Genomic DNA, 144,179 nt, shown 5'->3' with positions numbered 1-144,179 from the left:
GGGAAATGAAAGAATTCAAGTGGTTAAGGGGAAAGGTCAGCCTAAGCAAGGACAATCTAAGGCATGCTGGACTCCTGTAGAGGTTATGAAGTTACAGGAATCTAAGATAAAATACAGATATCAGAAGAATGGCAATGTGTTGATAAGTAAGGAGTTGGTTACTAAGACAAATAAACAGATATCAGATAAGAGATTGGATTAGTTGGAAAAGAAAAGTAAGAAAAGCACTGACTGACTGAAGAAAATTGGCTAACAGGTTATTAAGTAAAGGAGAGATTAGTGAAAAGGTTGTAGGATTTCAAGAGGATTATAAGGAATTGATAAAGGAAGGCAACAGTGAGAAATCCAGTCAGCTTTGTTTTGGTTTCATAGTAAAGTCATAATCAAAGGGGGAGGCCCACTTTTCACTCATTTTAATCATCACTAATCTGAATACATCAGAAATATTCAATATATATTCAGTATATGGACAAAGTGCCCTAAACTAGGACAAAATAGTTTTCAAAGGACTTTAAACATCTTAAACAACGTTTAACAGTTTACAATTAGATTTAAATACCACCAAATAAGAGACACACGACACAGGGAGAGAGAGAAACTTAAAAATCAAAACGTCATTTTGCTATAATTTTCTGCAAAATAATCATGCTACCCAGTAAATAGTAACCTGCTATATAAACATATACACCTTGTTCCATTCTCTTATTTATAGCAGTATAACATAACCTAAACAGCTGATAAAGCTGAACGAACATCAGGAGTCAATTCTTTTGCTTCACATAAACTTAAATAAATACATAAAAGTGAGTAAGGGTGGGGTATTCAAAACAGCAAATTAATGCTCTTGAAGCCAGAGCCCTAACCACTTAGAACAAATAATTGCCACAACAACAGTATTGTCAGTTGAGGGGGATAAAATATAGCTCTCTTTATTGCTTTTCCCTTTGATTTATATGACTAGCAGCAAAGCCCATTTATTAAAAAATGGGCTTTGGAAGGGGAGAAGGGGCAAGGGAAAGGGAAACCACCCCCGAAGCGCACCTTAGGAGGTCTTGGGCGGCAGAGAGCAGCGGGTGGGCACAAGGGGGGAGGAGAGTGGCCCCCTGGTGGGTGTGCAGGACAGGCGGGAACCGGAGAGGGCCCATTGGCCCCCGAAGGCTTGGCACTGCATGTGTGATGTAGCGCGAGGCCTTCCTAGGGCAAGAGGATGCTGCAGCCACCACCCGCTGGGCACAATGGCGGAGAGCATCCCCCTGGGCGCCCCATCACCCCCACTCCCGAGCGCTTTCCGGCAGCCTGGAAAGTGCTCCCCCCTGCCCCCCGTAGCCCGAGCGCTCCCCCGCAGCCTGGAAAGCACACTGTGGGGCCCTGGGTGTGTTTGCCAGGCTGGAGAGAAGCACTCCCTCTCCCCTCTGCCCCCCCATGGCTGGTCCTCTTATCTGGGGCCCTGGACGTGGAGCAGCGGAGTCACAGACGTGCCTGGCTCTAACAGCCAGGCACGTCTATGAGGCAAGGGGTGAGGGCTTAGTAAGGGAGGGTGCTGGGGCAAGGCCAATCAGGGTGCAGCCAGCTGCACCCTGATTGGCCCTATTCCTTTCTTTTCATGGCCTATTCCAATTCAGACAGGGAGAGTGGGAGCTGTATGGACAGGGCCAATCAGGATTCAGCCAGCTGCACCCTGATTGGCCCTGGAGAGGCTGGACCGTTCGTCCCCCAAGGCTGTTTCACAATTATTTATAGGCACCAAATGGATAAGATTTCTTCTAATTTTGCAAAAATTTTAGCGTGAACATTTTATTAATATTAGAGGAGATGAATGATTCTGTTTCAGTCCTTTACTAGATCTTTTTGATGTGGAAACACATCTACTGGTGTGCCTCCTGAAACCTCTGTTAGTCCCGACTCAGGGAGATGGGCAGTGGCGGCTGGCCAGGCCCAGCATTGAGACCCATTCGCTGCACTGCTGTCACCACCACTCATCTTCCACAGCTGATTCTGCCATCAGAAGTGCGTGGCTGGCCTTGAAAGGCGGGCAGCACAGGCAGCAGTGCAGGAAGTGGGGCTCAGTGCTGGGCCACCTCAGCCACCACCACACCCATTCCTCCTGCAGCCATGGAAGGCGGGCCAGGCCCAGCGCTGAGCCCGCTCGTTGTGCCTCCACCGCTGCCCATTTTCCACAGCAGGCCCTGCTGTCAACGGGTCCTGCCATAGATAACATGTGGTGGCAGCACAGCAAGGAGGGCTTAGCACCAGGCCTGGCCAGCCACTGCAGTCTCTGCTGCCTGTCTTCAGGGTAGTTCCCCCCCCTTCTCTCCCTACTCATTTTTAAATAGAAAAACAGATAGCTTTTAGCTTTAGGTGAAATATTTTACATTCATTTTTATTCAGATGTAGATCTGATGTAATTTTTAATTGTACTTTTGTTTTGTTTAATGCCAGTTCCAGCCTGTTTCATGTGTTCCGGAGGTTTTTTGACCTGGTAATTCCATCTTTTCATTTCTAAAATATTGTTCTCAATTGTCTGTAATGCATCCCACTGTTGTGTGTGTGTGTGTGTGTGTGTGTGTGTGTGTGTGGTACTCTTGCTTGTTTAACGCCTGTCCTTGCCTGTTCCAAAGCATTCTGGAGGCTTTGTGGCCTGACAAGGATGAATAAAGGTGCAGGATTTCTCCCTTTTCATTTCGAAAGTATTGATCCAAAGTGTCTGTAATGAATCCCACTGTTTTTTGTGGTACTCTTGTTTGTTTAAAACCTGTTCCTGCCCGTTCCAGGCCACTTTGGCTTTTATCCTGTCCTGATGGCTCCTTATCTGGAGTTCTTCCACAATGATAGCTCATATTAACGCTGATTGGATTATTCTGATGATTTTGACACAGAGTTAAGGGACCTGACAAACAGCAGTATTACCTCATAATCAAAGTACAGAACCCTGACAGATAAATTCCAGGTATCTTATGCCTACTCATAATATTTGGACATCTTGCAGAATTGCAAAAATTTACTGGAGGAAATGCAGTAACATACTCAGTTTCTTCTGCCACCAACAAAAAATACCCCAGCTGTGATTGGGTCTTAATTTTTTAAAAGTGAAGTTAGAAAAGCAACATATATAATCTTTTTATATCTGGCATGCCATCTCAGAAAATCTGTTCAAAATTCATTTGACTTGTTCTGGAATGAAAAATTGAGTGTTATTAAGAGATTATAAATTGTTACTATTTTAAAATATGATTGAGTTACCCCACTGAGAAAGATCTGGCCCTATTACATCCCATAGTTGACTGTCACATGAGAAAAACTCCTGCTGCCTGCTGTTTATTCTTTGTCTCTGAACAATTCAATCCTGTTTTATAATCAGGGACCACAACAAATTCTGATCATTAGTCAAAATACTCTTATTCCGGAAAGGATCAAAGTGGCTCACAAAGCAAATACCCAATGACAACCATAGTAACAATAAAGGGATAAAAGAAGTAATAACAACATAGTTCCATCCATAACAATGACCAAGTTGAACTGGTTATATCATTTTCTCATTCCCGTCAAAATGAAGAGGGGTGTGGGAGCTGTTCTCCTTTGCAGAGTACAAGGAAGATGTACAATGCTATGACCTATTCTTAAAAACGTACTATTAGTGTAATTTATATTTAACAAATCCCGAAAAAGAAATATCATTTTCTCTTTTTTCTAGTAGTTTGGATAAAAAGTATATCCAGAGATCAAAGTATAAAGACCGGTTCAAATATTATAACAATAAGAAGTTGTCGTAGATAGTAATGTGTAGGCCGGTTTTCTGGGAAAGAGAGAAATAGATGGATTACTACTTGGGAGACAAATGTTGCAGATTGTATGTATTAAAATGGTAAATTGCACATATCCATACATGAGTGCTTAAGAGCTAGTCAAGAGACAGAATCAGGCTTCAGTGAATGCTATGGCAATGCTCCCCCACCCACCCACCACATATGGATTCTGGGGAGAGATAGACCATGTCCTTTAGTGTCTACAATCTAATCATTAAATTTCTATGTTCAAGGAGGGAGTCCTAAATGCAGTTAGTGTTTAAATATTTATTTGAAAATTCTGTGTCTCTTATCCGGATCTGCATTTTAAAAGCCTGGCAATGAATTAATGATTCCTAGGTGTCGGCCATCCATTTGGCCAGGCTGGAAACAAGCAACATTAACTGCCTTTGTGGGAGTTCATGAAGCAGCTTTGTGAGGGTAAAAAAAATACATAAAATAGGGTTGTTCAGGGGGCACATAAAAAAATGCATAAAAGAGTGTTGTTCAGGTTTGTCTGGCCTTAAGCTGCTGCACATTTGCACTGCTTAGCATCTCTAATGTACACCGGACAGAGAAACAATTTAATTAGTTATTCAACAAAAAAGACTTGGGTCAAAACCATCAGATGCTGCTGTGCATTCCAGCCCTAAAGGCTCAGACAGACGATTATCACAGGGGGGGAAATGGCATCTGGTCAGCACATTCAAGAAAAGCAGCAGCTGCTTTAATAACAAGCCTGTTTTGGATACCTTTATGTAGTAAACACGGACCCAAAGAGTCCTGTATAGAAAACTTATAACCTGAAATCCTGAAAGTTGGACCATAAGGAAGGCCTTTGAACTCTGGTGCTGGAGAAGACTCTTGCGAGTCCCTTGTACTGCAAGGCGAACAAATTGGTCAGTCCTAGAGGAGATCGGCCCTGACTGCTCTTTAGAAGGCCAGATCCTGAAGATGAAACTCAAATGCTTTGGCCACCTCATGAGAAGGAAGGACTCCCTGGAGAAGAGCCTAATGCTGGGAGCGATCGAGGGCAAAAGAAGAAGGGGACGACAGAGAATGTGGTGGCTGGATGGAGTCACTGAAGCAGTAGGTGCAAACTTAAATGGACTCCGGGAAATGGTAGAGGACAGGAAAGCCTGGAGGATCATTGTCCATGGGGTCATGATGGGTCGGACACGACTTCGCAACTAACAACAACATAGAAAACCTAGATGTCCTTGTGTGGCTCTGGAGAGGCCTTGCTACACATACCTTTCCTGTCTACTGCCAAAATGGGGATCTCATAAAATAGAGCATTTTCATTGGAGGCACCATATTTGTGGGATTCATTCCCAAGAGAAGCCTTTCAAGCTTAGTGCTCCTGAAAAATTAGTTCTGACAGAGATTTACACCAAGTTGATTCTAATGCTAATATATATTCTACTGCTGATTATTTGATGTAACTATATTTAACTGCAAGCGATTTGAATGACCAAAACTAATGTTCAGTTCTAGTACTAAATTATGAGGGTTTTTTTCTTGCATTCCACCATACACTAGAAGGAAATCTTACAACAAACAGGTTCTCTGAGCCAGCAAACAGGCAGCCGTTTACAACCATAGTCTGCAAGAAAATAGGTTGCATTTAATGTAACAAGAAATCAGGACTTCTTTAACATTATTAGTTTATCACCTTAAAAGTTCTTCTAAAAAATTCTGTAGACAAAGAGAATGCTTACTGGTTGCCAAGTATACCTTAGCAGTTCCTGGAGGTTTGCGGGTGTGTGGGGAGGAAGGAAATTTAGAAGGGGAGGGAGGATGGCTAGGATGTCATACCATAGAGTCTGTTCTCTAGAGCAGCCATTTCCTTCAGGAGACCTGATCTCTGTGGTCCGGAGATCCCTTGCCATTCCAGTTGAAATCTAGGCTCACCTGGATATTAGCAACCATAGCTGCAAATGAGTTGATTTGCATGAACCATTTGAGTGCGCTCATATTTGCTAGAGTCGCAACAGTCTGTGAAAGAAGAAGAGTTGGTTCTTATATGCCAATTTTCTCTATCAGAAGGAGTCTCAAAGTGGATTACAATCACCTTCCCTTTCTTTTCCCCACAACAGACACCCTGTGAGGTGGGTGAGGCTGAAAGATCCCTGATATTACTGCTTGGTCAGAACAGCTTTATCAGTGCTGTGGCGAGCCCAAAATCACCCAGCTGGCTGCATGTGGGGGAGTGCAGAATCAAACCCAGGTCACCAGGTTAGAAGCTGGCACTCCTAGCCACTATACCAAACTGGCTCCCATTCTTGGCTTTCTTTTTCTATCATGGTTATTTCGGCTGTCACAATTTTGGGCAATAATGAAGAAATATTCCTTTGGCCTTATCAAAAAGTAAATTACAATCAGTTGGATGTCGTAAATTAAAAAATTTTGTATTAATTTCCTCATTTAAAAGAAGTTTTTAAAATAGTGCACCATACTATTGTTTTTCAGCATATGATTCTCTCTCAAATATCCCTCTTTAGCAGAACTATTTTAGTGTACTTAATGGGGAAATGGTGATATTTTGTTATGGCCCATGCTACGTTGGCTACATCTTTATTTATAGAAATGACCTTTCTGCACTAATACTGGCCAGCATCTGCCTTTTCACCTCAAATTAGTATTAATTTAGGGCACCAGGTAAACGGAAAGCTATTTTAGTCTCTTCTTTGTCCTTTACATAGCAGTCATGAGAACCTGAGTCATGATGATTTGTAACAATAGAATTTTCAAAATAAAATTATTGTGCACGGATATATGTACAGCCATTAGAATGCCAAACACCCAATGGCAAACAATAACATAACTTTGTCACTTTCCTTGTATTTATATACAAGATGAGATATTGATTTTACAACAATGCCCCCACAACTAAACCATACCTTTTGAGGAGCTATTTCCCATGGGACCAAAATAGTGACATTTGCAGAAAAGATGTACCAACCTTTCCCCAGCCTTTCTGTTAGCTATCCACCAAGAGACTATCTAGGAGCCATGTTCCATCTGAGTCCATGATACCTGAACTGTCTTAATCTATTATAAGACATCTTGGGAGACTATTTGATCAACAGTCAAGCTGTGTGCACCTATTGACTGCAATGCTCAGAAGCACTTTTTGAAGCTGTCAGCAACAAAGAAGTAGAATCCATAGGTTATCGGTTCCACAGGGAGCTCTTCCGCCAGGCAAAAAGGAGCTCTTCCGCCAGGCATTTGGTTGAGACCAGGCACAACCAACAACGAATGAAGGGCCCCCGCTCTCCCCCCCTTCCTCCCAGAACTCCACCAGAGTGCTCTGGACCTGTTGTGCCATTGCACGGTTGCACTGTTGTACTGTTATTGTTATTCTGTTTACTATACTGTTATACTGTTACAACCACTGTTATTACTGTATGATTATTACTGAAGACTGTTTCATGTATTGTTTATAAGTTTAATGTAAACCGCCCTGAGCCTCCGGGGAGGGTGGTATATAAATAAATAAATAAACAAATACTGCTGTAATCATTCACCTCCTAGATTTTTATGTCAGGAAAATCCCAGGCATGAATTATTACAGTAGAGAAATATTATGCAATATGTGGATCCAGTCAAATCAAAGGGAAACAAAAAACCAACAACATACATTAGTTGAAATTGTAAACATAATATAATTAGAAATAATGGACATTTAATTTGAGAATGAGAAAATCTGGAAACAGACAATACCAGACCACTCCCAAGCCTGCATTTTCGATCATTTTCTGGAATCTGCTAGATCAATCTTTCTCAACATTTTTACTGTTCAGAACCCCCTGAAACATTCTTCAGGCTTTGAAAAGCCTCAGAAATGGTAGAATCATGCAGAATGTGGTTTGAAAGCATAGCTGTGTACACTCCCACTGAAATGTATGAGGATAGAACTATGATTTCAAGAATATTATGCAAAACAGGATTTGAAAAATCCACCAATGAACACTGAGAACTGTCTGATCTTATGGACCAACCTCTATGCTCCATTAAAGGCCAATCAGGGAGCAGGCCAGTTGATAGTGTATATAAGTTGGGGATTGTGTCCTTATTTCCTGTTTCTGATTTGATTGCTGTTACTACAATAAAAACAGCTGTCTTCGATGAACCTTCTGTCTTTATTACCAAACCTGCAGGCTTAACACCCACCCAGCGCCCCTTCCCTTCACACTCCCTTCAGGCCCATCATGGCCCGTTTTTGGAGGAGGAGGGGGTCAATATGACCATATCTGGTGACATCACCTGATAAATGTTTAACAAATTTAAGAGACACGTCTTTAACAGTGGCTAAGGCCTAACTGGGCAGAGAGTGGGCAGGGCTGGTCCGGGTAAGGGTCCAATCGAACGGCGCAAAGCACCTTCCGATTGGGCCCTCACCAGGACAGACAAGAGTTCTAGCCAGGTCAGTCCAGAAAGCAATGGGAAAGCGGCGCTATTGCATGAGTACAGAAAGAGGCCTTCCCCCCGGGCCTAGAAGCACACTCGGGGCCTCAAAGAGGCCCCAGGTGTATTTCTAGGCCTGGGGGGAAGGCCAGGCTGCTGCTGGGGCTGAGGGGGGAGGAGGCCTTCCCAGCAGGCCCAGAAGCACACCTGGACCCAGAAGCTTCTGGGCTCAGGGGAAAACCTCCTGCCACCCCTCCCCCCAGCAGCGCCCAGGCCTTCCTCCTGGGTCCAAAAGCACACCCGGGACGTCTTTGAGGCCCCAAGTGTGCTTCTGGACCTGGGGGGAAGGCCTCCCCCCCTCCCCCCCAGCGGTGGCCCAGCCTTCCCCCTGGGCCCAAAAGCCCAGGCCTCCTCCCCGTCCCTCCCTGGGCTTCCTCCCCCCGTTGGCGGCCCGGCCTTCCCCTCAGGCCTAGAAGCACACCCAGGGCTTCAAAGAGGCCCCGGCTGTGCTTTTGGGCCCAGGAGGAAGATGATGTTACTAGGTATGGTCAAATTGACCCCCTCCTCCTCCAAAAATGTGCAATGATGGGCCTCAATTGTTCTAGGCAAGATTGCTATTGTTGGCAGGCATGAAAATGGTATATTATACACATACACACACACATTTTGTACACATTTCCAACTGTTTGGGATCCCCGGTGGGCTTATAAATATTTAAAAACAATCAAATGAATAATTATATCTAACAGAGTTGATATTCTTGAGCACGTTCTCACAGCAACTAGACATAGCACATAGACTTATAATTACACAAACCACTCTCCCTTCCCAAAAACACCAGGGCTGAAAACAGAGCTTGGTAATTCCTTGGACCAATGTGTTGATGGAGAATGGCAGTCACTTGAATTTCTTGAGATCTCTCTTTCTCCAAAAACGCTACAGCATTACTTTAAAGGGGGATTCTTTTTTTAAAAAAATGTCATTCTCCTTCTGAGAGCAATATGAAAAATCTCTTGATGGAGCCTCAAGCAAGATCTTCAATGCAAGTCTGATACAAGTCACTTCAAACGGGATTTAAAATAAAAGCAATAGATCAATTTTGTTTATTTTTAGTTCTTACCTGCCGCTGTTGAGAGGAGATTTTCCTTTCGATCTTGCTTTAAGACGGAAAGACAAAAAGAGAGCGATGAGTTGCTTATTATAAGGAAGGAAGAGATACTATAACATTTCCTTGTTATTTCTTAAAACCTCATATCAGAGCCTGGGGTAGCGATATAATGAGGAAATATTAGCATACTGGAAAGAAATTTTTATCTCTTACCTGTATATCTATGAGGAACAGAGAGTCTCTTCATCCTTGTTTTAATCAGTAGCTATGCTTCTGGAAGAATCACCAATGCGGCTTGTGAAATTCTATAGTTTGGAAAATCGTTTTGGATTGTAACTTCAAAAGTTAAAAACATTGGGGGGGAGGAATCAGCAGAATATTATATGGCTTCAGAATGCCTTTGATCGGAGTCCAGTCAACAGGAAGTTTCTGTGTGGGGGGGAAATGTAAGATCAGGTGAAAACTACTGCATCCATATGAAGTTATTCCATGATAAGAGATCCAAATGTGTTGGCATTCATACATGCAAACCCATCCAATTTTTGACATCTTTGGAGTCCATCTAGAAATAAGCATGATTAAATGTGTGGCACCCAAAATAGCTGTATAACTGCATGCGGAGTGTGGATGGGAAGGAATGGAGACCTGAGGAAAAGAAATTGCCTCCATTGTGAAACTTATGTTTAGCTATCGAAGTAATATTATATTATATATTTATTTGATACTGTAAAAAGATGCATAACAAAAATAGCATATAGAATAAATGTCCTGACCTAGATAGCCCAAGATGACCTGAGATCATCAGATCTCAGAAGCTAAACAGGTTCAACCCTGGTTAGTCCTTGGATGGGAGACCACCAAGGAAGCTCAGCATTGCTATGGACAGGCAGGCAATGGTGAACTACCTCTGTTCATCTCCTACCTTGAAACCTCTAAAGGCTCATCATAACTCATCTATGATTCAACAGTACTTTTCATCCCATATATGCCTAGTCAAACTATGAACAGCCTGTGAAAGTATATATATTTTCAAATTTCTGTTCTTTGGACAACCCTCAACCATAATGAATCTAATCTGGAAGTATCTCTATTTTGTTGGAAGGCCATTCATTTCATCACTGTGTAGATATTTTTTACTTTCATCAGCCAGTCATGAATGTGGGGCTATTAAACAAATGTAAAGCTACTGCTTGAAGCTTTTTAGGCTTGTCAACTATACAATCTAACAATAACATCTCTATATAAGAATATAAGAACATAAGAGAAGCCATGTTGGATCAAGATACAATTCAGTCCTGTGTCATACAGTGGTCGAAACTCAGGTGCCATCAGGAGGTCCTCCAGTAGGGCCAGAACTCCAGAAACCCTCCGGCTGTTGCCCAACAAGAGGCGCCAAGAATGCAGAGATCACTGCACCAGACATAGGGTTTCATCTATTCATTATGGCTAATAACCACTCAAGGATCTCCCTAGTATGCCTGAATTTCCAGTCTGACTGGTGTAATAACTTGTTTCCAGGGTCAACCACATATGGAAAAAGTCTCTCTACCTCACGAATAAGAGCCTCTTGTGGCACAGAGTGGTAAGGCAGCAGACATGCAGCCAGAAAACTCTGCCCATGAGGCTGGGAGTTCAATCTCAGCAGCCGGCTCAAGGTTGACTCAGCCTTCCATCCTTCCGAGGTTGGTAAAATGAGTACCCAGCTTGCTGGGTGGTAAACGGTAATGACTGGGGAAGGCACTGGCAAACCACCCTGTATTGAGTCTGCCAAGAAAACGCTAGAGGGCATCACCCCAAGGGTCAGACATGACCCAGTGCTTGCACAGGGGATACCTTTACCTTTTTACCTCACAAATCTTAGAATTTCCAGTTCAATAGATCTTTGCTAGCCTGAAAGGAGTTAGGTGCTGACAGATTATTTTTATCAGATTTTCCCTATAAAAGAGACAAATTGTAAAGGTGATTCCATATGTACATATATAACTTCACATTTTATCACCTAAACCACTACCAGTATCTTTTTTTTTTTGCCATCTTACAAAAAAAAAACAATTACCAGATTAAGTGATACATCCAATACAATGATATACAGGTTAGAAAAGGATGTTCTTCCAATATAGTTAACATTTTGTTTTTCAAATTTTGACATTGGTTGTAACACAAAACATTTCAGATAGATAACCTCTGACTTACTGATATTTGAAAACCAAAATATTTGAATTACTGTGAACTTTAACATTGTAATATGATAGTACATGGCACTTTATTGTCAAATTTCTGTACATATTAGTTTCTTAAGGAGGAAAAAACTAAACCATGTGTATCTGTCATGTGTAATTAATGAGGCCAAAGGGGAGATCTTGGGAGACAGTTTGCTCCTTACTTGGTCCACGTTTACTTATCCAAGTGATGTGATTTTTACAAAACAGCTGATAATGGCTCCGCTAGGTGGTTTAAGGAAGTGAAAACCCTGCCTCCTGGGAATGGGTGTGAGGGTCCTAAGTTAAGGTTCTCCAACAGCCAACATGTTGTTTAGCTTCCCTGGCATGCCTCTATTCTGGCCTTTCAGCTTCATGTTTTTCTGTCTCAGAGGAAAGATGGAGAGAGTGATGTTGAGGGTTGGCTCATATTCCCCTGCCTGCTCCCTTCTTGCACCTACACAGCCAGCCAGTGTTAACACACTTTCCTGCATGCTAGGAAGGCAGCATGTGCTACCTCTACCTTGTAGGATGATATGTACAGCAGTAGTCAGCCCCTCTTCCTTGTACCTAAATTGCAACAAGCCCACCACTTGCTGCCACCCATTCCTTGCCCCATTCCCTCAGCTGCACAGAGAAGCTTTTCTACTCCAAGCATGGGTCCTTGCAGGCACAAAGGAGACACCTCCTGGATGTTTTAAAGTACCTGCTCATGGAGGCAGGAGACTCATTCTTTGTTTCAGAGAAGAGGCACTTCGGGGGAAGAAGCTAGATCCCTTGAAATCTGTCTCTTCTCTTTTAATGTTGACCTGTGCTATTTAAAAGTTTTGTGGGGTTTTGCACTATGTTTTATTGCAATGCAATCTGCAATCTGTTATCTGTAATATCTAAATAAAATGAGGCAAGGGTAGGGGGAGGAGTTGGGACTCATTGCATACCTGATTAGCTGTCTGTCCAATGAACAGCCAATCAGTGCCAGCCTGCTCTACTCAACTGACTGCGAAAGGTAAAGCAGCCAGTGAACATGAGCTGGGTGAGAGGGAGGGCCTGGGACCTTGGTCAGTGGCCTCCAGATGGTTGCCCAGCTGTCGACCGGGGCCTGGAAGGAAAGGGAGTGAGCCCTGGCCTTGACAGCACATGGGGGGGGGCAGAGAAGGCCATGACTGCCGCCGCCACTTCCCCTACCTTGAAAAGGCCCGCCGCATTCTCTCTAGGCCTTGGTGAGGCTGCCTGTGTCGGGGCGAGGAAGGGAAGGCTAGTGCCCATTGTATTTTTTTTTTACAACATGCTTTTTTGGTAAACATTATAAAACACAAACTGACAAGTCACACACTACCTGATTGGCCCTCATCAGAGAATGGCCTGCTCAGGTAATTTAGACCCAATCAGGAGGCAGCCAGGAAAGGCTTAGTAAGGGATAAGCTCTCCACCTCCAACTTCAAAAGTTCGCAGGATAGAAGAGGATCCAGCATCATAGCATGCCATGCTGCTAGTAAGTTACCCTAGCCTACTGGTCTCTTTCAACTCGGAGGACATGGGGAGCTTGGGGGGGGGGGGCTCTGTGAGCCTTCTGAAGTTGGGGGCAGCAGAAGGATCAGAAACTGCCCCCTGCCAGCCCTCTGGGATCCAGGGCACTGAGGAAATGCCTGTGCCCTGGGATTTTTACTTATGAGTTAGTGACGACCCTTATTCAGGAATGGCCCAGGAAGAGCTTCTACCCTGGGAATGTTTGCTCATGAGTCAGTCATGGGCCTCAGACAGGAAAATCTATTAAGGGGTTTGCTTCAACTTCCTGCCAATGTCAGTGGTTTGCTGAGTGGAGGAAGAGCTGCCCTGCTGCCAGTAAGTTGCTCTGGCCTCCTGGCCTCTTTCAACTTGGAGGACATTAAGAGAGGGGAGCAAGCCACCTTCTGATGTTTTTGCCTCTTTGCCTCATCTGGATGGGGGGTGGGGCTGTGGGAGGCCCTGAAATGCCCTCTTGCCAGCCTTCTGGGACCCCAGAACAGGCAGGAAAAGCCACTGCCCTAGGAATGTGTACACATGAGTAGGTCATGTGAGGTTTGAAGTTTGCAATCTGAAAAGAGAGGAATTCTTTGGGTACAGCCATCATGGGTAATTGCAGCAGGGAAAATAATGCTGACATGTGTGGGACTGGGAAGATATAGACTTTCCCTTTCCATATGGATATCACCTTGGTATCCCTGTAGTCTTTCTAAGACCATCACAATAAAGCAAATTTGAGACCAATGGCATGGAAGATGGGGAAAGTATAGACAGGGCACAGAAGTACCATGAGTCCATGGAGACATTTGGAGAGTGGAGACACTATTTCCCAGTCACACCTTCCCAGTAGAATAAGATTTGGGTTTTATATCCTGCTTTTCACTGCCCAAAAGAGTTTCAGAGTGGCTTAGAAGAAGAGTTGGTTCTTATATGCCGCTTTTCCCTACCTGAAGGAGGCTCAAAGTGGCTTACAGTCGCCTTCCCATTCCCCTCCCCACAACAGACACCCTGTGGGGTGGGTGAGGCTGAGAGAGCCCTGATATTACTGAAGGAGAAGAAGAGCTGGGTCTTATATGCCGCTTTTCTCTACCCGAAGGAGGCTCAAAGCGGCTTACAATCGCCTTCCTATTCCTCTCCCCACAACAGACACCCTGTGGGGTGGGTGAGGCTGAGAGAGCCCTGATATTACTGCTCGGTCAGAACAGTTTTATCAGTGCTGTGGCGAGCCCAAGGTCACCCAAACTGGCTGCATGTGAGAGAGTGCAGAATCGAACCCGGCATGCCAGATTAGAAGTCCGCACTCCTAACCACTACACCAAGCTGGCTTAGTCTTCCTCTCCCCACAACGGGCACCTTGTGAGGCGGATAATGGCTAGAGAGTTCTGAGAGAAACTGCTCTGTGAGAACTTTTTCTAACAGGCATGTGACTAGCCCGAAGTCACCCAGCATGCGGAGGAGCAGGGTATCAAATGCAGCTCACACGAAACCCGCTGCTTTTAATCACTACACCAAGCTGTACAAATTGCCATTGCCTTAAAGAGATGTAGCTAGGGCACCGGCAGAAGAAGATGCTGCAAGAGAATGCTGGGCACAAAACAGCATGGTATGGAAGAAAGTCAAAAATATGAGACTATAATGGAGGGATTTTGGGGTCCTGTGTTTAACCTGATTTTTCTGGGAATTTTCGTAATGTGTTTCCAGAAAAAGGAGGAAGAAATATTATCATGGAGGCCTGAGACAAAAGTCTTCCTCCTTAATTAAATTGAGAACAGAGGCTGAATGGGGTTATCTACAGAGACAGCATGCTTAGAAGACAAGTCTCAATTGTCATGAGTATTGGCACCCCGAGTTATTGTTTTAAAGGGATGATCTCACTGTGCCAGAAAACTGACTTTGGCAAGGATTTTACAACTTAATTGTTTAACGGAGGCAATTTTCGACATGCAGCTCCGACATTTGGCCATGGATTTTTACCTTAACTCCAATGTGTGTGCTCTGTAACATCACACAAGGGTGCATTTTTGCTGACAATGTATAGGTATTTTATCCCTGACTAAATATGGCCCATAAATGTTTTAAAACTGCATGATGAATAGGCAAATATTTCCCGTGGTCATGCACTTTGATAATCCAGAGCACCTAATTTAATTTCTTAGATTTCCTTTGTAATTCCACAATCTATATAACGCAGAATTGCTCCTAAGAGCTCATAAGGGCAGGAGTTTTTTTTTTTTTTAAATGGTTGTGGAAGGTGCTTTTATAAAGGACATAGGACTATAATCCATGTCACTCTGTATGGTGCGTATTATCTTTTTGCTGCATTATTATATACAAGTGTAAGGTGACCAGATTGTCCCACTTTTGGAGGAACATCTGGGGGTACCTTGCAAATTGTACTTATCTTTTTTTTTTAAACGAGGTTTGGTGGCATCCCTGATATAGGAACATTTATTGAACAGCTATCACAGATTAATCCAAATGCTTCCCCCTGTAAAATATATTGCTGTTTCTATACTAGATGCCAGCCAGTAGCATTCTTTGCAACCTACACAGGCAGCCAACACAGAAGAATTATTGCACCTTGATCAATTTAAGTCATCCCAAGTTTGATATAGAAAAAGGGACCACAGACTTTCTGTAATAGGTGCAGTCAGGGTCTGATCATGACTGGGTGGTCATGACTCTCATTGTTCCATTTCAGGACTGAAATCAAATAGACAAACAGACAACAACACTAAATAACAGCCTTTCATATCTTTGTGCATTAAATCTGGAGAAATATACCTTCAGTGAACAAAGAACACTATTCTTTAGCCATCAGGAAAATCATAGCAATTGTGATGCACATTTTTTTAAATCACAGAATGTCAGTATAATGAATGGCTATGACAAACATCAGTAATCTATATACTTACACAAATAAAAAAAAATCCAGCACCTTATGAGGTGGTAATATCTATTCATCCTGGAACATTGGTTTCAATACAACAAAGCGTTTCTGAGGACAGAAGGATTTCTGCCTGCAAAACATGACTTTCTTACGCTCCCCTCTTGCTGCCACCCAAAATGATCCCCAAAATACAGCATTTCAGGAAACATTTAAGGAAGAAAAAAAAGAGTTGTTTTTTATACCCCACTTTTCATTATGCTAAGGAGTCTCAAAGCAGCTTACAATTGTCTTCCCTTCCTTTCTCCTCAGCAAACACCCTGTGAGGTAGGTGGGGCTGAGAGAGCTCTGTTAGGGCTACTCTGTGAGAACAGCACTATCAGGGTTGTGACTAGCTCAAGGTCACCCAGGTGGCTGCATGTGAAGGAGCGGGGAATCAAACTCAGTTTGCCAGATTAAAGGCCATGCTCTTAACCACTACATCAAGCAGCAGTGAGGCTGCTGTGGGACATGACAAGAAAATCAAATTCCACAGGTGCTTTAGGATGCTTAGGGCTAATCCTGCGTTGAGCAGGGGGTTGGACTAGATGGCCTGTATGGCCCCTTCCAACTCTATGATTCTATGATTCTATGAAATCCTTCTGCTCATGAAATGCTCCATAGGTTCTTAGCCATTGCTCAAATTTTCATTCTTTGAAGTTTCTATAATGATATGACTTATTGTTCAAGGTGTATAGCTATGACTGGAAAACAGAAAGTAATTTCATTCGTACAAACTAAAGAACAGTAATGGGTGGCAATTTTCTTGACAGAATTCATCACTAGTGGGCCAGTTACAACTGGCAGAATGACTTAGCATCAATCTGAGCATTCAAGGGGCATACATGTCTCAGTGCCAGCAGGAGGTTATCTCCACCTAAAACTGCTCTTTAAATAATCAGTAAAATCCTAGAAGACAGATTTCCAAGATTTAACTTTAACTGAATCATTGAAAAATCCCTTTGAACCCCAGTTATACACACCCAGTGAAAAATATGGTTCATTAAAGCATCCATTGAGAGGCAAAATGGATAAATTAGCCAGCTCCCCATTGCCCTCTGTACGTGAGGATCGTGCCTTTTAAACGGTTTAACCAGATGGTTTTGTCTTTATATAGTTTAGAATTGTTCTGAGAGGCAACTTTTGCTGTTAATTGTTGTTACATTTCCACCTGCATTTGTGAAACAACGGTGTACGGAATCTACACCTGAGGGTGGAAGAAAAGGAGATTGAGTGGGGACATGAAAGCCCTCTAAGTATTTGAAAGGTTGTCATTTGGAGGAGGGCAGGATGCTGTTTCCGTTGGCTGCAGAGGAAAGGACACACACTAATGTGTTTAAACTACAAGTACAACGATATAGGCTAGATATCAGGGGGGGAAATTCACAGTCAGAGTAGTTCAGCAGTGGAATAGGCTGCCTAAGGAGGTGGTAAGCTCCCCCTCACTGGCAGTCTTCAAGCAAAGGTTGGATACACACTTTTCTTGGATGCTTTAGGATGCTTTGGGCTGATCCTGTGTTGAGCAGGGGGTTGGACTAGATGGCCCCTTCCAACTCTATGATTCTATAAACAGTAAGGCCAGAAAATAATTTTGTTTTGAGACTTGAATCTATAGTCTTATGTTGCAAGCTGGGCCTAGCTTATAACAGGTACTCGGACAAGACACAGCCCTCTGGTAGGAACCCAAATTTAATATTGTTTTAACCCAGCAGCCTGGTATATCTCCTGCCGAATAACTCTTGGGTTACTACAGCCATCAAGTTGCATCAGCTCCTCTGACTCCAGAACCATGAGGTCTTCAAGGCAAGATATGAGAAGAGGTAGTCTGCCATTGCCTTCCTCTGCACACCAACACCAGACTTCCTTGGTGGTCTTTCATCCCCAAGTACTAATCATAGTCAACCCTGTGGGTGGCCGTGTTGGTCAGTAGTAGCACAACAGAATTTGAGTTCAATGGCACCTTTGAGACCAACAATGATTTATTCAAGGCATGAGTTTTCATGTGCATGCACATTGTCTGAGGAAGTGTGTGTGCACATGAAAACTCACACCTTGAATAAATCTTTGTTGGTCTTAAAAGTGCCATTGGACTCTAAATGTCATAGTCAGCCCTGCTTAGCTTCTAAGCTCCAATGAGTTCGGCTAGGCTATCAGGATGCTGTATACAGAACTCTTTACCAATTTGAATTTCCAAGTTGGTTTTAACTGCAGGCCCAGGTAGAATGCATTATAACACTTTAGCTACAAGGCAACTGCTGTATGGATCCAGGTGGCTGGATCAACCAAATTATGGGGGGAGGGGGGCAATCTTCCTTGCCAAATAAAGCTGGAAGACTGCTGCTTGTTTTTGTTGTTTGCAACTGCATTAACTTGCTTCTCCAGCAATCTTGTTGGGTCCAGTATAACTTCCAGCTTTTAACTGAACCAACAAGTGTCAGCTGGTTTGTGTATTGATTTGTATGAGATCAAAATGCAATAGTTTAAATTGAACCAGTGGATATAATAGCATCCCTCATGATGCAGCAATAGCACAAAACCAAAAAGAAGACTCTCAAATTCACTTACTTAGTAGCTTTCCCTTAATCTTAGGTAAACGATTATAGAAGTTTGAATTGCTTTTCATGGACATTGTGAAGGAATTGTTTATGGTATGCGATTCCCACTTTCCTATGGCATTTCCCATTAGTAAAATATCAAACATTAATGATACCAAATGATAATTAGTTCTCACTGTGCAAGGGCTGACATTTTGGAAGCAGTACCTGCAGAGAATATACAGCACATTAACATCTAACTCTATAAGTAAGAAATCTTTTTTTAATGCTAATGTGAAAAACAAAAGACAGCGAGAGGGAGGGAAAGAGATAAAAGGCAAGTTACTTCTAGGACAATACATTTGGCTGTTTCTTGCTTGTTCATTTAATGCCCAGCACTGCATGTAGCAAGTAATTTGAGAGGGTTTATAATACATTTTGCCAGGATCAATGGATAGTAAAACTGCCTGTTCTTTATAGACTTTAATCTATAAAGTGCTTTCACAACTATTCCTTTTTTTACAAATCAGTTAAAAAATATACCCCACATGCTCAGGAAAAGAAAATAACAATGGCCCAGAGAAGTAAAACCCTCAAATTTCATGTTGAGAGGGACAAAGGATTGAACATTCTGATATGCTTGTAAACCAATAAATAAATGATTACACTAACATAATTTGTGCCAATTCCTCTCATCTGCTATGTGAAAGAACTACAATCCAGGGCCTTATATAGCTAAGAAACCCGTGGGTTTATGCACTGGAATTTTCATGCCAGGCTGCAGGCTGGAGTTTTAGTCATGGCAGGTTGCCCCACCTCTTCCTGCACCCACACGGGGGAGCATTTGGCCTGGTGGGCCTCATCCGCCCCCGATTTGTGCTCCTGCACAGGACCTGGGGCAGTGGAGTTCCTAGTGCATAAACGGTCTTGTTGTCTTCAGAATGGATACATTACAATGGAAAGATCAAGACTATGATCCTAGAAATTTTCTATGCTACACCTCCCTCCAGAGAACTTGCTTGAGACAGCTTACAATGTAAAATGTGATAAAACTGTAAAATAATTCAAAAGTCAACAAACATAGTATAAAATGTTTAGCAGTCTTTAAAAAAAAACCCTCATAAAGTGGTTCTCGGGGTAAAAAGCAGACTGTTAAAAGGATGCTAAAAGACGCTGCATAAAAAGCAACATTTTGGCTTGGCCCTTTAAAAACCAAAGAGTAGGGGAGGCTGCAGGTAAGCCTGAGAAGGAAGAGCTGTCCTCATGCAAGGATCTCCCCTGCAAAAGCCCTGTCTCTGGTCACCACCTTTCTCACCTACTGGGCTGGACAGTGTGGGAAAGTTCTGCTTCCCTCATAAAGTTCTGATAGCAGCTGATCATCATAAATTGTGGCTATGTCCCTGGAAATAGAAGTTCCCTTTATTCTTTGCAGACAAACCATGACTGCTCCATGCCCAATATCATACATTGGATAGCCTTATGTTACAGTACGGTCAACTGATTTTCACAGGACTAGGACACCAGCAAGTTATCCGGGCAATAAAGCTTCTGCTTCTGCCTCCTCCTTCATGTATTTTCTGCTGCAAGTCCAAATTTGTTATTCCAAGTAATATGTTTACTAGGACTACATGCTAGGACTGCATCTGCTAGACCGCCAACAAATCTGAACAGAATCGGTCCATGAACACAACTAAGCTAAGGAAAGAGTTGGTTATTTTAGGCTGTGTCCGCTGGTTACAGTCATGGCCCCTATAGCATATCCATTCCTGGGGAATGTAAGTGTTCACTGCTTGTATATGAAAGCATTGCAGATACAAGATTCAATATAGGAAACTCTAATTAAATGCACATTTAAAATACTTCAGTTCTTTATGGAAAAAGGTTTTCCAATATGTAGTCAGGAACAACAGAAGAATATAAACTTTACATAGTGATAATAAGGAATAAACTATAAATGAACACTTCATGTATTCACACCGAAGATTACAAACATTTTGGCAACAGATGAGCCGCAAGGTATAATGTAACGCAAATTACCTAATTGTGGATTCACCGACTTTTTAGAGTGTGGGTAGATATTTTTGTATGACGTGACAATTACAGTTTCTTCAGTGCTTTTGGGATTATGATGAGTTCCAGCAATATAACCCCCCCCCCCCTTCGATAACTTGCCCTAGTAATTTTGCCATAGTAGCATTCAAGAATGCAGCACTTAACTACAAAATAGTTTCTCAGAGTAGACAATGAGGCTGTGGAATTCAGCCAGCTGGCCATTTCCTGACCTGTGTAAGAATGAAAGGATACCCCTTATAGTGATAACTCAAGCAGTAATTTTCTCACTGCGATTTAATGAAGGGGGAAGTGGTATAAAGAAGTAAGCTTTTTACCTTAAAAGAAAATGAGCAATATGGTCTCCTTTTATAAACCAGTTTATCTTTAAAAAGACTTCAGGACAGCACATACCAACCATGTGGTTCTTCTGGATGACCAACGTTGTCATTTGTGGAAGAGGGGCTGATGATTTATGCAGATTCCCCTTCCAATTGCACCCCCCGTTCCACTTTGAGAGCCAATTTGGTGTATTGGTTAGGACTTACTTCTTCGTAAGTAATATCAATGGTCTCTCAGCCTCACCCACCCCACAGGGTGTCTGTTGTGGGGAGAGGAATGGGAAGGTGAATGTAAGCCGCGGTAGGGGAAAGCGGCATATAAGAACCAACTCTTCTTCTTCGCTCCCTGTGCTATTCTTAAGTGTCTCCAGAAACAAAAATCTACAGGGTCCAAAACCGTTCTGCTCCACAGAGCCCCCTGGTGGCTTATAAAGATCAGCATATCTTCCCCAATCATTTTTGTAAATCAACAAGGTGGGTCACATAGGTTTAGCTTGTGCCCGTCCTGCTTGGTGCATTTGTTGGGCTACCATGGCTTTAAGGTTCACCATGAGAAACTTCTGTTCCTTCCCTAGAATGCCTTTTTAAATGGTAGACGGAAATATGATTTAATGGTTTTGATCATTCCATAAAAGGGCTATTTGGAGGCCTGTAGAGGGTGTCACCCCAAGGGTCAGACATGACCCAGTGCTTGCACAAGGGATACATTTACCTTTTAGAAGCTGTTGCTGCCAAAACTGTTTTCCCTAAACAATTCTCTGTCTCCGAAACAGACATTACAACCCAAAAGAGTTCCACCAGAGAGGCATTTGACTTATTGTGTGCATATGGTTGCATTCATCCAGTTTTTTTATCATTTGTCAGCCTTTACATAACATGATTTTGAACATTATTGCATTTATGGCCTTGGGGCAAGTTGAAGGTTGAATAGTTTAATACATCTGGCACAACGGGTGGCTGATCTTTCTTGAATGATGGTCCTTCTCTCTCTGAACAGCCTGAATGTGCGTCTTTTTAAGACGGCCAGTTGTTGCTGTCCTTTTACATGACCAATCCATATAGAAATGACACACACTTGCTCTAAACCTTTCCTAAGACTATCATGATACTTGGTGGCAGGGGATACTCAGATGCTTAATACTGAGAATAAATAAAATCTGACAACCAGTCCCTAGCGATAGAACTCAGTGCTGGACTCAGAACACTTTTCAATTGAATATAATATGAGTTCTAAGTAGGATCTGCTTAGGATTGCTCCCATGCAGTAGAATCCTCAGCAGAGTCACACTCTTCTGAGCTCACTTACTTCTGGTGATACAGGTGAGTGGTCGTGTGATTCAGTAAGGCCTAAGAAGCCACAGAACAGGAATTACAACGCACAAAGCCAAGCCATGCAATTTCTCAGGACTTCTCTTTGTTTAGAGAGAGAGTTATACATTAGTTTGTATTTATGCTCCACATACACATCAAGTAGTATTTTACAAAGAGCCAACAATAAAACTTACTGATTTTTTAGTAGGTCATATTATTCTTGGAGGTGAATGCTAAGCTTCAGCAGTTTACACTACTGTTCAAGCTGTACCAAAAGCCTTTTTGAGGAACCTTTATGATCAGCATGGAGAATATTTCATTTAGATGCTCTGATCCACGGAACTCTTAAAGGATAGATTTCTTTTGTCTCACTCCATCACTTATGGCAAGGCTTAATGGTGTTGCCATAAAACCTGTGACATATACAGACCATGCATCAGTTGCTCTTACCTGGAAGTTGTCCAAACTATTGGAAGTTGGGAAACTGGCTTCTAAAAAAAGACATTCAAAAAATTAATTCAATCTCATATAGATGAATTTTTCCTATTTAATGTCACCAGAAGTAAGTTGGCTAGTTATATGGGGCACATTCAAAGTATAGGTAATGTTGGTGATATAAATGGGAAAGCAAAAAGTGAAGTGCTAAGATTAATAAGAGAAAGTCAGTGATCCATGGATCAACAATGAATCTTTAGGCTCTGAGTAACGTTGAGGTTTTGAAAGCTCAGTTGTCCGGCTCAGCTGAGAACAGGGCTGTGGTTGTACTCTGCTTCCTGGAGGGGATGGGAAAAGGCATCTTTGCAGATCAATGGCAAAAACCCCTTAGGAGGAGCTAGAACCAATCATTGCAATGAGGTCTGCAAGTTGCAAGCTTCTAGAAGCTTTAGCCCAACTTTGCTCTCCCCAGCCATTTCCCAGGTAACAGGAGGGAGGGGGTTAGGATTTAGCAGATAGGAATTTAGGTGGGGGGACTGTTATTTAGACAGTCACAGAAGTTGACTCTGAAATTCTATGCTTGGCCAGAGAGCATAAAAGCAAGGGTCTGGCTGAACTTGAGAGACTAATTTTGGAGAGTGCTTTTACTTTAGCTGCTACCTCTCTGAGCCTGGCCTAAGACACCCTGTTGAGGATTTCAGGTTCTGATCAATGCTGGAGAAGACTTAGATTGGTTTGAAGATCATTTTTTAAAAGTTTTCCTCTTTTCTTTTTTGAGTGTTACTGTTCTTTGACCTTGGGGGGACTATTGGGCAACTGGGCACTATTGCACTGGTTCTACTGTCCTTGCAAGGCCACTCTCCCTCATTGGGAATATTCTTCTGTGCTGCAGTCCTGTTGAGCTGGCATTTGCCACAATGGGGCACTGGGTTGTGTTGCTGGGCACTAGCTTCAGCAGAAATGCCTCCTTTCCCTTTATTCTACTTCAGAGATTCTCAGATGTTAACATAGTCCTTTCGGGTTTTGGCACTGCCACAGTAGCACTGGTTCCATTGGGCACATTGCACTGGTCCTGCCACCAAACTGGCCTTGAATAAAAGGCCTTCCTTCACTCTCACTGCAGATTCTCTGGGACTTTCTCCTGGGCACATAAATAGCCTAGCTATTTCTCTCCATTAGAAACAATAGAGGATGAGGACACCCTCTTTGGGTGCCCAAAGAATTGGACTCCCTGGTCCAGTCATTTTGAAACTTGGGAGTTCTTTTGCAGAGTTGCTCCAGTAGCTACGTTGCAAACGTAGTGCCTCACCTCTCTCCAGACCAGAGTTAGATTAGATTTGCCATTGACTTTAATGGACCCACAGCGTAGAATAGAGCTTGAATACATTCAGTATTCCTGAATATTGCTGAATGCTGGTATTGACAGCACTAATATTGGTATTTGAGTATACTGACATATGCCAATTTTGGAGGGTCCAATATACCTGACCCCCCCCCCTTGCCATTTTTTTCACCTGCCGATTAGTTACTGGAATTTGATGTTTTGGCTCCCTGAATTCTTCTTAAAGTAGGTTTGAGCAAGACTGACGCCAAAGTCTCCTGCCTTGAGACCTGATTACTAAGCTGGGGGGATGGGACAGTAATACTGTGTTGTACAGGAGAAACTTTTTCTTTGTATTCTTCCCCTCTAAGTTAAAAGCTTAACTTTTAATTTATTTCCTCTTTTCAAGCTCCTAAGTAATAGATTTTAATTTATGTTTTCAGAGCTGAGTTATCACCCCTGTGGCTAGTTAAAAAGATGATTAATGACCTGCTAGAGTGTTGTCTCAAGCAGTCTTGGGAAGTCTTGAAAGTTGTGTGGGTCAGCAATCTTTGTTTGGACTGATACACCCCCCTCGGACTGCTGCTACGATGGCTATTTTATAACAAGTTTAACCACAATTTTAATATATAAGACCAACTTAATCGAATTTGGGACCCTATGCCTGTCCTTTCCTTTTTAAAACTAGTAACCCAGTATTGCTTTATTATTTTGTATTAATTTTAACTCCTATTTAACTCCAGACATATACACAGAAACTCCAGCGAACTACTGCATTACCCTTTTAAGGTTGGGATGGGGAACAAATGTCGATCCCTCCTTGAAGAAGGATACACTGTGTACCAAAACAGAGCAGGCTACAGGATTCCTTTGGGATAGAAACAAACAAAAAAATCCTTCCCTGGGAAGCACAATACAAAAAGGTTTATTCCTATGCCCAAAGGCTGTTACAATCTGAAAAGTATAACATAATTACAACCATCAGCATTAAAAACAATCTAACCAAAAAGTACTAATCAAACAAAGGCCTTGTCATCTTTAGATGCAGCGCTAGCGTATATTTTTTTGGCTGCTAAAGCAAGGCATGACACTCAATAGGAGACCAGCATCTGAGGCTCAGCATATGAGATAAGGAAAAGCAGCTTCTGAGTCTTAAAAAAAATTAAGCCTATTAAAAGCACTGTAAGAAATCTAACTCTGGGCTCTATATGAAGAGGACAGGATAAAACACAGTGGAACCAAAGGTCCACAAAATACATGAAGCCAGTGATATTTGGAAGTAATGTTCAGGGAGTAAAACCATTAGCATGGTTAGAAACTGAATTGAAGTAAAAGCTATTCAGAGGTTATGGAGGGAGATATTAACCAGGTAGGCACTCCTGGTCTCCCTTTGGGGAAGACAGTGGTTCACTTTTCCCTTTTCCCTCCTACTGGCCCTGCCCTGGCTTATGCTGAGGCTATACGGGCTGCCATCTTCTCTGTGCTGCTCCAAAATTGGACCCGAGGCAGTTTTTCTGCATGCACTTGGTGTGTGTGTGTGTGTATTTGTGCCAGGCTCTTTATCAGCCGTTGGGGTCACTGGGAACTGTATCACCATGGTGGCAGTGGAAGCTCATTTCTGGACAACAAGGACTGCTACGAGTTAGAACCCAAATAAAAGAACATACTGTCCATGACCAGGAGGTGGATCGATGAATAGAGCAGATGTAACAGAGCACCATAAGCTTTTAATTATGTTTACAACTGGGATTTTATGGATGTACGTGTAATGCGTGTTGTGAACTACCATGAACCTATATGCAGTAATGGGTGGTATATTAAAACTAATAAATAAATCAACTTCAAATGGCATATAATATTCAATATGTATGTATCCTTCCACCCAGCAGCTGCAATATCATCAGAATTGCTATGACCAATAAGATTATATTTCTCTATGCACATGCAGACCTAGGAACAGTCAGGGTATCTGTGGGGAAAACCTACATGACCAACTTGTCCTGGGAATGCTTTTTTTTTTACCTAAAATAGATTTGTCTCCTAAATATATGATGGGGGAATTAGCAGTTCTAGGAGACTTGCTGAGTGAGAGTTGCAACAAGTATGATTTTTCCACCTGTGTATAAGGTAGAAATTTCCTCACCAGAAATCTCAGACTCGCCAGAAATCTCAGAGGCAAATTTTGAAATTAAACAAAATAATTATTTTATGGAAAAATAAAAATAATGTCCCTAATACTTGTTATTGAAACTAAGCAAGCATAGATGAAGAAAGGAAAGAGTTGAGATGGTGCATAGTAGGACTAATGTTTTTGGGTCAGAAAAGATCCATAGTTACCTTCCACAATGGGAAGAAGTCCATGAAGAGAGAAGCAACATGATTAATCAGTATGCAATCTGGATACATGTTGTGGATCCAGGAACAGTGTACACAAGACTGCATTTGCTGTAGGGTTTTAAATACCCATAAACATGTCCTAGGGTCAGGTTTGGGTAGTTAGCTCTTGAAACAATGTGTTTGAAATACTGGTGTGAAATAAAGATACTAAAACCAATAATGGTTCTAGCAAGTCTGTGACAAAAACTTCTTGATTGGGTTATTGAGAACCCTCCGGGGTGGGTTTTCTCAGGAAGTTGCAACATTTGCATTCTTATGGGAATGGGCATTCTGGTGTGACAGCTATTATGCACAGGTGGGCTTGATGATCTGGTATGATGATGGGGAAAAGAACTGGGATAGATAATTTAATCATGGAAGAAAGTAGGAAAAGAATAACTCAAGGTATTCGGATGGCACAGAGTATGCAGATTCCTATGTTGAGGCACTCCAGAGTGAGGGAAAGGTCAATGATCAGGTCCCCTGTGCAGTTAATTAAGCTGCTCTGTGAAAGCCAAGATCCTTTTAGAACAGGGGTGGCCAAACTGCGGCCATGGATTACAGTTCCTATGAGACAATGCCACCACGGAGATCCGGAGAGCCACGGGTCGCCCTACTCACCCACCCTGTTCTAGAGAGACATGGCATCTCACTAGGGCAATCGTGTCCTATTTCTGGCATGCAAACATGTCTGTCCAAGCTCCTTGGCTCAGTCATACTTTGCTAAGGTGTGTTAGAAATATTAGTAGAAAGGGAGGTTTGCAGGCAATCTTCCCACTGCACAAAGGGAGGGGTCCTAGAGTCCTAACACCTTGGACATTATGGTAGGAAATAGAAGGTATAATTGCACCATTTTATTTAAATTGTCTCTTTTTAAAGGAAATGGACGGACAATATGGTTATTCTCTGTTTTGCTGTCAAGATGAAATATGATTTTCATGTGCCTCTTTAGTCCTCTGTGCCAGTATTTTTGCCATCTAATGTTAAAAGCTTACATTTCCTAAAATTATTGTTTGCAATTGAGAAAACTGATTTGAATGTTGCGGTGAAAGACCTTGTCTGACCCAGACTGAGAAGAAACAGAGCTTGCATTAGCTCAGGCCATGGCTTGGAGCTGTGAAACGCACTCTTTAATTGCAGCAGCTCTGACCAACAGCTGTAATTTATGACCAAGGGCTGTAATTTATTCACTTCCTTTAGCCTGCAGTCAACTTTTTTGTATCCAGTACATAAGAACAAGGAGCCAAATCACAGGTAAGTGCACATTATTTCTTCACTAAATACTTGTTATGTTAATTTTCTAACCTAAGGGCAATTTGTCCATCACAGGAGAATAAAGAATCTTTATTTTATCCATGAAAATCCTTATAGATTATTCCTTTAGATTGTGGGTTTTCTGTACATTCATATTAACCTAACTCACTGTTTTCTATAACTGATCTGCTCTAGGCTACTATTATGGAAATCTATAGAAGTGAACAATAGTTTACACTTAGAAGTTTTTAGCTTCTATATAATGCTTAATAATAGGAAGGGTTTGTGGCTCACTACAAGTCACATGAAAGACCTAGAGGGCAGCTACAAAAGTAGGCCGTAATATATAGATCAATAGTCTGATATAAGGTTGTCAGAGCTGTCTCAGCCTCACCTACCTCACAGGGTGTCTGTTTTGGGGACAGGAAGGGTTGGCAATTTTAAGCTGCGTTGAGACTCCTTTGGGTAAATAACAAGTGGAACTTCTCTTCTCAAGCTCCAGGTGAGAAGTGAAGCCCCTCCCCCCATGTCATGGTGGTAAAGAAAATGAATGCAACCTTCTGATTGATCATACAGTTATTAAGGATTGGCTATAATTCTACATCCTGGTCTGTCCTGGTTCAAGTCTTTGGTTCTTTCCAGGCAGAGAAAATAGCCCGTTCCACACTGTTTTTGATAAGCTCTCTCACAAAACAAAAGTTTATGCTATAGTGGTCAAACTGTCCTTATCTCAAGATTAGAGAAATGGAAGAGGTGTGTGTGACTATGGCTTATTTATTTATTTATTGAGCCCTTCAAACTCTCCACTGATGATTCCAATAGAAGCATATTATAAGAATATGAGGAACAGAAATGACTTTCTGACTTACTGGATGGAGTCACTAAAGCAGTTGGTGCAAACTTAAAATGGACATTGAGGACTGGAAGGCCTGGAGGATCATTGTCCATGGGGTCGCAATGGGTCGGACACGACTTCGCACCTAACAACAACAACAACAACTTACAGTAATATATTAAATGTTCAAGGGAAATTTAAATCTTTGCAAGTTATCACAGATGAAGGATTCAGTGTTCAAGGATTCAATGCATTTAAAAATCAAAGGAAGCAATGAATTTAGAAAACCTCTGAATAGGAGTACTAGAAGGCAGTGCTGGGGAAAGGCCTTAGCCTCTGTGCCCTATTTGTTGGCCCCCCAGGGCAACTGGTTAGCCACTCTGTGAAAAGGGGGTGCTGGACTAGACAGACTCTTGGTCTGGTCCAGCAGGAGACTCCTTATCCACAGAATGATACTGCTGTCTTCGGGGTTCCAAGATAACCCACATATTCACATCAACACCATCCTAATGGTTCCAAGCAACATGTCTCATTCCTTGAACTGAGGCTTGAAGTTTGGAAATGGGCAGTTGAACCTGTTTTATGGCACAGAGGTAAATAACATCCCATGAAAGGAGCAGATGTTTTTTTTTAAGGACGTTGGCAACAACTTTACCTATGCCAGAATGGTTTTGTAGCAATGATAGGTTTTTGCTTCAATAAGGAACCGCACATTAGCTGTCTTATACTAGGCCATGTTTTTTCTCAGATTAGATCTTATCGGAAGTAACCTTTAGATGGATTAGAAACTGTTCATGTTTCATTTAGCCACCTGACAGTCAGGCTTATCCTCAATTAAATATGCTAAGGCTGAATTCCCATAACCAGGTTTGTTGGTTGGTAGTAAAACTCTCCCTGCCCTTTTACATTCTTGGGTTAATAGTGGTAGGATCAGGGATAGTTCTGCTTGGGAAACAAACAAAAAAAAACCCTTCTATGTATATATACTGGATATGTGGGGATTTTTAAGGCATAAAACTGACTCATAATCAATACTTAAATCAATAGTCATTTTCTTTGTGCTAAAAGTAGTATACTGCCTCCTGACTTCCTTCTGCTGTCCAGACATAAACTTCTGGCTCATTCAAACCCTGCTGAATATCTTTTTTCCCCTGCTCTTGTTCAGAAAGTTCTTTAAAACTTAATTAAGTAACAAGCTCAAGATGGAATTTCTCATAATTAAAGAGGTGAGGATGAAGTAAAAATCATTGTTCTTTTACATGCTCTCATGTCAGCAGCAGTCAAGTGATGAAACAGGTAAACATACACATCAGGATTGCATCAGCTTCCAAAGCAATACATATTCCAGAGCAAGATAATGGGATGTACTGCTGCCGTTTTGGGAGACAAATTGCATAATCATCATCTCTAGTTGTTCAGTGGACATATTATACTTAGAATTAAGCTAGAAGATCTTACCACATGACTGTCATATGGTGAATTAGACAACTAGTACACAGCTTAATCTTTTTCATCAGTTTATACATTCAGAAACTTGTTTCCCTTTTTGTCAGTGAGAACAGTTGCTCAGGAAATGTCTTGTCTAGGTATTCAGGGAAAGAAACATCCCTTTTCCATAACCCTTCCAGAGCCAAGATCTACTACACAAATTCAGAGCAGCATATAATATATACTCTGGGACTGCACAGCTTATTTATTTGTTTGTTTGTTATTTTTTTTTAATTTGGATTTTTATACCGCCCATTGTTTGCAGCTCTGGGAGGTTTACATTGAATATTGTATAACTTTACATGGAACATTATCGTTCTGTGGCGCAGAGTTGTAAGGCAGCCGTCTGAAAGCTTTGCCCATGAGGCTAGGAGTTCAATCCCAGCAGCCGGCTCAAGGTGGACTCAGCCTTCCATCCTTCCGAGGTTGGTAAAATGAGTACCCAGCTTGCTGGGGGGTAAACGGTAATGACTGGGGAAGGCACTGGCAAGGCCACCCTGTATTGAGTGCCATGAAAACGCTAGAGGACGTCACCCCAAGGGTCAGACATGACTCGGTGCTTGCACAGGGGATACCTTTACCTTTATCTTTAACATCGTACGACTTTCAATAGAACATTATAACAGTTCAATATATTGTGTAGTTTCCAATAATTGTCTTAATAATCTATGGGAACATTTATAATGACATAACAACTTTGGGAGATCATTTTTTTCCAGTCATGGGAGGATATCTGGGTGATATATGTGGCTGCCAAATTTGGTTTGAGAAATTCCTGGAGATTTTGGGCCAATGCCTAAGGAGGCAGTGCTTGAAGAGGAGAGAATGACACATCTCAAAAGTTTTCTTCATTTTTTCCTCAGTGTTAAGGAGAAAGAAATCCTCTCTGAAGTACCCTAGGAAAGCTTCATCTAACAGCAGTCCCATTCTCCCCTAAATCTCCTACCAGCCTCTGCTTATATGTCTTCATAGGCGACAATAATTTTCTTCTAGTTTGTGTGATATACCATAGGAGAAGTGGAAATGCCCACCCCCTGAAGCCACTCTATAGATTCTGTTTTTCTTAGACTGTCCACTTTTCAGAGCTGCCTCCAGGGGAACCGACTTTTGTAGCCTGGAGATCAGACCAGCGTGCCCCACTTTGAGGTTGGTAACCCTCTTGGTACACATAGTTTCCATTTTGTTTTCATAGAAGTTCTGTTATTAGGTTGGAAAGAGAGACCATGACTTTGCTCCAGGTTACTTAGAAAGCATCATGGATGAATGGGGATTTGCTAATGTCTTCCCACTCTGACATCATAGCTACTTCATCATACTGGCTCTCGTTCCCTACGCCCCACCAAATCAGTCTTACTTCATCAGCTGTGTATGGCAGCCATCAAGTGCTCTGGAAACTAGTGTCGGTGCTAACTTCATGGGTCTGCAACAGGCTTGCCAAAGTATCTGGCACACTACAATGCATGGCTGGTAAGTTGTGTCGGCTTCATAAGTAACAAGACATACAGGGCTACTGACATCCATATGGGGCCTGGAGTTCTCCCAGAATTACAACCAATCTCTAGACTACAGAAATCTGTTCCCTTGGAGAAAAGGGCACCTTCTGAGTATAGACTGTATGGAATCACATGGTTGCTGAGCTCCCTCCCAAAACGCTGCCCTTTCCAGGCACCATCCTTAAACTTCCAGAAGTTTTCCTAAGCCAGATCTAGCAATTCTATCAGCGTTCCATGCTATTAAAGCAGGGGTAGTCAACCTGCGGTCCTCCAGATGTTCATGGACTACAATTCTCATGGGAATTGTAGTCCATGAACATCTGGAGGACCACAGGTTGACTACCCCTGTATTAAAGTACACAAAATATTTTTTTTTGGGGGGGAGGCATTAAAACAAGTGTCCGTGCTAGGCCCATACTGGAAGCAGTTTTGGTTTGGATCTGAGCTTAGCATGGCATTTGTATATTATGGGTTGGCAAGAACTATGGGAAGCATCAATACAAAGCAGTCGTTGTGAATGCCATTGCCCCATGATGAACTTTAAAGAGGGATTTAAAAGAAACAAATAGGCTTCTCCCCGTTTTTGAGGAAATAATCTTTAGACAGTTTTTGGGATGCCTTGTCATCCAGACTTTATTTAAAGATCTTTCCTAACAGTGTATGTCATCAGCCATTCACAGTTACTTAGCAACCAAGATTTATGTTCTAACAAACTGCTATACATAATTTATTATTAGTCATGCAGGAGGGTAATAAAATCTTAGTGATTTTAAAATATTTTTGACTATGAAAGAGTAAGAATATTTCTTAAATTTATTTGATTAAACATCATACTGTGAGCATTTTGGAACATGCCAGTACATATGTCTTTAGAAATCTTAGTTATATAACTTCTAACCGCAGAATACAAATTCCAAATACCTTCAACTTAACTGGGAAATCAGCAAGTGGCATATTTATAATTCATCTACAAATACCATATGGAAAATCTTAATGACTAAAAATAATTCTATGAACTCATCCCTTGCCACTTTATATATATAAATGCAGTCAACTTCAATAAATGTAAATTATTAATCTGGTACTTTTTTGACCCTAAATTGGCCTAGTTACACCCTCCATCTTTGAATAAAATGGATTTTAGACTCTGAATATGTGTGAGCTTTCCTCACACCTGAATAGGTGTGAGCTTTCAAGGTCTGCCTCACACCCGGGATAAATCTTTGTTGGTCTTAAAGGTGCTACTGGACTGTGTAGTTTGCCATCAGAAATTGTGGCTTTTGGTGAGACTGAGTAACTATTGTGTATTCCATGAAAAACATGAAGTGCTTATAAACACTGGGAAAGCACTTAGGGTGTTTCCGCACAAGGACCAATGTTGCCAATTGGTCCCACAAAGCGGAAATGCTATTTTTAAAAGTGCAATCTTGGTGTTACGCATACCTGCCTTTGTAGTGGAATCCAGTAGCATTTCATTCGTTTCCCACAGGGTTCCGGTCTTGCAAAAATCGCTAGACAGGAAGCGATTTTTTCTGTGCTTTGTCCCGCCCCTGGCCATCAATCAAATGAACAGCCAATGGGTGGTTGTTATCATGCTCCGGGAAAGCCCCTTTCCCTTTAAGAAAAGTTTAAAAAAAAACAACACACATTGCAACGAATATGCGTTAATCCGTTGCAACGGAGAGACCCATCTAGCTGGTAGCTGGCGTGTGAGCTGGCGATTCATCGTTGCCACGCTCCCCAGAGTGAAAAGAACAATCCCCCCCCCTCTGCACAGGTGTGATTTTCAGCCGAAAATAAAGGGAACTTGAAAACGGGGCTGTGTTGTGCTTGGTGACTTAGGGGAGCTTTAAAGCACTTCTGTGGAGGAACTGTAGCCGGAGAAGCCTCGCTGGGTGAATGAAGCTTCGCTGGTTTGTTGCTTTCTGCTCGCTCCGAGAAAGAAAAAAGGCGATCGCTTTGCCGGAAGTTCGGAGGAGAGAGCCAGGGGGAGAGACTTTGTTGGAACCGCAACAATGGGAACACACAGTTCTTTTTCGCTAGTGTTGCAGATTGTTTGCAAGAGTGTAGCACTTTTCGGAGGGTGAATCCACTTTTCCCGATTTCCCTTTAATCGCTACAACAAATCGCTTTTTGCGGGACTGTTTCAGGAGTGTGGCAGATTGTGTGCGATGTCTTGCGGAACTGCAAATTAGTAGTGTTTACAATTTGCAAGCCTTCTGCTACATTAAAGTCGTGTGGAATGGCCCTTAGTATTGAAAAAAAGCTTTTGTTAAGGAGAACAGCTTGTCCAAACTTGCCTAAAACTTATCTGAGGTTGATCAAATGGGTTTTTACACATTCCACCCCCCCAGGCTGTTTCACAAATATATAGAGGAACCATGGATAAGTATGAGGTTTTCACCATCTGGAATTATTGGAATTATTGTAATCTTATTGGGATTTTTAATAGGATTTTATGAGTTTTACTGTATTACTGAATTTTTATGTAACACACCATGAGCCAGTCTCCGAGAGCAGCGGGTTAGAAATCAAATAAATAAATAAATAATAAGCAGTTGCTGAAATGCCATGAGAACCAGATTGCACAAAACTGGGCTTCATACATAAGGGGAAAGGAACTCCTCCCAACTGTGCAACATGCACAATCATGTACTTTCCTCTGCACTTCAGCCTGAAACATTGAAAAGCCCCAAGTTGCTGAGAAAGTAAAAAGTCCCAGGGCACTTGCAGCTGTGACAAATAGGAAGTCTGATAAGAATTAAAACTGGCATATTGTTTAAGGATATTAGAAGGCTCTTATGGTAAAGGGACATTTGGTCCCTTAAGTGACAAAGTAAACAATAAACGAGGAGAAATTACCTGTTCACGTAGAGTTGCCGGGTCTCCTGGTGCTGCTGGTGGGGGCGGGGCGTGCACTTACTAGTAGCAGGGAGCAATGCCAAAAATTGATATGATGTGCCAATATGATCCATAAGTGATGTAGCATGCTGAGTAGCAGGATAAGCATGGAACCAGTTAGTCCTAGTCTCAAACACATAGTCCATAATTGGGGCAGGCAGATGTCAGAAGTGTGGCCAGAACACAGCCAAGGCAGGCATATGTCAAAGGCATAGTTGGAGGCTAAGCTGACCATCAAGACAGGCAGAGTTGGGGGAGGTTATTTCTTGCTGTCAATGGATGGATTTTATTGTGTTTTACTGGATGTTATTGTTGGTGGATTTTATTGTGGGATATTATTGTTATGATCCCCCATGAACCACTGTGTGGTAGTGGTGGGATATAAATAATCAGAGGATCAAGGTATGTTCTAGGAACAGTACAGAAGTTCAGCAAATGGAGGTCAAGATCTCAAAGTGGATCAGGCAGGTCCTGTGCATAAGTGAGTTAGTAGTTACACATGTTGCATCTGCACTGACCTGCTGTTGTGAACCATTAAACCTAGGGCATGACAATCCCCTTGATTCTGGAATCACTTCCAGAAGCTGGAGCCTCATCCTGTAAAGATCCTTCTTCCAGTTCCCTGTGATATCAGGCTTGCAAATGATCACTACTTCTTTCCTCTGTTGCTATCTCCTATGTCATAATAGTGTGAGTGCTTTAGGTGAGCTGATTACTTGTTATTCCTTTGCACTGATAGCTCAGATGTGGGAGGTTTGTTGTCAGATGAACCTTCTTTAGACCTTCTCTCCAGAGATTGTGCTCCAGGTTGCTTGCTCATTCCTCATCTCCTGAGGAGTCCTCATCTCCTGATTCCTCATCTCCTGAGGAGTCCTCTTGTGCCAAGGGCTGACCCCTGACACACAGGCACACTGGGGACATCAGAGTGATACTCTGGTTTTTGGACTAAAACTCTATGGCAGAATTAGCTTCTAACTATAGAGTTTTGCCCCAAAACCACAGCATCACTCCCGATGTCCCTGACATGCCTATCTTTTATGCATCCATAAAAATATTAAAATTTTAGATTAAAATTATAGACTTCCCAGACCCATGGGTCCTCAAGTTTGGATGCATACAAGAAAACCAAATCTAGTGAAAAAGTATAAAGGTTTATTAAATAACCATGCAGTATATTCTTTTTAGTTCAGCAACAAGAAAACAAAGAAGCTAACTTTTCTACCTAATACATTGCATACTTTGGCATTAGATGGCATATCTCTTTCAGCATAAAATCCAAGCAGTAACCTTCCATCATGATGAAACATAACTCTCCCTCCCCTTTATTATATCTTTCTACTCTCTGGTATCAGGTGGTCTCTCAGGTTCATCAGGAAGCTTCTTCTCAGAGCTTTCCAGAAAAAGTTGGAAACTGTTCCTAATCCCTAATCCCCCCACCAAAAAATCTGGTTACAACTGAGAACAGGTTCTCGTGATTTGCCCAATTACTACATTCTTGGATTGGGCCTTGAAAGAGATAATGATGATGAGTGCTGGAACATTAAAACTGCAAAAACTTGACCCATCCTTTCTAAGATTTGTGTTAAACTTTGCCCCCGCAAAGTTTAATACAAATCTTAGAATGGCTGGGTCAGCTCCAAGTTTTTGCAGTTTTAATTAAGGTGCTCAGCATCACGTTGTTGTTGTTAGGTGCGAAGTCGTGGCCGACCCATCGTGACCCCATGGACAATGACCCTCCAGGCTTTCCTGTCCTCTACCATTCCCCGGAGTCCATTTAAGTTTCCACCTACTGCTTCAGGGACTCCATCCAGCCACCTCATTCTCTGTCATCCCCATCTTCTTTTACCCTTCTTTATGTTACCAGAGGATTGAGAATGAATGAAAAATTCCCTTTTGTAACCTTTTCCCAGTGACTTAAGATACAGTCTCTTGTCCACAGCATAATGGCAATGGGGTGGTCCTATGGGATGTGCAAAGGGTAGAGACCCCAGGTTATTGGTTTGACCCAAAGGACATCATCTTTCCCTGCCTTCAGTGGAATATCATGCGATCCTTTGTTCTGCACACAGATTTGGGAAATTTGGGATATGCCCTGTCTGTAATTCGGCTGCAGTAAAAATATAAAAGGTTCTTCTCTCAGTGTGATTTTTGGGACGGCAAAGGGACCTAATTTAGCCGCTTTGTTATCAGTATCACCTGGGCATGGAATTGGGGTTGCTGTGGGTGGGAAGGTAGTTGTGTATTTCCTGCATTCTGCTGGGGGTTGGACTATATGACTCTGTGGGTATCTTCCAACTCTGATTATATGATTCCTTCCACCCTGCCCAGGGGGATGTGTGGAGTGTTATGATCCAACAAACATTTCTCCCCATCATGAGAGGCACCCCCTGGCTCCTTCCCCCCCTTTCAGGGTGCAGAGAGCCACAGGGTGGGGGTCTTGTGGAGTTAAAGCCACTCCAACCACCTCTCCCCATTAGGATAGGTGCTCACCAGCTCCTTGACCTCTATGCCACCTCATGGTCTACAAAGAAATCCTCATCTAATCACAACACCAGACCATCAAAAATCCAAGTCACAAGATGTCTATCCGATCAATGCTAACACGGAGTGAAAGCAACACACCAACCAATCCTATGACAGCAGACCAGCACAGAGGCCAAAAACCACAGTACGAAAACACCACAGACAACCACAAATCCATGGGGCGACATGTGGAAGGGAGTCCACGTCTCTTGCCCTGGGAGGATTAGCATCCTGCTAACGCTTCCACAAACCATACACATAACAATTACATTACAGCATGACATTACATGCAATCCAAACCCACATCTAGCGCCCGTTGCATTCCTGGATGCAACAGGCCTGACTGCTAGTAAATGAATAAAATAATTGATGAAACTGTATTGCCAGCCCAATGCCAGGCTTCCAGGAGTTGCCTGGATTCCTCGGATGAGATCACTGTGGGCCAAAAGGAACCGATTACCAACTGACTCTCTCCCCATGGGTATTACTAATTCTATCAACCTTAGAAGCTTCTTCCTTTCCTTTTACCTGGAAGAATCCAATTAGGCAAGCACTAACAGCCTGTCATATCTAGTCATCATCCTGCCTCAAAATCTAGGGGCTATCAAGAAACCATTTATGCTGTTAGTCTCATTCAGGTAATGCAATCAAGACCTTGCCTCTTGTCCTGGGAAATTCAGTAAGGGTCTACCTAGGCAATCACCGTTATTGCTCCTACTTTGGGAAACATTCAGAGTTTCATTCAAGGGTTTTGTCTCATACTGGACTAAACCATCACATGCCTTCCTGTTTCTTTATCATACACACATAATCTTATCAAGTGCATTGTTTTGGGGATTTCAGCATGCAACCTTAACCTCTGGATAAAATCTTTCTATTAAAGCCATGCCCAAGAACCCCTCTCTGTGTGTGCCTGCCTGGATCCACTATGCATATCCCTACAAACGTTTAGGCTTCACATCCTTTCCAGCGATGCTGTTCGTTTCTCCTGCAAATTGTGATGGTAGCCGTACGTTATGCCTTCCCACTTATATTCCCCCATTGCACCCTCTCAACCTTGGTTCATTGAGAATTTCTAAGGGAATAGCCCTGGTATACATTGGTGGAGATCCCATTGTTACCCCTCTCACTAGCTAAATTCCTCACTTGGGTTACAAATGGAGGAGAGGGAAACACTTTGGGAAGAAAAACAGACTATGAATGAATGAATAAATAAAATAACCCTAGCTCACCCTTTTAACCTCAGTTTCAATTGAAATTAGGGACAGAATGGATCCATTTTCTCTGTGTCTATAGCAATCTTCTAATATGTCATGTCCTTCAGTTCTCAGCTAAGAACTGCAGCATCCCACAGTGTTGAACTGACACCAGGAAGCAATGCAACCACATGTAGCTCCTTTATTAAAGGGCGGGGGATACTTTCTGTGTTTCTGACTTGTCACAGTCAGCATTCATCCTTTGAAAAGTAAATAAAAAGACTCAATAAAAAAAGTGTCATTTTCCAAAAAGCCACATTAAAACTACACCCTCTTAACAGACTGCTATGCTGAACAAGTTACAGAGATCAGGGAATCTCATTTTGCTAATAAGCTCCAATCATGTTGTTGTTAGAGAGCATGACTCCCTGACTTCTGAGAAAACATTAGGCTTGGCTCCAACTCCTCTTGCTGAGAACGGGATGATAGAAGCGCCTCTGAAAAGGAAGACAACTACTTTGTTGCCATTAGCACGATAAATAATTGATAAGGGGCCACAGGAAGTCTGTCATCATTAGATTATTGTAAGCAGGCCCATTTTGCTTTCATGGAGCCAGCAGAGCTCAAATGGCGGCAACAGCCAGCAGAAGATAATTACCTACAATTTTAAAAATTGTCAACATAGCATAAAATATTCATTACAGAAATATGTCTCTTCTCTTTTAATGCTCTCTCTAGCCTCCCTTCACTGTGGTGTCTAAAGGAAAAACAACAGGCTGGACAGAAAGGGTTCCATTCAAGGAGGCAAGGGAAAGAAGCCCCCCCCCTCCTCAGTCTGTGTTAGAAGTAATATGATAATTTCTCAGGGTTATCTTCTTTCCGATTATCATGAACAAAACAAACACGAACTTCCTTTCAAAACGCTACTCTGTCTTGGAGCTTGCTGTGAATCTTTCTTCAGCTCGAAATTTCGTTTACATCCCCGCTCCCCAAGAAAACCGAGATGGCACCCTTACTGGAAGTGGGGGGAAATGGCCTCAATCTTTGCTCATCCACAAGTCAGTGTTTCACTAGTTAATTATAGATAGATGCTTTTAAATTTCATCTGAGAATTATCTCAGATTTTGTAGTTCAGAATTATGTGGTCTCATGGAATCAATTTACTAGGAATTGCCATTGCCCAATTTCTGTTTCCATGTTTTATATACAACATTGTCTAAGTGTTATTTACTGCAGCTCTAAATCCCATGCATCCTTCCCCCTCTTATGTATTGGTTAGAGATTGTGACTCAGTTGTGAGGCATCTGTTTTGCATGCAGAAAGTCCCAGAAAGGGATCAGATAATAAGTGACATCAAAGACTTCTGGCCAAGAAACTGGAGGTTCTCTGCTAGGGGAAGTAGATAATGCTGACTTTGATACGCCACAGGTGATCTGATTCAGTAAAGTAGCGATCCCCAACCTGTGGGTTGCGGACCACATGTGGTCCTTCGACTAATTGGAGGTGGGCCCCGAAGGACGCCTCCCCCCCCCCGGCCCTTTACAACAGGGGTAGTCAACCTGTGGTCCTCCAGATGTCCATGGACTATAATTCCCATGATCCCCTGCCAGCAAGTGCTGGCAGCAAGTGCTGGCAGGGGTGCATGGGAACTGTAGTCCATGGGCATCTGGAGGACCACAGGTTGACTACCCCTGCTTTACAACACACTTCAGATGTCATTGTTTCCCATCACTCCCAGATCTCATTGCAGAGAAACAAGCTCAGGGTTCCCATTGATTTGTCATTGTTTGTTTGTTTCTGCATCTGTAGATGATGGTGGAGGAGACAAAGCTGATTCTCCAAATATAGAAAGTGAGGCAATTCTGAAGTTCTCCAACCAAACAAATGTTTCCATAGGCTTATAGCCCTGGGGGTACAAAAAGTGGCATGGCCCCATTCATCACTTATGCCCATTCAATCAGCACTAGGGGTTGTGAAATCTGTCACAAGTCTTCACAGCCACTGGCAAACTTGTGACCATACAGCTGTTTTGGTTCTTGAAAACACTTGGGGCGTGGGGAAGAGTTCTTTACACAGTGGATTGGGGCCTCACATCATTGCAAAATCTCTGTAAAATGGTGGTAATGAATTGGTGCTGGCAACAATTTTGCTTTCTCTTTTAATTGGGCTCAGTAGGGGGTGGGAGTCAATCTCTATATCTGTAAAGGGGAATCTCCCCAGCTTGCCTTCTGATCTGTGTGGAACAAAAAAAAGACATCCTTCCCCTGCACACCAGACAACTGTAGCTGTGAAGGAAGTGTGTGTATGCACATGGTTGCATCTGTAGATCTGTCAAGGACCAATTTTGATGTCCAAGGCAGAATCATAACCCTGTGCTATAATCAACCAATGGACGGCTAGATCCTGACTGCCAGATCCAGTCAGTTTAAACTGACCAATAGTGCACACTATTGTGTCGCACTGTATACAAGTTAGGTATTTTGGAGGGGTTCTCTAGTTCTGTTTTTTGCTTCTTGTACAATCATGCTGGAAAAGAGCTGAAATGAACTCTCAGTGTCCTGGTCTATGAACACATGGATCTAACACACATACTCACTAGGGTTGCCAACTCCATGTTGGAAAATTCCTAGAAATTGGGAGGATGGAGCCTGGGGAAAGTGGGGGAGGGACATCAATTGGGTATAATACTGTAGAGTCTGTCCTCTAAAGTAGCCATTTTCTCCAGGGGAAGTGAAGGCTGGTGATCATCTGTAATTCTAGGAGAACTCTGGGGACTTCCTGAAGGTTGGCAACCCTACTGCATTCTAGTCTGAGTATCTATAAAGGTAAAGGTATCCCCTGTGCAGGCACTGGGTCATGTCTGACCCTTGGAGTGATGCCCTCCAGCGTTTCCATTGCAGACTCAATACGGGGCGGTTTGACAGTGCCTTCCCAGTCAGTACCATTTACCCCCCAGCAAGCAAGCTGGATACTCATTTTACCGACCTCAGAAAGATGGAAGCCTGAGTCAACCTTGAGCCAGCTGCTGGGATTGAACTCCCAGCCTCATGGGCAGAGCTTTCAGAATGCATGTCTGCTGCCTTACCACTCTGCGCCACAAGAGGCTCTTGTATCTATAGCTGTCCTTAAATTCTAATAACAAGTTATGTGGAGCCAAGCCAGAGCAGATTTGGGAATTGGGTGTGTTCAATGGAAATGATGCTGTTGTGAATCATCCATTCCAAAATAAGGGTCTTCTTCTATGATCTTTATAAGCACAGCCTTATTTCATGCCCATAGGACGAAACAGACACTTTAATGGAGATATATTAGTGGAGGGATTCCCATTCAACACAGTGCAGCCCAGGACAAGCATTTACAAGACCCTCATCTGTAAATAAAGGAAGAGGACGTTTAGTCTTAAACAAAATGGATTATTGTTTAATTCAAAGCCAAAATTAAGAAAGGTGGTTCAGTACAAATAAGGTACAATTACTGTTTAAGCTTCTTTGTAGAATGATCCCTTGTAGAGACTGCACTACATCATAGCTCATTCATAATAAAGTAGATAAATAATGATGTGCTCACCACCATTATCCTCATTTGCCTACCCCCTCCCTAAAAGTTTCTGGCTACAGAGCTGTGCTCCCATAAATTCAGGTCTGGGTATCAGAGAAATCAGTATTCACTACAAATTTATTGTGGAGTCTGAGGTGCATTTGGAGATTCATATTGAGTGTCCAGGATGTGAGAGGCATAGTTCTTAAGAGTATTGGTTTAAGATTGGGAAGACCAGAGTTCAAATCCCTACTTGGCTAAAAAGAAAATACACTATGACCAATTCTGCATGGGCGGAAAAGGCCAAAAGGGCGCTCATTTGGAAGTGGGGCTAATCCCGGCTCCCATATGATGCAGCTGCCAGGCAGGCTCCATCTTGGGCCTGCTGTGGTTTGGACCCTCAGTTGCCCTGGGCTGAGAGAATAGCGGGACAATCTGTGTTCTCTTAGCTAGCTGCAGGGTCCCTGTCCTGCAGCAGGCCTGTGTGGACAGGGAAAAGCCAGGCTTTCAAGGCTTGGCTCCTCCACATTCTACGGTGGCTCAGAGGGGGCAAAAATGTGCTGGTTGGCTTTGCAATGCCTCACTGTGCTGTGGGGCAAACCAGGGCTTTTATTTTTATTTTGCAGGAAGGTGGGGTTGCGTGGAACACTAAGATGGCTGCTCCTATTCCCTCCCATCCACTGACCCACGCAGTTTAGAATATATTTTCTTTCAGCTAGGCTCTGACACCAGAAAAACGTAAGCTGGTTGAAAACTGCCAAAAGAAATGCGGCACAGTGAGTAGAGATATGAGAAGAGGCATGACATAACTGTTGGTACCCACATGTTTCGTTTTAATAAACAAAACCCTGTTCATATGGTTCCTGCTTGCTCTCCTTTCAGTAAAGGAGGAAAAAACCTGACTCACATTTTAATTCACATTTTCCTGTGCCCTCTCCGAAAGAGAGGATTTGAACAGCCTATATAACATAGACACAAGCTTTTATTTGCCTGACACCTGGGACAAGATGAGAGGAGTTTCATCATAAGTGTGAGTGTGTATGTGGAGAGGATTTTAAACAGAATGTGTTTCCCACTGAATATCACTGATCATTTATATATTCTCCATTCATTTCATGTTAACCTAACCTCAATATATTGGCAATTTCACAGTGATCAAAGGTGAAAATTCTTGAACTTTCCTATCTCTCTTGAATCCAACCATGCTAAGAAGGACCTGAAACAAAATTAGCCATCTTTGAAGTCTCCCAGGATGAAACGAGCATTGCTTATTTAGCCACAGTGAGAAGTCCAATCTAGTTAGGAGATTCGATGCACAATTTAAATGATCGGGGGCCTATTCTAGCTGTGCATGACAGTTCCTAGGGACTTTTCCAGGGCAGATTACGGTGAGTAAGAACAGAAATGTTCGGAGCGTGAACAAGAAAAGAAAAAGGAAATCTGAATCCAAATAGCTGGCTTCAGTGTGCCCAGCGGTTTTCGTACACTTGGTGGGCCTTTTAGTTTTACTACAGACCCTCATGCCACATGAAAATTAATTGTTAAGTTTACCTCAGTTTACAACGGGGTACGGCATATGAGTTTCGGGGGGTGGGATGCTGTTTGAGAAACTCAGGTTGAAATGTCCCTCAGACGCACACAAGTCATTACATCGCTTCTTTGTACCTTACCTAGTAGCTGGCAATTGCTTATCTTAAAATTTCATTTACCCACTAAAAATACTGACTTCAGGCACTGTATTAAAATCTCATTTATCTACTGAAGATGTCACAGGCTGGTTCTTCCAAATACGATGGTACACGTCTTCATACATAAATAGTTTCATTCTTCTGACCTGCCATGTCATAATGAATAGAGATCTCCTCAAGGATGTTGCTCTCTATATCAGACAAATAGAGAGATAAATCACTGACACAGAAAACAGGGGGGAAAGGGAAAAGAAGGAGCTTGTGGCTTAAGGAAGGCAAGTGGCAAGAACTAACCTCATGAATGTTTCATGGCCATGTTGCCCAAATTAGATATTTGATTGGGGAATTTAGCTAATGAGAGGGGAAACATGAAGATCTCCACCAATGTATACCAAGGTTATTTCCTTAGAAACTCTCAAGTTTCATTAAGAACAATTTAAAAGCAGCTAACAAACTTGCATACAAAAAAATAAATGAAACATATATACAAGAACTTAAACTAAAGAAAGTAAGGTAGAACAGGTACAAGAGAGGGAATAGAGGTGAATTATAGCTACTACCACAATGTGGAGAAGTCCACACACACACACAACTACCAGCATCTCTGGAAAGAAGGTATAGCTTTCAAGTGGGTAGATATGTGTGTTCTGTATCCAAGAATAGACATAGAGAGAGATGGGTGCTGGTATTCAGGTTAAATAGAAATTTTATATCCTCAGGTTAAGGTTGGGTGTCATAGCCCCTAAGAAAGTGTGCTTGAGATTGTTATGTGTGTATAATAAAGAAACTGGAAGGCATGTGATGATCCTTTCCAGGTTGAGGAAAAACCTTGGGTGAAACTCTGGAGGTTTCTCAAAATAGGAACAGTAACTGTGATTGCCCTGGGTGTACCCATGATAAATCTCTCAGGAAAGGAGACAAAGCCATCATTTTATTACCTGAATGAAATGAAAAGCTTATGGTTTCTTGTTGACCTCAAGGTCATAGGAAACAATGCTGGCTAGGTGTGGTAGGCTGTTAGTGCTTACCTAATTGTTTTGTTTTGGAGTTAAGTGAGAGAAGAAAAGCTTTTGGGGTTGATGGATTTGGTAATACCTTTAGAAGTGCTACTGTCCTGCAGGTATGCACTGTTATTTTGAGTGGGGAGAGAAGTCAGTGGTTAGTCAGTGCTTGAGGGACCACAATGATCTAATCCAACGAATCCAGGCAGCTCCCAGAAACATGCTGTTTGTCTAATGTGCATACAGTTCTATTTCTGCTTGAAAGCAGATAACACCATTTGGTCATTCTGGACTCATATCATACCTTTGTACATTTCAGCCAGGTGAGGCAGTTGTAGGGCCATGTAATGCAATGAAGTGGCAACATTGAAGAAGGGTATTTTTGTAGGCATTCTTCCCCTCAAAGTAAGGAGGGGTATGGCCCCTAGCAGTCAGGGAAAATGTCTTCTATACTCATATTTGAGTGAATGTGCTCCATTTTGTTTTTTTCCTGAATCCACACAACGAGTCTCTAAGGGCCAAACATGATGTGACAGCATTTCCTGGTCTGATCTGTGGAGCCTGTGACCATTTTACAGACAAATCAGGCAAGTGGTGGTACATGAAAGTAATTTCCCTAGAGTAAGATGCAGCCCTTAGGGCCACCTGTCTGATAGGGTCTCACTTTCAAAAGGAGTAAAACAGAGATATATCCTGGCACCTCTATTTTTAAATGTTTAGATTAATTCCATGGTGTGCGTTATATCAAACCCAAGTTTCCAGCCTCCTCAATTAGCAAACAGAGCAATCTCTGCCTTATTATATGAAGATGATACAGTAATTTTATCTCACTCCCCAGTAGGCCTTAGGAAAGCACACCTAGCCTTTACTGTATACTGCCAAGAGGAACAAAATGTAATAAATTGCCTTGCAGGGGGATATTGACCGCCTAATGAGGACACTGACAACCCTAATTTTGGCATAAAATATTTGGCCACAGCCTTTATTCAACATTGAGCGTGGCAAGCATGGGAAGAGAATCATGCCATCGTGTGGTTACCCTACCACAAGGAAGCCCACCACAGCCTGCCCCTCAACGGGTTGCCTTGGCTATCCAGCCCCAAAACCCGGACATAATGGCAGGCTGAAACAGGGGGGGAGGCACCATGGAGTGACCCCTCTGGGCACCAGCCTCTGTTGGGTTCTCCTGCCCCCCGGAAATGCTAGCCTTCAATCAGGCTCTGCATCCAAACAGCCCTTTAAGGGACCCCCCAAATCTAGGGGAGGACAGCGCGCAAGCTTGGCCTCCCCAAAATTGATCCTTCCCATGCTCCACTTCCGCCACTGAGCCCGAATAGGTATATACCTCTTCGAGCTCCCGCCACCGCTCAACTTTGCAGCCAGTTCAAAATAACATGTTGGATCCCATGGAGCCAGATGTCCATGCCCCACTCCAGCAAGTGCACCCCAAGTGTACCCCATCACTCTTATAAAGGGCCCAGAACTGCACATGCCATACCATGGGGCCCCCAATGAGTAATACACATCCCAATACAGCTAGATACCCAGGCTTTAGCTCCAACTGAGATCACAGAACTCTGGGCGACAGGTGAAAGGGTCATTCGTCACCAGGGACCATTCCTTGGTGATTGTCCACTGTGCGTCGGGCGCCCTGAAGGGGGGAAAGAGGACAAAGAATATCAGGCCATCCGTTTAACTGACGCCCAGTTCGGCAACACCCCTTGTTGCCATGCCAACACACATACTGTTCAGAGAATGCCAGGGCTGGGCAATCTCTCCAACCAGCCAGGTCCCTGTCGGCGTTCCTCCCCCGCAGCAGCAATGGCCCCCTTAGATAAGTCTTGGGGGCTTTTTATTAAAAATCTAAAATCCTTACCTTTTCCAAAAGGCATGAAAGGCATAGACGGTAGATTGAGAGAAATGATATGAAATACTTGAGTGTAGTCTTCCATTCTGCAGGGTTGTGGAGAGCCCAAGCAGCGCATATGGCTGAGAATGCCCACCACCATTATATATCCCTGCAGCAATTAAGATTATCCAGGTAAACATGGTTACCCAATTGATGTATGATTCCATCTTTACAAAGATCTTCACACCCTGGAAGCAGCACAATCCAACTTAGTCTTTGGTCAATATTTGGAGTATACCAAATGCTCTCCTTAGGATGGAAGCAGGGATGGCCTCTCTCAAGGTTTGAACGCAGGTTCAAATAACCACTTACTGGTTAACATTAAACTATAATGCCACAGGGACTTAACCCTCTTATACTTTGCGATAACCATCATTCAAACTGGCTGAAATAAAAGTTGCAAAAGTAAAGTTTCTCCCTTTCAGCCCTGTTTCCAGCTAGGCTTTCAAAAAGCCAAAGGAACATTTAAGCAACAGACCAGGTCCTTCAGTCTAATAGAACCTGACTGCAGTGGCATCCCACTGTAATAAATCTTATTAAAACCCCTTTCCAACCGGCAGGCTAACAAACAGCATTAGGTCTCCCTAAATATCGAAGAACATTCAGTCTGGCATGCTTCAGCATCCTGCCCTGAGCCTTCTGGAATAGGAGATGTTTGTATTCCTTATTCACAGGGGTAGTCAACCTGTGTTCCTCCAGATGTCCATGGACTACAATTCCCATGAGCCCCTGCCAGCATTTGGACATCTGGAGGAACACAGGTTGACTACCCCTGCTTATTCACAATGGGTGTGTCCCTGCCAAATGGGAAAGACGAAGACTGGAGCCCATGTGCTCCTTCAGTAGTGACATTCATTCCCAATATACTGCGCCAGATTTACCAAGCTCCCTAGGAAGATCAGAGCAGTTGTACATCTCTCTGCTTCATTCTGACCTCTCTTCAGAAATAATGCACATCATAAAATTTTGAATGAAGAAGAAGAAGAGGGCATGCAGCATATGTGAGCAGATGATTAAGCCCCTAAACATGGCTGAGTTATTGTGACATTTACATTTATTTGCCCATCTTGGTATTGTCTGTGGCAAGATTTTAAACTGATTTGATATCGAAAATAAACTGAAATTAAATTAGAGGTTCCCCCTAGCCTTGATAAGGGTCAAAACCATGGTACCCTACCCCATAGCTGTTGAAAAGGCAGGGGAAAACAACAGTGCCTCATCCCACCATGCTGTGTGCCCAATCAGGATTGGACCCTTATAGCATGTTGAAATCCCCTAATTCGGCTTTAGAATGGCCTAGGGAGACACCATATCTAGCTCTAAGTGTAAGGAAGAAAATTCTCACTCCACAGATTCCTACTCCTGTATTAAGGGAGTGCTAGTTCAGGTTCTCTGTCTACCTAAAGGAACACCTCCAGTCTGTACAGTAACACACACTAATCACAAAAGGAAGCTGCTGATAAAGAAACGTAGTTCCTCCACAAAAGTTGAAAGGTATACTGAGAATCTGGATGAAGTAAAATAAGGAATAAAGTTGTTTAATGGGAATAATATCAGTAGCTGCCCTGGAGAATCAGTACATTCAAATAGGCACAACAATATCATACCACAATAACCTCCAACTACTAAGAACCAAATGTTCAAGTACCCACACGCCCTGTGAAATTGCCTATCTTAAAATCTCATTTATCCCCTCAAGACACTCACTTTGCACACTACATTAAAATCTCATTTATCTACTGAAGATCTCAAAAATGTGATGGTACATCTCTTCGTACATAAGTAGTTTGATTCTTATGACCTGCCATGTCACAATGAATAGAGATCTTCACAAAGATGTTGCTCTCCATAGGAGACAAAATGTATTCCACTTAAGAAAAGGAGGCAAAAGGACAAACAAGTAGAGTGAGAGGGTAGATTCATATGAGTTGTGAGCAGAGTTCCAGCTAGGATTTTCAGATGCAGGCTAAGGAACTCCAGGGTATTTGGGAGAAGCCAAGAGAGGACAGGGACCTAATTAGGGTACAATATCATAGAGTCCATCCTCTAGAGAAGCTTTTTTTTTTAAAGGGTCTATGATCTCTGTAGTCTGGGGATGAACTGTAATTCCAGGGAATCCCCAAGTCCCACCTGGAGGCTGGCATCCCTGATTCCAGTTCTCAAAGCAAGGATACCAAGATGCCCAGACATAAGATAAACTGAAAAATAGTTTCAAAATTGAGGAATGGTGAAAAAGAAGAGTCTGATCTGCTTATCTCCTTTTCTGGCAGAAGTGAGTTCTTTGCTGGAATGTTTATGTTGTCTGCATCCTGTAACTCTTTTAATCCTTTTGTCATGGTTTATTTCTTTCCACGTTTTATTCCATTGCGGTCATCCGAGATACCTGCCTGCTAAAAAGAGGGCACACTGAGGAGAAGGTCTGAGCTGGTTTGGGAAGGTGATTTATAAATCAAACAACAAACCAACAAACAAATATTTTTTTAAAGTACTTGTGCTACATTCATGTTGATCAAATTAATTTATACCTCCTTGGGAGAAACTGGGGTAAAGGATCAGGGATAATTTTTCTGGTGGTAGTTGCTGGTACTGAGCGCTGGCATCTTTTTGGGGAGTTCTCCCATGTCCTGAGCAGGGAATTGGTGGAAATAGCGGGAAAATGTCATTTAGCAATGCATTATACTTTAGAACTGTTTGATTTTGGTTGCTAATATCCACCTGGTACTGACCTTCCTTGCTAATTTTCTCATTAAAAAGAAGTGTTTTTATACCCTACTTTTCATTAACCAAAGGCATGCCAAAGTGGCTCGCAAACCCCTTTCCCTTCATTTCCCCACAACAGACACCCTGTAAGGTATGTGGGGCTAAGAGAGCTCTAAGAGAATTGCTCTACAAGAACAAGAACTGTGATAGCTGGCAGCATGTGGAGGAGTGGGGACTCAAATCCAGTTATCCGGATCTGAGTCCACTGCTTTTTAACTACTGCACCATTCTGGCTGTCAAGCCAATTGAACCAAGGTATTGAAGTCCATATATCATTGAGGGTACCTGTAAGTTGAAAGACCTTATACAATGGGTCTAATTTAAACAAATCGTGATCTGCAAGCAGTTATTTCAAAGCAGGTATATTGTTTCAATGGCTTTTGTGTCTGGAGTATTATTGTACGCTTTCATAGCTTTGCTATAGATCAGTGGATACTTGGCTTTTCAACAGCTTATTTTTTTCTTGAAATAAACTTTTGCTGTCTACAGAAACGTAAATGTTATTTTCCTCTCTCTAAGCACACAATTTTTGTATTTAGTTCAGTATGAGACCTTTATTTGCTATGTAGGGTGCTTATAATTCACTGATAAAATGAAACAGGATACAAAGGCTGGTACAGGGAGATAAGTATAATATGTATATAATGATGTGTATCTGGGAGAACTGAAACTCGGGTATTTGTTTTGTGGTTGAGGAGAATTAAGATTGCTGCTGCATAAAAAAAGTAGAAATATCCAGCACTGATTTACAGTGTACTGTGAGCTCATCCACTCCTAGGTACTGAAGTGATTTTCTTTGCACGTACAAGTCAGCTCATTTGTTTTACTGCCTTGCTTCTTTGTACAAGGGGTTTTAAAAAGCTGGCCTCCTATAGGAGTACTCAGATGAAATAATGTGCAATTCCAATACAGAGATTTTAACAAAATTTAAGCCAGCCATTCTCAGCAGGGGCCAGATGACCCCCGGGGGGGGGGAGGTGGCACATTTGAAGGGGGCCACAGACTGAACAAATGTGATAAGGGGAATCCAAAGGGGGTTTTTTTGGGGGGGGATAGCCTGGTAACTCCATTGGTGAAATACCTGTTTTATCACATATGATGTCAATAATTGCTAGAAAGTTTGATCCTCTTCAAGGTAAGAAAAAGAAATTATGCTATTGATTCCTTTGTAGGCACTTGAATTAATTCATTCAAGGGGGAAAAAATGAACACACATGCTTCTCTTGGTCAAATGTTCTGAAGTTTAATTTCATGAAGTCTTGGAAAAAGTACTTCCAGGATGCTGGAATGTTCAAGGTGTCTTGGTGTTCAATAATACATTATTTTTGGTCTAGCTTTTCACGTTGTGTTGTATCCTTGTTTGACAGGAGGCCCTGAAACATGAGAAGAGCTCTGGAAGGGGCCGTGGCCCCAAAAAGATTGAGAATAGCTGGTTCAGACTAGAAATAGAAGTAGTTATACTTTTAGTGCAGTGTCATAGAACCCACCCTAAACACTCATAGGCTTGATTAAGGAATACCCTTTTTGTGTATTCGTATCAGTCCTACTGTATAGAAGTGTTTGCCATCTCAGAGTGCATACACATTCAATGCCATATTGTTATTGATCTCAGGCTTGCCATGTAGCCTAACTGCTCGTTGAGTTGCCAACTCTGTCTCAAGCAATCCCTTTGGGATCTGGAGGTACCTGAGGGGAACACACCTCAGTGAAGTATGCGATGTTACATCCACATCAAAGGTCAAGCAATGCCAGGTCCTATTTCTTTTCCTTAAAATATTTATGCCTCACCTTTCCCACCTCCCATTAGAAGCTCTAGCAGGAATCCCTGAAGCATCCCTTTAATACTTCCAGAGACAATGCCTCTTTTACCTCTGCAGGGAACCCTCAACAATACCAGCAAATTGTAAATACCCGACTTACCCACCATGCCCAGCTGGCATTCCTTTACAAGCTTATTTTCAATGACCTGAGAAAAGAAGAGAAACTTCCTTTAAAACTAAAACCTCCCAATGAATAAAGGTATTTAGCAGCTAAGGAGTTTACTGACCGTAGTCTAATTAATTCATCCACTGTGGTTTGGAGAGGGTGCTAGGAGGGTGGCCTCAAGCAATTTAATGGCCTAGTGAAACCTGTTTGCCATTTCCTAGTCTAGGAAAAAAAATAGAAATCAATAACTAAACCTAATGAGATTTTTGCCGCCTCATTATATCTATTAGGCTTTTAACAAGTTACAAAGCTTTGACTAACCATTGAATGGTTTTATGTATCTGGTTACTAATAAAACAGTGTGTCTTCAGAATTACACCAAACTCATAAGATTTTCACAAGGCTATAAAACCTTATTAGAAACCTGCCTATTGCTAATATATATCCCAAATCAGACATGATATTGTTACTCTAAAAACACAATGCCCAGTGTTGGAACTACAGGGCTGGTTTTGAAAGAGGACCAAAAGGTCAAAACTATTGTACCAAAATTAAATACACCGGTAGGATGTACGTGAGTGCCAAAACAGCCTACAGCATCATCACCCAAGAACACTACAATATGATCTCCACTGCTAGAACAGCAGGATCTAAAATGGCAAATGTTGACTGAATGTTAGATATCACAGTACAGCAAAGATATCACAATACAGCCATGCAGTCTAAATCCTCACTGAACCCAATGGGTGACAGCACATTTAAGCAAAAGATCAGAAAACTTCTGTCTTTCTCAGTCTCTGGTGAAGCTGCATCTCAAAGAGCTATGTCTTCTTCAACAACTCAGATTTCTTTGATGGCCTCACTACAGACTGTAATCAATTTTTAAACAGAGGTTCCAACTAATTTTAATTATGAAATCTAAAAAATTTAAAAATGCAGCTGATCCATGGCTGACTACAGAAACCTGGGGGAGGGGAGGGAGTATTCCTGTACTTTGAACAGCAGTGTTGATACAGTGAGGGGAGAAATTTCACCAGTTGAACGTAGAAAAAAAAAAAAGCTGGCAATCTTGCTTCTAGATTAAAGGGAATCAGATAGTATAATTCATTAGCTAGAAATTGGAGAGGGGGAAATTTGTACCTGTTGAATTTCTGCCTGTGATACTACTCCTATGAATACTAGTTTTCCTACCAGCAAATGTGGCAGGATTCATATAATGTTGTAAAACACTAAAGCAGCCTTTTTCAACTTTTGACCATAGAATCTCTGAAATATTTTTCAGTCTTTGAGGAACCCATTAAGGCAGAAGGGGGGAGCCTAGGGAGCCCCTGGGGAGCTCTCATGGGAGAATCCCTGCTTAAAATGGTTAAATCAACAGAGCACCAAAGAAGGGGAAATTCAGTGAGATTATTTTTTTTAAAAATACAGTCTTCAGGTTGTTATTTGAACAACTCTGTATACAGGGTAGAAGTGTAATCCAGAACGTGTGAACGACTCCCCTTGATTCTGTATCTTATTTCTTCAGATTGGTTAGCTCATAATGAATTTGTTCATTTGGGAACCAGAGGTGTTAAAGATTTCTATAGATTCATTGCACCTTAACTCAGTATTTGTTTCCAGAGGTGGCTTTTCATCATTGGAGGGGAGACCTCCCACCCCCAACTAAAGTCTGGCAAACTTAACTGCTGGGTGATAGATTCAGGTGTGTGGTCATATTGGGCTGAAGCAACAGAAAAAAACTGAGTTCAGTGTCACATTTAAGACCAACCAAGTTTTATTCTAGGTAATAATCTTTTGTGTGCTTGCATATTCTGTAGGTATCAAAAGAAGTGTGCATGCACATGAAAGCTTATACCCAGAATTAAACTTGAGTGGCCTTAAAGATGGCACTAGACTCAAATCTTGTTCTGTTTCTATGTCATTGGTTTTCTTTGTTATGTTGCCTGCCTAATCTGATGCACGACCAAGGCTTTAACAAATATGCAAGCAAAGTATGGTAGCAGTTTTTAATTTAGTAAGAATGAAACAGAAAGATGAGAATTTGTGGCTAGAACGACCTAAAACTGGGATGCAACATGGGTAAGCAGTGACAATTGGCATTTGGAAATCTGATGCAGAATCAGCAGTTGTGCCATCGGTTGCTCTGCCTGCTTCTGTGCTGCTTATATATACTTATAAAAGAATTTTGTGTGACACGTGAATTCTCGACCATTATGTGGAAACACATTCCAAATAATGGGTGCAGCAGTGGCTGGCCAGGGCCAGCACTGAGCCTCACTCAGTCTGCTGCCGCCTGTCTTTGGTACCCAGCCATGGGTCGTGGCTGCGCTGAGGCTAACTTGGTCTACCAGTGGCCATCTTCGGTGCCTGGCCCTGGGCTGCAGCACTCTGCCACTACTGGGGCCTCCGTGGTCCACCATCACTTCTGCTGCTACAGCCTCTGCTGCCACCACTGCAGCATCCACCCCCACCACCCCCATGGCCTCTGCCACCTTGCTTCCACCACTCTGGCCTCTGCAGCCTCTACCATTGGCTGCTTCCCTGCCGTCCCCCCTGCCTCTTATGCCATGCTGGGGAGGGGGGGGGGGGCTGGATGGACAAATGTCACATCTATGACGATTTTCATTTCCCCAAGCATGCCATAAAATGTATTCCAAACCAATCAATAAACTGATATTATAAAGACATCATAAGTCTCCAAGGCTTTCTTAACCCAATGAACTATTATACTTCTGCCTGGAGTTGTCATTGCTGAGAGGCGAGCAGCTCATGGTTTTGCCAATCTTCGGTTCATACCTAGCTACTTTTGCAGCCAAACTCTATGGCTAAGAATTGATTAGAAATATTTCTACCCTACCTTTCCATCATTTTAAGGCCCAGGGGTGGCATAAAGTCAAATCTAGAATAGTCATAATAAAAACAAGAAAGAGAAAACAGCAGGCAGAGGACGTAATCGGAGTGAATACTCTGCAGTTCACAAACTGTAGAAAACCACAAGCTACCAAAGCCTAAAACAAATTTCCAATGTCAGAAACAGATATCAAAAAGTCAGTAAGGAAGGCCTGTGACAGCTAACTGAAAAAGGGGCTCAGCAATCTAGGTGATCTGGGGCTCTTTTTCTGGAAATCCCTGGTTTACTTCCAAATGTGTGGCTTCATAAGTGATCTTTAAAGATGGTTGCTGAAATGGAAATGTGCAGTCCTTCAAACCTGAGAGTTTGTTTATTTTATACAATTTCCTAGTGGCAAAGCCCATTGGCAAGAACGGGCTTTGATAGGGTGACACCTGGGGCAGCAGTGAGGCCTTTGCAGGCCTTTGGGAAGCACTTCCTTCCCCCCCCCCACCCCTTGGCTGGATGGCTTCCCAAAGGCCTTGAAAGCACACCCAAGAGCTCTGCGGGGTCTTTGCAGGCCTTTGGGAAGTGCTCCCTCTCCCCCCCCCCAGCCAGATGGCTTCCCAAAGGCATTGATAGCACACCCAGGACCTGCACGAGGCCTTTGCAGGCCTTTGGGAAGCACTCCCTCCTCCCTGGACCTCTTACCTGGGGCCCTGCAAGTGGAGTGGAGGAGTCACAGACTGGCCGGCTGTAGCAGCCAGGTATGTCTGTGAGGAAAGGGGTGAGGGCTTGGTGAGGGAGGGCGGGAGCTGTAGGGGCAGGGCCAATCAGGGTACAGCCGGTTTCACCCTGATTGGCCCTATTCCAACTCGGACAGGGAGGGCGGGAGCTGTAGGGGCAGGGCCAATCAGGGTTCAGCTGGCTGCACCCTGATTGGCCCTGGAGAGGCTGGACAGTCCATCCCCCAAGGCTGTTTCACAATTATTAAGAGGCACCAAATGAATAAGATATCCCACTTTTCTGCCCTCACAAGGACTGCTAAGGCCTCTAAAAATTAAAAAATATATAATGAAACTGTTAAAGCCAATCACTCTCAAAACACACATAATTAAAATTGTGTAAAATTATGTAAAGTTTGTGACCACTGTAATGGAATGTTGGGACACCAGTCTGTGTAAGGACACCTCAAAAAGTTTCAGGTCTAACATCACAAGAATGGCTGAACCGCCCCTATACAGCTGGCACCAGAGATCATCTGTTAGGGCGACCAGCACTGTCTCCACCTTGTGGCCAGAATGGAAGCCCAACTGGAATGAGTTGAGGGTCAAAGTTTCCTCCAAGAATGCCAAGAGCTAGTCCTCAGCAACCCTTTCAAATATCTTACCCCAGAAAGGCTAGATGCAAGGCTGGGCAGTAGCTGGCTGGGTCCTGTGAATCCAGCAATGGTTTCTTTAGTAAGCGATGAACCACTGCCTCCTTAAGTGCCTCAGGGAACTCCCTGGTAGACAGGGAGAGGTTGATAATATCCCTGAGTGGGCCTCCTATCTACTGGCCACTCTTTCTGAGCAGCCAAGAAGGACCGGGATCAAGGGAGCAAGTGGTCCCCCTTATTGACCCCAGCAACTTGTCCACTTTGATTAATGAGAGCCATTTGAAGCCATCAAAGTTCCCTATCTGTATCAACCATGGCAGGAAGGTCCTGGTGGAGCAACAAGACTTTATCCACAAAATAGCTCACTAATGCCTTACAGTTAAGATCCAATTTACTAGAATTTTGATACCCCTCCTCAAGGGTGGTAAGAGACCAAAATACCCTAAACAATTGTGCTGGGCAAGAGCTCATGGACACAATTTCCGTGGCAAAAATTCACGCTTTGCCACTTTCACTGACTCTCACACGCTCTCATAAGCGTGCGATAAGACATTCTACATCTAATATTCTACATCCAATGTTCTTTGCTTTAGGACAGATTTAGCTTGGGCAAAGTGCAGTAACTGAAAAAAACTGTTTGGAAAATCCATAATATCCCCAATTTATCCTCTGTCTTCCTCCTCCAAGGGGGCAAAAATTTGTCCTGAAATACAATGTGGATAAGGCTAGTCGGAAAATAAATACATTTTAACCAGTAATAAAAGGCCATAATTCACGTTCTTGCTTCTACTGAGACCAAGCCCACTTCAAGGCAAATTGTGGCATTTGAAATAGCAATTGGAACTTGATAGATCTTAAGAACATTGATTGATTCTTTCAAATGAAATCAAATTAGTATTTGATGGAGCACACAAGGATGCTCCACACAATAACTGAGGCAGAGATTTTATGGAAAATAATTTAATGACAGCTTCTAAATTGTGACCACCTTTTTAGATGACCCTGGAACTATTCTGGCCATTCAAAGCAACATAAGCTATATGAAGTTAGTGGCTGGGTGGACCTTGCAGTTCCCCAAACTCATAGTTTGGGTGACTTCAACATCCATGCAGAGAAAACCAGCTCTATATGGAATTTGGACCTAGTGTCTGCCATTTTGTTACTGGCTCCACAGACCAAGCAGGCCACTCCCTGAATTTGATCTTTGGGATGGGGATACATAGAATGCCAGCTTGAATCAATCACCTGCTCCCTCCCTGTACAGGCATGCCCAATGAAACTTATGGATCCAATGATTCATGCAATGGTCACCTTCAGATCAGATTACTGTCACTCACTCTGTGGAGCTGCCCTTTAATTTGCTCTGGAAACTCCAACTGGTCCAAAACACAGCAGCTCAGGTCCTTACCAGGACCCAATGGAGAGCACATATCCAACCTGTGCTTTCCCAGCTGCATTGGCTCCAGACTGGAGACTGGATCAGATTCAAGGTTCTGGTTCTTACCTTCAAATTCCTGAATGGTCTGTGACCCTTGTATCTATGGGACTACCTCTTCTAACACATCCTCCAAAGAGCATTGAGATCAAGTGTTCAAAATATGCCCAGGATTCCTGGTCCTAAGGAGATAAAACTGGCCAGGACAAGGGATGAAAAGGCCCGATGGAACACTCTGCCTAATGAGATCAAGCCCTTGCAGCCCCTTAGAGTTATACAGGGACTATAAGACAGCTGTTCCACCAGGCCTATGGTTGAGGCCTGGAAATAATATCAAGAAAACAGTGGTTTCCCTGTCAGAATCTACCCAATCTCTATGAATCAATCAGCCCCTACCCTCTGAAGAAGTGGCAGCTTTTAAGCGGGTTTAAACTCTAAATTTAACTTACATTTTTAATTTAAATGTTTATGTAGTATATTTATTTGTACTTAAATTTGACATGAGCCACCCTGAGCCACCAGGGAAGGGCAGAATACAAGTGTAATTATAAATAAATGTTTTTTTTTAATCACATTTTTGTGATTACTTACTAGCTTAGCTAGTGTCTGTATCCCTTATCGGAACATCACTTCTTATTTACTGATGACTGTGAATATTTTGGATCTGCTGTTTTAACAATCAGCATTTAAAATAATGTCCAAACTTCATTCTCATGTAGTAAATGGCCCTTTAATTTAGAAAATAATTCTCAGGTGGTACCAGGAGGAGTTATTTTAACAGCATAAAGGTAATGAAAACAAAATTTTAAAGAGAGACAGAATCCTGTCTACCACAGTGGGAAAAAGAGACCCCTGCTGCTGCTTATGGTTCTCCTTAATCTCTTTATTCCACATTATATTGTGTCTTAAATATACCCTGGTTAGGTTGACAGAGTCCAGCTGTGGCATCCCTTACAGTGTGTAAGGTTGTGCATGTATTACTCCCAACTGTAAAGCTGGTTCTGAAAATACTGTTTTTCAAAGCCTGAACTATTTCTTCATAATTTTGACTTTTATACACCTATAACTGATTGAGTCTCTTCACGGAGGGGGAAAAAAAAAGTACTTTAACTAAAACCTTGATATCGGCATGACTTCAGAGAAGCTTCCGTGGAATTCAGCATTCTCTAGCTATCTGCTTCCTTTGTAAATGTGCACACCTTCGGTTGGGTGAGTACCAAAGAATCTTAGTCTATTTTTAAAAATGCACGGCTCTGTGTGAGTTCCACGCATGCCTGCCAGACAGATGCTTTACAGAAATGAATAAAGGTCCATTTCAATTTGTAAGAAGTATTGCGGTCTCCTTTCATACAATTTCAGATCCAAGTCTATAATATTGCCTCCCATTTACTTTCCATGCTCTCTGTATGCAATGCTTAAGGAGATTCTTGTGTGTGCATATCTACCGCCTGCACTATAACCAATGGGTTTAGGAGTTAGAATTTTCTCAGTAATGGTGCTCTAGCTATAAAATTTCCTACCAACAGAGATTCACTTGGTACCCTTCATTTTAGCCTTTAGGATACGTGAAAGTACCCCCCCCCCCCCCCCGGAACCTTTTACCTGTTTTAAACAGAATTGTCTTTTCAATCCTTGCCACGATCCTTTTTGAATTGCTAAGGAGTATATTTTTATAGGTGGCCTGAAAAGGCTAAAGTGAGCATCTTGGGCACATGGGGAGCTTTAGAGGCCTCAGATGTTTCCAAGCGTTTACATTTTGCTTTTTCCAGGAGTGCCTGATTATTGCCAGGTTCAGTTCACATCCTGCTCACAGGTAGTGAATATCAGAATTGAACATCCAATAAATCATTTGGCTCCATCCCAGCATGTCAGAGGTGTTCGGTTACAAGGAAAAGACACATGTATGATCAGATTCTGACTTGCTGCTGCTGCATCTCCCTCTACTGTAACTACTCCCAGTTGTATTCAAGCACACTGTCAAAATAAAAGAAATATTTCAGATTATGAGATGAAACTACAAGATGTTGTGAAGAGTGAGATTATGATGGCCCTGTGCACTCCCCTCCCTCAGAGGCAACATTTTCCCTCCATTCTCTGCCTAACTGCCCTACTAATATGTTTTCTTCTTTGCTGAAGAACTCTGGCTGTCCCATTCTGTCACAATATGAAATCTTACCGCTGGCTCAGCCTCGGAACCTGAGGGAAGGTTTGGGATCACCCTTTCCCTTGCAATGGTGCTCAAGCCATTTTGAAACTCAAAAACAATAAAATACCTTATTTAATATAGAGCGGGAGAGAGGTAAAATTGGGGTAAAAGTTTCTGGGGTAATTCAATATAGATAACTCTGAGGTAAACTCAGTACATACAACAAATTTTAGTTCATATGTTTCAGGCTAATGAGAATTTCTTAAACTACTCACAATTACTTAATTTTTATGTTGAGAGGCTTTTGTTCCAATGTTTTCCCAAACAGTCAAGTACACTTTCTTCAAGTGTCATCGATCTGTTTAGTTTCCAGAAGATTGGTACACTCTTTCCAGTACCCAGACCCCTTTCTCTTGAACAACCAGTACTCATCTTGAGTTTTTGACTTTTAAGGTTTCTACAGGTGGTTTATAACCACACCATACAGGGATCACTCTTCAGATCTAACTCTGTTTGACTGGATAGGGAAATTCTCCTCTCACTAGTATATCTATCCTCTTTCTCTGGCCCAAATGAGACTCTCTGCCTATTTCTGAAACCTACTTGCTAACTTTCTCCCAGTTTGCCATCTCTGTTAAACTGCTCTCAGCTAAAAGTGAAATCAGATTCAACTCTGCCAAGGCAGAAATATGACTGGTTGTTTCCTCAGGATGCCTTTCTCAAGACTTTATCTGCTAAGCCAATGCTACCCAATCAGATTGCTTGGAGCAGCCCAACATTCAAGGCTCTCTGGTCCTGTGAAGAATTAACCCTTCACAGTCCTTTAGTTATTTATACAGCACTTTAAAGCTTTTAAGAAGCACAGTCCATCACAGAGGTCAAGAAAATCTGTCCCCATCGGTATCAGGGAAGGAGTCATTTGGCAAAAATGTCTGCTCCTATTTTTACAAAGCGCTTGCAGAAAGCTCGCTACTTTTCATGGTGTTTGTGTAAAAATGTTCTTTAAAACTCTCCCGTTTCAAGTTAACTCTTAGTTTTATTGGGTTTGTTGACTGACTAACAGTGCTAGCCTTAGCAGAGTTACTCCATTTTAAGTCAGCCGAAATCAGTGGGCTTAGAAACATGTTAATGCGGTGTGCCTCACTCATTTTTTTCTGTGTAAGAGTATAAAATACTCAAGGTTCAAGTTCATAGAAAGCTGTTTCCTACTGCAAGCCTTAAACAGTTTAAATAACATGAATAGAATAGTACTGTGTCTCCCAGAGGGAAAGAAGTTCAACTAGGGCAAGATGCTACAAGGAGTAAAGCTTCCATAGCATCATTAGTATTGTTTAAAAACCACATAATAGCAGAAAAACTATACAAGGCTGGGGCTGGGAGTTCACATAAATGGAGATGGGGGAAGAGGGCCTTTTTCAGAAGGAAGACAGAATCTCATTGATGATAGTTGCTGGAGAATTGTGTTATCTTGGAGTATTCTGTATCCTCATATTCTAAGCCATGATCTTCTGAGTACAGAGAGTGTGTTCCCAGCAGCCAAAGCATTCTGCCTAAAATGTTCTGAAACAAGGCTTGAAGTATACAGGGGGAAAGGAATAAATCAGAGGCATGGGGAGAGAAAACACAGAAGGGGTCAATTTGCATTCAGGGAAATCAGGGTCCCTTCACTGAACTGAAATAAGATACTCCAGACACGTTTCTTCTTTGATTTTCTTTCCCTACTTTGGCCAGCTTGTCAGAATACCAAGGTAATGAGGATGCTAAGAAAATCAATTCCATGAAGTGTGATATACTAGACTGGCATACCTGCTAGAGTTCCCCTTGGTTAACAAGTAAGTGCCTATGGCATTAAAAACGGCCATCACTTCTCCCTCTTTATTTGCCTTGCTACAGTATGATCTCCTAACGTACCTTAATTATCAAAAGTTATTCTTAACGGGGCTATAGGGAGCAAATATACTATAAATGCATACCCTTTACAACCTGCGTTCATAACACATGACACGGATATGGTGTTTGTCTGCCTCCTTTTCGTATATGCTAATTCCATTATTGGAGACAGCACCGATGCACAGGAAATCTGAAGAGCTTATTTTACAGAGAAGAAAACCGAGCTTAATTATTCATGAAGAAAAAGACGGCTGTAACTGCCAAAGTGGTGGTGATGAAACAACATTGGGGGGGGGGTGAGAGAACGAGAACCTTGACAGTGATTTTTCCAATTCATCCCAGTTCATGAATAATAAGTTGACTCAGAGACTTCATCAAATAGTACATTTTTAAGTTCTATTTTGTGACAAAATAGGAGAATGAAGGAAAACATTCTGTTTTGAAGTGGATCTCTGCTATTACCCTCCCTGTCCCTTCCTATGATTCTATGATTCCTTTCTATGATTCTGTGATTCCTGAAAACTGTCCCCAAGACCAATTGACAAGGCCCATTTTACAGAGGAATCAAAGTCAGCGACTGAAACAAAGTAGAAAATGTAAAGGTTTCTGGAAGCACTGTTAGCTTTTCCAGTGGCTGAAGAAGGCAATCCAAGACCATCTACAAGAAGTCAACATTACTTCTGAATCAACATTACATTCTGAATATGCTTACCTAGTTTTAAGTCCAACTGAATGAATGGGATTTGTTTATTCTAGATACTTGCACCCCACATCTTCCCAATGTTGATCCAAAGCAGCTTACAACATCATTGTTCACTCCTCCATTTTATCTTCATAGGTTGGGCTAAGAGCATGGGACTAACCCAAGGTTACTGTCATGTAGCCTCCCCTGAGCTTCATGCCAGCCATCAGGCAGCCTGCCCAGGATGGCTGTTCTGGTATTTTCCCATATGTCCAATTGCCCTAGTCTACCCCCTCCCCACTTCCTGGCCTCCCTGATCCCTTGGCAGTTTTGTTTATGTTAAGTTATCTTTGTGCCAGTGTCTGAAGGGCAAATGGCCTTGTTGCTTTGCAACACCCAGGTGTCAAACTGTAGAACAGCTTTCGTTTTGCTTTATTTTGAAGATAAAAAGTCTTCCAGAGTAGGAATTTTGGTGTGCAAAATACCAAGTGAAAGGGGGCATGGGGGTAAAGCCTATATGTATCCTGGGACTTAACTGCTCTGAGCTTTTAAGGCTGGTTGAGTTCAGATAGATAAAAGTCTTCTACACTTGATACTGATTTCCAGTCTGGATTTCCCCCCTCATCTGAACAGGTGAGCATTGACCCTGGAGTCAAGCTACTTACTCCCTGGTATATCCAATAGTGGATTTCCCCCACTTAATCAGAGAAATGTGAGCCCATGACACGCTATTCTGGGTGCAGATAGGCTGCTTCATTCAGTTTTTCCCCTCCTTACCCACTGCAGCTGCACCTCCAGCCCTGACGTTGTGCTGAGGTTGCTCCTGATTGGTTGGTATGCAGCAGGAGTAGCCCCTTTGTTCTCTTCCTCCATTTCTGCTTCAGGTGGATTGTGTCTAAACCTCTGTGCCGTGGATGTGTTTTTTTTGCTTTTCCTGGCCCCTTAAGTAATGCATTAATCACTCCTATCAGGAGTTAAAGATAAACCTGTGGTTGCATTCAGCTGCCGTCCCTTCTCCCAATCTCATGCCGCAGATTGGGTTATGGGACAAAGGGCCTCCACACAGTTGTTTTTTAAACAAAGAAATCCCAGAGTAAAACATCCCCTTAGCTTCTAAAAAAAAAGATTAGAAAGAAGGCAGCACTGGGGTGTAGTTCTCTCCCCCTTCAGTGAAGGAATTAACAGCTCAAAGTAAGGACAGCTTGTCTTTACTTCTGATATTAATGCTTATCAGTTCATTTAAGGGGGATAGATAGCTTTGCTCTAAATAAAGAACTTCTGTTTCTTTTCTAAGTAAAACGCTTATGAACGTATTCCTTAGGCAGCCAGGCTACAGAATTCTGTTATGCAGAGACTCAGCTTGGTTTTCACATTATAGAAATGAAAATTATGGCTAGGTTAGAAACCATTCTCCTTATATCTAGTTTTCTGTATGCCGTGTGACATTCCACCTGCAGCCTGAAGGGGTACAGACGAGGAACCATCTGCAAAGATAAGATCTACATCTAATTGATTTCGCCAAGAGAGATAAGTACGTACTTCTTCCATTGAATTCGCTTACACTTAACAGTGCTTAACTGGACAGAAGTGCTCGACTAGATAATGCACTAAAGATGTGATTGAACTTTCTCTTCCCTTGTTGTTGTTATGTGCGAAGTCGTGTCCGACCAATCGTGACCCCATGGACAATGATCCTCCAGGCCTTCCTGTCCTCTACCATTCCCCGGAGTCCATTTAAGTTTGCACCTACTGCTTCAGTGACTCCATCCAGCCACCTCATTCTCTGTCGTCCCCTTCTTCTTTTGCCCTCGATCGCTCCCAGCATTAGGCTCTTCTCCAGGGAGTCCTTCCTTCTCATGAGGTGGCCAAAGTATTTGAGCTTCATCTTCAGGATCTGGCCTTCTAAAGAGCAGTCAGGGTTGATCTCTGACTGACCGGTTTGTTCGCCTTGCAGTCCAAGGGACTCGCAAGAGTCTTCTCCAGCACCAGAGTTCAAAAGCCTGAATTCTTTGACGCTTGGCCTTCCTTATGGTCCAACTTTCGCAGCCATACATTGCAACTGGGAATACCATAGCCTTGACTAAACACACTTTTTTTGGCAGGGTGATGTCTCTGCTTTTTAGGATGCTGTCTAGATTTGCCATAGCTTTCCTGCCCAGGAGCAAGCGTCTTTTAATTTCTTTGCTGCAGTCCCCATCTACAGTGATCTTGGAGCCCAGGAAAATAAAATCTGTCACTATCTCCATTTCTTCCCCATCTATTTGCCATGAATTGAGAGGGCCGGATGCCATGATCTTTGTTTTCTTGATGTTGAGTTTCAAGCCAACTTTTACACTCTCCTCCTTCACCCGCATCAACAGGCTCTTTAGTTCCTCTTCACTTTCTGCCATTAGAGTGGTATCATCTGCATATCTGAGGTTGTTGATATTTCTCCCTGCAATCTTGATCCCAATTTGTGACTCCTCTAATCCCGCATTTCTCATGATGTGCTCTGCATACAAGTTAAATAGGCAAGGCGACAGTATACAGCCTTGCCGAACTCCTTTCTCAATTTCGAACCAGTTAGTGATTCCATGTTCAGTTCTCACTGTTGCTTCTTGACCTGCATATAAATTTCTCAAGAGACAAATAAGATGCTCTGGTATTCCCATCTCTTTAAGAACTTGCCACAATTTGTTGTGCTCCACACAATCAAAGGCTTTAGCATAGTCAATGAAGCAGAAGTAGACATTCTTCTGGTACTCCCTAGCTTTCTCCATGATCCAGCGTATGTTGGCAATTTGATCTCTAGTTCCTCTGCCTCTTCGAAATCCTGCCTGTACTTCTGGAAGTTCTTGGTCCACATATTGCTGGAGCCTAGCTTGTAGGATTTTGAGCATAACTTTGCTAGCATGAGAAATTAGTGCAATGGTGCGGTAGTTTGAACATTCTTTGACATTGCCCTTCTTTGGGATTGGAATGTAAACTGACCTTTTCCAATCCTGTGGCCATTGTTGAGTTTTCCAAATTTGCTGGCATATTGAGTGTAGCACTTTTACTGCATCGTCTTTTAAGATTTTGAATAGTTCAACTGGAATGCTGTCACCACCACTAGCTTTATTGTTGCTCAGACTTCCTAAGGCCCATTTGACTTCACATTCCAGGATGTCTGGCTCCAAGTCAGTAACTACCCCACTGTGGTCATCAGGGATGTTAAGCTCGCTCTTGTATAGTTGTTCTGTATAATTTTGTTTAATCTCTTCTGCTTCTGTGAGGTCCCTACCATTTTGGTCCCTTATCATACCCAACTTTGCATGAAACGTTATAATCAATGTATTATTTGCTTGAGGCCTACCGACTCAAAACATCTACAGGTGTCCCCCTCCCCCCCAGACTGAGAGGTCGAACCTACCCAGGGATTGTCAGTGTTATTGTTCATTTAGATAGTGGTTGGCATCTTATATCATGATTGTTATCTGTTATATTGTTATACGTTCTATGTAAATGTTCTACAATGTTTTATGTAAGCCGCCCAGAGTCGTATGGAAGGGTAGTATAAATAAATAAATAAATAACTTCTTTTTATCCAGCCCAACTTCCAGGAGAAAAAAAGCAGGATATATCAGTTTTATCCTCACAATACACTGAAATTGGTTAAGTTGAGAACATATGTCAGGCCTACAATCATTCAATGAATATTGGGAGGGGTTTAACCTGGGCCTCCCAATGGGCCTGCTGTGGCACAGGCCCTGTTGGCCCCCACAGTGCCACAAGGGAACACGGGCTTCTGGGGCTCAATCTGCGCCTGGCCCAGAAGGGCAGCAGCCTGGCATCATCATCAAATGAACACTGAGATTAGCCCCAGGTCCATGTAGATGCCACCCCGGCCTTTATTGCCTGAGCAGAATAAGCCTTAGAAGACCTTAAGAGTTAATTAACAAGCCAAGAAGAGTACTGGTATTTCAAGACAAGGGGTTTGGATACTGGAAACAGTGTGCCAGCCAGAAGAGTACTGAAGTGTTTGAGGAAAACACTGCAACAAAAGCCTTCCAACATAAAGATTTTAAGTCGCTATGAAAAGCTTAAGAACTAAAGTCTGTGCTTGTATTGGTTTTACCTCAGAGATTTCAATCCCTGATCATACCTGACCTTTCCTCTCTATGTTAAATAAAATACTGTTTATTTTTGAATTTAAAAACGCTTTGCATATCATTTAAGTTGCTTATGTTAAAACAGGCTCCTGATTCTTCGCCCAGGTTCCTAGGAAAAGTGAACAGCCAAAATATCATACAACAATGTGGGATAGCCAGCCAAGAAGAAATCACATTACTTGGGTGGCCCAATCTCTGAAGATATAGAAAAAGGGAAGGAAAATCTTAATCTGAGGGAGGGACCTGGACAGGGCTATCATAACAACAAAGCCTTATAAGCTTGTCATTACCTGCCTCTGTGTAGCAACCCTGGTCTTCCTTGATGGTGTCCCATTTAAATACTAACCAGGACTTGGCTTCTGAGGTCTGATGAGATTACATTCTCTCTATATATACAACTACTAGGGGCAAAGCCCGTTGTACTAGGGGCAAAGCCCAAGAATACAACGGGCGCTAGAGCTTGGCAGTGGGAAGAGGAAGGGGAGGAGGTGTCCAGTTTGTAAGGGCATGGGGTTGAATGTGTGTGTTGTGTGGGAGGTTGTGGTGGTGTGGTGGCAAATGAGGGCGTGGGTGTGGAGATATGGGTGTCAAGAACCTGTGGTTTGGAAGGTTTGTTGAGTGTGGGAGAGGACTGACCTTTGGGAATTGTGGCATAGTGGTTACAGATGAGCTTTCCAGAGCCATGTCCTCAGATATGTGAAGGGAAAATCAGACTGGAGACTCTTCTTAGGGGAAGATTACATAGCAACCAATTCCTCCCAGTTCTGCGTCATTTCCCTTCTTGTGTGAATTAGGCCACAGACACTGAAATGCCGTCATAGTATACAGGTGTCCACCTTGTTCCTTCTTCTCCATTTTTTCACTGTTGATAAAATGTTATGGGCCCACATACTTCTTTCATGATTGCTCCTTAGAAGAATGGATTTTTGTACTCTGTTTACTACCCAAAGGAGTCTCAAAGCAGTTTACAAACACCTTTCCCCTTCGTCTCCCCACAATAGTCAACCTGTGAGGGATGTGGGGCTGTGAGAGGTCTGAGAAAACTGGGAATGGGCCACAGTGACCCAGCAGGCCTCAGGTGTCTCAAAGCATTTTCCAATCGTCTTCCCCTTCTCTCCCCATAGCAGACTCCCCATGTGGGAGGTGGGGTAGAAAGCCTTACATGGAAGCTGGCAATCCTAAGAGGAAGACCGTGCACAGCAGTCTTGACCTTAGGAGGCTGCAGGGAACTCACTGGCAGGCGCAGCTCTCATGCAGCAAGAATCTGCAATCTCCAAGCATTGGAGGGAAGTGAAAAGGGAAGGGTGTGGTCAGGGGTGGGTGATGGAAGGCTACTGGCTGGCTGCTGGACAGACAGGCAAGCTGGTTGGAGGAGGAAGCACTCAGGGGCGGGACAGCTGCTCTGAGTAGGTGTTAAGTGCTGAGTGGCACTTAAGCCATGAGACCAGCTCCTCCTCCAAGATCTTACCAGAAATATATTCTCTGTCTGTCTGTCTATCTATCCTTTTACTTATCTGTGCCCTTATACAAAAGGATTCCATAGTAACTGTGCATAAGTAAAAGACAACTTTTAAGAAATAAAATTGCTGAAATATTGTAAACACCATAACAGTTACGAAAAAAACTTCCTTGAAGGGTTTGGCAGTACGAACATGTACAGCTCCTTTTATAGTTGTTTAGGGAAGATGTTCAGTTAATTTGAAAACAAAAGAATCAGTAATTGAAAAGATTGCATATATGGATAAGACATTGTTTCATTTTTGACAGAGGAATCTTTTTGAGCAATATTGGTTTCAGATGTCAAAAAGAATTTGTATGTCCCCATTAACCTACTGCTAGAAGAATCCTATTTTTAGGAACGTTTTGTGGCTAATGAATTTCCAAAAAGCTTGCTTCTTATGTTTTGAACAAAGCATTACTGTATAAAATCATTGCTAATGCATGTGTCAACTTGCTTGGGAAACATTCTTAACATTTAGCACTATGGAAAACGTATTACTTGAGTCAGCCAGGTATCCAACAATATGTTTAATTTTCATTACACTGTAAGTTAGTGTACATACTTTTTAAAACCAAAAAAGTAACTATGTGACAAATATAAATTCTCTGGTTAAGAATACAGCAGTTGGAACAGAATTGTAATCCTCTAGAGGAGAGTCTCTAAAAGAATGAAGTCCCAAGTAAATCTCTCTTTTTCTTTAGTCACTATTTTGGTTCTCCCACATGGCTGTGAAATAGTAGCGAAGAATTTTCCATTACCTATTTTTGCTTTACCGGATGCTTTAAAAAGCGAGTAAACTTTCAAATATATCCTTCGGATGCTCTCTTTCAAAATTCATCTGTCAGCTTAAGCTTATGTAACAGATCGTGCTTATACAACACAGAAAAGAAAACAGGCCCAGTTGATACTGCTGACCTTGGCGTTCAAGAAACTGTGACTTGGACTTCTGAATCTTGCATGAAGGGTCAAGAGCTCTCCTTGCTCACTGCAGGAACGGGGAACTTTAATCCTCTTCCCACAAGACCCAGACGTTGCAGACTGGGAAGAATGGGTCATATGTTTCCTGATGCTCTTTCCCTTTGAAAATGTCCAAACAATTCTGAAGTTGCGTCCCAAATGCAAATCATATTGCATAACCATGAATATTAATGCCACAGAGTTCACAATACTGTTAATAGACAAAATATGCAAGACGAATTTTGCATTTCCAAGGACTAACAAACAACAATGTAGACTCTAGAGTCTTAAAGCTGTATAATAAGGATTAACATACATAAATTGACCAGGAGCCAGGCTAGAACATTTCTGTTCACCCAAGCTATTAATTAAGACTTTTAAAGATATTCTAGTCTGGCTTTTTTTTTTTTTTTTTTTTAGCTGACAGCGATCTTTCTGTCTGGTCTCTGTTTTTATGCTGGGCTGGGTTTTTAATGCTTGACTTTAATATATTTTAATGAAGATGATGAAGTTGGTTTTTATACCCTGCTTTTTAGTACCTAGGCCCATTATGCACGGCCGCCGAAACAGCGAGTTCGGGTCACATGGAAAACGCGGAGGGAGAAGATGCGAAGCAAACCGGTTATGCACAGGATGGGGCGCGGCGGCAGCAAAACCCGGAGCGGCGGGTGTCGAGGCGTCAATGCGGAGCCAAGAGGAAGCGAGGCATCCAGGGGCTGCTGGCTTCTCTGGGGACGTGCGGGGCGGTCCTGGTCCCCCTCGCGAGAGTCTGGCCCAGACGCCACGGGGTGTGGTAGGAAGGGGCGGTAACAGGGCGCGGCTGGTCACTTGTGACCATGCTGCGCACCTGGCGAGAGCGGCGTGTCGGGGCTCGCTGGCAGTGTCGGGCAGTGGAGCTATTTCTGCTCCACTGCCTCTCCATGGGCCACGTACGCGGCTTGAGGACCAGCCAGCTGGTCAATTGCTTTGACGTCTTCCGGGGGGTGTCAGAGTATCTCGAAGTGGCTGGGTACTCCCGGACGCCCCGGCAATGCCGGGAAAAGTTTTCCTGGCTCCGGGAGACATTTTTCGCTGCCCTCTGTGCCATCCAGGCGGACACCCCGGGGCCGCCTCCACCGCACGGGGATCTCCTGGATCTAATGTGGGCGGAGGCAGGAGCGCCCACATGGATGCTGCATCGGCAGGAGGGTGTGTATGGTGGTATACAGCAGCTGCGCGATCCCGGGCCACTGGCCGGGGTGTGCGGCAGCGCCTTGCTGTCATGGCCCTCGAGGGGCCATCGCTCTCACAGACATCGCTCTCACAGACATCCTGTCTTCCCCCCTTGCAGGGGATGCCTCGACGGACAGCGCGGATGCTGGGCCGTCATCTTCAGTGCCCACGTGAGCTGCCGCCGCAGATGCTGCCTCTGCAAGGCTGGACTTTGGGGGGGATGTGTTTGGCCCATGTTTCTCCTTCCCCTTGGTTTACTCCCCGTTCACTTCTCCCCTTCTTTCCTGGCCCGGTTCCTCTGCCCCATAGGTTTCCCCTTTCTATTGTTTCCCCTAGGTTAAGCTTTGATTGTATTTTATATTTGTGCTTTGTTTGTTCACACTTTGTTATAAAGTTTTTGCATTTTCTTAGAGACCTCGCCTCCGTTCTCGTTTGTGGTTGGGGGGGTGTTTGGGAATGGGTGGGAGGTGGGTGGCCGGCCTCTCTGCCATCCTTAGCCGCGGCGATACCCTCGCCCCCCCTCCACTGTGAGCTCACCGGCCGCCTTTCCGTCCGTGTTCCCTTGGGTTCCCCCCGGCCTGCGCCGCTGTTGGTTCCCATTGGCCGCTTGAGCGGTCGCGCCGCCTCCGACCCACCGGCCTCCCCGATTATGCACGCGGTCCACTCGGCGCCACCTCTGGTTGCGCCCTGATCACCCGGGAAGCTGCGCTTTCTTCCGCGTTCTGCTAACGCGGCTTTTTCGGCGGCATGGTTGCAGCCGACTCCGTGCGTTATCGGTGATTTTAGTCGCCGCCATTCCACCCCGAATGTGCGCTAAAACCCCTGTGCATAATGGGTCCTAAAGAAGTTTCAAAGCAGCTTACAATCGCTTTACCTTCCTCTCCCCACAACAGACATCCAGTGAGGTAGGTGGAGATGAGAGTGCTTTAAAAGGACTGCTCTGTGAAAACAGTCTTAACTGGACTGTGAGTAGCCCAAGGTCACCCAGATGGCCGTATGTGGAGGAGCAGGAATCAAACCCTTGGGACAGTCACACACTCTCAACCTGACTTACCACACAGCATTGTTGTGAGGACAGAATACAGGCCACCACTGGGAGAAAGTGCCTGAGACACAAGGGAGCGCAGTAAGTAAACAAACAAACAATGTTCTTGTTGACATGGTTGGCACACTTGTCAATGCCCTGATTGGCACTCTTGCAAATTACCCAGGTAATTGAAATGATTATTCCAAGTGTCTTCTCTCAGGCCGTTTATGCACTGGGAACTCCAACTGCCCCAGGTCCCATGCAGGAGCACAAATTGGGGGCGGATAAGGTGCACCCGGCCAAATGCTCCCCCGTGTATGCTCCCCCGTGTGGGTGCAGGAAGAGGTGGGGCAACCTGCCATGACTGAAACTCCAGCCTGCAGTCTGGCATGAAACCTCCAGAGTGTAAACGGTCTCAGATTCTTAATAACACAAAAGCTTATACTTTGAATAAAACTTTGCTGGTTTTAAAAGTTTCACTGGACTCAAACTTTTGTTCTGCTACTTCAGACCAACACAACTACCCACCTGAATCTGCCAGGTAGTTGTAAGCATTGAGAAAGCGCCTTTTGATATTGAGAGAAAACTTTTATTGAATGTCAGTTTGCCCAAAATTTGTCTAAAGCTTGTCCAAATGGATTTTTACAATAGAAGGCCCCTCTGACCAGATTACCTCAATTGTGTTTGACCCAACTGATATGCATTGAGGAGCAGCATGGATTGTTAAGATTTTTGATCTTATTTAGTGTGATTGCTTTAATGGCTTTTGGAGACTGTAGATTAAGCCCAAGGAGCCTGGAAACCAGCATGGAACATTAATGTTGCTAACTATAGTTTTTATTGTTCCCATGTGGCTTTTCTTTCAAAGAGTAAACGAACTGTAGATCTGGGCAGCCTTGTTGTATAGTTCCAGCCCCAAATTGCTCTGCCCTCATCCCCTCCTCCTTCCTAGGAATCTGATGGCTAAGGGGCATACAAGCCTCCTGAATCCTTGGTTGTTAGAAAACAGAGCTAAAACTTGAAGGACAGAAGGGTGGTAGGCTGGCAATTAACACTGTGACATTTAGACAGGCTAACATGCATTACATTTGCTCTCATGTTCGCAGCCTTTTGTTTCAAGTATATTTAACAAGGTTAATGTTTTGGGATTCATCTTTCCAGTATCTGGTGCGTCTCCTGTTGAGCTGAAACTTTATTTGCTCATGTTTCACTATCGCCTGTTTATCGGCTTATTTTCCGTAAGCATCTGCATCTTCCTGATGGTTTTGTATCCATGCCTTTTTCATATGTATTCCTGTATATGCATCTGATTCAGTCTGCACTATACAATTTGCTTTAATATTGTATTGAAAAAGTAATGCCTTCCAATGAACATAAATTTTATCAGCAACATTCTGGAGTCTGAGTCTTCCTACTGACAGCCACGTACCCACTGGGGTGATAAGAACCCGTAAAAATAGAGGTCTCTTGCTTAATGGGACTGAATTAATATACTCCATGGTGATGTTGGCCAATATTTTTCCTCCATTATTGGATCTGCCCAATGTCGATTTACAGAATTGCTCTGAGTGGGATCTGGCATACAGGAGGAGGTACAGTATTTTCAGTATTTTCAGCCTGCTGTGATCATTTTGCAAAACACTTTACAGATACAATCTCTTGCATTCATGTTGACTTGGATTATCCATTAGCAGTGACAGAATCAGATGGTCCCGGGGTGTCGATTTGTCTATTTATGAGGGATACTGTTCAACTTGTTCAATCCGAGGATGTGGACAAGATTCTTGTGAGTTTTGAGATCTTGTACTACTTTTGCTTCTCCTGACTACTTAAATGTGCCAGAGAATGGCACACTGGTCTGGCAGACAGTATATGCCCTCCTGAAAAGGGAATGGTTGCCCCTGCTGTGAAGCAGGCAGTGATGCATCAACTCCTAAGAAAATCTACTCTCAGCACGGGATAATTGAATAGCTGCCATCCAGTTGCAAATGAACAATTCTTGAGCAAGCTGGATGAGTTATGGTTAGATGTCTTCAGGGAATCCTGGATAAATCAGATGGTTTTGATTCATTCCAATTTGGTTTCATAACTCTTTATGGGATTGAAATTTCCTTGGTTGCAATGGTGGATTATCTGTTATTGGAGATGTAAAGGAGGAGTGTGACCATGTTAATACACTGCCCCAAGACATCACAGTGAGGGGCAGTATATAAATTAAATGATAAAATTTTTCTGGACCTCTTGGTAGCTTTTGATAATATTGATCATAGTATTCTGGACTGCCTTTTGGTGCTGGGACTAGGAAGCAGTGTTCTATGGCGGCTTTAATCCTACATCAAAGGTAGATTTCAGAGTGTTGTGCTGAGGGAGTGTTGTTCTGCCCCTTTGTTTCTGGTCTAGTGACTTGCAGGCTTCTATCTTGTTCCCCATGCATCTATATAAATCTATGCTCAAATAATTTAACAATGTTGAGATTATTTTGATGGCACAGTGGAAGTCAAAACATCCTGTAGATATGATTGGGCATTGGTCCACAAATAAGTGAAATCATGGAACATGAATTCACAAATGTCAAGACTCTACCGTATTTTGCTTAATGTCACGCAACATAATAGTTTTAAAGCTATGCAATCACTATAGAATTCTTGTGCCATCTGATGACATTACTGGAGTACATTTGAGGAGGGAGACTTATATTTTTCATAATAATGAAAACGGGCTGGTGCTGCACCAAGAATATCTCAAGTCCTTGGCTATTTATTTGTTTACTTCAAAGTTAGTCTACTTGTCCAAACACTTGAGGCAGTTAAGAAACCAATTAAAATCAGACTATCTGCGATAACAATCCACAGCAGCAATAACAGGCCATATGGCTTACAAATTAAAATCACCAGCAAATGAAAAGAATTCTGCAACAGAATACCCGCTCTCACTCTAATCTTCTAATGTTCTCCAAAGCATTATTTTTTTTCAAACATTTCAAAATAAAAAAGAGGGGGAGGGATTGTGAGAGTTGGAAAAAGAGCCTGCCCTTTTCTGAAAAAGACCAATCCCTTGTAATCCTGTCCAGTATTTGAGCAGAGCAGCAAGCAGCTAAGCAGAATCCCTGGAAAGGCAGAAGGTGTCAGATAGGAACAGGGTATGAGAAAGAAAAAGCTGTTACACTGTTAGCTCAGATCAGCTAGGAGATGAACCTTCACAGAAAGAGACACTAGAGCGATCTTGTCTCAGAGTTTGCCTTGTGTGTAAGCAGGCTAAACCAGTGAATGTATTCAGGTAGGGTTTGCATCTCCACAGTCTTAGTTGGGAGAGATCCTGTCTCTGGAGATTTCTCAGAACCTGTCTTCTGAGATAAGGCAGGCTAGCTTGAGGAAAACACGGTAGCTGTCAGCAAGCACACAATTTCTGAAGGAAACTAGTGAAAGATTTATGTTTCCTCAGATAAGCTCACATTTACAGTGCGAGAATATTGAGGTTGAGGGAACACCAATATTCGCCTCAAGAATACAAACCTGACTGCTTACTGCTCTCTGCAATACTGGGCTCAACCTGCATATGTTGGAAAGTGCACTTTCAATGCACTTTAGAAGTAGAGCTTCCAATTTTGCACAGGAAAATCCAGCCGCAAAAGCACACTGAAAGTGTATTATCCAATGTGTGCAGAATTTAGATTATCCACTGTAACTTTATAAATGAATGGGCCCAGCAAGACTATGATACACCCGTAAATAGTTTCTAACCTCTTTATCCCTTTATCAATGGGAGTAAATAAACATGACCTTTTCCTGTTTCCCTCACAAGTTCTAAATGTCTTTCAGTGATATAGGGGTGCCCATGGTCCTTTGAAATTCTTCTTAAAATATTATAAATTATTAACAAATCTAATTTTAAAAAACAGTCTCAAACAAATTCATTCAGAAGACAATTGGGTTAAATCTGTCAGGGGGAGGATTGGGGAAGAGACCATATTGGTCAAGCTTTACATCAGACTACCTCCGTTAAAATCTCATTTTTAGGACTTCATCTTCTATAGTGATGCACACTGCACATTGGAAGGCTTTTCTGATCATTAGGATCCATCAATGTAAAGGGACGTGTCCTAATCAAGGACTGTTAGACTTGATGGTTATATTGGACAACCAAGTGATATTTTACGGGCATAGCTAAAATGGTGAGCAGATTGTACAGGGAGAGGTAGTCTTTGAATAGAAGAGTGATGAAAAGTTGTCATCCAGGTCAAAGTACAGGTAATTAATTTAAAAAGATGGCATTTGTTATGGCCACCCAAAATTCAGATTTGCCAGTATGCATTTATGGTATGCAATGACATTTCCTCTTAATTTTGTAGAACTCTAATTGCAGAGATTAGCAAACAAACGTATCAAAGACAGGCGGCAAATACAAAAATCAAGTCACTCTTGTAAAGTACAGATGTGATTTGTTTGTGGTTTTTTAAAATCATATTCATTATCTGTACACCGCCCGTGGCGCCGCGGGCGCCACGGACTAAATAAAACAGTAAGGGGTTCTGGGGCGGGATGTGTCCGGGATGAGGAAGGGTCCGGATTGGACCCTTCCTCATGACAGACAGCCGGAGGGACCAAACGGCAGGCGCGAAGCGCCTGCCAACTGGTCCCTCCGATTCCCAGCCCCAGCAACTGCGAGCCGCGCTCAGCGCGGCTCGCAGTTGCTCCCGGCCTGACGCGGTGAGAGGCGCGAAGCGTCTCTCACCGCGTCAGGCCGGCCCCAAGGAAGCCCCCGCCGCAAACACAACACAAGACTCCAGCCGCCGAGAAGCTGCAGAGAAAAAAGAAACACCCCCGGAGGAGCCTTTCGCCGCTAGCGCGACGAGAGGCAGCAGAAAAAAAAAACCCCTGTAGGAGCTCCAAGCCGGCGCGCCGACGAGAGGCAGCAGAAAAAAAAAAAACCCTGTAGGAGCCTTTCCCAGCTCCAAGCAGCAGGAAAAAAAAACCCTGTAGGAGCTCCAAGCTGGCACGCCCACGAGAGGCAGCAGAAAAAAAAACCCTGTAGGAGCCTTTCACAGCTCCAAGCAGCAGAAAAAAAAAACCCTGTAGGAGCTCCAAGCCGGCACGCCCACGAGAGGCAGCAGGAAAAAAAAACCCTGTAGGAGCCTTTCACAGCTCCAAGCAGCAGAAAAAAAAACCCTGTAGGAGCCTTTCGCAGATCCAAGCAGCAGAAAACAAAACCCTGAAGGAGCCTTTCCCAGCTCCAAGCAGCAGAAAAAAAAACCCTGTAGGAGCCTTTCGCAGATCCAAGCAGCAGAAAACAAAACCCTGAAGGAGCCTTTCCCAGCTCCAAGCAGCAGAAAAAAAAACCCTGTAGGAGCTCCAAGCCGGCACGCCCACGAGAGGCAGCAGAAAAAAATTAACCCTGTAGGAGCCTTTCGCAGCTCCAAGCAGAAGAAAAAAATTAACCCTGTAGGAGCCTTTCGCAGCTCCAAGCAGCAGGGGAAAAAAACCCTGTAGGAGCCATTCGCAACTCCAAGCCGGCACGCCCACGAGAGCTAGCAGAAAAAAAAACAAACCCTGTAGGAGCCTTTCACAGCTCCAAGCAGCAGAAAAAAAAAAACCTTTAGGAGCCTTTCCCAGCTCCAAGCAGCAGAAAAAAATTAACCCTGTAGGAGCCTTTCGCAGCTCCAAGCCGGCGCTCCCACGAGAGCTAGCAGAAAAAAAAAAACCCTGTAGGAGCCTTTCGCAACTCCAAGCAGCAGAAAAAAATTAACCCTGTAGGAGCCTTTCGCAGCTCCAAGCCGGCGCGCCCACGAGAGGCAGCAGAAAAAAAAAAACCCCTGGAGGAGCCTGTCGCCGCTTCAAGCCGGCGCCCTGGGAGCCCCGGCAGCCGCCCACAGCGCTGCTGCTGGCGGCTCCCTGCCCTCATGGCCCCAGAACACAATGGAGCCGCCGGGAAAGCCGCAGAAGAACAAAAAAAAGCAGAGGAGCCGCCGCAGCCCAGGGCACCACACCTGGTGCTCCTCGGCAAAAACTACGAGACGCCGAGGAGCCGCCGCCCGCCTCCTCTTTCAGGTAGCCTGTCCCTCGCTCTGTCCCTCGCCTGCCGCTCGCTCTGGTCCCCACCTGCTAGCGCCCATTGTCTTCTTCATACAATGGGCTTTTTTACTAGTTAATTTATAATGCTTCAAATTTTAAGGAGAATTTCAAAGGGCCCTGGGCACCCGCATTTCACTGAAATTAAATATAAATAGGTGCATAATTCTTACATTCAGCTTTTAATGATGCTAGATCAGGCCTTTTAAGAACTGACTATCTGAATGAAATTTAATCTCCTTGAGAAAATGGTATTTTAACATTGTTTTTAATTTACTTAATGATAGTTCTTTTTATAGTCCCGGCCACCAAATTGCCTCCATTTAATATGTATGAAATGACTTTCTAATCCATAAGGACTAATTGCATTCAATTATGCAATTAGGCTAAAATATGGATATAATATTCATATTATAGTAATTGTTATTAGTATATGAGGAATCCCAACTATTTTAATACCTGCCAAGTAGAGCTTCTACTGCAGGAAACTGTAACATTTTTAAAAATGCCTGTTCATTAAAATAGCTAATTATCACAAAATTAGAAGCACTATGCCAGTGCAAGTTTGCTTTGCATAGCTTGTTTTAAATTAAATATTCATGTCTATATTTGCATATGTGGGAGACAGAAAAATCTGTGATCTATTCTATACTATAAAGGGAATACGCTATCTAAATGAACATTTACCCTTATGCCACACATCATAGATTGTGCCAGTGTTGAGTTTAAAAGAGACTAGAGTTCACAGTGTTATTTTAGGCATGTTAAGCTCAGTGACTGCATTCATCTCCCCCCCCCCCTTTGAACTATGGAACCAGTCCTGGAAAAGATGAATTTTTCCTGTGGAGGTTTGAATTGAACAAATCTTCAGGCTGAGTTTTAAAAGTTCCTTTTTTCAGGGCAGAGAACAGGCATAAGGTGGGGAAGTCAGTTTAATCGCTTTCCAGACATACCTCAGGACACCTTCATACAAATGCTAATAGGTTTAGCCGGAGAGCTAATGAATGAGTCAAACATTCCCCCCTTCTTCAAGCAGGAAACAGCGTTTTGGAAGAATGAAATCAGAGGCTTCAGGAAGAATATTTCTGGAGGTCTCCCAGAAAAGCCTTTTTGACCAGACCTGACTGGATCAGTGGATGGGGGTGATAAAACTCAAAGGAGCAAGGAGGAAGGTCTCTTTTGTGCTGAGCCCACCTTGAGATCTGAAGGAACTGGCCATTAGCCATATAGTGGTTGGGACAGGTGAAGGAAGACACAAAGTAAGCTAAGAACCGAACATATTCTAAGGGTATATAGAGAGAGAGGGAAAGAGGAATTGCATTTTACCCATTTCTGTTGGATCCCTTGCTCAATCTGGTGTCATGCTAAAAGTATGCTTGTAACATTTTCTTTTCAAAGTTATATTGTATAGCTTTTGATGCTGGTAGTGGTTCTCTGTACCACACAGACCTCCACCATTTTAGACATACTATTGTAAAAGGAGTGCCAGGAAGAACGCCATTTGTTGGCAAGTGGCTTTTCCTCCAGGGGCATCCACATTTAATTATCCCCAGGCCCTGGGTAGAAGGAGACACAGAGGCAAGGCTTCAGATCTGGGACGGGAAGCTGGGAGTCCTGACCCTCTCAGTGGACAATTCCATACAAAGGTCAGGTGCTGACAGTGAGAGAGAGGTACTGGGAACACCCTGGAGTTGGCAGGGAGGAATAGCTCCTGTAGGCTGGAGCAGACCCATCCCACCACAAGTCCTACCACAAATGTTGTCAGTTTCAAAAGGGATTAGGCAGGTGGTAGGAATTGAATGGCACTCAAGAACTGCTGCTGTCACTGGGAATACAAAAACTGGAAGCAAATATATAATAATTTTGTAGTAAATTTAGAGTAAGTAGGAATATTTGCTATAACTTTAGTTAAATTGCTATTTGTTTTGGTTACTGAAAAACTTGGGGAAAAACCCACTGCTGACATTAATAAAGTGATCTGCATATAAAAATATTTTTCCTTCAGAAAAACATTCCCTTTAGGGGCCCTTCAAATTAACCTGTCATCTTGACACAGAAGAAATACTCTAAGTAGAATATATTATCACAATTATAGAAATTAAATTAACATCTCTCATTTTCTTAACTAATATTTAAGATGTACAGCCCTGTTATTAGGGCTCTCAAATGGTTGTTCTTATTTATTATGGTAATCAGTCTCTATTTTCTCTCCATGTTGTCCAATGTATGTTAAAGCTTGCTGGACTGACATTGTGTGAATATACAGATGGGAAAAGTCAGATGTCAGTCTGTAGCAGCAGAGTCCAGCAGTACCTTACAGACTAACGAAATTACAGCATAAGTTTTCCTGAATCACAACTTACTTCATCTGATACACTGGAGTGAAAATCCATCATGCTCATCTGTTCCATATAATATATTTCTGGCAAGGGCTTGGAGGATGAGCGTGGTCTCATGGCTTAAATATCACTCAGCACTTAACACCCACTCATGGCGGCTGTCCCGCCTCTGAGTGCCTCCTCCTCCAACTGGCTTGCCTGTCTGCCCAGTGGCCAGCCAATCATCTTCCGTCCCCCACCCCTGACTAGCCCCCTCCTTCCACTTCCCTCGGAGGCTGCAGATTCTTGCCATGTGAGAGATGCCCCTGCTGGAGAGTTCACTAACAGCTGCCTCCAGCCTTTCTAGGTCCTGGGGGGAGGTGGAGGCAATCCACAGAGTTCTTCCACACACACACACAATCTAGTGCCTGTTATATTCCTGAATGCAATGGACTTGGCCCCTAGTCTATATATATATATAAAATGTGAAAGTACGGATGGGGAGAAGAATGTTATAAAGAAGACAAAATAAGGAGATTAATCAGTTCATTTAGAAGTGGGTAAGATACTCCCAAATAATACTAAATAGGAAAAATGTAAAACCTAATGCAGGATGAAATGAGATAAACAAATACAAAAAGAAATTATGAAGGTTTAGTTGAAGCAATTAGCATCTTTATGGGGTGGAATATTCAAGAGTATAATATGAATCCCAAGTCCCTAAAATGTCCTGGGAACTTCTGTTACCCACCATGAGCCACTATGGGAGATTAGCGGGATATAAATAAACTAGTAAGCAAGCCCGCTGCAGGGGAATGCAGCGGGTGCTAGGTGCTTACTTGAGTCGTCGGCTGCAGCGGCGGCGTGCTGGTCGGCGGCAGGCTGGTCGGCAGCGGCGATCTTCCGGCGGCGGCGGGCTGACAGGGGCTCCCTGGGTCGGCGGTCTGACGCGGCGAGAGGCGCGTCAGGCCAGGGGGAACTGCGAGCCGCGCTTCGCGTGGCTCGCAGTTGCTGGAGCTGGGAATCGGAGGGACCAATCGGCAGGCGCGTCCCTCCGATTGTCTGTCGTGAGGAAGGGTCCAATCCGGACCCTTCCTCATCACGGACAAAGCCCACCTCAAGGGGGCTTACCGAATTATATAGTCCGTGGCGCCCGTGGTGCCACGGGCGGTTTAAAGATAAGGTGTTGCTGGACCCATCCCCATTTAATTTATTAACCCCCCTTTTAAATTTCGTGGTCATCACTACACCCACTGGCTGCATATTCTGCAAGTTAATTGATCATTGAATAAAGAAGTATTTTCTTTTGGCTGTTACCTCAACTGGACATCTTTGAATTCTAATATTATGAGGAGAAAAATCTCTCTCTCTCCAATTTCTCCACTTCATGTGTACTTTTATAAACTACAATCATGTTCCTCCCTTAGGTATCTTTTTTCAAAAATAAAAAGTCCTGGACTTTTCAGCCTTCGCTTATAGGAAAGGCACTCCAACCATGAGAACCTCTTGATTGCCCTCTTCTATACTTTTTCAAGCCCTGCAATACCTGTTTCGAGATACAGCATACAGGATTTTTTTAAGGAAATGGGTGTGCTACAGCACCTGATCACTTTGACACACAACCTATATTCCAAACAAATGGCCACTGTTCGGACAGAATATGAAGAAACTGAACAGTGTCCAATTGGCAAAGCTGTTAGCCTGGGATGTACTTTATTGGCCTATCTCTTCAATCTATATGCAGAACATATTATAAGAAAAACTGGATTAGATTTAGATTGAGGTGAAGTGAAAACTGGAGGAAGGAATACTGACATTTTGAAATAGACGTATAACAACACATTACTGGCAGAAGCTTGATTATTTATTTATCTGTTTATCACATGAGGTGTGTGGTGTATCCGGGAGATCCTATGATGGTAGGATTGGCTGGCAGCCAGTCAAGAGATGTTTAGAGATGGTTTAACATTGCCTGCCTCCATGTTATGACCTTAGTTTTGCTGGGAGGTCTCCCATCCAAATGCTAACCAAGGCCCTGCTTAGCTTCTGAGATCAGATCAGATTGGGCATGCCTGGACTATCCAAGTCATGGGAATAAAGGCTTAAAATGACTATGGATGAAGGTTAAAGCAGAAAGTGGCAAAGCAGACTTACAGCCAAACATCAAGAAGACAAAAATAATGGCCACTCAGTAATAACATGACTTTAAAGTTGATGATGGAGAAACTGAAACTGTTCAAAATTTTCTGTTCCTTGGCTCCCTCCAATGTCAACCAAAAGAGAAACTACAACCAAGACATCAGGAGGAGATTGAGACTGGAAAGGACAGTTTTGAAGGAGCTAGAAAAGATCTTTCAATGTCAGGAAGTGTTGCTGGTGACCAAGATCAATTTAATTCATGCCATCATATTCCCCATTACTATGTATGGGTGTAAAAGTTGGACAATGAAGAAAGCTGACAGGAAAAAGTAGATTCCTTTGAAATGTGGTATTGGAAAATAATTTTATAGGTAAACAGTGGAGATCGGGCCTATACTTCAACAGCTCAGCTGGCTCCCAATTGAATTCCGGATCAGGCTTAAGGTTTTGGTTCTTACCTTCAAGGCCATAGGTGGTCTGTGCCCAGTGTACCTGAGAGACCGCCTCCCTGCCTATACCCCCAAAAGAGCATTGCACTCCGCCACCGCCATCTGGTGACCCCAGGCCACAGGGCCAGAGCTTTTTATATCCTGGCCCCCACCTGGTGGAACGAGCTTTCTAAGGAGATCATGCCCTGCCTGAACTCCCATAGTTTCGTAGGGCCTGCAAAAGGGAGCTCTTCCACCAGGCATTTACCTGAAACCGACCAAACCCAACAACATCCATAGATCCCTCTTCAGACATCCAGGCCCTGAACCAGTCTGACCTCTCTTGGGGCCTATCTAAGTTATTGTTCCTGTTATGTTGCTGTTGATTAAGATTCAGAACCATTCTTGGATTATTGTTGATTTTATTTTTGACTTTGTTAGGTCATTCCACGTATCCCCTCCGCGATATTATATGTAAACTGCCCTGAGCTGTATGGAAGGGCGGTATAAAAATCTAATAAATAAAGTGAACTTCCAAAAATAGACAAATCATAGAATCCTTCACTGTACTGGCTCCTGTGCTGGAATGCAAAAACGGGGCAAACAAGGTATACTAGGTCAAATGCTCCCCTGTGCAGGAGCAGAAAGAGGTGGGGCAATCTGCCCCTTCCCTCTGCGGCACTGGCTACCTCAGGCTTCCATGATTGCCGAAGTGTGCAACCCTACTTTGCATAATACTTTGGTCACATAATGAGAAGACAAGAGTCATAGAAAAAGACAATGATTTTAGGAATAGTTGAAGGCTGCAGAAAAAGAGAAAGACTGAACAGGAGATCGATTGTCTCGATAAAGAAAGACCTGAGAATTGCTGTTAATGATAAGATATTTTAGAGGACATTAAGTCATAGGATCACCATAAGTCAGAAGCAACTTGATGGCCCTTACACAATATTCCATATGCAGGCAATATTATTCACTCTGTATAAGGGCATCATAATATTAGCTGTTCTGTTTGCAGTCCCTTTCCTAATAATCCCTTTTTTAAAAATAATAATGGAGTTTGCCTTTTACACAATGAGTAATTCTTATCTGCTGTAACTCCAGAATCTCTTTCAATTTAGGTCTCAGCCAGTTCAGAACATTGAAAGCCCACACAAAAATCAATTGGACTAGGACTGAAGACTCTCCTGCAGATTTGCATCCAGATTTTGATGGTATCGCTACATGTAGCAATGGGAAATTATTTCATTTTCCTGAAGTTAATCAAAATGAAAATGCACACAGAATTGCAGATAGATAGATATGGTCTTGTACCCTGTTAAAAGCTGGGAAACATGCCATATTTTAACCTATTCTTTAAAAACCATCTATTTACCCATTCATTAATCTTTTAAAAATTCTTTTTTCTTTGCCCCATGGGCAGCATGTCCTGGAAGGTAGTTTTCCAAGATGACCAGTTCTGAAGTTACATTTTAACAGAAATGAGATCTCTCAACATATCTTTTTTAGATTAAGTCACATTTACAGCCTGTCTACCATGGCCTGCCTTTTTTGAAATATCTCCCTCCTTTTTGGTTAGGCTAGGATTTACAAGGTATTATAAGAGCTATCTTGTTTTGTTATATTTAGTGAATACATACTCTGCATTTGCTTTTGTATGACTCGTCCTACTTTGAGTATAGTTACCCTATTTCATTAATGTTTATTTGGTTAAAATGGATATGTTGTCCATAAGATGCCAACAGTAAGTTTTTCGTCAAGTGAAGAGGTAATGTTAATTCATCTTGATGACCCATATTTGTTTTTTTCTCAATACAGGCAATCTTTCCATTACTTTGATGCAGGTTCTGAAATATTTCCTTTCTCCTTATCTCCTTCAGTGTAAACAAGTATATATGAGCAGCAGGTGTTTTTGGCAACACGATGATAGCCTGGAAAAGCAGATTACAAACCTGACATGTCTATAATAAAAATGCCATCTAAATTCTGACAGATCATTGTACTTCCTATACAAGCGCCTCTGCTCTGGGCAGCAGCAAATGTTCCTTTGGAAACTACAAAGTCACAAGCAATATAATCTCTAATAGAAAATGGATGTTATGCATACTGGGCACTCCACTGATAAGATATATACTTATTAATGGCATTTGCCTACACCGTACAAAAGTAAAGATGGTTATGTTCAGTGTGGTCTATGATTGTCATTAACATCCTCCCCACCATCATCACGGTCATTTACATTGTGTGCATGTTAGAGTTTGTGAAATGTACTTGCCTGCTGGAATGAATAAACTATTACTTCAGTGATTAGCAATGCCCCTCCCTGTTTCATGAATGTAAAAAAAAAAAAATCTCTCGCTTATATTACAGAAGAGCATTTTCAAATCATTTGAGGCAGGAATAATATGCAGAGCAATTGCGCAAGCCTTCTGTCAAACTGCACTGTTCTGATCAGTAGCTGGATATGCAAAGTAGCGTCTGAGATTCTGCAGTGGCCTGTTTTATATTTGAAGCAATTTTATGTACTGTGTGATTCAATAAAATGTATGCTTGCATGGGTGCATGATTTCCCCCACAGGCTGTGATCTCAAATATACTTACAAGAAGTGAGTTTTCTGGTCTATATATGCTGCAGCAATGTTGGGGGACTCTACCATTTCAGATTGTGGGTAGGTATTTGACTACTCTCAAATTAAAAACAAAAACAAATCTTCTAACACATAGTAAAGATCTGGCAAACACCAGCGCCAGTTCTAGATTCCTACTCGCAAGGAGGGTTTTTAAATGGAAAGATTTTTTTTTTGATCACTACCGTCCCCCTAAAAGGGTAAAGGCCATTCTACCACATTCTGCAACACATGCAACACGTGTAGACCAGGCCGCAGCAAAAGAAATGTGGTGTTGGAATCAGGCTGTCAGACAGTGATATCTCTGCCTCAGACATAAGCAAACTTCTAATCCATTAAATGATCATTTATCCTAATTTATAGCCCACCCTTTCCCAAGCACTTAGGATAGATGAGTTGAGAACAAAAAGCTTGCCCAGGAGACCCCACCCAGCATGAAAGTTAAGGTGGCCCAAGAGTGCTTCAATCTCTTTGAGATAATTTTTGCTTGCCCATAATCTGAACAATCAGGGAATTTGATGTAGCCAGTTTATTTTCTGGGAGGCAAGAGGTGCCCAGCACCAAGTCAAAATGTAGGCCCAAATATGTCAGTTGGGTGGTGGGGCCTTTAATCTTGTCTTGCACTATTACAACCCCAGTTCTGCTAGGGCCTGAAAGACTACTAAGTGATCAGCACAAGTTGGCAGCTGGTCTGACCAATAAAACATCATCCAGTTAATGCTGGGAGCAGTAGGATACAAATCAAAAATAGAAACATTCTGGCTTTCCTTTTAAACTTGCATGTCCAAGATGGTGCAAGTCTATGTGGTTCAGCATCATCAAAAGTTATAATTTGTTTAAAAGAAAGTTTCCACAAGCGTACTCTTAGAACAAGGGATTGAGCGAGGGATTCAAAAGAAATGAAACATATTGGAAGTCTACAGCAGGAGGGAAAATTTGCGAAAACTATAGCCATTTCATTAGTGGTCAATTTAATCTGGATCCTTTCCATATAGTAGAAATATATGTGGCCTCAGTTTGAGGATTTTTTTTCTTTTAAAAGGTGATATTGGCAGATAGAACTAGGATAAATAATGCAATTCCAGAATCTATTATACAGGCACACACATAGATATTGTGAGTTGTTTGTAACAACTTTTGACATAAAGTAATTTAAAACCCACAGATGGTGATAACCTACAGATGTCATACAGCCCATGCTTCAGTGAAATGGAATATTGTTTCAGTGAAATAAAATATCTTCCCCCAAATCTATCATCTTTAATTTCGAAGACAGTAAATGATCATATTTCCAGTTTCCTGAGATAAAGCTTCAGAAGGGTTTTTAAAAACATAATGGGAAATCTGGAGAGATAAACAATCACACTCATTCTATAGTAAATATACTTTTAGGTTCAAGAAATGCTGGGGACAGTGGGTGCTTTTGTAACCCTGAGTCCACTAGGGGGAGTTAAAGACTTGGGGTATTCTTTATATTGGAAAGGAAGGACTCCCTGGAGAAGAGCCTAATGCTGGGAGCGATGGAGGGCAAAAGAAGAAGAGGACGACAGAGAATGAGGTGGATGGATGGAGTCACTGAAGCAGTCGGTGCAAACGTAAATGGACTCTGGGGAATAGTAGAGGACAGGAAGGACTGGAGGATCATTGTCCATGGGGTCGCGATGGGTCGGACACGACTTCACACATAACAACAACATTCCTTATAAGGAAGAAAAGGCGCAATTTCCCCCGAAGGACTAGGGCCTGAAGCTGCAGGGAGGATCCTTCTCCCCTCAGAAGCATGCCTTTGCATAAAAACTATATTCACATTTTAGGAAGGGATTCTGCTGCCACTTGTAGCCTGATGCCTTCCATCTGAATGAAAAGATGCCAGAATCTTCTGTGAGGAACAGAAGATCTTCCAGCACAGCACAGCTGGTGCTTCTACAAGGGACTGCCTAAGAGTGAGGCCCTGGTCTTTTCAAATGTAACAGGCCTGAATGGTTAACTCTTGGTTGTTGTTAGATGTGTTTAATTATTGTTCCAAATAAGATATCTATTGAAGTTGGGTTATAGTTATTTCCATAAATGCAAGTGTCACAAGATGGGATTACACCGTCATAGATGTGAACTCTCTCCTTTTTGAAATAAAAAGAAATTACTTTTGATATTGTTATTTAAACTGTTTAGGTTACACTTCCAAATGTGTTATTTGCTCTGAGTTTGATGCTGTTGGGAAATATTGGTTTCCCACTGGCACAGAGGAGCCTTCCTGCAAACAAGCAAGCAAATCCTTTTTGCAGGATCATCGATGGTCCAGTGGCAGCGCTGCAAAACTCAGGACTGGTCTCTGAGGATGGTGAAGGATATCTCAAAGACATCATGGACAGAGGGTCAGAGACCGCACTGCGTAAGGTACACGAGGCAATGGCCATGGCCATCAGGGCAGTGACCACTGCTTCTGTAATTGCTAGAGCCTCTATAGCTATGTGTAAAAAAAATGCTTACCCTAATAGTCTGAAGGGAGACTACAGGATGGGACTAACAGGATCCTTAAGGCTTTGGCCTTCTCTGTGGATGCATCATTGGACATTGTGGTCTTCGCCGCACGAGCCATGGCTTCCACTTCGGTGGCCAGGAGGATACTCTGGCTCAAGGCCTGGCAAGCAGATGCACATTCTAAGGTCCAAGTCGTGGCATATCTGTTCCAGGGTAATAAGCTCATAAGGGACTCCCTGGACAGGATCCTCGTTGATACCAGAGACAAAAAGAAGGCCTTCCCAAGGCGTATCTGTCAGGATGGAAGGCCCTTTCCCACACCCTTCTGGAGCACAGGCTCCAGGTATTGACCGGAAGGTAGACGTGGATCCTGGAGTCAGTCCAGACAGTCCTTCCGTAAGGGAGGATCCAATTCCAGGTTTAACCGATCTAAACAGCAGAGGGGAATGGTCAGAAGGAGACCATAAAGGGTCCCAGGCATGACTCACCACCCTTGCCCATGGGGGGGGGAGACTGTTAGAGTTTCAAGGGGTTTGGATGGACAACAGGATAGAGTCCTGGGCTCAGGAATTGGTAAAAAGGGGCTACAGGATAGAGTTTGCATAATTGCCACCAGACCGATTTTTTCCTTCCCCACAGTTCAGCAATCTAGAAAAGATAACGCGGATAACGCAGGCCATAGACCACTTGATGAGCATAAGAGCAATAGAGAACGTACCAGGGGCGGAGCAGGGACAGGGAGTCTATTCACTCCTCTTCACAGTACCAAAGAAAAACGGGAATTAGAGGGCCATTCTCAATTTAAAGTTCGTAAATTTGTTCATACATCTCAAAACGTTTCGCATGGAGACTCTGCGTTACATCGCAGAGGCTCTGCAAAGAGAGGAGTTTCTCACATCCCTGGATCTGCAGGAGGCTTATCTGCACATGCCCATAGCCCCAGAATACAGGCGTTACTTGCGTTTCTGCATAGGGGGGCGACACTTCCAATACAGGGCTCTACCCTTTGGCCTCTCCACAGCACCCAGGGTTTTCACAAAGTTGATAGTGAACATAGTGGCCATTTTGAGGTCAGAACCCTAATGGTGCTAGAGCACTTTGGTTTTTTGGTCAACAGGGAGACGTTCTCTGGTTCCTGCTCAGTGCATAGAGCATCTGGGGGTAATCATAGATACGGTTCGCTGTGCCCTGTTTCTCCCACAGAAAAAGGTTCTCAAGACTATCCAATAGGTAACCCAGGTAATCAGGGCAAAGCGGTCCTCTCTTTTGCAGCTGGCAAGCATAATGGGGATCTTGACCCCCCAATTCAATGGGGCTGAGCCAGACCGCTTAAGAGAGTATTGTGGCCTTTTCAGGAATGCATTTCCAGCAAGAGAGACACCCTGATGTCCTTAAATCTCCAGACCAAGACCATCTTTGGTGGACAGTCAGGGCCAATATTTCCAAGGGAAAGCCTTTTCTTTTTGACCAGGTTTGACATATTCACGGATGCGAGCCTCTCAGGATGGGGGGCCACCTTGGACAATGTGCCAACTCAAGAAACCTGGTTGGTCTCAGATAGGAAGCAGCAGATCAATTTTCTGGAGTCCGCAATTAAAGGGCGGCCACGTCTTAGAACAGACAACGTGGCAGCAAAGGCATACATGAATCATCAGGGCAGTTCCAGATCAGGAAAATTGCAGAAGGAGTCCGAGCAGCTGATGTCATGGGCAGAAAGGCACCTAGAGTCCTTGAGAGCAGAGCACATTCAAGGGATGCTCAACACGCAGGCAGATTGGCTCAGCAGGCAACGGGTTCAGGAAGCTGAGTGGTTCTCTCAGCAGAGAGGCCTTTCATCTGATCACCGTCCACTTCAGACGTCCAATTCTGGAACTGTTCGCCTCGAGTCAGAATCATCGGGTGGATCGGTTTTGCAGCCATTTTTACCATCCATCAGCCAAAATAACAGACGCATTGACAGCGCAGTGGCCGGAGGGACTCCTATACGCTTTCCCACCTCTGCCAGTGATTCCAAAACTGCTAGGGTGAATCATGGTGCTCAGGGCAGAGATAATTTTGGCGGCTCTGTGGTGGCCCAGAAGATGGTGGTTCTCGACCATCATGCAACTCGCGACAGGGCCGCATCTCACATTGCCAGTGACATCTGATCTCCTGTCCCAGGTTCCTCTGTTCCACCCGCGTCCGGGTTGGTGGAATTTGACTGCCTGGAAACTGAGCGGTCGGCCTTAAGACATAAGGGGTACAGCTCAGCAGTAATGGATACCATTTTGGCTTCCAGGTGGCCCTCTACAACTAGAATCTACAACTGTTCTTGTAGAGCATTCTTGAGGTGGTGTCGCAGAAAATCTGTCATTCCATCAATGCCTAAGATCAGCAGTGTATTAGAATTCCTGCAGGGTGGACTAAAATCCGGTCTTAGGTCTGGGACATTATGCAGACAGATGGCAACGCTGTCTACAGTATTAGGAATGCAGGGAGCTCTTCCTCTCTCCAGACACCCGCACATCATGCGTTTTTTGAAGGGGGCTTCCACACTAGAGCCACCACCTAAGCATGAATTCCCCACGTGGAAGCTTGGCTTAGTCCTGACCGCCTTGACCAGAAGTCCTTTTGAGCCTCTGAAACTAGTGTCACTAGCAAGGCTCAACATGAAGGTCCTGTTACTAGTGGCCATCACTTCAGCCAGGTGGGTGTCTGAGTTGGAGGCCCTGTCCATAGATAAGAACCTTTGTCAGTTCCGCAAGACCAGGGTGATATTGCGGATGAATCCTCTCTTTAGGCCCAAGGTAGATTCGCGGTTCCACTTGTCACAGGAATAGATTCAAATGAGTAGCCATGTTGGTCTGAAGTAGCACAATAAAATCAGAGTCCAGTAGCACCTTTAAGACCAACAAAGATTTATTCAAGGCGTGAGCTTTCGAGTGCAAGCACCCTTCGTCTGACGAAGGGTGCTTGCACTCGAAAGCTCACGCCTTGAATAAATCTTTGTTGGTCTTAAAGGTGCTACTGGACTTTTTTTTGTCACAGGAAATTAGTCTACCTTCCTTCTTTCTTAGCCCCAGGTCAGAACAGGAGGAGGCATGGCATTCCCTGAACGTTAGACAGGTGCTGAAGGAGCATATCAGGAGAACGATGGAGATCAGGAAGTCTGACTCCAGATTCATTGTGTGTTTGGTCAGAATGCAGGGGCCATGAAGGTTCCGGTGCCCGAGGGCATCACTGCGCATTCTCTCAGGAGTGCAGCGGCCTCCGCAGCCTTCACCAAGAGGGCGTCAGTAGAGAAAATCTGTAGGGGTGACCCCATCCACCTTTGTCAGACACTATAAGATCCAACAGTCTGACATGGAACAGGCGGCCTTCGGCCATAGGGTCTTGTCTCATGTTAGGGACTCCGCCTAACTGGCCTGCCCAGGGGAGTGGTTGGGACTGCTCTTGAAGGACCCACCAAGCTGTCCTCCTGACCCAGAGGGAGAATGACCACTGGTTACTCACCAAGAGGGCTCCTTCTCCTCAGGGGTCAGGAGGACAGCTTGTCCGTCCCAGGGTTTGCAGTCCATCACATTCAGACACTTCTGAGATTACTCTTCCTTTATGTTAAGGCAGTTGGGCTGTTCCATAGATTACGCCTAGTGTTAAGGGTTATTTAATTTGGGCCTTCCTTTGGTTCCCCTTTCTCCTTTGTGTTTTCTGCTGTGTTTAACCTGGTTGCATTGTAGCGCTGGAGCAGAGCGGCAGAGTACTCAGCATCTATCGACTGGCTTGGCAGGGGCGTTTCCACCAGAAGACAGAATATTTAAATTACCTGCCTCCCTCAAAGAGAGATGGGAAACACCCACCAAGCTGTCCTCCTGACCCCTGAGAAGGACACCATTTGGTGAGTAATCAGTGGTCATTTGGTTAAATGTCAAGGATAAATATATTTATTTTTGATTATGCAACGTATTAATGGCTTCCTGAAGACTTGGCACAAACAAACTCTGTAGACTTATGGCTCTGCAAAACGTAGTACCCTTACCAACAGTTTCACTTTCTAAACTAATACAGTTTGCTAGATGGCCTCTGGTATCATGTCTTCTTACCCACTTGACCACCTCCTGTTTTGACAACAGTGACCTTGTACACAGTGGCTGGAAACAACCAAGATTGAAGTTAACTGCTTATAAACTCAAACTATACAGTCTTAAAATGACACTAATTTGATCAATCATGCTACTTTGCCTATCACTTGCATATTTCTAAAATATCTAACTTTTCTAACATGATTATTATATTTTACGTAATATATAGTTCAATTCTATGTAGTTACTTTCTGTCTAAGCCTACTGAAATCAATAAATGATTAGGAAGAAATAAATCAGCATAGAGTTACACAGATATTTTAGCAAATGATATTTTAAATGATATGAAAGGGGCATAATAAGAAACTCAATCCATCCAAAATGAAGCATTTTAACACCCTCATTGTCCTGAAAGGGAAACAACATATCCCACTGTAATAATTGGAAGAATTGCCTGGGAATCTTAACCATGTTTACACAAAAGTAACTCTCAATGAGCATAGTTTTGCAGGCTTAAATATCAATAAAGCACCTGGGGTCATTAAAGCTCTGTAAAAGAAAATTAAAATCCAGAGAAGACACTCCAATCCTCTGCTTCTGAACTCTCCAGCCAGTTTTCTCTGGCCACCCCACCCCCAAATCTCATTTTCACTTTTCTTAAAAAAAATTTAATTCTGCCACCATCTATCCTCACAGTGAGCTGGAACCAATGCTGGAAGCCGATTGGTCAGCCACAAAAGGTTTTCCCTTTCCATCTTTCTTCATTCATGCCAACGCAATTTCCCCATGAATTTCCTGCCAGGCTGCTAATGTGTGGCATTGGTTTTTTTTCAAACCTTGCAGGCTGCAATGAAGAAAAGGCAGACACAAAACCATTTTTTCAAGATGGAAGGGAAAGAAAGGGTGCATGCGTGGAGCTTTGCCACGGTGGTTGCCGATTTAGCTAAGCAGAAAATACTGGACATTTCTACACTCAATATTTCTTCATTTATTTCGTGGACAGAAAGGGAGAATACTGGTCTGTCTGGGTCAATAGTGGGCACTTGGCAATATATTCTGTGTGTATGAAAAGAATTGGAACCATTCCTGCCCTTAGCTGGAGTTGGGGGAATCAAATTTCATATATTAACATGGACTTTGAACTATGTAGTATGTTTTAGTAGCTCAGGATATCTTTGATATTGCAGAAGCAGCTCTCATAAAATAAAAGGACGGCAATCTTTGTTTTCAACAAACGTTTATGTGTAAGTAGGATATGTAGTAAGTAGGATAAGTAGTATGTGTAAATGATCAGGCAACTTGTGGATTAGTAACAGATTAAATGACATCAAGAAACAGGTAGGTGTAAAAGGTCAGTTCTAATGATGCTGGGAAATAAGCAGTCAAAAAACTGCACCAGAACTAGTGTTGTTTAATTTACTTATAAATAATCTAGAAGTGGCCAGGCTTGCAGATGACACTAAATAATTCAGGATGATGAAAAACTATGTGGGTTGTGAAGATCTCCAGGTGAGTCAGCAACAGCATAACAAATGAAGTTCAATGGAAGTGTAAAGTGACACATATTCAAACAGGCCTTCTCAACCATGGTTTCATGTAACTCTGGGGTTTTGTGATGGCCCTAGAAGGGTTTACCAAATGGGTGGGATTTATTTTTAATTTTTAAAATAATATTTATTGGGTGATAGGACCATATATGGGCATGTCAACTGCCCCCCCCAGTGGCCAATGATGGGCCTGGATGGGGTAGGAAATGGAGGGGTCCCAGATGGTTGTGTACACAGCTATGCTTCCCAACCATATTCTGCATGATCACACCACTTGTAGGGCTTCTCGAAGCCTGAAGAATGTTTCAGGGGTTTCTCAGGGGCTTTCCGCACCGGGATCCTTGTAGCAAATTGTTTGCTGAACGAAAAATCGCCATTTAAAATAGTGGAATTCGTCATTATGCATACCTGACTTTGTAGTGGAATCCAGTTGCGTTTCCATCGTTTCCCACAAGCTTCCGGTCTCAGCAAAAATCGCTAGAAAGGAAGCGCTATTGCCGAGCTCGTCCCGCCCCTGGCCGTCAAGCAGCCAATGGGCAGCCGTTAGCATGCTCCCAAACAGCCCCTTTCCCTTTAAGGAAGGTTTTTTTTAAAAAAAAAAACACACACCCATTGCAACGAATATGTGTTGATTCGTTGCAACGGAGAGATCCATCCAGCTGGCAGCTGTGTTTGAGCTGTCGTTTCATCGTTGCCACGCTCCCCCCGAGTGAAACCCCCCCCCTCACGGGCCCGATTTTCGGCCGAAAACAGTGTAAAAAATAAAGGGAAAATACATCAGCAAACGGGCTTTTCTGTTGTTTGTGCTTAGTGACTGTAAAGAGCTTTGGGGAGGGACTGCAGCCGGGGAAGCCTCACTGGGTAAACGAAGGCTTGCCGGTGATTTGATCTCCGCTTGCTCGGAGAAAAAAAAATGGCGATCGCTTCGCCGGAAGATCAGAGGAGAGAGCCAGGGGGAGGGACTTTCTAGAAACCACAACAATGGTAATGCACAGAACTTTCCCGCTAGTGTTGCTGATTGGTTGCAGGAGTGTAGCGCTTTCCGGAGGGTGAATCCACTTTTGGGGATTTCCCTGAAAGCGCTACAAGGAAGCGCTTTTTGCGGATCGGTTTCAGGTATGTGGCAGATTGTCAACGACGTTGTGCATAACAGCAAATCAGTAGCGTTTTCAATTGGCAACCATTGTGCGATTTTGAAGGCTTGCGAAAAGCCCCTCAATGGCAACATTTTTTAGAAAGGTTGTATTAGAGCAAAAAGCTCTAACAGCACTGTGGCTGGCTAGCCAACCCCACAAGACATGAGAGGCAGCTGATCGCCTCCACTGGTCCAATCAGGAAAAAACATGAACAGGCTGGAAGTAGTGCCATGCTGCCAACAGGAGAAAAGAACATGGCCAATGAATGAGGAGATTGAAAGGCTAGTGCCTGGGAGAGCATGGCTGCAGTGGCTGAAGAATGTGAGGTAGTTGTCTTTGGTCTGCAGGAGGCCCATGCAAAGATTGAAGGCATGGTAGGGGCTAGAAAGGCCAGCAATGCCAGACTGGGCTAGAAGGGAAAGGCAGCACTGGAAAAGGGAAATCCATGGTAGGAAAGGGAAATCCATATGGCACTAACTCTGCCATATATGGTCAGAATAATAAAAAGGATTATTCAGGACTTGGGGTGGGACCTTAGAAGCTGGTGGAGGCACTGACCTGGAGGTAGAGAAAGGTGAGAAGAAACGGAGATCTAAGGGATGTTTTTAAACTTAGGCTTTTTGGACTGTATTGTGGTTTTACTGTAAACAAGTGGCCAAGGAGAAGGCCTCCCTAAATTTTGAAACAAAGGGGTTTTAATGGGGATTTGTGATATTGTTCCCCGCCACGAGCCGCAAGGGAGTGGCGGGATATAAATATAATAATAATAATAATAATAATAATAATAATAATAATAATAATAATAATAATAATAATAATAATAATAATAATAATAATAATAATAATAATAATAATACCTGGTCTGAGGCTATGCCAGGAAATAACAATTACATATGTGATAGGATCTGAACTGCTAAGTCACTGACCAGGAACCAGATCTTGTGATGGATAAAACAGAGGTGTACTTAGCTGTAACTGTTGGTCATTGAACTTCTTCCATGTAGTCACAACATTGGAACTTTGGAAGCCAGAGAAAAACTTTCTAGCTTTCAGGAACTGAATGGTACCCCCCACAACTCAGCACACATTCAATATTTCTCACTTAAATATTTGTGTCAAGAGAGAGGAGCACTATCTCCCCTTAGTTCTCCTGAACTGCCAGAGCCCGAGTACACACTAATGAATGAGTCACAGGAGGGCAGGAGGGAGGAATGTGTGCTTGCAGGGAAGAAATCTGATGAACTACAGTTACCAGTGCATGCAGCCCTGTGGGTCTATCAGTCAAAGAGGGAATGAAGTACTGCTCTCCCAACCGCTGACTCCCTTGTAGAGTCTATGTCTTTGGCATAGTGGTGTACATAGGTGTCTGAAGTCACCCATCTTGCTGCTCTGCAGATGTCTATCTGTGGAACACCTTGCTGAAAGGTAGGTCAATAAAAAACTGAGTAAAGGGTGGATCTGTTCTGGGTGCTGCTGGCTCACTGAACCTCCTGGCAGAGGTTACTGCTACTAAGGAAGCCACTTTTATCGAGACAGTAAGGCAGTATAAAAGGAGATCAGGGGCTCAGAGGGGAGAAACACACTTGTCTGGGCCAAAAGGAGCCTACAACCTTTCATGTGGACTCCTCCCATTTTCAGGGAGTCACAAAGGCCAGAAAATCCGGGTTATTGCAATTCAGGTGCTCTTTATTTACACTCACTCTCTATTCTCACCAAAAGACGGAAGTCAACTAAGGGCCATTCCGCATAAGGACCAATTTTGCTGAAACACCAGTTGCAACGAATATTTGTTCATTCATTGTCTCAGACCTTTTTTGCTGGCATAGGAGCATTTACATGCTCTTCAAGTAACCCACCCACCCCATGGGCGCGATTTGAGGCCGAAATTACGGCCAGTGTCGAACAGGGGGCTGTATTGTGCTTGGGAACTTTAAAGACACTTGCAGCAGGGAGCTTTGTTTTACTATTAAGCACTTCTGTGGAGGGACTTTAGCCAGAGAAGCCTCACTCGTTCATTGCTTTTGCCGGTCTAAGGGGAAAAAATGGCGATCGTGTCCTCAGAAGCTCTGGGGTGAGAGCGAGGGAGGGACATTCTTTCTACCACTACATTGAGAACGCACATGTCTTTTTCGGATGTGTTGCAAGTTGTTCTCAAGAGTCTAGCGTTTTTTTTAGGGGGAATCTTCTTTTCTGGATTTCCCAAAAAGCGCTACAACGAAGCGATTTTTGCGGGAGTGTTGTAGGAGTATTGCAGATTGTGTACGACATCATGCGGAACGTTGATTTAATAGTGTTTACCAAAGGTAAGACTTCTGCTACATTTAAGTTGTCTGGAATGGTCATACTTCCTGGCCCCACCACCTCCACTCTGTTCATGACTAATTCCACCTGGGCTTCCATTCCAGTTCTCTGCTATTCTCTAGTCCAGGGGTAGTCAACCTGTGGTCCTCCAGATGTTCATGGACTACAATTCCCATGAGCCCCTGCCAGTGTTTGCTGGCAGGGGCTCATGGGAATTGTAGTCCATGGATATCTGGAGGACCACAGGTTGACTACCGCTGCCCTAACATGTCAGGCCTTTGAGGTATACCGCTGGCATGCCCTATATCATGAGACTCCTCTGAACACAGAAGACAAAGGAAGTGCTCGTCTGAGTGGGTCATTTTTGTCCCACATTGGGCACATTTCTTAAAGATTTCAGCGCTGTTTTGTTAATTACAAGATTAACAGTCTCTGTGAAGAAAGACAAACTGTTAGAAACAGCTCCTCTCACTTTGGCAGGTCAGAAGAATTGAGGGGAAATGGCACCACTCCCTCTCGCTGCACAATTATTTCAGCATGAAAGATTACATGTGTGAGATGTTGAGAGGAGGAGCACTTGGTTCCTGAAATGTAAGAGTTCCTCCCCATGGCCCTCCTGTGCTTGGGCAGTCCCAATGTAGGACTGCACAGAAGAACGGAGATGCACTTCATGCAAATATTGATTCAACGCGTGGCAGTTGTAAAAGTGGGAAATTCTTTGCTGAACGTTATTAGGAGAGGCTTTGGAAACAGAACAGACAGTGTAGCTGTATAGTGTTGACTCACTGAGTCAGCGTGGTGTAGTGGTTAAGAGTGGCCGTTTCTAATCTGGCGAGCCAGGTTTGTTTCCTTGCTCCTCCACTGAGTGAGCTTGTCACAGCCCTGATAGTGCTGTTCTAACCAAGCAGTCCTGCCAGAGCTCCTGCAGCCCCACCTACCTCACAGGGTGTCTGTTGTGGAGAGAGGAAGAGAAGGTGATTGTAAGCCACTTTGAGAGTACCTCAGGCAGTGAAAAGCAGAGTATAAAAACCAAGTCTTCATTTTGCATACTGTGTACACTTCCATTCGTCCCACCACAAAAAGATTCTCACAAGAGCTGGAAAAGGTGCAGAAAAAGGCAACCCAAATGATCAACCTATCGGAACATCTTCCATAAGATAAAAAGAGGGTTTTTTTTTTAGATTCTTTACTTTAGATCAGGGGTAGTCAAACTGCGGCCCTCCAGATGTCCATGGACTACAATTCCCAGGAGCCCCCTGCCAGCATTCGCTGGCAGGGGGCTTCTGGGAATTGTAGTCCATGGACATCTGGAGGGCCGCAGTTTGACTACCCCTGCTTTAGATGATGAGGGGTCAGGATATGATGGAGCAGACAATTCCAGTAAGTTGCTTGTGAGCTTTAGTGGCTTGCCAGCTGCTGCAGAGAAGCGTATGCAACCTCTAGAAGACCCAGGAGAAGACTGCAGAAAGATCTGATGTATATGTTATCTGTTCTTTTCTCTTTTTTTTTAAAGCTTTTATTTCATTGGATTTTTCTTTGTGCTGCTTAGCCGCGGGTTTAATTTCTGGTCTGCTCTTAGCCTGTACTCTGTTTATAGGACAGAAAAAGACTTAGTGAAATGCTGGGGCAAGGGGAGATCAAGATATTTCCATTACTTAAAAATAGCAATTCTTAAAGAAAGGGTTAGCGACCCCTGCGACAGGGGTTTATAAAATTATACATGGTGTTTACAAAATGGATTGAGCAAATCTGCATCCCTTCCAGGACATTAGAACAAGGGGGCACCACTGAAATCGATGTGCAATAGATTCAGGTCAAAGTACTGCAGTCAGTATATAATTAACTTGCAGGACATGCTGTGAGGCTGGGATGAGAGGCTAGCATGGCTTTAAAAAGAGACTGAACAGAATTGAACAAGGATAGGTGCATCAACAGCTGTTGCCCATGATGGCTGAAAGGCAGTAGATCCCTGCATGCTGTTTTTGAGGAAAGAGTAGTTCATCATACCTCTTGTCGTGCAGTCCCACACTGGGGACTGCACATGCACAGGCCTGCCGCTTGAGGCTCCAGAGAGCCTCGGGTGGGGGGGGGGGACGGGAAGCCTTCTGTCGCCCGGCGGAGCGGCCTCGCAGCGTCGTAGACGAAGCGAGGCCGCTCCGCCGCTCGGGAGACGGCTCGAGAGAGCCTCGGGGGGTGGGGAGGCTTGGGAGCCTTCTCCCGGGCGCCGACGGTCTTCCGACAGTTCCCTGCCCGGCAGCCCGACGCCCCAGCGACCCGCCTTCTCTTTTTAAAGAGAAACCTCCCTGGCCGCCTTTTTAAAGAAAAACCCTTGGATAGATGGCTGCCGCCGCGGGGCTGGGGCCCTGAAGCCTTCTCCTGCATGCTGCGGACGCCTCACCCCGACAAGCCTAGAAGACGTCCGCTCCCACTCCCGCGGAGCTGCCACAAGGTCAGTCTAGCGCCCATTTTATTAAGAAATAAAATGGGCTTTTTTTACTAGTTATATATGAAAAAAGAAGGGATATGAACTTTGATTATTGTTATTTTCATTAATTTAAGTATAACAAGGCAGTATCACATTGTCTAAAAGCGGGAACTCCCTGGCAATTTCCATGCATCAGTAAAAATAGCATTAGGCCAGCTGAATGGCATAACGCTAAATCATCATGCCTCACCTTTTTGCTGTCTCGCTTTTGTCTGCCTTCTTTTCACATGTCTTACCCTCCAGATCTGCTGGAAGTGGTGGAAGAGAGCAATGAGCCTTATACTTGAGTCTCTTCCACCTGTCAATCAGTCCTGGCGACCAATCCCCTTTCTCCATGTTTTAAAGGTCCCACAATGCCCGCTAAGTTTTTAAAAAATCATACTTCACCATTGAAACGCCTATGCATGGAATCATAGATGCATAGTGCTTTTTGAATGCCACCCTTTATGGGATCACAAGTCCTTTGATACTTTTAAAAATTAATCTTGTTCCTGACTTGGGGGTGGGGGAGAGAAGACTTTAGAAAGGCCCATCATTGCCATTTTGGGAGAGCAGGGTCGACATGACCATATATAGCCATGTCACCTGATGATTTTTTTTAAATGTAAAAATGTATATAAAAAATCCATTAACTCACACCAATTGGTGAAACACTTCTGGAGCCACTGAGAAATATTAGGGTTTCACAAAACCCCTGTTTAGGAAGCTTGACCTTTGATTCCATCGGCAAACATAAATGAATGCCTAGTGCCAAAACAGGAGTAGTATTGTGCGAAATTCTATACCCAGTGATTGACAAGAGCCTTGTAATACTTGCAAGGAAATCAGTGGGTAATAACATCTGTCAAAAAGTTTAAAGCAGAGCACTTTATGAAAGAATGCCAAACACAAAAACACAGTTTTAAACTAATTTAAAATATCTGAATATTAAAAAGCATCCAGAAAAGTCAAGAAGGATCCCCCTTCCCACCCACCTGAAAATCCTCTGCTGGTTACCGAAGACTGGAGATGGCATAAAATGTGGAGGGTGGGGAGCTTTGGTCCAACATGGTCTTGGTCATAAGCCTGGTGGGAGAATGCTGTTTTGACAGCTACATCAGCCCCAGATTTCTATTGGCAGCTCATTCCGCCAAGCTGGCAACTCATTCTACCAGGCTGAGACTAGGTGGGCATCTTTTAAATATCTATTATTGTAAACTGCCTCAATCCCACTTGTGGGAAGGGGCAGTATAAACATCAAATAAGAGTAATCTGTCAAAGTCAGGAGAGACAGGAAGAAAGGAATTTGGGCTTGTAACTGTTGGTAGAGTTCCTGTAGCAGAGGAAGCTCCCAAAAACGAGCCTTTCCTTAAATCACTCACTATAGCTGTGGCAGTAACTGAAGAGTACATAAAATGAGCAGCATGCTATATAACCACAGAAGGAAGTGGTTACAATCATACTTTCTATAGATTATGCTTTTCTGGGAATATGCCAAAACCTGTAGGAGACAGAAATTTTGATACTTGAAGATTATAAATTCAATAATTATTAGATGATTCTGAGATGTCTGCTACTTGGAAGAAACACAAGTTATTAGATAGCTTTGAATATAGCTTTATATGTAGGAAGTTATGGCACAGTACAGAATTGCTTGGCAGAGCTACTACAACTGCAGAAAATCTACATGCACTATTTTGGGAGAGTGCAGAAAACCTAACCGTGTAGTTATATAGACTGAATTGCTACTGGAGGAAAAGAATAGAGGAGGGAGAGAGTTTTCAAGACAAGTGATTAACCCCAGAAAACATTTTATCCATGAATGCTGAGATGAAATTCTTATTATCCAACTCTATTTTTAGGATCGTTTAAAAAAAGGAAATAAAACCGCTTTCACTTATTCAAAGACACAGGACAGGGCCTAAAGTATGGACCAAGTCCTTTAAAAAACACTGGAAAATGTAATTATGAACATGAGAATACAGATCTGATCTTGGCTAATTTTAATGATTTCCAGACCCAACATATGATCTAGAAATGAACTGATGTTGATAGGGATCCATAAAGGATGCTAGACACAAAAAATATTGGAAGGAATAGTTGACTTCATAACAAGAACATAACAAGAATCCAACCTGATGCTAAAAGTATTGACCTGGGCTGAATCTGCACGAATCTTTTATTGCAATCCCAGATCAATTAAATCCCTCCCGTCTGCACTGAAATCGATTTCCATTTTGATTTTGGTCGATGGAAATTTTCCATCTGCAACCTTCATGCCTCGACCTGCATTGACCCTACCTTTTCATCGGAATATCAGGGAGCGCTTATTTTTCGGGATATCCGTCTAAAGTAGAGGAAAATGTAGATGTCTGCGGCTTCGGATTAACTGGCACTCCTCCACCTGCATTTCCAATGTGGATGTAGCGTGTTTGTCTCTTGCTGACTGGTCGAGTTGCCCCCGCGTTTCCAATGCTGACGTAGCGCGATTCTCTCTTGCTGATTGGTCGAGTTGCGGACTCAAAAGAAATGGCTATCCTTTGGATCCTTTGCTTGGGATTGCTGAAATACTGATATCATTCAATTATTCGCCGTTTTATGCTATTCTCTGCTCTCTGCTCAGATATCTCAAGCAGAATGTAAGGCCATTTGCCACTCAAGGAATAAACATTTGAAGAAGAAGAGTTGATTCTTATATGCCACTTTTTTCTACCCGAAGGAGGCTCAAAGCGGCTTACAGTCGCCTTCCCATTCCTCTCCCCACAACAGACACCCTGTGAGGTGGATGAGGCTGAGAGAGCCCTGATATCACTGTCCAGTCAGAACAGTTTTATCAGTGCCGTGGCGAGCCCAAGATCACCCAGCTGGTTGCATGTGGGGGAGTGCAGAATCGAACCCAGCATGCCAGATTAGAAGTCCACACTACTAACCACTACACTGAACTGGCTCTCAGTTTGATGGAGTAAAATCGCTGAGGGCAGTGATGAATGAAACAATGAAACCGATAGGAGCTTTGGACTGTGATAAGGATGTTATTCCACTACTAACTGAAGAATCCTTGTCTAACTCCTAGCCTACCAGGGCTTCATCATAATGAATGAAAGCAATTCCAAAGATATCATTACCTATTGCAGATTATTCAGTTATTGGAAAGTGGGAATACTCATAATAGAGGAGAGAAATAACAAATTGCTCCCAAAGCTAGAGTATTGTTGAAAGAATAGAACTGATTATGTTTGAGAGATGGAGTACCATAGTTATAGCTACTGGTTTAGTGAAAGAGTTAAATATTGACTGGTTCAGCAAAAGTTCCATATGCCCACACTGGGACCTCGTTATGTTTTTGTGGGCCCTGGGCACTTTGTCCTGGGGACTGCAACCCCTTCCTCCATAAAAAATATTTAAAATAGTATGTTCTTCTGCATTTGTATAATGTTGAATATAATCTAGTCTGGATTATATTCATCTTTATACCAACAAAGGCGAGGTATGCATTAGGCTGCCAGATTCTGGTGAAGGGTGAGGTTCCCAGGCCATGAGGTACAGCTAGACTTCAACACCTTGCTGCCAATCCGCTGGCTGAGGGGGGACTTACCCTGAAAATGACCCAGTCCTGGCCAACACTGCAGTTATGTGTCTACCACAGAGTATACCAAAGTGAAAAATAAACTGCACTGAGGTTAAGTGAGTCTCCTATCTGCCATCATTCCATTGGCGCCTATGGACAAGGCCAAACTGGGCACACAGTTTCCTCCAGATGTCAAAAAGGCTTTGGAGCAATTTCTAGTCTGCAATCTGTATGTCTGTAAAAGAAATTATGGGGGCCTACTTCTTACAGAAGAGCCTCTTGTGGTGCAGAGTGATAAGGCAGCCGTCTGAAAGCTTTGCCCATGAGGTTGGGAGTTCAATCCCAGCAGCCGGCTCAAGGTTGACTCAGCCTTCCATCCTTCCGAGGTCGGTAAAATGAGTACCCAGCTTGCTGGGGGGTAAATGGTGATGACTGTGGAAGGCACTGGCAAACCACCCCGTACTGAGTCTGCCATGAAAACGCTGGAGGGCGTCACCCCAAGGGTCAGACATGACCCGGTGCTTGCACAGGGGATACCTTTACCTTTACCTTTTTACTTCTTACAGATAAACCTGTGTGTGGATTGTAGTTCTGTGCTTGTAAGTGCAGGCTAGAATTTTAAGTGCGGGTTAGAATAGTGGTCCCCAACCCTTTTCAGGCTGGGGACCGGCGGCAGCAGGGCGGATGAAAATGTGCATGCGTGAAAGTGCCGCGCATGCGCGTTTTCGGCCGCATATGACACATGCGTGCATGCGCGGCCCGGCCACACATGCGCATTGCATGTGCGCAGCCCTGCTTCCCTCCCCCCCACAGTAAGAAGCTTGCCGGGCCGCAAGCTTGCGGCCTGGGAAGTTTCTTACTGCAGGGGGGGGCGGGGAGAGGGAGCCTCGGCCCAGTGCCAGGGCCTTCGCAGCTCGGCACCGGGCCGCAGCCCAGTGGTTGGGGACCACCGGGTTAGAACACAAAAACCAATCTGCAAAGGATATCTACAAATAGAAACCGAGTATACCAAGGTCCCAGCCTATGCTTCTTTTTGACATGGCCATTTCTTTGTGCATATTTTTAAATAGCAAAACATTCAATAATGTTGATATCCAGGGCCAGGAATTGGCCCCAGTTCGGTCAGGTTTCTGGCACTTGGCCTGGATCCAATCTGGCAAGTTGGAATATTTATTTACGGTCATTTAGACCAAAATTTTAGATGTACTACTATACAATATCAGTTTGTAAAAGGGAAGGTAATACATTAAAAGGTTAAAAATGCATCAACAATAAAACTTAAAACTTCTCCACCATAAAAGTCAACATTTAGAAGCATTAACTGTTGTTGACTAATTTACAAGGATAAAATGAGCCATAAAAGCAATAAAACTAGTAAAACTGATAAAATATAAAACAAAAGACAAGATTAAGAGACGTACGATAATATCTACTAACCAAAAACATAAGAGGTTCTATTATGGCTATAGATGAGTGACCCAATCTTTCCTAGTTCTTAAAGCTAGCCACGCAAATTTTGCTACTTTGCTAGTTAACAAATTATCTGTATCTGATAGCAATATTTGCAGGCGATGCTTTCTCATGGGGGCGTTCTATAAGCATTGGTACTAATGCACCTGTGCGAATATGATTATACAACTGTCACTCAAATAAGATGTGTTCTGTGTTCTCTACTTGACCCTCATTGCAGATACAGAGCCAATCCTTGAGAGGGAGTCCATCAAATTTCCCACTCAAGTAAGCAGAGGGTAGGGCATTGTGATGGAGGGTAAAGGATCTCCTGTGCTCAGGATTTACCACTTTTCTTAGATATTGCATCTGGGTGTTCCTGTTTAGAAGATCTTTCCTAAAAGGTAGGTCCTGAATATTGTTGAGATCACATTGCCTCCCTACTTCTATCACTCTTGTCTTAACAAGATCTATAGCCTTGTCATAACCCATGGACAAAAACAATTGATATGAGAGACCATAGTAGCACAACTTTTTAGTGAGTGCAATTTGCCAAAGTGCAACAAATTGTGTTGATCACTATTAGACTTGCAAGACCTTGCTGTTGGAAAAGTAGTTTTAGCCAGAATGTAAAGGTAGCTATCCAAAGCCTGGACTGAGCGTTGATCATACCTGTCTCAATCCTAACTGTTACGTTTGAGATGTTGTTTGGTATTGCCAGAATTGCCCTCAAAAATTTGGACTGGACCTTTTCTAGACTGCCCAATCTGCCCATTATACTAATTGGAGCCCCATATGTTAGCTGAGCAAGAGCCTTAGCCTTGAAGATGTTAATTGCTGCTGGAATGTAGCTGCCTCCTTTCTGCCAGAAGAATTTTTTTTATTGCACCTGCACTTTTCTGTGCATTTAAAGAAATGTTATTAATATGGGCAGTTCTTGAATAGGTTGCCTGGAAAATAACGCCAAGATATTTGTACTGTTGGACTTGTTCTATTAGGGCACCATTTAGTCTCCAGAGATGAGATTTAGGTCTCTTACCACATACTATGATCTTGGTTTTATCATGGTTAATTACCAGGCTATTCAATTGACAGTAGGAGTTTAGCGCTCTTAAGGCTCTTCTCAATCTTATAGGGGTTCTGGCAAATATGGCTAAGTCATCAATGTATAATAAAAGTGAGATGTGGCTTTTCCCAACTTTTGGTGGGTGGAAATTTGGTTTCTTCAGAGAGTTTATAAAGAAATTGAAAAGGAGAGGGGCTAAGATACAGCCTTGCTTAACTCCCTTTCCAGAGTTAATTATATTAGTTAGATGGCCTTGGGGAGTACAGTTAACTCTAATAGCTGGTGTTTTTGTATAAGGTTTTAATTAAGAAAAGTAGACGTCTGTCAATGGATGTCCTTTCTAATTTGGCCCACAGCAAATTTCTAAGGCAAGTTGCACATGCTTCTGGAAGGGAGGACAAAGGCAGGGACCCATGTGAGTGTGGAGCACCACCACTGAGATGAGAAGCAGAAGTGTTGCCAGCCTCCAAGTAGTGACTGGAGATCTGAGATTACAACTGATCTCCAGGTGACAAAGAGAAGATGACCACTTTGGAAGCAGGACTCTATGGTATTATGTCCCCTTGAAGCTCCTCCCTTCCCTGCACCCCTCTTCACTCACAAAATCTCCAAGTATTTACTACCAGCATGCAACCATATAATTACAGCAGCCAGAAAGGGCTCGGCCCAGAACTCCCCTCAATAGTGTCCCAGCTAAGAGAGATATCTCTCAAGGGTGGACTCGAGGACATCATCATGTCTGGTTTTCCGCCTGGGTAGAGCACTACACATCAGTTATCCTAGGACGGACTATAAATCCCAAAATTAATAAATAAATAATATATCATAAATAATAAATTTCTGCCTCACTTTACTTAACTTTCTAAATTTCTTTCCCATGGCGGATGTAAATAGTGTGATTCAAGTTTAGTTGTTGCCTTATTTGTTTGCCAGAATCCCCTTTGCAAATTTCACACAACTGAAGAAGGAAATGTCTGTATATGATGTATCTAATGAATAAAATTCATTCCTACATGTGAATAGATTGATTCCCTGTCATTTTTGTCATTACTGTGTCTGAGCATAATAGAAATCTCAGGTACGTATGTTACTCATTACAAGCCAAGTAGCTTTCAATCAAGAAACTGTTTAAGAATTCCCTATTAACTCTACTGAGGCATTAGGGGAACTAATTAATTCTTCAACTTGGTCATTTATTAGGTTAATTAATGGGCCCTTTTCAAATACTTTCTGAATGCCATTGAAATGATAATAGGACAGATTCTGTGAGTACCCTGCATACAAATGCCCAGAGACTTTCTAGTCCTTGTAGACTAAACAAAAAATCTATGTTATAATGCAAAATATAAATTCAAAAACAAGTCTGTAAGAAACTAATTAATTGTTTTCCCCTTGAGATTTTGAGTGCTGGAGAAATATCAAGAAATGGGTAGTCAGTTCCCTTCCCCCATCTCCAGTTGTTGTGATTAACCCCAACTCCCATAATTAAGGTTTTGGTTTGTTTGTTTGAACTGATCCTAAATATAAGGAATTGCTACGTGGCGCAGAGTGGTAAGGCAGCAGTCATGCAGTCTGAAAGCTCTGCCCATGAGGCTGGGAGTTCAATCCCAGCAGCCGGCTCAAGGTTGACTCAGCCTTCCATCCTTCCGAGGTCGGTAAAATGAGTACCCAGCTTGCTGGGGGGTAAACGGTAATGACTGGGGAAGGCACTGGCAAACCACCCCGTATTGAGTCTGCCATGAAAACGCTAGAGGGCGTCACCCCAAGGGTCAGACATGACCCGGTGCTTGCACAGGGGATACTTTCACCTTTACCTTTATGAAGTATAAACCAGAAACTGTTTACGGTCTGTATATAATTTTCCCCGTTTCTTCTGCAAGTTGAATTTTATTTGGATTTTTAATACTTTGGTGGCAATTTCATCTTTCATGAACTGACAATGTTTTATCTGAGGGCTGATTTGGGTTCTGGTGTAAAGGAATAGAAAGGAAATACTGTGAATTTTCAGCTAGAGATTATTGTATATACAGCAGCTATATTAGCTTTCCCCCTATTACTCAAAACCCAAAATTAAGACTAGAAAACTGTATACATCTATAAGTATAAGCTGGTACTCTAACCACAATTGTGTCACATCACAGAGGGGTTAGGGGGAGAGGTTTTGCCCCACAGATGGGCCACATCTTCAGCAGAGATCCACATATTGTGTTTCTGTCATGGGTTTTATTTTACATTCTGTTTGTGACTGGCTGCATTTTGCACTTTGCAGGATGAAAGACTGGTATGCCAAGTGATTATCAATTTATCACAGAAGATAAAATAGCATATTAAATATAAATCTCAAGTGTTATCATTTGATTCCAGTTCATGTCCTAGAGCACTGTGGGGCCCGAGCACCAGTAGTTCCCAAATAACATATAAATTGGGCATGATGACTAGCAAAAAGGGTGAATTTGACTGAAGTCAAGACAACCCACAGGAATACTAATGTTCCACTTCTCAAAAGTGCTCTACAGGTAGATCTTCCCATTCACCTGAACAGCCTCTTGGATGAGTGAGTCAAAATGCTGCTGCTGCTGCTGCTGCATCTGTATTCTTAGGACGCGGGATTATATAGGTATACCAAGTCGGATAGAATGAAATGAGAGCCCTACTACAGACAGTTATGCACCAGCCTTTGTGGAGGATGAACACAAATTTTATTATAAATAAGCCAGCTGGTAATTTGATGCTTACTTAGTACTGGTGTCTGCAAAATGGCAACAATAACACTTGGTTTCACTGCACAGCTGTTTCTCCATCTTTTATCAGCCTACCTGGCTTCATCATGATTAGCCCATGCATTCCAATTGGCTGGTTGCTAATCTTTTTTTGTGTTAACACATATGGGATGATTTCTTTGGTTGCATATAAAATTTATATACTATCATAACAGTGATGAATTATAGGACAGTGGCTACTTACTGTAAATGGAACAATCTGTGGCAATAAATACTTATAAGCTGCAGTGTCAGGCATAGCTGGAGTTCTTGAGAATCTACCATCGTCTCTAGATCACTGCTCATCTGTAGAGTATCATGATCAGCTCTGCAGGCAGAAAATGGCTACTATGGAGGGTGGACTCTGAAGCATTGTACCATTTTAAGGCCCTCTTCCAAATGTCCACGAATATTCCAACCCAGGGGTCTCCAACCTTCAGGTGGGGCCTGGAGAGCTCCTATAATTTCAGCTCATCCCCAGACTATAAAGATCAGTCCCCAAGGCAGAAAGGGCTGCTTAGGAGCTTGGGCAGGGTTGGTGTGGAGAAGAAACATTTCCTTCCACAGCCCATAACAGACTTCCTGTGAGGATTTTGGGCTGTATCAAACTGAGTATCGTGTCCAGATCACGGGAAGTGATGATACCGCTTTACTCTGCTCTGGTTCGGCCTCAATTGGAGTACTGTGTTCAGTTTTGGTCATCCCAATTGAAGAGGGATGTAGACAAACGTGTTCAGAGGAGGGCAACAAATATGGAGAGGGGATTGGAGATCAGGACATATGAAGAAAGATTGGGGGAGCTTGGTCTGTTTAGCCTAGAGAGGACAAGACTGAGAGGGGATCTGATAGCCATCTTCAAGTATTTAAAAGGCTGCCATATAGGGGATGGAGCAGAATTGTTCTCTCTTGACCCAGAGGGACAGACCACAATGAATGGGATGAAATTTTCAAAAGGAATTCCATCTAAACATCCAGAAGAAGTTCCTGACAGTTAGAGCAGTTTCTCAGTGGAACAGGCTTCCCTGGGAGGTGGTGGGTTCTCCATCTTTGGAAATTTTTAAACAGAGGCTGGATAGCCATCTGACGGAGAGACTGATTCTGCGAAGGCAAAGGGGTGGCAGGTTACAGTGGATGAGCGATAGGGATGTGAGTGTCCTGCATAGTGCAGGGGGTTGGACTAGATGACCCATGAGGTCCCTTCCAACTCTATGATTCTATGATTCTAGGGAAGTGAGAACTGGGTCTGTTCCAAGGTTCCAAGGTCTAACCCAGCTCTCCAGGTTAGAAGCCATTGTTCTTTAAATGTCACCCCAGAATGGCTCTCAGAAACCAACACTAGAATTGCTCTTCTCCCTCCCCCAGCTGTTTTGTCCTGCCAAAATAGGTCCAACATTAAAATCTTTGGCAAGGAATCTTCCATTCACCCCCAGACGGAGGGATTTCCCCTCAGAATTCCCACGGCACATGGAGGCCGGGCCTTAGAGGGCTCTCCCTCCAACTGGCTGACTCTCCTCTCCCCACATTCTCATTGGCTCTGGTCACTGTCTATTGCAGGGAGGCAGTGGCCCCTGGCCCCAGGAGCGCACTCCCCAGGCACCTGCCTACTCTGTCAGTGGTCTGAGGCAAAGGGAGCAAAGGCTTTGGAAATGACAGGGGTGGAAGACGCAGCCTGATTGGGTGGGTGGCCATAGGGTGGGTGGCCACTCAGGCGGCAGGACGACGCAGGCAGGAGCATTCATTGGCCCTTAAACTGTGAAGGCCAAAGCAGGCCCAAGGCAGGAGCATTCATTGGCCCTTAAATTGTAAGGCCCAAAGTGTCATTAGGTCTTTTATAATAGTTACAGATATGCTCCTGAGTCATGGCCAGCTGACATTTGCAATCTATGCACAATCTAGCCGCTTGGTGTAATGGTTAACGGTGGCAGCCTCTATGATGGAGAACCAGGTTTGATTCCCAATCCTCCACCGGCAGCCACCTGGGTGACCTTGGGGCAGTCACAGTTCTCTCAGAACTCCCTCAGCCTCACCGACCTCACAGGGTGCCTGCTGTGGGGAGAGGAAGGTGATTATTAGCCACTTTGATACTCCTTTGGGTAATAAAAAGCGGGGTAAAAAAACAGCTCTTTTTTTTTGGCAATTCAAAGTGCTGATAACAAAATTCTCCCTTCCTGAATTTTGTTCTTACAACAAAAACTTTCTAAGGTATATTAGGTAAGATGAGTGCCTCAAATTCAGGCAGCGAACTTCCATAGGCACAGCAGGGATTTGAGCTTTGGTTTACCAGATCCCTGGACTGACACCCATTCTGTACGTCTCCTGTTTTGGCTGCCTTTCTGGATCTACAGAACTGTGTGTGAGAGAAGCAGTGGGGGGCGTTTTCAAACACCTGGCAGGCCATTTAGCTAATGAGCTGCCATTGTTCACTTGGTGAGTCACAAATTATGAAGGCCTGCTTCAGGTAATATCTGTGCGCATCCTAATGCATTGTTTTGCTCAATGGGACCAAATTGTCTCTAAATAAAACAGTCCCAAAACGAAGATCCACAAAACGTTTCATTGAACTTTGCTATATGAATATTAACATATTACCAAGGAAACTGTATTATTCTGGTTGACAATTAAATTGAATAGACAGAATGTGGTTAGCAGTTCTTCTAGGAACACTCCAGAGATTAAAGTCTGCCTGAAGCAGGCCTCAGTCAACAGCTCTCTATGCAATTTTTTGCTTTTAGACTGTCAGCAAACTTAGTTCAGTAAGATTCACTGGCAGTCCCTTTATAAATGCTAGGGTTTCCTGTTTCATTTTACTCAAGAAGTTAGAAAGGATCAGGATTATTTTAAAAAAAACAGAAAGATCATAGTATTTTATTTATTTGTCAAATTTTTATCCTATTTATTTGTCAAATTTATATCGTACTCCCTCTTCCCTGAATGGGACTTGAGGCAGCCATTTTTTCATTTACTTTGGAACCTCTGAAGGGTGGTCAATTGCCTAATAACTCTAAACAACTTAGTTCTTTCCTCACTCCCCTTTCATCTGGGGAAACAATAGTAGGTGGGGAGCCCACCCTGGGGACAGAGGACAGTATAGAAACCTATTTATGCACTTCATCAACTGAACTTGTGCCTACAATTTGTGCAGAACTCTATTACATGTGGAGTCCCACAAGGAGCAGTCCTCTCTCCTATCTTATTTAACATCTTAATGCCCTCTCTTGCTCAGCTGGTGCAGAAGCTTGGGTTGGGTTGCCATCAAGGACACCCAGCTCTTCCTCCTGATGGATGACTGCTCCGATTCAGAAAAATTAGCCAGATGCCTGGAAGCAGTGACGAAGTAGCTCAAAGTCGTCTGAAGCTCAATGACAGTGAGCTTCAGTGACAGAGGTCCTGTGGCTCGTTAGGAAGGGACCAAGCGAAGAAGCGTTCATACCCAACCTGGGAGTGATCCTCAGTGCCTCCCACTCCATGGAGACACAAGTCACAAGACGTATAGGGAATATAGTGTGTGTTTGAATTTGCAGTAGACCTAACACCAAGAAAGAGGTGTGTGTGTTCATATGTGTGTGTGTATGGGGGGGGGGCACTGAGGATGTGGCCTGGGAGCCAAGGGAACAGATGCCTAAAAAAAATTGAGAACCACCTGCCTAAATTGATGTAATATGACCTGTGTTCCACTACAAAATGAGTTGCAGAATTCTGCACCAATGGTAAGCCACCTTCAAAAGTGGCCCCATAGAATGCAGGTAGGTTACCTGCGTTGGGATGACAATAGACAGGTTTGCCCCAGATCTCCTTCTGTCATCCACAATCTGTCTATAATCTTCAAGGATACCTCATGGTACCTCTGTCTCAGGTACTTGCAACAAAACGCAGTGTCTTTTGCTTGCTCCATAGAACTATACTCTATGGTGACATATTTTAGATGTTTCAAAAGCAGCTATAATAACAGCCCTTTGGGCAAGCCTGCATTTTCCCATGCTTACGACAGCTCATCTGCCAGTACTGAGAGAAGCATTTAAAGTGCTCTATAATGTATGTTATTCCTCTTAGGCAGCTATCAAGCTACCACCTCTGTTGCTCCACTGTTGAACTCCTTCACTCCTTTTCATTCATAAATGGATAGACTCTAATATATCATCTACATAAAATGAACTTCTTTACCCAGAATGGACCCACTTTGGTCTTCAGTCAGAGCTGTCCTCCATTAGTAAATCTAGCACTTCGTCATTTGCTATTATGATGGGATATATGAGCTGGAATATCCATAAGTGGAGCCACAAAGGAGCGCATTAGTTTGCTAGCTGGGGAAGTACAAAGAGAACTTCAGTGGCCGCAAAAGATAAAGATAGGAGCATCTACATTTGTCATTCTGGATTTGGGTCAGTTTTTGACAACAAGTTTAATTGCATCTGGCATTTCTGAGCCAGCATCTGGTGATCTCTTTCTAACACTTTTTGACAATAACCTAAGTGAATCTTTTAAACAATAATACTAAAAAGGCTAATTTCTTGACCTTTCAATTTTACAACTCTCTCTTAAAATGCCAGTGTTTAATATTTAAAGAAAATGTTCATTTTTAATCACCACAGCTCTTTCTAAAAAATAATTAAGTTTGAATTCAATCAGAATAGAAGTCCTTTAATTACTTTCAAACTGATATGCTGTAGGAAATTTTTGTTCCTGGAAAAAATTCAGTTATTGTGATACAGCCTTTACATGAACACCAGAAGACGAAGAAGAAAATACCCATAGGCTACTTTCCTTTGTGATGAAACTTCAGCCTTACATCCTGCAAGTGAAGGTTAGTCATGCTCAAGGATATGAGCGGATAAATGTATTTTTGAGAGAGAATGGCAACCATATAACAGTAATATGAAAACACAGATAACAACACATTGATAACTACTTATTGGGTATTATTCTTGGGCATCTTGATCACCTATTGCTACAGAAGCACAATTTATTATAATGGTCATTGGGCTTGACCCAAAAGCTTCTCCTACAAAAGAATGATTTTTGACGTGGAACACAACTGCTGGTGTGCCCCCTGAAATAGAAATGACTTACAGATGTTACGTCTGTAGTCCCACCCCAGGAAGTGTGCCAAAAAAGGCAGGGAGGTAGTTGGTTGAGGAGCCTGAGGCAGCAGCTGTGCTGACACCAGAGGCCCAGACAGAGGCCGTGCCACCACCACCACCCATCTTCTGAGGCCAGTCCTGCCCTCAAGAGAGCAGGACAGGCCTCAGAAGATGGGCAGCAGCAGTGTTAGAGGCCCAGTGCTGAGCCCCACTCAGTGCTGTGCCCCTGCCACTACCCTTATTTTGAGGATGCTCCCACCCTCAGGAGAATGTGGATGGCCTCAGAAGACAGGCAGCAGAGGCAATGGTAGCAAAGCAGCATTGAGCCCCGCTCAGAGCTCTGCCGCCACCACTGTCCATCTTCCAAGGCTGCTCCCACATTCAGGAGAGCGGGGACAGCCTCAGAAGATGGGTGGCATTGGTGGCGCAGCCAGCAGGACTCGGTGCTGGCCCTCACCAGCTGCCGCCTCAGCCATTATACGGAATGTATTCCACATAATGACTGAGAAGCTGCTTGTCGGAAAAATTTATTACTTTCTCTTCATAAGGAATTTCAAGTAACGTCTGGGTGTGAGGTCTAAGCAATTCAGCCTGTTCCTTGCCACAGACCATCTTTCATAGCGATAGGAAAATCTCCCTTGCAATTTAAGTCAGAAACAGCCTAGGAAATTACAAGTGACAATGGAAAATTTCCAGGAAATAAATATTCTGAGCATTCTCTCTGCATGGGAAGCCCTAGCTGCTCCTTACTACTATAACATCTGCCTTAAATTTGCAAAACTGCTTGTATAAATACATGCCAATTGCAATCAGTGATGTACAGTGCAATCCTAAGCAGAGTTATACCCCCTTTAAAGTAATGCCAATGAAAGTATCTTGAGTCCTCTTTAAAACTGAGACTTCCACGGACTTAAAAGGGCTTGGAGTGGCACTGAAGGTTGGCTCTTTGGTCTTATTGGAGAACTAGGGGCCAAGCCCGTTGCATTTAGGAATACAACAGGTGCTAGATTGGGGTGGGGTGGAAACTGCAGACAGCCTCTCCCTCCCTCCAGGTGCTGGAAAGGCTGCAGGCCTTAGGGAACTCACTGGCAGGGGCAGCTATCACGCAGCAGGGATCTGCAGCCTCCAAGCCTCAGAGGTAAGTTGAAGGAGGAGGGGGTGGTCAGGAGTGGGGGATGGAAGGTGACTGGCTGGCCAGCTGGAGGAGGAGGCACTCGGGAGGGACAGCTTCCCTAAGGGATTGTGAGTGGCACTTAAGCCATGAGACACGCTCCTCTTCCAAGCCCTTACCAGAAATATATTATGTGGAACAGATAAAAGAAAAACAGGGCGTAATTTTAGAAATGTATTCAGGTAGAAACTGCAGGGCTTACTTCAGTGGAATTTTAGCAGAACAGAGCTGCATATCCCCTGAACCTGCATGATTGTTACAGTTCCAGTTGTGACACAAAATTCTACAACATCTAATTCAGAGAAGATAAAATTGACTTAAGTAATGAATCCTCAAGAAGCAAAAACAGACCAGAAAGCCAACTGAAGCAGAATAATTTTGAAAGCTACAGCACAAAACATGACAAAGGAAACCAGCTTATTAAGTTTCTGATTTCAACCACCCATTTCTCTACAACAAACGCGTAGGTCATTAAAATGTGCTGGAATGACAGAACATGAATGGGACTCAAGTAATGTCATGAACATTCTTCTAAGGAATTTAATATGAGACACCTCCTATTAATCCAATTCCAAAGATGAAAGGGATGGTGCTGGAGAACAAGAGCTGTTTAAAAATCACATTCAAACATGAAGGAGGGAAAATGAATGCCCACAGAATGACCAGCACTGAACTAGGATGGAGTGCTTTGGATAAACCATCACTTCTGCATGACAGAAAAAGTTGTGGTTGAAGATCAGTTCAGAAGGGACAAGATCAGTTTGCAAGGAACAATTCGTAGTTTTGCTGTTTTGTTCATTGCAGCAGCCAATCTGGCTTTTATAAAGGCAAAAAAGTAGCAAGAATCAAATTCTTCTGTGAGGATTATGTGAAAGCATTGGATATTTCCCTCTCCACCCCCCCCCCACACACACACTGTGAGAGTTAGTGAGGAGGGAAGAGGAAGCAAGGCAGGGCCCATCCCTGCTTAACTTCTCTGCCTAGGGGCTGCTACCGCAATAAACAAAACAACAAGGAGAATTCAGAGGCAGCTGGTGCAACAGGGTGTTCCCAGCTTGTTCCCACCAGAAACCTCTGACGGAATCAGACCACTTCCCCTGCCTCCAGCCCTTCTCCTTCATGCCATGAGAAGGCAGCGGCAAGTCCATTGGACTCTCCATTGGATAGAATGGAGCGGATTGGATAGAATGGAGCACCTTGATTTTAGGCACTTTAAATTTTCCCTCTGCAACATGCATGATTGATCCAGAGTGACCCTACCTTTCCCCCCCAATATTCAGAAGTGGAGATAACCCTCGATATTTGAAAAACCGGCATCAGTAAGTGTGCAACTTCCAGCTTCTTGCAAATTAACTCCTTTCTCCTAGCAAATCAGTCTTCCCTGATTGGTCAGGACGGCATTTCAAAGACTTCCTGGTTCCCAGTCTTAAAGTGACTGCCCTCCAGAAGCCCTAACTTCTCTCAGCAGAGATTGCCTCTTGGATTTATTCCCCCCTCCTCTGCTGTCTCCAATCCTCTCCCCCCCCCCCACCTTTAAGAAAAGAGACTCCTGCTGCGCTTGGCTCCTCTCCCTGTTCTGAGCTTCCCCAATGAAGTGCAGAACACTTTCTGTTTCAATTCGGTGGGGGGGGGGGGTAGAGGAAGACCTAAGTTCAAATCGGTCTGAATTCAGCAGGATCCATAGTGGAAAAAACAAAGTAAGTGCAGAATCAACCCAGGGCTCAGCCGACACCAAGGTGGTATTGCAGTAATATTTGAAATCATCATTCCAGCAGTCAGTTACTAAAATGCAAACAATAGTTGGCTATTCCTAGAAAACACATCAAAGTTCACATCTCCATTAAAAATGATCCTGAATGCATTTACTTGGAAGACTTATTGGTTATATTGAAATGTATTTCCATGTAAACTTGGTTAAGCTCACAGCGTAATTGATCAAGAAACAGTTTTTTATAGTGCCATCTTGCAGGGAAGTTCCTTCATCCAGATAGTAATTTTTTAAAAAGCCATCTGCACTGGCCACAAGATGGACCAAAACAGAGCAGCGTTAAATTAATGGAAGTAATTGGGGAAGGAACATTTCCTTTGAAAACAGTAATGCTGACAGAGGAGCACTGAATCAAGAGCATTTCCACTGAACAATATGCATGTGAAATTACTGGACTATTTAAAATGGTCAATTAGTAATGAAACATTACCCAACTATTTATTTATTTACAGTTCTAACCATTCTGAAGGATCAAATTGGGGAAGGGATAGAACAATACGCAAGCCCAACCACACCGTGCCTTCTGTTGGCTATACTCCAACACCACATAGTTTTCTGGCATTTCTTACATTCTGATTTCATAGCGTCTCCAAAGGAAAGAAGTGACATTTTAGAGAGACACTCCCCTGTACATGTTCCCAGGTTCCTTGTGTTGGAAGTTATGCCCTGTGTGATCTCTTGCCTCAGCCTGCACCAGAAGATTCCTTACTACAGAGTCAGTGAGATAGATAGGAACACTGACCACTCACCTTTCTGATCTCTCTGATGCTATCCCTTTAAGGTTAGATTGAATCTCTTAGGGACCACATCCAGTTTCCTGCTTCTTCTTCAGAGAGTTCTCTCTCTCCTTCTTGCCTGCCTGCATCATGATGGGTGTAGAGATGCCTCCTGCATCTCTCCCTGTCCAACTAGGTAGATTAGATTAGGGCCTATCGACTTACTTTTCCTGTCTAGAGTGGAGTTCTATAATACCTGTTGGCACCCTGAGAGTTATCCCTGAAGGGTTTGGAGGGGGGAATAGGTTGGATTTCTTATTATTTATTATTCTCACTGGCAGATTATGCTCGGGTTTTAATGTTTTATCTTGTGAGGATCTTTTACGTTGTAACCCGCCACGAGCCAACTTGTTCTATAGCGGGAAATGAATAAATATTAGTTTAATAGCACAACCAGAGTCTATGCTTTCTTTCTTGTTTCTTTGCCTACATGCACTCAGTAGCTGGCTTACTTACGCACTCCGCTAACATTTCGGGATATTACAAACCTATACCTGGGATCCCACAACTCAATATCCATCACTTTGAACATATACAGCTTTGCTAAGAGTGTGGTTTGAGGGTGTTTAGCGTCGACACCTCTGCCCCTGCACTTCCCTCAGGGGACCACAAGCCCCACCGAAGGTGTGCTGAGTCAACAAACCCCAAGACTGGGGAAGTTGTCTGTCAGGTCATAGCAGGGGATCAACCAGCTTGAAGGAGCTCAGCCAGCTCTCAGTGGTGTGCTCAGCAGCAAAAACCAACACACACAGTTGGCTTATGAATATTTTCTTTCATCATCTCAGCAACGAAAAGAGCTCTGAGGAAATAATGAAACATTTAACTGGGAAACAAAAACAACTAGTTAGAGCTGCTTCGTATAAACATTTTAACACTATTTATTGATATTTCTGCCTAAAAAGGAATTGTCATTTAAAAATAGAATATGCATTGATTTAGAGGAGAAAGTTGGCGTAGACAGGTTATTATCATGAAGTTTATTAGGTGCAACCAACTGTACACACAGAAGGGACATCCTGATGAGAAGTCAGAAGTCTTGAGAAATTACTGTCATTGTGCCTGTAACGGAGGTCATGCCTAGAGAGAGGCTTGGATTAATGATCTGTCACTTTCTGTAAACACACATTCCAAACCCCGTGAACCTCTACTGCTGCATGAAAATTACATTAAATAGGAAATGCATCAAATATTTGTTAATAGTATGGCAATGAAACCATCAGGCTTCACAAGGTACGAGTGAGGAAACCAGGAGACTGGAAGGGAATGTGCCCCATAAATTTGAAAACTTGTGCAAAATTTATTTCACTTTTTAGAAATCTTTCCCTCATCCATACAAATGGCAGTGACAGAAAAATAGGTGTCCCCTTCCCTGGTACGTTCCATCTGGTCATTAGTAAATGGGATTAAGAAGGAGTTTAGTGGGAACCAATTATTCTTCTACTGGGAAACAGTGTCTCACTCACCTCCACATGTCCCCATGGCCTAATGGTGCTTCTGTGTCCTGTCAACACCTTTCCCAGCTTCCATGCCATTGGCCTCAAATTTGCTTTGTTGTGATGGTCTTGGAAAGGTGGTATCCATATGGAAAGTCTTTATCTTCCCTGTCCCACATACATTTGCATTATTTTCCCTGCTGCAATTGCCTGTGATGGCTACCCCCAGAGCATTCCTCCCTTTTCAGTTTGAAAATTGCAAACCACACATGACGTACTCATGAGTGAACATTCCCAGGCCACAGGCTTTTCCTGGCTGTCCTGGGTCCCAGAGGGTTGGCAGGGGGGCATTTCTGGGGCCCCCACAGCCCCCCCCATCCAGATGGCGCATGGAGGCTGCATCAGGAGGTGGCTCACTCTCCCCCATGTCCTCCAAGTTGAAAGAGGCCAGGCAGCAGTAAGGCTGGCTCTTCTTCCACCCAACAAAACTCTGAAACTGGCAGGAAATTGGAGTCAGAGACCTGATTCCATATTAGTCTTAACTGGCTGACAGCTCCCGCCTGATTGGGGCTAAACTATCCTGGATGAGTAAACTTTCACAGGGCAGACACCATGACTTACTCATGAGTAAATATTCCCAAGTGAGAGGCTTTTTCTGGCTGTCTGCACACAATTTGATCTGATTGGCCCTCATTGGCAGAATGTGATTTCCAACTAATTGGTTCTCTCTCATAAGTAAACATTCCATGGGGAGAGACTTTTCCTGGCAAGGGGCTTTTCCTGGGCCTTCCACAGACCCTCCCCCTCCAGAAGGCATGCAGAGGCTGTACCAGGAGGTGGCTCACTCTTTCCCCCCATCCTCCAAACTGAAAGTGGCCAGGAGGCCAGGGCAACTGACTGGGAGTTGGGCATGCTGTGAGGCCAGCTCCTCTTCTACCAGCAAGCTTCTGAAACTGGCAGGAAGTTGGATTCAGAAAGCTGATACCTTATTAACTTTTCCTGGCTGGCTGTATGCAATTTGACCTGATTGGCCCTCATTGGCAGAGTGCAGTTTGAACCGATTGGCTTTTGTTGGCAAAGTGCTCTCTCCCTATTGGCGTACCCCAAGGGAGGGCCAATCAGGTAGGGAGTGAGTTGGCTGCACGTAAGTTCAATTTTATAATGTTTAGTGATAGTGATAAAGCAGGAATAAGAAAAGATCAGTGAAGACATTAAATTCGCCCTTTTCCTGGTAGAGCAATTAAAAGACCTTGTAAACCATATATCTATAATTGCTTTCTATTGCCAGCAAAAAAGTCCAGGCATCTTATACTGTGGATTTAATGATTTCTGTCATATACATTCCCAACTGTGGCCCAATGAAAATCAATAACTGCCTTCCATACACCCTTAATCTGTTAAGGACAATAAAAGAAATGGCTATGCGAAGAGTGTTCATATTTAGCTTTCTGAATGTCAGTCACTCTTCATTTTAGAGTACTCAGACTTGTGCGTCTGCTGCAACAATATTCTCTGCTGCACTGGAATGTGCTCAGAATATACTGAGAGAGTGCAGTTTAAATGCATTTCTCTCCTTTTGAAAAACACACAAAGAGCAATTGTTCAGCATTTGGCTGAATGACAATGCAATCCTAAACAGTGTCACTTCCCTCTAAGCGCATAGCTTCAAGGGACATTGATACACGTAACTCTGTTCAGGATTACACTGTGAATCTCTGCTACTCTTTAAAAAAAAAAAAGAATATCTATGTTACACAGCTTGGAAGCAATGATCAGACTGGATTTCAACTTCTTTCCTTCCTATCTGAAAGATACTATAATACCACATGCTACTTTGTTCACCTTGAAAGGTCAAGCTTTTCTATTTAAAGTAAGGCACTGTAGCAAGCAAAACATAATGCATTTCAAAAACCATACAGTAGAGCTTTAGCTGGCGAACTGTGGCTGGCTTGACAGGCTAGGCGGAATGGCCAGATAAGGCAAACAAGGTGCACTGTAAGAATAGCTCACAAACAATGCCGAAGACCATGCTGCTCACAAATGGCAGACAGCCCTTCCCCCTGAGAAATCATGCCTATACACAATCTATATTTGCATTACAAAGTGCACTATTTATATTTGGTGTGTGCATCTCTCTCCTCTTTGTGTTCTTGCAATAACTAATAGTGTTTGAGAAAACCACTGTCCTGCCACATTTAAGCAGGACTGTCAGTGAAGTCACCAGGAGAGTGAAGTGCTTGCTTAAATCTATGCTGGGGTATCAAATCTAAGGCCCAGGAGCTGGAACCAGCCTGTCCAGGGAGTTTATCTGTAACATGAGCAACTGGTGTGATGGAGGGAACAGGAGGCTGATTGTGGTGGGAGGTGGGGAGCAACTGGTGTGATGGAGGGAACAGGAGGCTGATTGTGGTGGGAGGTGGGGAGCAACTGGCGTGATGGAGGGAACAGGAGGCTGATTGTGGTGGGAGGTGGGGAGCAACTGGCGTGATGGAGGGAACAGGAGGCTGATTGTGGTGGGAGGTGGGGAGCAACTGGTGTGATGGAGGGAACAGGAGGCTGATTGTGGTGGGAGGTGGGGAGCAACTGGTGTGATGGAGGGAACAGGAGGCTGATTGTGGTGGGGGGGTGGGGAGTGGATGGAGCCACTCCAATTGTGGCTTCAGCATGGTGGAACACCCTCCTCTGTAGCAGTCAAGTAAGAACCCCTTCACTTCAGTGACAGCCTTCACTTCAGCCTCACTGTTAAGTTGGTAGCCACCACAGCCTCATCCAACCCAGCTAATGGTCCCAAGGTGAGGTTGCACACCTGCTGCAGGCACTGGCATTTGAATGTGGGGGTGTGTGTGGAGGTGTGGAGAAGATCCTCTCTGCTGGCAGCTAGTGCCACTGTCATGAGGCAGCTGTGCTTTGGTCCATGGTAGGGTGTTGTTTGGCCGTTTCTTCCACACATCAGGGGCCTAGTCCTGCCACCAAGCAGTGTCTCGGTGACCAGGCTTCCTTCCTCATGGACCACCTGCCAGTGTTCAGCCATAGGTGCCTACAACCTCGTGAGATGGCGTTGCCAGTGATGTCTGGTTATACCAGTCACTTGTGCATGCAGCGTCTGCTCCCGCATCTGATGATCCAGTGTCTTTCAGCCTGGGGCAGCTGCTGCCCCATCGGGGTGGCATGGCTTGCTGATGATCTCTGACCTGAACCCAACATCACCCCATCATGGATCACCTGGTGGCCTCGATTGGAGGTGACCACTGGAAGTGACCACCACAGGCATCTCCACCACAGGCATCGCCACCGCAGATGTCTCCACACAGGGACGTCTGCACAGCACTGCCCTGCTGGCTCTCCCATCTACCCATGCGGATTTTCCTCTGCACCCCATTTCCAGCCTAGGAAGGCCATACCAACACAGAGCTAACCAGTTGCTATCTTATACAAAGTTCATCTCTTAGGCCTGGCCTGACAAAGTGACATTTCATAAAATGAGAGTTGGAAGGTACCTCCAGGGTCATCAATCCCCTGCACAATGCAGGAACTCACAGCTATCTGCCCACCCACAGTGCCCCCAATTCCATGTCCAGATCATGCACCCCCCCCCAAAAAAAAACCCTACAGGTTAGAGTGTTGAACTGAGACACCTAGATTTGAAATTCCACTCTATAATGGAAGCTTGCTTGGTGGCCTTGTGCCTGTCACTTCTTCTCATTTAGCCTAGTTTATGGGTTCCAGTGGGTAGCTGTGTCGGTCTGAAGAAACAGAACAAGGTTTGAGCCCAGTGATCTTTGTTCTACCTTACAAGGTAGTTGTGAAAATAAAATGGAGGAGATAATGTGGGGAGCTGCCCTGAGCTCCTTCGAGGAAGGATAGGACAAAAATGTAGTAAACAAATAAGATTTAAGAATATATGAAAATTCCACAGTTATTTTCAATAGGAGTGTTAATGAACTTAGCAGTGGCTACATTATTTTAGAAGATGAAAAAGAAAAGTTGTATTCAAAGTCATGCTTCTTCTTTTATGCTCTTTCCCTTTCTTTGAACAGAATGCAATGAGTTCCAAGAAGACATAAATAGGCATTAATTTCTAACTTCTTTAATTCTTTGTCAATAGCTGAATGTTATTTGTCCAAATAACAATACAAATGGATAGGACACGGATTCCATTGTGGAACTGGATCATTTGTAACTAAAAAAGCATAAAAGACTACAAAAGTCAAAAGGTTCCTACTTTGAGCTGTCTGTATTCATCGATCGAGTCCTTTCTTTGTAAGAAAATTGTTTTCGCTTGGATCTGGGAATGTGGCATCATGAGCAGTTTAGGAGACATTCACAGCCTGTTCAAAATAAATGGAAGAGATGGTTTGAATTAAGGCACATTCCATGGGGAAGAGGGGAAAGAGAGCTTTGGTCCTTTCACTGATACCAGCTAAATACTTCTGTTATCTTGATTTTCATTGCCCTTGTAAAACAGCAGTTATGCATCCTTGGGTCAAGCCCCATTGGACTGCCCCATAGCAGCATAGCAGGGTAAGAGATGCCCCTACATATAATGTAAAAAATTGAGTTACCGATTACAACAAATTTCATAGAATCATAGAGTTGGAAGGGGCCATACAGGCCATCTAGTCCAACCCCCTGCTCAACACAGGATCAACCCAAAGCATCCTAAAGCATCCAAGAGAAGTGTGTATCCAGCCTTTGCTTGAAGACTGCCAGTGTAGTATACACAAAAACGGGTGACACTCAGCATGCTTGAAGAGGGTCTTCATTTCACTCTTAGCTCCAGCACATGAATACATGTTTATGTAGTACTGCAGGGAATGGGAGGTTCACAACTCCCCTGTGCATGTCCATTCCTCTGTTGCCATGAAACTCCCTCATTCTCCAAGAGAAGTAACTCACATGGTGCAGAGATGAAACATTCCTTCCCATTCCTTCTAATGCTGATGCATTTGCTAGGAATGGAAAATTGGGCTTCAATGAGTGTAGCAACGCGGTTTATACACAACTCTATTCCACCTGTCAGTCAAGCCAGGCAGCCAATCCCCTTTTTTCTTTTTTTAAAGGTCCCACGAAGCCTGCCAATTTTTTAAAATCAATAGTTCTCCATTTAAATGCCTATATAGTGCTTTTTGGACACCACTCCTTATGGAATCACAAGTCAAGTCTTTTAAAAATTAATCTAGTTCCTCATTTGGGGGGGGAGGGAATATGGCGTCTGCAGGGGGTAAGTGTGATGCTAAATTTATGGCGTGTGGAATGGCCCTGATTGGTTCAGGAAATCTCTGATCTAACCACAATTTGTTATAATGTACAAATCCGGCCACTGTCTCAAAGTGGAACTTGTTTAGAAATGGAAATCCTTAACCAGGATGGGCCACCAAAGCTCTGGAACTCTCTTCTTAGCAAGACTCATCTGTTCCCTTGTGCTGATGAACACTTTTTTGTTTCCTTTGGCATTCTCTCAGTGTCCCCTCCTTCCTAATCAATGTTTTTTTAAAATGCTTTTGTATGTATATTCACTGTTTTGTATGTATCTGAACCTTGTTTTTTAACTCTCAGAAAGTGCTGGAACCATGCATCAATGCAGACTTAGGTGATGATTTTAATGGTTTTAGAATGTAATTTTTTATCTTGTATGTTTTAAATTGTTAGCTGCCTTGTAGTCCTTTCAAGGGCAGATGTAAATTTTGTAAATCAATAAATACTCTGTTTTTATATTGATAATTCATTATGCTGTAATGACTTTACAGTATTCTTTTCCCTTGTAAACTGCCTTGAGCAACACTCTGGGGAAGTACATATAAATTCAGAGAGAGAGAGAGAGAGAGAGAGAGAGAGAGATTGATATATATGATATATATTTTCTCCTTTCATATGCTAGTCCTTGGGGTTCTTGCTGTGGAAAGCTCAAGCAGAGACAGTGAAAGCATACATAGCTTTCCACTCCACGACCAGCCACTCCGGATCACCTGGCTGCAAGAGGCATGGAGCAGATGCTCCATGCCTCTTCCAGCCAGGTGATCCGGAGTGGCTGGTCGTGGAGTGGAAAGCCAGGTGACTGGAGAAGAGCACATAGTGTACGCTTCCCACTCCAAACCAACTCTAGTCAAGTTTCCACTGACAGATCACAGTGCAATGTCACAAGACCTCATTCAGGGATTTTTGAGTTGCGATGTCTGTGCAAGCCTTAAACATAAATGGATCTTCTGCGGTGTCTAGAGAAGGACCCCTGTACTAAGAAATACTCCCTGTACAACAGACTTGTGCTTTCTCCCCATTTAGATTCCATTTGAAATGCAGTGGGCATGTTCCAACTTCTCCTGGATTTTGAAAAAGATGTCGGAGGCCTCAAAGCACATTTGCCACCAATATCAACAGGAATCTATTTAAACAGAAGTCACCTGCATGTTTAAAATCTAATATCCATCAGGTGAAAACCATCAGCTGCTTGGTTTGATCTGAGGTAAGCGTTATCGTATTTCTATTGACTCCAGTGAAGCGTAGAACTAAAACAATGATCAGAACAACATTGTATCAAATGTTTACAGTCAACGGTTCACCTCTTGCTCTCAGCAGTTTTCGACTTAAAACACTTTGCACAGTGCAAGCCAAAATGGAAATAAAGAATTCTCTTTAGTTGCGGTTAGTTTATGGAAATGGGTGAATTGAAGAGGGCAGAGAGCAGGGGTGGGGGGAATGTAGAGTGAATCGAACACATAGGGACAGGATTTAATATGTTTTATCTGCTAAAAAGTCCACTTCTTTAAACTGGAAAAAACTCTCTTTCCTGACATGCTGTTGTGGGATGATCTCTGTCTGGAAGGGAAAATGTGCTTTGTCTTTGAACTTGAAAGGAAATGTCCCTTTGGCCTCCTTCCACTGCTCGATCACACTGAATTGCCTTCATGTCGTTGCTACCGACAAAATGGAGCTTTTTGTTTTTATTTCTTGGGGAAGCAAAGCATGAGCATGGGGAAAAAATTCACTTTGCAGTTGGGTAGATCTGAACCACTGAAGGGTGGTTTGGGTGATTCAGATTCAGCCCAAATCGATTCCAGCCAAATCTGAAAAGGTCCGAATTTTTTTCTCATGCACATGCCTATACCTGTACCTTTCCAGCAATTAGCATTACTGTGGAATTCAAGCACCCTGTTATTCTGAAACATAGCTATGCAAACAAGCAGGTTTGTTCTTTTTCCTTTAGTGTCATGCTGCTTTTGAGCATTACTATAGATGCACCCAAAAACTGTACACCACGAAAAATGGACGGTTCGAAATGAGTATAATAACAGAAGAAGGAACCTACCCTAGGCTATAATAAACAATTTCACAATACATTTAACTAAAAATGCCTTATCTCTTCTTTTAATAGAATAACCAAAATGGCCTCCAGATTAAAACCGTTTTCAAGTGAGTTTTCATCAGTGGTTATTGCACCCAAAAAATATAGGCAGAGCATCAGGAGGGTATTGTAACAAATGCAGTGTGTGTGTGTGTGTGTGTGGGGGGGGTTAATGCAATCTGGATCTAGGGAACCATGGCTGATCAGGGTGCAAAGCCAGATTGCCCCATGCTGTATGCAATCTCTGCTGCAAGTGCAAATTGGCAACATGTTCGCCAAAGGAATTAACAAACATTTTTGTGGACTCAAAAAACACTACCGGTGCGATTCTTGTTCTGACGACATCAAGATTAGGCTACTGCAATATGCTCCACCTGGGTCTGCCCTTCAGAAGAGTCTGGAAATGTCAATTGGTACAGAATGCTGACTGGAGTGGGTCACAGAGACTCTAGCACTTCAGTCTTTTTCCATATCTACTAGCTCCCATTTTGCTTCCAGGCTCAATTCAAGGTACTGATATTGACCTTTAAAGCCCTCTGCAACTTGAGACTATTATATTCCTATATAAACCTACCCAACCAGTACCTAACCATCTTCAGGAGACCTGTTTCATGCACATTACAAAACTGGAGTGCATCAGCCATGTTGTTTGCATTCATACACCTGCTTCCTCTGTGCTTACATGTTCAGTGTGGATCTTGGCCAAACCGATGGAGCAAGGCTAGCCAGAAGGATTACGGTTTTGCCCTCCAATGTGTGTAGCAAAGAATGTCTGTGGAGAGCTAAATTTTTAAGCCTCTATGTATTTTAGAAATTGGCTTTTAAATAGGCAATGGAAGAAAGCAAATTTGTAAAGGAATATCCATCAGCTAAGGCACACAATGGTTAATCCTCAGTGAAACTATAACACGAAGAAGGCATACCTCGGGCAAAACAATTACTTCAATTCAAAGGCCCCATTCTTATTTAACAAATTTGTCATGGGGGTTATTGCTGCAGAAGCAGCTTGGCCATAAATGGGATGCAATCTCGGCACAATATACCCCGAGCAGTAGCTTAAATTTTAAATTCAGCAGGTAAAATTATCCTGAGTGTCTTTAATCCCCATTTGAATGAGAAATTCTTCCATTTCATTTTAGAACTGGAAACACAGCCGGAGAAAAACTAGTAGGAGTGGGTGGGAAGAGCATCCCCACTAGAACGCTAGCGAAGCCAGCAGGGCTGCCAACCTGCTTAAGGGAATAGGGACAGACGTTTCCCTACTGGTTTCAACTAGCAGTGGTGGATCAGGACCGCAAGGAACACCCCTGCCCAGTTATTTACTGCTGCTAATCCCGGGGTGGACTGAATCTATGGTCTCACATAGTCTGGCATAAAGTACTGTTTCTTCATCTACCAATTCACTTCCTATCTATAAAGCAAAAATGTGCCTTCAAGATATCAGGTAATCTAAAGCATATATTATGGGTATATATTCTTGTTAAGTGGTAAGGAGCGCTGTCTTCTAATCTGGTTAGCAAGGTTTGATTCCCCACTCCTCCACAAGCAGCCAATTGGTTGACCTTGGGCTCACCACAGCATTGATAAAGCTGTTCTGACCAAGCAGTAATATCAGGGCTCTCACCTCCCTCACAGGATGTCTGTTGTGGGGAGAGGAAAATGAAAGCAAATGTAAGCCACTTTGAGACTCCTTCAGGTAGAGAAAAGCAGCATATAAGAATTAACTCCTCCTCCTCCTCCTCCTCCTCCTCTTCTTCTGCTTCTTCTTCTGGACTTATTGACTAGCTTGCTCACAGTACAAACAAGCCAATGTACTCAGCATTAGGCTGAGTATCCTTTATGTTATTATAGGAAGCATCTTTCCCCAGTATCTTGCAGGGATTTTCCACAGACCTGATTCCTGACAGAATTCTGGTGACTCAAACGTACCATACTGCTGCTCTATCACTGACCTGTGGTCTTCTTCCTTTGGGGGTGGGTTAACAAATCAGCTACTGCACCAGTTCTCAAACTGTGGGTCAGGAATCTCAAAGTAGACCAGAACTATTTTTCAGGTGGGCCATAAGGCCAGGATGGAGAAAAATAGGATAAGCTGGGAGATGAGACCTGTGTGAAATGACCGTAAAATACAGTCATGACAAACTGAGAGACAGGATAGTCAGTGCTTACAAATTGAGAGACAGGTAGTTCTTTTAGAGCCAGCATCGTGTCGTGGTTAAGAGTGGCAGCCTCTAATCTAGAGCAGGGGTAGTCAACCTGTGGTCCTCCAGATGTTCATGGACTACAATTCCCATGAGCCCCTGCCACTGTTTGCTGGCAGGGGCTCATGGGAATTGTAGTCCATGAACATCTGGAGGACCACAGGTTGACTACCCCTGATCTAGAGAACTGAATTTGATTTCCCACATATACACGTGCAGCCAGCTGGGTGACCTTGGGCCAGCCACAGTTCTCTTAGAGCTCTATCAGCCCCTCCTATTTCACAAGGTGCCTGTTGTACGGAAAGGAAGGCAATTGTAACCTGCTTTGAGACTCCTTTGGGTAGTAAAACCAAACCTTTTTAAACAGAAACACTGTGTACTGAACTATATATCAGTACTATATATCACTGCTAAGTGATATATCTTATGTTTTGGAAGGAGAAAGTAACCTGAAACTACTTTGTGTTAGGAGAGGGATCAAACCAGGTGCAGAATTTGCAGGGTAGGAATTGCCTGCTCTTCCTGCCCACTGCAGACCACTGAGCCCCCCCCCCCCCCAAATTTCAGTCCTATGAGTCACACATTCTCAAGGACGTCATCCGAACCAAAGTGGGGGCCTGCGACTGAAGAGAGAAATCAGTGGAAATTTCCATCCCCTCATCCAAAGAGCCAACCAAGTCTCCAGAACATTGTAACTGGAGACGTGACAATACGTTTAGTAGCAGGATCCACTTCAAAAAGTTTGAGAAACACTGGGAAACTATGCTTCTACCCCAGTTATCAAATGTGGGTTGCTGACTACAAAAAACTTTGTTGGTATGGCAGCAGGAACCATTTTAGACTAGACCAGCAGAGGTTCAGAAATAACTGGTCAGCTGCAAAGGAATTTGCTTCTATTTTAAGCACTTTCTAATCTGTGAACATAAGGAAATGAAAATTTCCTTTTCCTTCCTGAACTGCCTTTTGCACACCCTGTTGTTAAAGAATTCATTGTGGCAACATTTCACCCTATATCTGCCAGGGCACTGCACTAAATCTAATGCAACTGAGATCATACCAACACAATAGGCTCAACAGTGGCAAAAAAATATTAAAAGATTTTAGAAAGCTATTACTATGATTTCTAAATAGTGTTTATTTATAACGTGCACACTTAATTTAAAGCTTTTGTGAGTTCTCAACAGGGTACCATAATTCTATAAATGGGATTTTAAATTTCATTAGCCCAAATTTATATCCTTTATTTTATTCCTTCACAACAGCACTGTTATACTCCCTTGCTGTTTCACATTACCAAATGTTATGAGGCACCATTGTGGAGGATGCAGGTGCTAAAAGGCAACAATTGTGTTTATTGGATTCCAAATTATATGGAGTAATTTGTTTTATTCAGCCAGGTAGAAGAAAACAGAAACAATTCTCAGAATTAAAGGTCTATTGATATGCGGCAAAATTCTCCGGAGAATTAAAAGATTAATTGAACAAATTCTTTTTAAAAATCCCAAAGAACAGAACAGAGTATCGATGTGGATAAACAGATTTTGAACAGGGAGTGTGAACTCTTTAGAAAATCTTTACAAATCATAAAAATAACGATGCAAAAGAACAAAAGGATATATCAGCAGAATCATAGTGCAACTTTAAACGGAGTCACACACCTCTAAACTCATTGATGTCAGTGAACTTAGTTGGGGGGTAACAGTTACGGATTTACTGTTGGCCACTAGGAAAATTAATCACAATAAACTGTAACCATGACTGGGAATCAAGAAAATAAAACCTTCTCTCAGACTATCTAGCCCCCAAGCAAAGAGGTCCCCCCCCATCCTGTTATGTGTCCCCACCTGCAGCCCTGAGGCAAGCAATGACTAGGAAAGGGGTATTTTTGGTGGGGGTGCCTAACCTGTGGAATGCTTGGTGTAGTAGTTAGAAGTGTAGACTTATAATATGGCGAGCCAGGTTTGATTCTCCACTCCTCCACATGCAGCCAGCTGGGTGACCTTGGACTTGCCACAGCACTGTTATAGCTGTTCTGACTGATCAGTAATATCAGGGCTCTCTCAGCCTCAGCTACCTCACAGGGTGTCTGTTGTGGGGAGAGGAAAGGGAAGGCGAATGAGACTCCTGCGAGAGAAAAGCGGCATGTAAGAACCAACACTTCTTCTTCTCTCCATCAAGGCTTGCCTCATCATCTACTTTTAAGGTATCAAAAAATATATTTTTTTAATCCAGGCTTTTAACTGAGGAGCTTTAAATTGTTTTTACAACCTGCTTCAAGCCTGAGGACTGCTTTACAATGATTATTTTAGCCTGCCAAATGTTTTACACCATTTGTACCATCTGGCTGGATTGTAATGATTTTATAATGTTTTATACTTTCAGCATGTGAGATGCTTTCAGCAGGTTCCTGGAGAGGCAGTGGGATATAAATGATTAGAGTAAATAGATATTGTGGTTGATAATAATCTAGAAAAGACAAATCATTTGGGGATTGTGGGGATAAGCTGATACTAAATAATTCACCAATAATCGGAACAGAATCTTGGAACGGGTTCTCCATGCAAATTGGTAGGATTAGCAACTGCCCATTCATTCACATTCTCTGTGGGGGCTCCCGCTTTGTGAAAGGGGTCCCAGTTCTCTTTCTGTAAAAATGTATTAAAAAGAACCATTTGGAAAGGCGTTCTTGTAATGGGAGAGGCATCTTCATATGGGAGTGGGAAGTAGGTACTGCATTGTCTAAATCTTTGTAATCTCACATTCAACATGTCATCCTAAACCCCCCAAAACCCAAAAGACCCTTAAATACCTTTAAAAACCATAAATTAATCCTAAACAACCCAACTCCACCAACCCCCCTGTAAACTCTTAAAACCAACCCTCTAATGGATGGGAGGAGAGCCCATTAACACAGGTACCCCATCAGCAAGTGGCGTGGGGGGGGGGGCAAAGGGCCAGGAAAGGATTCTGATGGATGGGACACTGACAAGCAGGCTCCAGGAAAGCAACTCCAGGGAGGAACCCAGACCCCAGTGGCAGAGTTCATGGCCAGGCGGGTGATGGACACCCCAGCAACATGTGTCAAGGGATGGCAGAGGGCCAGGAGGGGACCCTGATGGATGGGGGCACTGACAAGCAGATTGCAGAAAGGCCAGCCAAATACTGTGGGGGGGGATTGAAAAGCAGGGTGAGCAGAATGTGAAAAATAGAACCAGTCCTGGGTCCTCCATAAGCAGGAGGACGAATGGTTCATGGTACTGGAGGATGAGCTAGAAGAAGAAGAAGAAGAAGAAGAAGAAGAAGAAGAAGAAGAAGAAGAAGAAGAAGAAGAAGAAGAAGAAGAAGAAGAAGAAATGATCTGTTCAAGGAGCCATGAGCAAGGAACCACAACCACAAGCCATGGGCCAAAACCCCTTTGGCTCTTAGTCTTCAGTTCATGCCAATGGCTTATGTCCTTGGTCACATCCAAGTTTTAACTATCTGAAACAGGAGGAGGAAAAAGTTCACTCCAGGTCATGAGCCCCTGGCAGCCATTTCCCCACAATATCTCCCAAATGCTGGCTGTGCTCATACGCCATGTTACAACGATGTAGAAAAACAACCTGCTCTACCCAAATCAGGTTTTGTTTTTTAGATTCAGCAATGCTAAGCAAAAGGAAAGGTAGTATGAAAAGAGGGGGGAATGGTGGTGTTGGATTTGTTCAGAGACCAGGACACTGGGAGTTCATTTACTGTGACCCCAGCATGATGGTACAAGAGGCAAAAACTGAACCAAAGGAACCCACCATCAACCTCATCTTATATACAGAAGTCCCACAATAGATCTTCCAGCCATGGTGCGCTATTGGTCAACTTCACTTTTAACTGATTGGATCTGGCAGATGGGATCTAGCTACGCATTGGTCAATTGCAGCGCAGCTTTATAATCCTTCCTCGGACCTCAAGCTTGGTTTTCGGCAGAACCACAGTGAAATCGGTGGAGGTGGATTTGTGATGTTTTTTTAGGGAAGTTGCTAGAAAAAATAAGAGTCTTTTCCTTGCTTCCCAGTGTTCACTTTCCTGGACACCTCATTTAGCACCTACTAAAATAAATGTAAATGGGTTTCATTGATTTCGGCAACCATCAGGAGAACCTTCCGGTACAATTTACAGCATTTATGCAGCCACTTCTTTGCTTGGAAAGTGCTCCACACTTGGAAAGACAAGAGTAGAAAGAAATGAAACAGTTAACGTGCTATCGTCAGTACAAATAGTTTTCCGGGATGCAAGTGTGACAGATGCGAGTTATTTTTTACACAAGAATAAATCATTCTGCCCTTTAGCTGTCAGGCTGTCAGCTTCACCTCTGTAATTTGGAGAGAGCACTTCCTACTCTTTCATAAAATGGCAGATTTCAGGTCTGCAGCCTCCTTTGTAAGTAATTGCTGGTTTCATAAGAGCCGACACTCTCTTTTCATAATAGCTAATATTCTCAGGCAAAGATTCCTTTATTTAGAAAGAAACCTCAACACCCACTTTCTTCTAAATAATTAACCCTGTATATCAAGGTGGGGGGGGGGAGGTGTGGATGCAAACACCTTTGAACATTTTTGTAGGCCCACCTGCTACTTCTCTCCCCTCCCCACCAATGTTTTTTTGTTGCTGAGAAGAATAATTGACTCTTAGGTGGGAGAAGAGAGATCTCTGCTAACTTTGATGAGGCTTCACTAGGGATAAACGTGTCTAAGGTTCTCCCTCCGTCTTAACTATTAAACAACTCTGCCTCATCCAAGTCAGTAATCTATTCCATTTTACAAAGTCTATTTCGAATGAGGATTGTGGAAGGAGAGAACAGAGAAGCGACCAGAAATAAGGGTCTTCCCGTACTCGTGGTACAACATGCTGAGAGCCAAGTAGTGGTTAAGAGTGGTGGACTCTAAGACGGAGAGCAGGGTTTCATTCCCTATTCCTTCTCCACATGGAGCCAGTTGGGTGACCTTGGGCCAAGTCACAGCTTCCTCAGAACTCACTCAGCCTCACAAGGTAGGTTGTGGGGAGAGCCTTTCTGAGATTCCTTAGGGTAGCGATCCCCAACCTGTGGGCCGCAGACCACATGTGGTCCTTCGACTAATTGGAGGTGGGCCCCGAAGGACGCCTTCTCCCCCCCCCCCCCGGCCCTTTACAACACACTTCGGGTGTTATTGTCTCCCATCACTCCCAGATCTCGTTGCAGAGAAACAAGCTCAGGGTTCCCATTGATTTGTCATTGTCATGAGTTAAAATTTCCATGAAAATAAAATGCTCCTTATGCTCATTGTTGTGGCGTGTCTGTATCTTATTTTGAAGGGATGTTTAAACATTACCATAGCGATCAGAGAGCCTTAGGGAAGTGGTTGAGAGTAGAGAACTACCCCCCCACACACCGGGCCTCAGTAAAAGGCGTTGAGTGGTCCCCGGTGATAAAAAGGTTGGGGACCACTGCCTTAGGGTAAAGAAAAGAGGAATATAAGAACCAACTCTTCCTCTTCCTCCTCATCTCATAGGCAATGCCTACTTTAACAGTATTGTTTATTTATTTCAATTTTAATTTCACCAGTAGTAGGGGATCAAGGCAGTTAACAAAACAATACAAAACAACAACAAAAAATAGAAAACACAAATAAAAACAAGCGTTTTATGAAAACAATTTAATACATTAAAACAATTTAATACTCTAGCATGACAATCGGAAAAGTACAGCCTGTAAGGACTGTAGAAGCGTATGTGAAAATGAGTGATTTCCCCCCTGCCTGTTTCATTCCCTGTATATTTCTGGACAGCTGCTTTGGTACTCCAGCTTGCACTGTAGGTTTCTTAGATGTGTTGTGCTATGTGCACATGTTGCATGAGTTTTATATGTGCCCTGTACAACATGCCATTTAAAAATATGCATCTCATTTGTTGATATACAAATGAAATGGAAAAGTGTGTCCATTTTATGCAGATAATAATGCACAAAGAAATAAGAAAGCTAAACAACAACAAAGGTATCCTCACTTTGAATCACATGCGGGAGGAAACCGAACCCGAATAGGAGGATTTTGGTGGACAAAATAGCAAGGTTGAGAAATTCAAAGCGTTCCCTAGTTGAAATTAGAAGAGCCATGGTGATAATAAAGGCGGAAAGGGGAAACAATAATGAGGATTCAATTGTACTAAGCTGGCAATTGTGCACAGAAAAAGAATTCTCAGGACAATTCAGAATATGCAAAGCACCTGTTTAAAAATTTAGTTGAATTGTGTGCCATGGCCGTTTTCTGTCGAGTTGATCAACTTGCACGATTGCTTTCACATCACCTAGTACCTGATCCGTTCAACCGAGAAGGACAAGGACTGAACCTGAGACCTCCATGCTAAGCTGATGCTCTACCACTGAGTCCTGCTCCTCAGGACTCCTTGATCACATATCTTTCATGGTTGCCAGCCTTGTCAATACAGATTCTATGGGTCAGCCTAGCTCAGTTATACTACAGTCATACCGCAGATCAAACTTTGAATCCAGTGGCCCCTTTAAGACCAACAAAGTATTATTCTGGGTATAGGCTTTCAGGTACATGCACACTTCCTCCAGCTGGCTATATGTGGAGCAGTGAGGAATCAAACCTGGTTGTCCAGATTGGAATCGATCACTCTTAACCACTACACTAAGTTGGCAGGGCAGGCCTTGCCGCTCTGTTGCCCCCCACCCCAGCACCAGAAACAGAGCTGGGGTAGGTCTATGCTGCTCTGTCATTTCCCCCCACCCCAAACATTTAAGTTAAAATGGAAGTACTTGCCTCTCTGGACTCCATGTGCTATAAGCCATGTGCTATAAGTAAGGATTTGTTTAAGCACCTTCCCTTCCTTCCCCCTCCAAGCCTACTGTTGCAATTTTTGGGAGGGGGGGCAAGTCAACATGACCATATATAGTGATATCAACAGAATTCTTTTTTTAAATTAACCCCCACCCAATTGGAGAAACCCTTCCAGGGCTGTCAAGAAGCCCGTGGGAGGGGTTGAGAAAGCCTGATCTAGCCTCACAGGGTTGTCACCAAGATAAAATGATAGGAGATGCTGCCCTAAGCTCTTTGGAGGAAGGGTGGAGTAAACCAAAAGTATATGAATGATTAAGAACACCACTTAGGGTTATCCTAAGCAGTTATACACTTCCGAAGTCACTCAAGTCAATAGAAGGGTGTAGCTCCACTAAGGATTGGTTCACCCATGCAAGCAACCATGAAGGTGGTTACAAGAAATACAAAGGCGGAAACTTCTCTGTGTGGTAAGTAGTTTGTGGGGAGTATTTCACGAAGCTGTGGAAATCTCCTCCGTGCCATCGTGCATCTTCACTGGTACCGGTTGTGATTCTGTGAATATCGTTCTGAATAGCTCCATCAAGCGACTTACATGTCTGCTTGCAAACTGACCGTGCTTGTAATACTGCTTGACTGTAATGTACATGCAGGGAAATGGATCCACTGAAAGAGAGAAGTGGAACAGGTCTGTCCACGAGTAGGATCTCAAGAATGCAGAAAAACAAACACTGGCTGATTTCTTATTCTCTCCGTCAGTCCCGCTATAGGACGCCATCACTGAAATGTCAATATGATACATAACCATTCAAATCAGTTGCGATCTTGCTACTGATGTGGAAAGGATTTGGATTACACACAGTGACTGCTTTCGCTTTCCCAGGTTGGTAAACAATACTATCTACTTGCAGACCTCTGTAGAGATTTACTGCCGAAAACTTTCCTCCCTCAATGGCAGATGAAGTTGAATTGAGCTCTCCCATTCGGAGTGAGGCTGAACGAAAGCCTGGCCCATAAAGGAGCAAAGTTACACTTGAAAGGCATCTGAAGTTAACAGCTGTTCAGTGCTTCCTGGCTACCGACAGAAAGGGAACAGAAGTATTTCTGCCCAAGTCCAACAAATACAGATCAGTCTCTTCCTCTCCCAGTGGGCAAACAGAATGCAAATGCAGAGGATAAGGGCTATATGGGAACATTCTCTGTGACGCTGGCCATCCCATCTGCCCACTCTTGTTTTAATTGCACAGAATGGCCTTCCATTTCCTGAGGAAATGCCTCCCCCATCCTAACATTTTATATAAACTGCTGTGCTCATTTTTTATTCACTAGGCTTTTGGGTCTCCTACTGAGATACGTCCATGAATAATGTAATATAAAGGTGGACTTTACCTGCTGTCCTATTGAAGGATATTCTGTTTCTGATGAGCTATCTTGTAGGATACAGCTTTGATGCTGGCCTCCAGGTACGGGAGGCAAATGTTTACTTTTACCTCCACCATCTGGTCAGGACCCAACAGAAGATAATAACAAGACCCCCGCCCCTTAAGATAGATATTCTTGTTAGCTGAAATCCGGTAGAGAAGGAGCACTGGATAGGAGTCAAGCTGTACCACCATTATGTGCTCCAGATCAGTAGTGTTCTCCTGGCACATGAAATGGCACTAAGCACCACTAAACTGAACATCAGTGTATTACTGTAGGATACTGTTTCTTTAAGTACTATGTCGCTCCCTATGAGAAACTTTGTCATGGACATGGCTGTGAGAGACATGGCTGTGCTCTACGCCAGTGGTCCCCAACCTTTTTATCACCGGGGACCGGTCAACGCTTGAAAATTTTACTGAGGCCCAGGGGGGGGGGTGTTAGTCTTTTGCCAAGGGACATTGCTGCCGCCTGAGCCCCTGCTCCCCTTGCTTTCCTGCCGGCGCCCCTGACTTCCCGTCACCCACTGGGGGGCGCTGCCAGCAACAGCTATGCAGTGCCACACTGAGGGGGAGCCCCAGCCATGGTGGCCATTGGAGAGCACCAAAGGTGAGCCAGCGGCAGTGTGGCAAGGCAGCCCCCAAGGCAGCAGCCGGGGAGGAAGACAAAAAGGAGCTGCAGCCCGGTACCGACTGATCCACGGACCGGTACCGGTCCCCGGACCAGGGGTTGGGGCCCACTGCTCTACGCAGGCCTACCCTTGTGCATCATCCAGAAACTTCAGCTGGTGCAGAACGCAGCTGCTGGGGTCCTCGCTGATACATCTTGGAGGGCCCATATCCAGCCTGTGCTGAGGCAGCTATCCCCCAATTTGAAGATGGCAGCTCTAGTCCCCCCCGCCCCAGTAGCCACCCTACCTTTATCTGCCCTTCAGGTTTCCATCTCCCCCCACCCGCAGCCTCTCCCTAGGAAAACTACAGTCTTTCTCCACAGTGATTTACACTATTCTCTCCTTTTTAAATCTGTACAGCAATCTTGTCAGGTAGGTTAGCCTGATTGTGACTGGTTCAAAATCACCCAGTCAGTTTACACAGCAAGATGAGGTTATGAATCTGAGTCTCCTAGACCCTACTCTGAAAGTCTAACCACTACAACGCACTGGTGTAGCTGCTATTAAACAATAGCAACTAGCCAGGCTGAGTTGAGTCATGCCAGTATCAAGTCACGCAAAGGTTGCTGCCAGGACTAGGGTTGCCAGCCTACGGGTGGGACCTGGAGATCCCCAAAATTTCAACTGGATTCTAGACAACAGAGAACTTTTCCCTTGGAGAGATTGTCTTCTTTGGAGGGTAGACTCTGTGGTATCATACTATGCTAAGGTCTCTCCCCTCTAACCACAAAATCTCCAAGAATTTCCCAACCCTGACTAGGCCAAGCCCTAATGAGCCCCCCCCCCTCAAAGGCCAAAATAATCCACAATGGTGGGTCCCTTGCTTAATACCTTGATACCACTCTGTCACTGGCCTTCTGTGTGTGTCCTCTGTTACCTGGTGATGTAATCACAAAATACCAGAAGAAAATATCCATGTTATTAAGTGTAAGTATGAAACAGTTCTTCAGTATCACCAAGGATTATTTTGAACAGGGGAAACGGAGGAAAGGGGTGATGTTATCATCCCCACCTTAATGAATGCTCAAAGAGAAGAGATGGTGTGTTTAAACTAGGCTTTTATCTCATTATTGCAAAATCTATAATGTACTACTCATTGCTTTTTATATAGTGTGATGAAGTTGTTCGATGCAGCATGAGGGCACTTTCTCCCATCGCTACTTTTTCCCTTTTTGCAACTCAGCTATCTTCAGCTTTGATCAATGTGAGGCTCGCAAGGCGCAAATCGAAGTATCTCTCAGATGAGGGTTGTTGTCGCTGTTTGCATATATGAAAATCACTAGACATTTAACCATCCTCTTATCTATACGGGCACACATGCACTGCATTGGATAGAGTCCATTGTGTACATTGTGTATGTCTTGCTGAACAGCTATTGTAAGAAATGATTCATTTATACCTGAAATGATTAATTTATACCTTCATTTTCCCCTCTCCCTGTTTGGGTGATGGACGTATTTTAGTCCGCCCATGGAGACTCATGGAATCTCCTGATTCCTGAATGCCCTGAGGGACCTGATGCCCTTTGGCATCTCATTGGAGGTCTTGGCTGAGGACTGGCAATCCTGCCCAAAGGCTACTATTGACAAGATCGCTCCTGAGCGCCCTCTCTACCCTCTACGATTATGAAACAGCATCCACTAGCTCGCACCCGGCCCAATTGTTTAGGGTAGGTCGGACTCTTACCACCCTTGAGGAAGGGCACCCAAATAGTAGTGAATTGGAAGTAGGTTACGAGGCTTTTGCGAGCTATTGTCAACCTTTCTCTTTCATCAGGAGAGTTCCATCAGAGGTTCAAGGAGGCAGTGGTTCATCCCCTTCTGAAAAGCCATTGTTGGACCCGTGGGACCTCGCTAGCTACCACCCAGTATCGCATTAAGTGTTGCTGGGTAAGATAGTTGAAAGGGCCACCACTAACCAGCTCCTGGCATTTTTGGAGGAAACTTCAGCCCTGGACCCACACCAGTCTGGCTTCTGTCCTGGCCACGGGGTGGAGACTGTGCTGGTCCCCTTGATGGATGATCTCCGGCACCAATTGGATTGAGGCAGATTGGCCATACTTATTAGATCTACTGGCCACATTTGATGTGGTCAATAATGAGCTTTTGCCCCCCCCCCTTGCCAACACAGAAATAGGGGAAATAGCTCATGAATGGCTGGCCTCCTTTCTTGAGAACAGGTTGCAGAGGGTTGGAGAGGGTTTATCTGACTCCTCTGCACTACCATGTGGGATGCCACAGCAAGCAGTACTCTCCCCTACACTCTTCAACAACCATATGCGCCCTTTTGCTCAGTTGGTTTGGAGTTACGGGCTAAGGTGTCACCAGTATGTGGATGAAACACAGCTCTATCTCCTGATGGCAGCCAGCCAAATGTTCCCCCAGAATCATTTGCCAGTTGTTTGGAATCAGTGGTTGGATGGATAAGGAAGAGTTGCCTGAAACTCAACCCCTCCAAAATGGAGGTCCTGTGGCTGGGCTTAAGGGAGTAGGATCAGGAAGTGCATCTTCCCTGCCTGGACAGGGTGTAATTAACATCTGCATCTCTAGCCAGGAACTTGGGAATGATCTTTGATGCCTCACTATCCATGGAAGCTCAAGTCACCAAGGTAGCCCGGACAGCATTTTCCCACTTATGCCAGGCATGGCTAACTAGCACCCTACCTGTCTTCAGAACACCTGGCCACTGTAATCCATGCAACAGTCACTTCTAGGTTAGACTTCTGCAACTCACTCTATGTGGGCCTACCCTTGTCTTTGACCAGGAAAATACAACTGGTACAGAATGCGGCTGCACGGGTCCTCACTAAGTCATCTTGGAGGGCTCATGTCCAGCCTTTGCTGAGACAGCTGCATTGGTTGCCAGTTTGCTTCCAGATCAAATTCAAGGTATTGGTCGTGACCTTTATGGATATACATGTCTTCGACCATACTGACTTGCGGGACTGCTTACCTCCTTATGTCCCCCAAATAGCGCTTCGCTCTGTATGAATCTGCTCATGGTCCTGGGACCCTGGGAGGTGCGCCTGGCCTTGACCAGGGCCAGGGCTTTTTCAGTCCTAGCCACTATCTGGCAGAATGAGGTCCCAGAAGAGCTGTGGACCCTGACATAGATAGATGGATGGATGGATGGTGCCCCAAAGCTTACAACTTCCTTCTCCCTGTCTTCACTTTTTTCTCAACAAATACCCTTTGAAGCTTCATGTTCACCCAGCCAACTTCTATGGCCGAGTGGGAATTCAATACTGAACACATGTAATATTTTTATTCACTTTAAGCATTCTGGAAAAAGACCACTCCCATACGGTCTTACTGTCTGAAGTTTGGTGATGGGAAGAGGCAGCCGAGGAGCTTTCTGTCCACCGAGCACGAGAACTCAAAGGTGTGAAATTTGAGGTGACTGACCTCACACTAAGCTTGTTGTGCAAAGCTGGAAGGCAACTAGGCAGGGCAGAGCCTTTAAACAGCAACATAGTTACATCATGCCACAAGACTTCGGATGGCCATGGGCTTTGCCCCAATCTCATGAGAGGCCAACCACAAGGAACAGGAGGGGCTTGTATGTCCATTCCTTCATGAGCGTTTTGTAAATTTACATATCATGTCATGGTGTCCATCATATTACTTATCCACTAAAATGATTGGGGGGGGGGTTATATGATTTGGCAGCAAATTACAATTATTGCTCTGTATTTTCTAATTTTAAAATATTTAATTCCCTTGCAACATAAACTAAGGCTGCTTTGCACAGAATCATATGAAATAAGGCATAAACAACCCGTACCGAATAAATAACCACTTCATTTTTCATCTTTCGGGCATGTGTTCTTTATTAAGTTCAGGTAGCCAAGGGATATCAAATGTATGCAACAGGAATATTTCCTGACATTTCCTTTCTAGGCTATTAAATCCCCCACATTTTTTAAAAAGTGCAGTTCAGCCAACCACTTAAAAACTCATGAATAATATTTCGCATACCCAGACTCACCCTATACAAGGCCCACTTCACAGGAGACTTCTTGCAGTTTCAACAAATGCAGCCCAGCCAAAAAAAAAAAACATGTGTGATCTTCACAGTCAATGGTACACATATACTTCTTCTTTTCCATAGGTCTTGTTTTTAGTGAGCTGGATTTTTTAGTGAGCTTATCCATGAGCTGGATCCCTTGAGGTTACTGTCAGGAATAATAACAGGTCTGACTATTGTGCCAAAGGGAAAACAAGTTTCCTGCACATAGAAACCAAGAGGATAGGGGGACATATTCACCACTGTAGTGATTCTAGGAGCCTGGTATGGTGCACCCCCTTGTATTCTATGCCTTGGTGCAGCCTTGCTCAACTGTTTTACTGTTGAGAAACCCCTGGAACATTCTTCAGGTTTCGAGAACCTTCTGGAACATTCTTCAGGTTTCGAGAACCTTCTGGAACATTCTTCAGGTTTCCTTCATAAATAGTGCGACCATGCAGAATATGGTTGAAAAGCACAAAAGTACATGCCCACCTCCCCTTACCACCCTTCCAGGCCCATCATTGGCCATTTGGGGAGGGGATGGCAGGTCAACATTACCATATGTGGTCATATCAACCAATAAATGTTTAACAAATTTTAATATACGTAAAAAATCAGTTATCTCCTACCCATTCAGGACTGTCAAAAAAACCCAGGGTTTCATGAAACCCCGGTTGAAAAAGATTGCCTAAGAGTTTTGGGAATTTGCACAAATTTGAAGCACAACTTGTGGCCAAGGAATAGGATTCAAAGTAGAATTCAAAGTATGGGTGACTGATGCACAGATATGCCTGCAATGAAGCAAGGATACTAGCCTCACTCTGTTTGTTTGGCTGGCCTCCTCCAAAGAAGAAAGAGAAAAGGGCCTGCTAAGCAAACTGTGTTGAAGGACAGGAGGATGTTTTCAGCTTCTGCTTCAAAACAATTGGGAATTTTCAACATTTCCCCTCAAGCATCAGATAGTGTCTGAGAGGAAGTGTACTTTATGTCCATTCTGCCATCTATGTACACAGGGAACCCTTGGAACTTCTTTTGTGCAAGGTCAAAGGCCATGAGTGACCCATGATAAAGAAGAGGTCTGACTTCCATGAAACCAAGCCTAGCTGTAGTTCTGCTTCCTCTCCACCATGGGGTTATGTTGAGTATTTAAAAAGCACCTTTCCAAATGAAATGCATGTTAAACCAGAGGCACGTCCTAATAGTACTGCTTGGATTGGATTTTGACATAAATATTTATTACAATTTAATCTTCTCCACCGAGGACATCAGTCATAAAACCAAAGAGGAAGAAAAGCCAAAGTGACAGGAGACAGACGAATGCTAACACGTTTGAACTTTCAAATAGTGGTAGGCAGCTTTGATATTAACATAGCCCCTTCCTTTGTCATTTTCAGTTTATTGAACAGTTATTTTCACTGACTAGACACATTACAACATCATCAGCCAACATCCTTCAGAGAACATGAGAGGGTGAAAGGAAAGATGGTTTTCTTTTTTTAAAAAAATTATTCACAAGCTGATCTTCAAGAGACAAAAATTAGTTTCCTTTCAATGTACTTGGCTAATTTTGATGGGGCGGGGATGAAAATGCCTTGAAGCCATTCTCTTAGTTTTCACCCCTGAGACCTGGACATTATTGATAACTAGCTGTACTTCACCCTTTGCTTAGCGACAGACAACATATAACCTTACAAAAACACTGAGCACTGTTTGAAGGCTCTGTCATCCAATCCACTATAAACATACCTCATAAAGTCAAAGTGTCGGATCATTTGCAAAACCCATTGGTCCTTTTCCCCTTATGTGGTTATTATTCCCATGCCCCCATAGTTGGCTCTCTTTCTATCCTTTGTTCTTTTTCTTTTTCAAACTTTATTGAAGAATCCCAAAGGCTGAGTCCTCTGGGGGGTGGGGGTGGGGACATAATATCCTGACTGCACCACCTTCCTCTATAGAAAAGTTAAGACACTTGATTCAAAAGGAATTCTTGCTCTGAATGCAAAGCCTGCAAACACTCTGGGCATGTGTAGAATGCTTCGCCTTTTACTGATATGAAAGGGCCAGGTTCTAGGTTGTAGCAAGTGATTTGTTGGTGGGAGTAACTCAGGAATCACCCATGTCACTAATTAAAGCACCAATTGCCCTTCTCCTCACTAAGTCCTGCAATATGTTCTAATAACAACGCTGACCATTGGCCCTGCTGTCACTTGTGCCCTTCAAATAAACCAAAGCTCTTCTCACATAGCTCCAGGATTTAATTATTTATTATGGGATGAGATTTATATTTTGCCCTCTCTTTACTTATTTATGATGGGATGTATATTCCGCCATCTTTTTGCGCATTTCTTCCTCATTATAGTCATCTGTCCAGCAGATCGGAGGTTAACTTGCATTGTTGGGCATTACTGCCACTGATTAGGTTATGATCTTATGAAGTTCCAATACTCTTTAGTCAAAGAAGCTATACTGGGCAGTATTGTGACTAGAATATGAACCAGTGGTTGCCCTAGACTAGCGATCCCCAACCTGTGGGCCCTTTACTTAATCAACAATCCGGCAGGCGCACATATTCAGAGCTCCGCGCCTGCGCTTGCTGGCATGCCAACAGCTGTGCCTCCCTCCCCCGCCCCAGCCACCCCGCCTCCCTGAGCAGAAGCGCTGCCTCGGCTTCCCCGCCCCCCCCCCCGGAGTCCCAGCGCTTAGAAGCGCTCAATTGATTGCCAATAGCATTCACTTGATTGTCAATTGCAAATGACGGCGGCCTTAAAAGTATTTTTGAGACAACAACTCTGCCGGTATTCTGGATTAAAGTCATGGCAGAATACCCTGAGATTGCCACCACAGCACTGAAAGCCCTGTTGCCATTTCCAACATCTTATCTGTGTGATGCGGGGTTTTTTTGCAGTGACAGCAACTAAAACAAAGCAATTGAGTAGACTGGACATAAGCAACACACTTCGGGTGTCATTGTCTCCCATCACTCCCAGATGGGTCTATCTCGTTGCAGAGAAACAAGCAAAGGGTTCCCATTGATTTGTCATTGTCATGAGTTAAAATTTCCATGAAAATAAAATGTTCCCTATGTTCATAGTTGTGGCGTGTCTGTATCTTATTTTGAAGGGATGTTTAAACATTACCATAGCGACCAGAGTCAGAGAGCGTTAGGGCAGTGGTTGAGAGTAGAGGAGTAAATTACCCCCCACCCCCACTGGGCCTCAGTAAAATTGTCAAGCGTTGAGTGGTCCCTGGTGGTAAAAAGGTTGGGGACCACTGCCCTAGACTATTTGAACTAGATTTTAAGTCCCAGCTACCCAAATATTCAGGTATACCTAATTGGTAACATTTAGATATATTACATTTGCTTAGCTTTTTGTAGTGTTGATACCCCCCCCCACACACACACACACAGACACCCCAACTCAGGATCTCAGGGTAAGAAGGCAAAAATCTCATATTTGGGTATTTAGCGTAAGATATATGAGGACTGCCACCTAGCCCACACAGTTGACAATATCTGTATAAAAAGAAGATTGGAACATTCTGCATTTAGTATTTAATTTCATAGAAATCATAAAAACTTAAGAGTTGGAAGGAACCTCCAGGTCATCTAGTCTAACCCTCTGCATAATGCAGGAAATTCACAACTATTTGCCCACCCAGTGCCCCCAATTCCATGCCCAGATGATACCCCCTCAAACCAGAATCCCTGGCCAGTCTGGGCTGGAAGAAATTTGCCTCCTGATCCCAAAGTGGTGACTGGCATTTTCCTCGGCTTGAAAGTTTCTCCTGTCTATTGATTTCAGTGGGCTTAAACTGGAGTAATTCTGTGCATCTAGCTCCTAGTATACCTAGTATACACATCTACACTGTGCTCAAACAAAGAACAGTACCCTCCCTCTAAAGATATGACATGGGGAGATAAGTACATCTCTAGCCCCATAGGAGACAGCCTAGCGCATAAAGAACCAAATGAATTGAAAAGGTTTGTGAGCATGGAGGAGTTTGTGCAGGATGGAGGAGTTTGTTCATGATGACCTGACCTGCAGCCCCGCCCCCCCCCCCAAAAAGAAAACCCTGTAATATCTTCCAACCTTAGGCAAGGATCCAGCACCTCTCCCAAGTGACAACCTAGTTCCATGCCATGACATCACTGGATCCCTCTAATGACATCATCAGACTTCATACAAACAATCACAGAATGATGGGGATAGGATGATGGGAACGTAAGGTGCCAGGCCCCTCCTAGCTTCTGGAGGGGGGATGGCGGGTAGGATGGCCAGATCTCATCTAGGAAACTCTTGGAGATTTGGGGGTGGCAATGCTGCATCTCACGCTCCCTCACTATAAAATGAGCCTGAACCGATTTCTTCTTTTTTGTTGTTGCTGCTTCTCAGTTTTCTTTCTGAAAACAGAGTGAAAGTAATGAATTTGCCACCATCTTCTGGCTGTACCCGAGAAACATAAAGTACCAAGCCTGCAAACTAAAATGAAGAGGGGGAAAAAACACACCAATCCATTTCATTCCATGAGAATAAAGGCAGAGAAGTGAAATAAATTCTCCTTAGGGGTTGCCCCAACCCCTCTTCCTGTGTTCTTCTTACGAGCACTTAATTATTAATATGCAAAGCATCTCTTCCCTAAATGGCAAAGTGAATGGAATATAATTGTTAGGCAGGAATACATATGCTACATACTAATTTTCTTCAATTACAGTCATTCCAAATGCAGGTTTTTTATTTGTGCGGGAAAATTAAGGATTTAGCCTTATCCGCCCAAAAGCTCCAAAAAAACCTATTTGTGAGGCAGTGGTAATCATATTTATAGGAATATGGCAGATTACATTTGCTTTCTGTTTACTTTCCATTTCCTTAATTAATATGAGAATATTTGGTGGAAACATCAATACTACAAATCACAGGGTTTCTGCCTTATTTTCAGCGAATGATTTGCCACTTCAGCTTCTGCATGATTATGGAAACCATTATCATTTGGCATCTATAGTTTCTCTCTCAAAGTAGACGTGACTCAGCGGGAAACCAGGTATCACAAAACCACCTCATATGAAAACCCCCTGCACACTTACGCCAATCATAGAATGCTAAAAATGA

The sequence above is a fragment of the Paroedura picta genome, chromosome 1, assembly GCF_049243985.1.
Source record: "Paroedura picta isolate Pp20150507F chromosome 1, Ppicta_v3.0, whole genome shotgun sequence".
NCBI lineage: Eukaryota > Metazoa > Chordata > Lepidosauria > Squamata > Gekkonidae > Paroedura > Paroedura picta.
The sequence above is the reverse complement of the archived record's forward strand: the minus strand, read 5'-3'. Positions refer to the sequence as shown.